Genomic DNA, 144179 nt, shown 5'->3' with positions numbered 1-144179 from the left:
GGTTAATTTCATGTTTGGTGTACCTCTTCTCTGTTGGTGTTTGTAATGGTCCTATGTGACTGCCTGGCATTGCTCTTGATCTAGGTTGGTGTTCAATGGCAGAAGCATTTCAGATTTCAACATGTCGTGCCACGTGAACACTGTTCTCCATGGGGCAAAAGAATAAGCAGAAGGAAACAAGAAAGGAACTGATAAGCTGAGAAAAAGGGTTAAATAAGGTTACATTCTGATTGAAAAACAGCAAAGTAAACCAAACCAGTACTTAAATTTTCCACAGAAAACACTCTCAGAATCACTGTGACTTTGTTTGAATTTACTTTGCATGCCTTATTTAGATATGGGGAATTCCTCAGAAAAGTTTGTGCTTTACAGTAACCTTCTATTGATCACCCAGAAGCACAGTAGTAACAATCTATTTTACAGAGTAAGTTATTGACTATAATATAACATAAAAGGAGCATTATTATTTCTAGTTAATTTATCGATTATTAACCATCCTTGAATCTCAATTCACGTACTGTATGTCCTATACATCAACTCCTGCTAATTCCTCATGCAGCCCCTTAAAATGTTTTCTCAAAGCTTCCTCTCTGGAATCAGAAATCACCAGAATATCATCCTGTCACTTCAAACTATTTGCTTTCATACTGATTATAACAGTCATTTAAATTTCTAGCCTAGGCATCTAAATAATTATATACGTAAATAACACTAGCAGGTCTCCATGGGCAGAACTCATTATGAGTCAGAGAAAATGTATGATTGGAATAAAATTTACATTCATTAAGTAAGTCAAGTTCAGTTTATATTCAATGATATCCTATGATCTTACCAATAGTTTGGGAATGAAAGTCTCAACTCAGCCCAATGCTGTGAAACTTAAAAGGAGCAATATTATTTTGCACAAATCCACATTTTTCTTATTCCTTTAGCTGTGAATTTTTCACTTCTGAAATTTTTAAATGTGAGGGCAGAAAACAAAACAATGTTAGATGTAGAAACAGGGCAAGAGTAGCAAGTGTACCTTTCTAAGTTAAAATGCCATCTTTTATAAGTTAAAATGGAGTGTTAAATGTTATAGGTGGGGGAGCTTGTATGTACAGTTTCCTTGGCAGATTTAATATGAAGCAGCATCAAAATAGCATGTGAAATTTAAGGGCTGACAAATTTTTATATAACTTGTGGTTGTTTTGATTTTCAAATTTCCTGCTTTACAGATAAAAGCAAGAGCATTTCCCTTTCAAATGTAGCATATCAACTCCTTTGCTGTTTTATGCCTGGTCCGGCAGTCCTTTCCTAGCCATCCTGGTTGCTGACACACAAAGCAAACCTTCTAGTTCTGCACACTCCCTCCATAGGAAATATCCTCTCCACAACCACCCTATCTAGTCCTTTTAACATTCAGTAGGTTTCAATTCGATCCCTTCCACCCCCACTGCTAAATTCCAGTGAGTACAGGCCCAAAGCTGCCAAACACTCCTCAGATGTTAACCCCTTCATTCCCAGAATCATCCTCGTGAATCTCCTCTGAACTCTCTCCAAAGACATCACATTCTTTCTGAGATATAGGGCCCATAACTGTTGACAATACTCCAAGTGTGGCCTGACTAGTATCTTATAGGGGCTCAGCATTATCTCCTTGCTTTTATATTCTATTCCCCTTGAAATAAATGCCGACGTTGCAACATTATGATTTCTCTTACGCTTTCTTTGGTCTGTATCACTGGCCCATGAAACTATCGCAGAGTAGGTCTACCCCACCATTATCCCTAAATCTAAAACTTCCTGGTGGGCTGAGCTCAATCCTTCCTTCATTATTTTCAGGAAGACTGGGTCATCCCTCCCTGAATTATCCAACCATGAATACTCCTCATATGCTTGATATTTACATTCAGAGCAATGAGTTAAATTGTACCACAGCAGCAAAATTCAAAAGGGTAAAGAATGCAGGACTGAAAATGCTGTACTTAAATGCACGTAGCATTTGGAATAAGGTGGATGAACTCGTGGCACAATTAGGTTGGTTGGTATGACGTTGTGGGCGTCACTAAGTCGTGGCTGAAAGAAGGCCATAGTTGGGAGCTTAATATCAAAGGATATACTTTGTATCAAAAGGACAGGCAAGGAGGGCATAGGCGGTGGTGTGGCTCTGTTGGTGAGAGATGGAATTACATCTTCAGAAAGAGATGACATGGGTCAGAGAATGTTGAATCTTTGTGGGTGGAGTGAAGAAACTGCAAGAGTAAAAAGCTTGTGCTTGAGCTTACTTGGGGAAAGGCTGGCTTAAATTGGGTGTTGTGCAATAACCCAGATCTTATTAGAGAGCTTCATGTAAAGAAACCCTTAGGAGGCAGTGATCATAATATGATTGAATTCATACTACAATTTGAGAGGGAGAAGCATAACTCACATGTACACACGAGGAATTCTGCAGATGCTGGAAATTCAAGCAACACACATCAAAGTTGCTGGTGAACACAGCAGGCCAGGCAGCATCTCTAGGAAGAGGTACAGTCGACATTTTGGGCTGAGACCCTTCATCCTGACGAAGAGTCTTGGCCCGAAACGTCGACTGTACCTCTTCCTAGAGATAACTGACATGTATCAGTATTGTAATGGAATAAAGGGAATTACAGAGGCACGAGAGAGGAGCTTGCCCAGGTGGATTGGAGGAGGATACTGGCAGGGATGATAGCAGAGCAGGGATGGCTGAAGTTCTGGGAAATAGTTTACAAGGCGTAGCATAGATATGTCTCACAGAAGAAAAAGTTCTCAAATGGCAGGGGTAGACAACCATGGCTGACAACGGATGTTAAGGACTGCATAAAAACCAAGGAAAGGGCATATAAGGTAGCAAAATTGAGTAGGAAGTTGGATGATTGGGAAGCTTTTAAAATCCAACAAAAGGCAACTAAAAAGCTATAAGAAGGGAAAAGATGAAATATGAGGGCAAACTAGCCAATAATATAAAGCAGGATACCAAAAGTTTTTTCAGTTATATAAAGAATAAAAGGGAGGTAAGAGCTTATATTGACCACTGAAAAATGATGCTGGTGAGGTAGTAACAGGGGACAAAGAAATGGCAGATGAACTTAGTGTGTACTTTGCATCAGACTTCACTATGGAAGACACTAGCAGTGAGCCAGAGGTCCGTGAGTGTCAGGGAGCAGGAGTGAGTGCCATTGCTATTACAAAGGAAAAAGTGCTAAGCAAACTGAAAGGTCTTAAAGTGGATAAGTCACCTGGACCAGGTGAACTACATCCCAGAGTCCTGAGAGAGGTTGCTGAAGAGGTAACAGATGAATTGGTCAAGGTTTTTCAAGAATCACTTGATTCTGGCATGGTCCCGGAGGACTGGAAGACTGCAAATGTCACTCCACTCTTTAAGAAGGCAGAAAGGCAAAAGTAAGAAAATTATAGGCCAGTCAGCTTAAACTCAGTGGTTGGGAAAGTGTTGGAGTCTACCATTAAGGATGAGGTTTCAGCGTACTTGGAGACTAATGATAAAAATAAGTTAAAGTCAGTATGGTTTCTGTAAAGGGAAATCTTGCCTGACAAATCTGATCGAGTTTTTCAAGGAAGTAACAAGCAGTGTGGACAAAGGAGAGGCAGTGGATGTCATTTACTTGGATTTTCAGAAGGCATTTGATAAGGTGCCACACATGAGCCTCCCTAACAAAATAAAATCCTGTGGCATTACTGGAAAGATACTGGCATGGATAGCAGAATGGCAGACAGGCAGGAGGCAGCCAGTGGGAATAAAAAGGGCCTTTTTTGCTTGGCTGCTGGTGATTAATGGTGTTCCTCAGGGGTCAGTATTGGGACTGCTGCTTTTCACATTGTTTGTCAATGATTTGGATAGTGGAGTTGATGACTTTGTGGTAAAGTCATCAATTAGAACAGAGGTAAGGAGGAATTTTATTAAGCCAGAGAGCAGTGAATCTGCGGAATGCTCTGCCACAGACTGTGGTGGAAGCCAAGTCCAAAGGTATATTTAATGCGGAAGTTGATCGTTTCCTGATCGGTCAGGGTATCAAAGGATATGGAGAAAAGGCAAGTATGGCTTTGAGTGGGATCCAGGATCAGCCATGATGGAATGGCAGAGCAGACTTGATGGGCTGAATGGCCTAATTCTGCTTCTGTGTATTATGGTCTTATATTGACTTAAAAGCAGAAAATGCTGAAAATATTGATTAACGTGGTGTTACAAGAGAGTAACATTGTAACTGCAACACCTTGATAAAGAACCACCATTTACTTTATTGAACAGCTGAACCACTTTCCTGTCCATTTTTTGGCAGCTTTGAAATGATGTACTGCAGCTTTCTATGTTAAAGTTTAGGTCTCTTTGCTGACATTCTGTTACTAGCCCTGCAACAGCAAACACCGATCCATATTTATCTGGAAAATGTTTCAGTCATTTTAAATACATTTTGCAGACAGAGGAAATTGATGGAGTTGATGTTCAGGACTGTGTTACTGTTATTTTTATACTGTTACTTCAGATCTTGCTAATGCGGTTAGAAAACAGCAACCACAAAAAGTATCTAAAATTCCACATTTCGTGATAGTTTTAAGCTCTTTGAAGATTATACACCAGAAGTTGTACATGACTATGTGTGTCTATTCTGCACTCAAACCCACAATTCTGGCTTGAAACTAATGACTTATTAATTATTCGCTACCTCAACGCACCGAATCTGTGCAGAGCAGATTCTCTGCAAATGGTTTCTTTTCTAATCCTGCACCATCACTTTGAGAGTCAGCTAAACATGCATTTTTCTCTTTTCAGTGCTCATTACTGCATTCTGCTTGGGTTTTTTTTAATATATGGAGAACCATATGAATTAACAGAAAACACTGACAAACAATGATACTGAAACTGTTTTGTCCGGTTGAATGTATAAAGCCTTGGACAGCAGGAGAATGAAACAAATGTGTGAATACTTAGTAGACATTGTGCAGTATTTACACGAATGACAGAAGTGCAGATTCTTAGTTGGGAGGAGACAATAAAATATAATGGTCCGGTAAACTGACAGAACAGAGCAATAAATCACACCGAATATTTTAGAAATGGTTATAATTGTACCAAGGTGGGGTGGGGTGGGGGGGTGTTGAAAAACCATCCATCAAGTTGTGTGTACAGGAAGTCTATATTTTGTAATGTGATTGATAAATGGATCGAGCAGGTAAAGTTTACTCTGCTCTAGTCTAGACATTGTTGCTTCCTGACTGCCAAAGAGCCTGGATCTGGTCCGTTTCATCTCGGGAGCAAAAAAAATTCTAAACCTATTTCAGATAAAGTTGATTTTGATTCCAGAGTATACGTGTTGATAATATGTATATTAGAATGGGATGGGTGTCCTTTTGCTTTCATTCTTATCCTACTCTGTTTTTGTTTTGTTTCTCACCATTAGAAAGAAATTATACTCTCAGCAAGATCTTCAAAGTCAGAATCCAAGTAAAATTAGTATCAAGGTACATATATGTCACCATATACTATATTGAGATTCATTTTCTTGCAGGCACATACAGGAAATTAAAGAAATTCAATAGAGTTTATGAAAAATTCTACATAAACCAATGTGGAAATTGTGCAAATAATAAATAAATAAATAAATAAATAAACATATAATACTGAGACCATGGATTGTAGAGTCCTTGAAAGTGAGCTTATACATAGCTTGTGGAATCAGCTCAACATTGAGATGAGCGAAGTTATCCACACTGGTTCAGGAGCTTGGTGATTGTAGATTAGTAACTGATCCTAAACCTGGAGGTCCAATCTCTGCATAAATAAGTTTTCTCTTGTATATCCCATTGCATTCATTTTTGACTATATTTTTGTTTCCTGTCTATGATCTTTTCAATGAATGTGAAGCTTTCTTTACATTTAATTGATCAAACTCTTCTACAAGTCATTTTCTGTTACCTCTCAGCCTGATTCATTTTGATGAAATGAATTCAATTATTCCTGATCACAAACAAGAGAAAATCTGCGGATGCTGGAAGTCCAAGCAACACACACAAAATGCTGGAGGAACTCAGCAGGCCAGGCAGCATCTATGGAAAAGAGTACAGTCGACGTTTCAGGCCGAACCCCTTCAGCAGGACTGGAGGGAAAAAAAGCCGAGGAGTAGATTTAAAAGGTGGGGAGAGGGGAGAGAGGAGCACAAGGTGAAAGGTGAAACCTGAAACCTGAGGAGGAGGGATGAAGCAAAGAGCTGGGAAGTTGATTGGTGAAAGAGATACAGGGCTGGAGAAGGGGGAGTTTGATAGATGAGGACAGAAGGGAATGGAAGAAAGGAAAAGGGGGAGGCGATGGGCGGGCAAGGAGATAAGCTGAGAGAGGGAGAAGGTGATGGGGGAATGGTGAAGGAGGGGTGGGGGGGCATTACCAGAAGTTCGAGAATTCGATATTTATGCCATCAGATTGGAGGCCACCCAAACAGAATATAAGGTGTTGTTCCTACAACCTGTGTGGATTCATCATGACACTGGAGGAGGCCATGGATAGACATATCGGAATGGGAATGGGGAGTGGAATTAAAATGGGTGGCCACTGGGATATCACACTTTTTCCGGCGGACAGGGTGTATGTTCGGCGAAGCACTCTCCCAATCTACATTGGGTCTGCCCTTCGCTTGTTTCTTTAGAACAGAGATGAGGAGGAACGTCTTTAGACGGAGGGTGGTGAATCTGTGGAATTCATTGCTACAGACAGCTGTGGAGGCCAAGTCACCGGATATATTTAAAATGGAGGTTGATTGGTCCTTGATTATGTAACGTGCTGTAAGGTTTCACTGCTAATGTAATGACTTCTCTGTAATGTTCTACTGCTGAGGTAATGGTTTCTCTGTAGCAGCAATGTTTGGGTTATGACTAGAGATAACGGGGCATGTTAGCCAATGAGTAGGATGTTGTTCCTTTTTGTGTGTCTGGGAGCCGGGAATTCGCGGTCTTTTGCTGGGGAGAGATGAGGAGAGAAGACGCAAATGGAGAGACTTGGTAGACCGCCGTACGGGTGGACTTGGAGCGAGGGTCTGAAGGTCAGCGACGATTGGAGGAGGTCGAAGGTGGACGATATCAGTGAGCTCCAACATTGCGCATTAAACTGCTTCATGAGAATGGGCCCTTTTTCTTTTGTAGTTTTCTTTACTAACCATATGGTCAAATTAAGAATTATAAAGCTCAATTGTTTAATTGCATATTGTGTACTACTTGTTATTTCATGGTACTGATTTCTAACAGAGGATGCATCACGCAGCATCCACCCGAACAGGATTTCTTAAGTTTGGCTGGGCCCGAGCGGGGAGGTGGTTATCATCTCCTATATTAAGCTGCTATCCGAAGCGAGAGTTACAATTAGTAATAGTGTCAAAGGTTACAGGGAGACGGCAGAAGAATGGAGTTGAGAGGGATAATAAATTCACTATGATGGAGAGGTGGAGCAGACTCAATGAGCCGAATGGCCTAATTCTGCTCCCATGTCTTATGGTCTTATAGAACCAAAGGGGAATCCCCTTCTTCCATATAGACCTCGCCAGTAAAGTGTGCTGTTTGAGATCTCAATCAGTTTCATCTCATCCAATGGATTCACACCTGCCCCCCCCACCGTACCCCATCCGTTATTTATTTTTATACACACATTCTTTCTCTCACTCTCCTTTTTCTCCCTCTGTCCCTCTAAATATACCCCTTGCCCATCCTCTGGGTTCCCCCCCCACCCCCGTCTTTCTCCCCAGACCTCCTGTCCCATGATCATCTCATGTCCCCTTTGCCAATCACCTGTCCAGCTCTTGGCTCTATCCCTCCCCCTCCTGTCTTCTCCTATCATTTTGGATCTCCCCCTCCCCCTCCCACTTTCAAATCTCTTACTCACTCTTCCTTCAGTTAGTCCTGACGAAGGGTCTCGGCCTGAAACATCGACTGTACCTCTTCCTAGAGATGCTGCCTGGCCTGCTGCATTCACCAGCAACTTTGATGTGTGTTGTTAATCTAAAGCTAGAAACCTTTATCATACCCAGCTCTCTCTTCCTTGGCAGAGATAGCTTCATGAGAATTATCTTCATGAGATAATTTGCTGGAATTATCATGGGAGTTCCAATAAAATGTATGCTCCAAAGTAACTACTCCAATTGCAGTTTGTATATATGGCACATACACACAGTACTTAAATCTATCTGCGAGCTTTGTCAATTGTTTGGGAAGCAATTGCGAAAAGCAATGATGTATGCATCTGAGATTTTATAGAAACAATGTTCCACTTCTGTAATAGAGAGTCTAAAACTATAAGGAAAACATTCAACATGACATAAAAGGCCTTCTAGTCAGACAAGATTAATGGTTCCAAATTTGTTTACTGAAAATTAAGGATAATGAAAAAATGATTTAATAAAAATATGATTGCCAGTCTAGCAGGACCTACTTAAGATAATATATTCACTGCCACATGTGTCAAAAATAATCACCCAATTTTTATGGAATAGCTGATTATTCCTGACATCTTAAATGTCATCTCCAGTTTGTATTAATTAATGAAAATTTGCACTGGCACATAGTAGTTCTGATCTAATTTTGCTCAGGTGTCCTTTTAAGAATATATTTAAATTAGTATTATTACATAATTAATTAATATCCCGATTTTGTGATATCAATGTTGGGGTATCATTTTGATGTATATCAAACAGCAACCTCTGCTGTCTGTCAAACATAAAAACCTAGACATTTCAGTCAGTGAGTCCCTGTTGAACGATGTGCAATGTCCCAATATTTTCCCGTACTTGGCCGGTTGGTATTCTCTAAAACAGCTGGAAAAGTTAGAGCTGAACTGTTCAGTAGAAAGGGAGTTTGTAAACATAGTGATGTTGATAATTACATATGAAACATTTTTACATGTTAGCCTGAGATACTCATGAGAAAATTAATGTTGGATATCAAGAACAAATTATATTCCATAATGATTTCTGTGTTTCTTCAGTTTTAATTTGTCTTCCTTACAGTGGTATTCAAGAAATATTTCCTGGATTAGCTTCTTCAGTCTGTGGTTGGAGCTCTGCTGATTTAAGCTATGCTCATACATAGCACAGATTTCTGATGAGGGAGCCATGTCGGATAACTAAGCTGATGAAAGGAAGCCTCCACTCTAAAGCTGGTTACGATTCTGGGCAGCCCTGAGTTGAGCTCATTGCTGAGGTGTCCACTTTTCATAATAATAAAGTAGAATGTTATGCTTTGTAACTCCAAAACTAATTGAAAGAAAAACATGGAGCTGGAAATAACGTGTCTACCTCATTCCTTACTTTTTGTCAGGCGCGCACTTATGACGTATGACATTCAAGTACTTTTTACATATAACCCATAATAAATTATAGTATGTAGGGCAAACAAAGAATGCTTAATCAAACAACATTACTCAAATACTTCAGAAATATTATAGATGGTATAATATATAATACAATTACTTTAAGGATATCAACAGCACAGTAAGTTTAAATTATCCCATTCAGACCTAAAGATTTAATCGCTGTGGAGGATTTCTTACTCTTGCGGGATAACATCCATCCTGACAAGAGTAGTCACTCTGCTTGGCAGAAGAAAATTGTGGCTGTGAAACAATCTCAAAAAATCATATCAAGACTTTTGGTTGTAGAAAGAAATCTCTGAATGCCATCCTGCACTGTGGAAAAGGTCAAGATTTTCTTTATTGCCTTTCAATGTCATATTTAGTGGAGCGTGGTTCAATGCAGTCACCCAACTTCTTTCAAAGCAATGAAATATTCTGCAAATTCCTACATGTGGAAATCTGAGATTCCTTCTGAGTGACATTCTGCCTGACGTTGAAAAGCTGCTATCACTGCACCAAGCCCATCCATCTCATTGAAACAATACCAGCTGATGATCACCAAGTACATTGTCCCCACCTGGGTGAGCCACATAAGGACATGTCAGAGAGATTTCAGGAACCACTCTTGATCCAAATTCCAGATAGGGTAATAAATTCATTCCTGAAGCCTTGAAATAAAAATTTAACACTAAGGATAGAGAAAGAACTGATTTCACTATAACATGCCTTTGAACTGAATCTGAGGTTTAAAAAATCATATCAAGACTTTTGATTGCAGAAAGACATCTCTGAACACTATCTTGCACTGTGGAAAAGATCAATATGTTCTTTATTGATCTTCCAACCTCATTTTTAATGAAATGCAGTTTCAATGCAGATGCCCAACTTCTTTCAAAGCCATGAAACAGACTGCAGATTACTGAACATCAGACTCCTTCTGTGTGACAATCATCCTGATATTGAGAAGATGATATTCCTGCACCAAGCCCATCCATCTCATTGAAAGCAAATAGTTAGACTACTAATGTGTGCACTAAAATTGTTGATGAAAATTGTGATTATAATAATTAAATAAATACATAATTTTATTTGTAGTTTTAAATAGATTTGAATAACTTTTGAAATTATTTGTCACTGCTTTGAATTTGTAATTCCTATTTTCTTTTACTGTGTATCATAAAATCAGAAGTGCTTATGGTTTTTATGTAATGGTCAGGAGGGGAAAAGGGATGCTAGGGATGTGGTCTGTTAACCCAAAATAGTTTGGGAACAACTGTCCTATACCTTGGTTTTCATCGAACGAAAACCTACCCAGGAAAAAGGAATCTGAAACACCAGTTAACCCTTGTACTTGCTTTATAAACTACATAAACCATCAAGAACCTACATCATTAAATATTTGGTGTAGCTGGTCTCCAGGTTTTAGAATTGATTCATGGTTGCAAGTGTGTGGAAAGGGTATGAAATTATCAGTTTTGTTGGTGGATTTTCTTGATTTCACATCAAAATGCCTGGGGCCAGTAACCAGGAAGGTGGCTTGTCATTTTGTAAGCTTTGAGGTCAAAGTAAAATAATCAAGTAACAGGTGTGGTTGTCCCCATATTGAGCCAAATGAGTGTAGGCACCTCACCAAAAGTTTGTTGTGAATCTTTGGATCTTCTACAGAGAATTCAGAAAAGAGTTAGTACAAAGGTTCAACAAAGAGGCTGGAAAAGCTATAGTTTTTCTCTTTAGAGAAATTGTTTAGAGAGGATTCAATAAGTGTGCATTAGATCATGGCTAGTTTAGAGGGTGGATGGAGGGCATTGTTCTTTCTAGTAGATGTCTGAGGAGAAAAAGAATGGCTACGATGTGGATTTCATTGCTTGCAAGCACTGCATCACTGCATGGTATAGAAAATGCACTGTGGTGGACAGGAAGGCTTTACAATGAGTCGTCAATGCCACCCAATGTATTACCACCACCAGCCTACCTGCCATCATGGAAAGAGTGATACAGAAAGGTGCCAGGAAAAGGGCATTATCATGAATGATCCCATTTACCCAGCTCATTGACTGTTTGTCCCACTCCCATCAGGGAGAAGGCTACGTAGCATCCACGCCAGGACCTCCAGACTCAAAAGAATTACTTTCTCCAAGGAGTCAAACTGAGCACCCACTATCCCACCCCTCCACCACTACTTTATCATTTCCTGTCAGTCGCCTCATGTACAGACACACCTGTACCTACTGTCATTTTATGTGTATAATCAATCCATCTACATAGGCTATCAAGAGTGTTTATTATGTTTTTTGTTCTGTTTTTTAGCTCAGTGTGTTTTTTTTATATGTTGCACTAGGTCCAGAGGAACAATTATTTCCTTCTCCTTTACACTTGTGTACTGGAAATGACGTTGAACAATCCTGAATCTTTAAAAAGAGACTCAATTATTCTATTCAAAAAAGAATCATACAGGTAGTCAAGAGGGAATAATTTTCAGGGCGACATGGAAAGAGCTGGGAGCTGAGACTGACGGGATTGATCTGTGTGGAGCCAGTGCAGACTTAAACTGAACAGGGCAAATAGCTTCCTTCTGTGCCGTTAAGTCTATGATCTTCCCGGTTAGCTGTATATCCTCATTAAATCATCGAAAATCTACCTTTATAGTGCTATGGTAATTTTCATTTGAATTGGTACATAAAACCAATTAGTGATGTCCATGGATGGGTTTAGTTAGTGCACCTTGTGGTTCCGCCTCTGGCAGAGTGGCCCAGATCTGAGCACGACTACAGCAGTGAACCAGGTGCACAACACAACAGTTGGCACTGGACAAATCGCATGGCTTTCTTTGTTACTAAAATATTTGAGTATCTCTATTTATTCCACATTGAAATAACTACATTTAACTCCTTTCTTACAGGAGTTTTTCTGATTTCAAGTGAATAAGGATGTAATTGACAGTAGCTAATTATTTCCCTGTGCACAATTAACAAGATCATTTTGATAAAATAGTTCTTAGCTAAATTTTTCAACTCTAGATATTAACTCATAAAAACTCAAAAAGTAATACACTATATTTGGTTGCAGAAACATTTGTTTTGTTCCCAAGAGTGTTGCCAACCAACCTGATTAACAACGTGAAAAAAATTAAGACCAGGTTGTTGCCAGCTGCAGGCAGCACTAACTGAACATTCTAGAAATGTCCATCAACAATTGTAAAAAAGACAGCTAATAATTCATTTACACCTGAAAAATAAAGATATACAAGTATTTCAGTACAATTATAAAAGTGAGAAAAAGACTAGAAAGACAAAATCAGCATTTTGAATAGCAATAAGTTTATTTGTTATCGATCATCTGATTTGAGGTAATTAAAAGATCATGTAAATAACTAGAATGAAAAGGTCGAGAAAGACCCATGCATAAAACCGTTGAGTTTGAACTGTTATTATTGTCTTTCTTTTTCTGGGACCGCCAATCCAATTTCACCCCAATCCAGTTTCCATTTTCACTTATAGCTAGAGAATTATCTGCAGTAGCCTGTATTTCCATACTTTGTATATTACCTATGGAATTTCAGATAGATAAATCCTTGGCTCTTTCCCATTTACGTTTATGCCACACAGATGTAATGTAGAAAAAAATATCAGTGCCATGTGCACAATTATGGCATTTAAATTAACTCTTGCCCATCTCCTGGACTCCTTCATTATCTCTGGCTTACCAGTCTGCTTGACTAGGCCATTTGTCTCTCCAGGCACTTATCCTACCGCACTCCCCCCCACCCCCACCAGGATCATTTTATTCTGCTGAATTCCCCCTTCCTTTCCAGTCCTGAAGCAGGGTCTCGGCCCGAAACATTGATTGTTTATTCACTTCCATAGATGCTACCTGACCTGCTGAGTTCCTCCTGCATTTTGTGTGTGTTGTAAATCAATGTTTCCTTTTGTTTAAAAAAATCAAATACCCCATCTTCTTAGTCACTGTGAAAATCTCTAGACTTTATATGATCTAAATTTGAACTTGATACGCAAACTTCACTAAACTGTCTACTTCAACCTCAAAAACATCACAGTCACAGTCCATAAATCTATCTGCACATTTTTTGGAGCTGAAACATCTTTATAAAGGTCCTTAATATCGTTTTATAAAGCCTTAAGAAATTCCAGAAGCATTAGCACTGGCTGCAAACAGTAACATAAGAGTCAGAGAATCATACAGCCTGGAGAGTGGCCATTCTGCCCACCATGTCCTTGCTAACTAATGGGGATGAATCCATACTAACCTCAACTTGCAGCACTTGAAACATAGCCTTCAATGCCGAGGTGATTCAAGTGCTCATCTTGACACTTCTTAAATGCTGATGGTGAGACTGTGCATTCCAGGTACTCACCACTCTCTGAGTGAGAAAGGTTCAGATTCCTTATTGATCTCTTACCCTTACTCTAATTCCATGTCCTGTAGTTTCATTCACCACTGAGAAGGCAAAACGTTTGCTGCAGTCTACTCTTTACATGCCTTATATCTCAATTATGTCCCATCTTAACCTTCTCCGATCCAGGGAGATCAGACCAAGCCACTCCTTCCTAGGAAGGATCCTGTTCAATCTCCTCAGCATCTTCTCAAACATTTTCACATTTCTACCAGCGTTCTCGGTATTATTTTTATTTGCAGTTTGCCTTTTCTCACATTGGTTGTTCGTCATCTGTTTATGTTTAGTTTTTTTGTAAAATTCTGTTTTCCTTGTAAATACCTGCAAGAAAATTAATCTCAAAGTAATATATGATAATTTATGTGTACTTTGATAATAAATTTACTTTGAACTTAACTGGGTGGTGACCAGAGCTGAAGTCTGGCCCAGGACAGTCATGCTCACTAGTTTGATGCCATCCTCTTTAAAGAAAAGGTCCTACAGCTGTGAGTTCATCAGTCAAACCTTAAAGGTACAGTACATGTACAAAACAACATCTCAGAACTCTTCCAGCCATGGAAGATAACTACATATTTCATTGTGGCTCTTCAGTGATTCTGAAAGAAAGCCTCAGAGGTACACTCAAGGCACCCCATCTAAAAACACCTGCAATGCAGCTGTTCCTGTAACTGAAGTAAAATGGAGTAAGTCTGCTTTGGTGGAGTAAAATGTGTCAGTGGCCTCCTTAAATCAGCAATCATCAGTTAACAGAAGGGTGCAGCACATTTCCACCAAAGCAGACTATAATAATCCAGAGGCTGGGAGATTCCTTTTGTACTTCCACAGCTTCTAAGAACACTGTATATGTTGGTAGATGGATATCGAAAGTTGTTTGGTTGCAAGGAAGAGTTAGAATTCAGTGTGAGTAGGGGACAGAGTAATCTGTAACTGTATGTGCAGGGTGGTGAACAACAATCTATGAATGCAGGTTTATAGGCATTAGTCATTAAGTAACATTCAATTAATTTAGGTTACTAAAATCTAATTCTTCTGTAGATGACAATGCAGTTAACAACGTTGTGGTGATCAGACTTAACCTGATGTTATTAATTAGTAATGTCACTTCTTCCAGATATGTCAACAAAACTGGTTCATATTGCTTTCAACTATGCAATGCTTATTTTTCTGATCCATGCACAAATTTCCAGGCCAACCATTACCCATGATGCCTCCATGCATCTGCACTGAGCCCCTTTGCAGATGGACCTTTCATCCATATAAATCTAGGTCCATAAAATCACACAAAATCCCACACAGAAAGGACACGCCTTCATGCATTTAGGCACTTACTTCTGAATGTCCTTCTCAAACTTTCAGAAATAAAGTCCTGACGAAAGGTTTTGGTCTGAAATGTTTATTGTTTATTTCTCTCCATAGATGCTGTCTGACCTGCTGAGTTTCTCCAGCATTTTGTGTGTTGGGTTTCCAGCATCTACAGAATCTCTTGTGTTGGAAAATAATCATTTTATGTAAAAAAAAATGCCCATCTTGGATGGAAATTTAGTGATTCATTACTGATCTTGCAAGTTGGTACCTGCCGCACAATTACAGGAGCCTGGTTTTCGTGTAGTGTTCAAGGCAGGTTATGGCTCGAATGACCAGTGATAGTTCACTGCTCAAGTATTTTATAGATCCTTAGTAATGAATTCTGTACTGTGAAGGTAATTATCTGAGTGTTCTTTCTGCTTGCCATTAATTAGTTAAAAATGGAAAACAAGTATTTTGACCATGTCAACATGAAATAATTATATGTAATGAGTTCAAAGTAAATTTATTATCAAAGTACATACGCAACCCTGAGATTCGTTTTCTTGAAGGCAATACAAAAAGCACAATAGAATCAGTGAAAGACCACACCCAACAGGATGGTCAAACAATGTGAAAAAAACCCATCAAACTATGCAAATACACAATAGGAAAAAGAAATAATAAATAAACAAACAAACAAATAAATAAATAAGCAATAAGTATCGAGAACATGAGATGAAGTGTCCTTGAAAGTGAATCCGTAGGTTGTGGAAAGAGTTCAGTGATGGGGCGAGTGAAGTTGAGTGAAGTTATCCCCTCTGATTCAAGAGCCTGAATGATTCAGGGGTAATAGCTGTTCCTGAACCTGGTAGTGTGAGTCCTGAGGCTTCTGTAGCTTCTTCCTGATGGCAGCAGCGAGAAGAGAGGATGGCCTGGATGGTGGAGATCTTAGATGATAGATGTTGCTTTTCTGCAACAACACTTTGTGTAGATGTGCTCAACGGTGGGGAGGGCTTTACCCGTGATGGACTGGGCCATATCCATTACTTATTGTAGAATTTTCTGTTCAAGGGCATGATGTTCGATAGCTGGTTGTGATGCAACCAGTCAATATACTCTCCACTACACATCTATAGAAGTTAGTGAAAGTTTTAGATGACATGCCGAATCTTTCCAAACTTCTAAGAAGGTAGAGGCTCTGCCATCAGACTTATGTGCTGGATCCAGGACATATCCTCTGAAGTAATAACATCAACGTGTTATTAATGTTACTGAGCCCCTCCACACCTGATGAGGACTAGCTCATGATCCTCCTGTTTCCTCCTTCCAAAGTCAAAAATCATCTCTTTGGTTTAGCCGATACTGAGTGAGAGGTTGTTGTTGTGGGACCACTCAAACAGATGTTCAATCTCCCTCCTATATGCTTTTGGTTCAGCCAACAGTGGCATTGTCGGCAAACTTAAATATGGCATTGGATCTGTACTTAGCCTCACAGTGACATAAAGTGAGTAGAGCTGGGGTCTAAGCACGCAGCCAGGTAGTGCACCTGTGCTGAGGGAGGTTGTGGAGGAGATGCTGTTGCCAATCTGAACTGTCTGGGGTCTTCAAATAAGGAAATCAGGGATCCAACTGCACAAGGAGATATTGATGCCTAGGACTTGAAGCTTATTGATTAGTTTTGAGGGACTATGGTATTGAATGCCGAGCTGAAGTCAATGAAGAGCATCCTGATGTATGCAGTCCAGATAGGGTCATAGATTCATAGAAAAGTATATCACAGAAACAGGCCCTTTGGCCTTTCTAGTCCATGCTGAGACATTTAAACTGCCTACACCCATCAACTTCCATTGGAACCATAGCCCTTCATACAGCTTCCATCCACATACCTGTTCAAACTGCTCTTAAACATTGAAATTGAGCTTGCATGCACAACTTGTGCCGGCAGCTCATCCCACATTCTCACAGCCCTCTGAGTGACCAAGTTTCCTCTCATTTTCCATTTAAACTTTTCACATTTCACCCTTCAAAGGTTCAAAGTCCATTTATTATCAAAGTATGCATGCAGAATACTACTCTGAGTTCCACCTTCCCCAGATAGTCATGAAACAAAAAACCATGGAACTTGTTCAAACATGTCAGGGGTAAGTTTTTTACGCTGAGAGTGGTGAGTGCGTGGAATGGGCTGTTGGCGATGGTGGTGGAGGCGGATACGATAGGGTCTTTTAACAGACTCCTGGACAGGTACGTGGAGCTCAGAAAGATGGAGGGCTATGGGTAACCCAGGGTAATGTCTAAGGTAAGAACATGTTCGGCACAGCTTTGTGGGCTAAAGGGCCTGTATGTGCTGTAGGTTTTCTATGATTTTGTGTTTCTAAAAACATCAACCCCCATGCACAAAAAAAATAAATCCACAAATGGCAGCACGATCATCAACCTAACCATGCCAAAAAAAAACAAATCATGCAAATGTCAATAAGAACATTAAACTCTCCCATGCCAAAAAAAAAACAAGTCATGCAAATGTCAAGAACATCAAACCCCAAACCCTAAAACCATCCCCTGCACAAAAAAGGACAAATCGCACCAAATGGCAACAAGAATGAATGTGTAAGAACACAGAATATGAAGCATAAAACTGAAAGAGCCAATTTACAACGTCAACCGTTTCCCGTACTCAATATTTTGATTTATGAAGGCCAATGTATCAAAAGTTTCCTTTACGACCATATCAACCTGTGATGCCACTTTCAATAAATTATGGACTTACATTCTCAGATCCCTTTGTTCTACAGCACTCCTCAGTGCCCTACAATTCACTATGTAAGTCCTTCCCTGGTTGGTCCTACTGAAGTGCATCACGTCGCACTTGTTTGCATTAAATTCCATCTTCCATTTTTCAGCCCATTTTTCCAGCTGGTCCAAATCCCACTGTAAGTCATGATAGTTTTCCTTGCTGTCCACTACACCCCCAATCTTCATGACATCTGCAAATTTGCTGATCCAGTTAATCACAATATCATCCAGATCATTAATGCAGATGAAAAACAACAATGGATCTAGCACTGATCTCTGCAGCACTTTACTAGTTACAGGCCTCCAGTCTGAGAGGCAACCCTCTACTATCACTCTCTGGCTTCTCCCGCAAAGCCAATGTCTAATCCAATTTACTACCTCATCTTCAAAGTCAAGCGGCTGAACTTTCTTGACCTTGTCGAATATTTTGATGAAGTACATGTAGACAACATCCACTGCCCTGCCTTCATCAACTTTCCTGGTAACTTCCTTAAAAATCTCTGTAAGATTAGTTAGACCCGACCTTCTTTGCACAAAGTCATGCTCTCTATCCTTAACCAGTCCACATCTATCCAAATACTCATGTTTCTGGTCCCTTAGAATACCTTTCAATAATTTTTCCCTAATGATGTAAGGCTTATTGGGCTATAATTTCCTGGTTTTTTGTAAGAGCCTTTCTTAAACAGTGGAACAGCATTGGCTATCCTCCAAACCTCCAGCACCTCACGTGTCACCAAGGATGATATAAATACCATAGATAGGGCCCTACCAATTTCTACACTTGCTTCTTGCAGGATCCATGGGAACAGCTTGTCAGGCCCTGGGGATTTATCCACTTTAATTTGCCTCAAGATAGCAAACACCACCTCCTCTGTAATTTGTATATGGTCTGTGAAGTTAATAGATGAGAAAACCTGCAGGTGCTGGATATCCAAGCAACACATATAAAATGCTGAAGGAAGGCAGCAGGCAACACAGCATCTATGGAAAAGAGCACAGACAACGTTTCAAACCGAGACCCTTCCTTAGGACTGGAAAAAAAGATGATAAGTTAGAGCAAGATCATGGTGGGAGGGGAGGAAGAGTACAAGGTGGCAGGTGACAGGTGAAACCTGGAGAGAGGGAGGGTTAACTAAAGAGCTGGCAAGCTGATAGCTGAAATAAAGGCCTGGAGGAAGGGGAATAGAAGATAAGGAAGGGGGAGGAGCCCCAGAGGGAGGTGATGGGTAGGTAAGGAGATAAGGTGAGAGAGGGAAACAGGAATGGGGAATGGTGAAGGTGAGGGGGGGTGTAATTGCCAGAAGTTCCAGAAATTGATGTTCTTGCCATCAGATTGAAGGCTACCCAGACAGAATAAAAGGTGTTGGTCCTCCAACCTGAGTGTGGCCTCATCACAGCAGTAGAGGAGGTAATGGGCTGACATGTTGGAACAGGAATGGCAAGCAGAATTAAAATGGGTGACCATCGGGAGATCCCACTTTTTTTGGCGAACAGAGCATAAGTGCTTGTTGAGGTGGTCTCCCTATCTACGTTGGGTCTCACCAATGTACAGGAGTCCACACTCGGAGCACCGGATACCATAGATGACCCCAACCAACTCGAAGGTAAAGTGTCACCTCACTTGGAGGGACTATTTACGGTCCTGAATAGGAGTGAGGGAGGAGGTGTAGGGGCAGGTATGGCACTTGTTCTGCCTGCAAGGATAAGTACCAGGAGAGAGATCAGTGGGGAGGGATAAATGGAGAAGGGAGTCACGTTGAGAGCGATCCCTGCGGAAAGCGGAAAGTGGGGGACAGGGAAAGATGTGCTTCATGGTGGGATCCCGTTGGAGATGGCGGAAGTTATGAAGAATTATATGCTTGTTGCGGAGGCTACTGGGGTGGTAGGTTCAAAAGTTCAAAGATTCAATTTTATGTCAGAGAAATGTATACAATATACATCCTGAAATGCTTTTTCTTCGCAAAACATCCACAAAAACAGAGAAGTGCCTCAAAGAATGAACGACAGTTAAACATGAGAACCCCATAGTCCCCCCCAGCTTCCCTTTCCCGCGTGTAAGTGGCGGCAAGCAACAATCCCCCCTCCCTCCACTGGCAAAACAAAAAGCGCACTGCTACCGATTGCAAGCATGAGCTAGGCGATAGCAAAGACACAGCTCTGTCCTACGGTCTGTCCGCCAGAGAAAGCAGGATCTCCCAGTGGCCACATACTTTAATTCCACGTCCCATTCCCATTCTGATATGTCTATCCACGGCCTCCTCTACTGTAAAGATGAAGCCACACTCAGGTTGGAGGAACAATACCTTATATTCTGTCTGGGTGGCCTCCAACCTGATGGCATGAACATTGACTTCTCTAACTTCCGTTAATGCCCCACCTCCCCCTCGTACCCCATCCGTTATTTATTTATTATATATATATATTCCTTTCCTCTCTCTGCTTTTTCTCCCTCTGTCCCTCCCACTAGTTGCCCATCTTCTGGGCTTCCCCCCTCCCCCTTTCTTTCTCCCTGGGCCTCCTGTCCCATGATCCTCTCATATCCCTTTTGCCAATCAACTGTCCAGCTCTTGGCTCCATCCCTTCCCCTCCTGTCTTCTCCTATCATTTCAGATCTCCCCCTCTCCCTCCCCCTTTCAAATCTCTTACTAACTCTTCCTTCAGTTAGTCCTGACGAAGGGTCTCGGCCTGAAACGTTGACTGTACCTCTTCCTAGGGATGCTGCGTTCACCAGCAACTTTTATGTGTGTTGCTACAAAGACACAGACCTTGCAGTGACCCCAAAGACTATCACAATTCATTCGGCAACCCACAGGTTCTCTCTCTCCCTAATAAGGGAGAGGGAGATGTCCCCCATTTTCACAGCCAGCGGGGGACATAACAACAACCTGCTGGTTTATGATGTTAAAAAATCTGTTTTGTCGCTTTTTACGAGCTCTGTGCCCAAAGATCGCAAAGATCTCAGGTCTTTGGGCCCACAGCAAAAGTTTTCTGGCCTCCCAGACGTCACACGATCTCCTGCTGTGACACCAACCCTCGATCCACCCATCTCCAGAGCCCAGAGATCTTAGGCTTCTAAACACTAGGCTGCCTCTCAGGCTAACCCCTTGGCATGCTGAACATTGGGTGGTCCTGAAACCCCAAGAACAGGTCCCATTCCTGCAAAGAACCAAAGTCAGCTTGTAACTCCAGGTCAGGGTCTTCAAAAGAATCCTGAAAGGGTATTAAAGATGGAAATAGAGCTTTTTCGGAAGATGCAAGCAAAGGAGTCATCATTTAGTGCCATCTTAACTCTGCCTCCAGCATAAAGTGAACCCTCTCCCTGGTGGAAGGTTGGGGCAAACGCAGACATGCACAAAATGGAATGTGTGTGAGGGCAGTGTTGATGATGGAAGAAGGAAAGCCCTTTTCTTTGAAGAAGGAGGACATCTCATTAGTTCTGAAATGAAAAGCCTCATCCTGACAGCAGATGTGGAGGAAATGGTGGAACGGAGTTTCTACATACCGTGAAGTTAATACTGTTTTGCCTTCCTTCAATAAATTCTATGGCCATCTCCTGAGTAACTACAGATGCAAAAAATGCAGGGGATGAGATCTCTCCCATCTCATTTGGTTCCAGGCATGGATTACCATTCTGATTTTCCAGTGGACCAATTTTGTCCCTTGCAACCCTTTTGCTCTGAACACATCTGTGGAATCCCTTAGGATTCTCCTTCACCTTGTCTGCTAAGGCAATCTCATGCCTTCTTTTAGCCCTCCTGATTTCTTTCTTACGGGATCTCTTGGATTTCTTATACTCCATAAGCACCTCCATTGCTCCTACCTGCAATGCAGCTCCTTTTTTTTCTTATACAGCATAAGCACCTCATTTGTTCCTACCAGTGCCTCAATATCTCTTGAAAACCAAGGTTTCCTATACCTGTTACCTTTACCTTTTATTCTGCCAGGACATACAAGCTTTGTACTTTCAAAATTTCACCTTTGAAGGCCTCCCACTTACCAAGTACAGATTTGCCAAACAGCAGTCTGTCCAAATCCATACTTGCCAGATCCTTTCTGATACCATCAAAATTGGCCTTTCTCCAATTTAGAATCTCAATTCATGGACCAGACCTATCTTTTCGCATATTTACTTTGAAACTGATGGCATTTTGATCACTAGATATAAAGTGTTCACCTACACAAACTTTTATCACTTGCCCTGTTTCATTCCCAAACAGCAGATCAAGTATCGCACACTCTTTCATTGGGACTTCTATGTACTGATGTTTCAGGATTGAGTGAAGAGCCCATGAAATAGCATCTGATGTTGATCTGTTAAAATTCTGGTAGCTTTGTGAAATTAATTAACATAGCTTTTAGCATTTTGCGTCTTTGTTTGCATATTTATTGGTCCTGCTGGTTGCATTTATCAGAAACTACTTAAAAAGCAGAACATGAATTAATCTGCTAATTGGCTTGAGCCAATTGGGTTGGTGCATCAGACGAAAGTATCCTTTGCAACCTGTCTAAAGATCTGGTTATTTTTAACTGGCTTTCTAATTCCATAGTTTAAAGAATATTGACATTAATAGAAGTTAGTGAGCTATACATTAAAACTGTTGTGGGGGAAAGAATTGTGAGGGCTATTAGTGAGTAAATAGAGATGTAGATTATGCCAATGTGGTAACAGGGGACCACAGGCAGAATTAGGGACATGAAATGTAGCATCAATGAGAACCAAGTTTCAGGATCTTCACTAATTATGTTCTAGCATTGTTGTAATAAACAGTTGGATTTACTGCTAGACCTGCAGATAATCATTTTATTCTGTAATCAGGACCTAGTTTGTTACTTAATTAAGTATTCTGTAGCCACCATTCTGTTATCAAAATGTAGTTTTACTGGTAATCTTCTCAACTGAGAAAGTAAAAGGTCAACCAAATTCATGCTCAGGTTGACTAGTTTCGAGTGGACTCCTGGTGTGCACCAGTTTTTAATAAGTCACCCACCAACTCCACATGATCTTTCAATTTGAAATGAATTAATGCAAGCATTTAGCATTTTACCTCTTCGTTTGCATATTTATCAGTCCTGCTGGTTACATTTATCAGAAACAACTTAAACCATGAATTGGGTTGAACCAATTGGGCTAGTGCAGTGGGTGAAAGTACTCTTTACAATCTATCTTAGGATCTGGTTATTTTTAATTACCACTAATTTATAGCTCAAAGATATTGACATTAATAGAATTTAGTAAGCTTCAAATTAAAACTAAATCCCAATGGAGAACTTCTCTGAGATTCTTTGTTTCTGTCATTTAGGTGCAATGGTGACTCAAGCCTCAGGCAGCAGTCTAATACAAAGAGAGAACTGATGAAACATGATGTATCTGAGCACTTTCAGCTCCAAATGAATGCTGCATGATGAATGATACCATAATGCATAGGAGCAGAATTATGCCTTCTAGCCCATTGAGTCTGCTCCGCCATTCAATCATGGCTGAAACCCTGCATCAACCACTGTAAACATGCACTGCAACCAGAATTGCAGCATCAAACTTAGAAAACTGATATATGCAGATTACCCCAATTTTCACATACAAATGGAAACACTGAAATTCAAATTCATAAAATATTTGCTGTGACCTGATTTCTAGACAGTGATTTTTCTCTTCCCTGTATAGCATTACTCACTGCATACAGTACATTGATACTTTGAGCTATGTTTTAATTATCAACCTATATATGATGCTTGGAACAGCATCAATTAGAATATACCAGTGAAGTAAATTGATGCCTCTACTTATGGTTATTCATAAGTTGGTTGAGTTACATTGTACATCTATGCTCACTAACCAAAGAACAGCATTTAAAGGTGGGTGGGAAATCTGCTATATATATATATATATATATACATCACTAAAAATGTCTGAAGTATGTTTCTGACAGACATGTAAAAGTAAACAGTTAATAAGTCTAATCATTAGATTTGCTTTGTTCTATTAGGCTCTCTTAAATGAACCAGTATGGCAGGAGAACACCATACTGGCCTCCCATTCCCATTCAGATATGTCAGTCCATGGACTCCTCTACTGCCACAATGAGGAGTTGGAGGAGCAACACCTCAAATCCCTTCCACATAGTTTCCAACCCAACAGTATAAACCAGCCTTTCTCAACCTTTTTACCCTGGAGGAGTCCTTCAGGTCTCAGGGAATCCCTACATAAAAATTATTACATCCACAGCTCACTGTACATTAGGGTGATCAGCAAGTTGTAGATATAACAATCCAAAAATAATTGTCAATGCTCTTTTGAGTAGAGAATGAATTTTTAGCCAACCTTTTTTGAAATTAATCTCTTTCATAAATTTTAAAACTCATAAGGCAAACATAACAAATTTCTGTTAAGTAACTGGCTTATGCCAAAATGGGATTTAATATTTCTAAAGGTAGGCTCAGTAGATTTAATTTAAATAAAGGTTGTAATGGTTTTAAATTTATTTCCAATGTTGAAGCAACCGTCAGGATTTTGTTTTGTTTACAAGAGAAATGAAACCTCTCATGGAGCCAACCATCAGTAAAGATAGCAACACAGTTCCTCCAAGCCTTTGTTTCCAGATATGAAGACCAAACATTAAAAATATCTTGGTCCTTTGCTTGTTTCATTCAGCTCTTTGCAACAGAAAAGATTTTCTTGAATTTCACCATCATTTACAAATCTTACAAATACAACATGACATATATTGGTGAAATCTGTTGACTCATGAACCTGGATAGAGAAGTTTTTTTTTTCCAGCTTATCACACTAAACCTCTTCAGTACCTCAACTCATCGTAGTTCCTGCAGCATTTTATATGTGTTACACCAGACACAAATTTTCTTTTTACATTTGCAAATGACAATTCATCACATGAAAAGTTGTGCAAAGAATTTAAAAGTGACTAATAATAGATGTCATTTGACTGATGCAAACTTCAGGTATAAAGAACTGAAGATCTTTGAGTCTTTTATTTATCTATCCCAGAAAAGAATATCATGTGGTTTTGTTTGTTGTTAGAAGTTTTATACATAAAAGTGAAATGAATGAGCAATGTGATTTAAAAAAAAACAGGAGAAAGCAATCTAAATAATTTATTATAGCAGACACAAAGCATTCGATTTTCTTTTTGCCAAAGAGATACCCCTTTTGACATCACAGTTCTATAGGATCACAAGACATGTCAGTATTTTATTCTATAAAGCAATTACAAAGGGAAATAACATTCAATGACATACTATATAGAAATGGATCTGTAGTTCATGATAAATTACTGTTAAGTATTGAACAGAAAATATAACTATTGTGAAGATATACACCACATTGTTCTAACTAAATATATTATAAAAGTTATCTGTACCTGTATAGAAATAATGTATGAGATCATGAAAAGGCAATGTAACTTCATTGGACATGTGATTAGGAAAGGGGAGTTAGAATGCATGGTAATTATGGGAAAGACTGAAGGGAAGAAAGCAAGAAGACAAAGACAAATGATGATGGAGACAGCAGCCAGAGAACTGGAAATGAATACCAGTGAATTGATCCACTTGACCCGAAACAGGAGTGTGGGCCATGGCAGTCAAAGCTCAAACTAGCCATGGCACCTGATGATGATGATCTGTACCTGTGCCCATAATAAAAGAAAGTTTCAAAAGCATGGATTACAGGTACAGCTACTAAATTATAGTGGTGCAATATGATGAGACATAGATGCCCTTTGTATTTTATTAGAAACTAGTAATACTTCAGGTATCTAATTCACACTCAGAATAAACCCTTATACCGTACAATCAGCATGACTGAACTACTCATGTAGAACTCAAGGAAAGTTATGAAAATATTGGTTCCATGACTCATTTCAATTATCTATTATTTTACTGAAAGATGGAAATAGCTTTGGTAGTTCTTTTCCTACAGGGTTCAGATATGATGGGACAAATGCCTTCCTTTTGTGTTGTAATTTTTAGTACATTTGTTCTTCAGTATTAAAAAAAATTCCAAAAGAACTCTTGCTAGAATTATTCATGATATGCAACCTGACTGACATCATATAATGCACTGCAAGCTAACTTGTACTTTTATGGTTGTACTGCATCTGGGAGTTGTCTGAGATGGAGTCCTTTGATTATGGTATTATAGACAGGTCCAGAAAATTAACTTACCCTGATGTGAAGATAGTGGGGGCAGCTTAATTTTCAACAGTTTAATCAAAGCTATTATAAAAGTTAATATTTTTCCATAGTTTGTGCCGAAAAGTACAAAAACTGTACAATTTCAAAATTTTAATAGAAACAATGCAATGGCAATTGATGACATAACATATTTGGATACATTTACTATTGGAATAACACCTCAAACTTAAATTTCTGTATTGTGCAGTATTTTTAAACTGGGAATCAAACCCAAGCACAGGCCACCTGAGAATAATGTGCATACCAAAGTAATAAAATGCTGCTGGATTACCAGAATGAAACCAATTGCCTTTAGACTCTCACTACCACCACTTCTCAAAAATTATACTTTCTTTAGGGACACCAAGCTTTTCTAGTTGTTGAGAAACAGACTCTATCATTGGAGGTGGACCACAAATATAGCAGAGGTTATCTCTTGACACATGTGTCAGGGTATCTTCAGATATTCTTCCAACTAAAATAAAAATGAACATATTAATTACAAAATAACTATATTCTCAATCAGATTTTCTATATAGCAAAGCACTACACAAGACTAATTTTAGCTGTGGTCATCATTACATAATGAGTAATGTGAACAATAGTTATAAATTAAAAGAAAAATATCAGTATTTCCATAGCAAGATTTACAAATTTGGATTTTCTTAAAGTGCAATACATACAATTAAATACTTTAAACAAATATACTGTTTAAACATGGCAATGACCATAAGACCAGGGCCAGCATTAGGCCATTCAGCCCCTCTAGTCTGCTCTACCATTCCATCAGAGATGATTTATTATTCCTCTCAAACTCTCCTGCCTTTTCCCTATAATCTTTGACACCCTTGCTGATCAAAAACCTATCAACCTCCACTTTAATTATATTCAATGACTTAGCCTCCTCAGCTGTCTGTGGTAATTAATTCCACAGGTTCACTACCCTCTGGCTAACGAAATTCCTCCTCATCTGTTCTAAATGGGCATCTATCTATTCTGAGGCTTTGGGCTCTGATTCTATACTCACCCACTATAGGAAACATCCTCTTCACATCCACTCCGTTTAAGCCTTTCAATATTCAATATGCTTCAATGAGATCCCCATCCCCATTCTTCTAAACTCCAGCAAGTACAGGCTCAGAGCCATCAAACACTGCTTATATGTTAACCCTTTCATCTCCATCTTGTGAACCTCATCTGGACCCTCTCCAATGCCAGCACAGCTTTTCTTAGATAAGGGGCCCAGAACACTTCACAATACTCAAATGTAACAATTTGTACACAAATATTGGTTCTAAACACAATGATGGGATAAAAATTAATTGTTGTCTTGGTGTTTGAAAAAACTATTGGCCAGTAAATTAGGAACATTTCAAGCTCTTTTCAAAAACTGCTAAGAGATTCTTTGCATCATCCAACAGAATTTATTAGTTCTTTAACAAAGCAAAAGCTTCTAGCACTGGAGTCTTCCCTCAGAAATACAGTGAAACTCACATGTCAATTATATGCTCAAAACGCAGATGGTTGAGTTTAAACCCAGAAATGCACTACCACCAAGCCAATAATTACACAAAAAAAAAGACCTCTTCTCCCTTCACACCCTGGCTTTAATAACCCTATTCCACAGCAAGCTCCTTACTTCTCCGCCTAACTGCATGAACTCTGTAGGAGCCATGCATCTGTTCTCCATCTGCATTGTATTCTGTGCTGTGTGTATATTATGGTAGTTAGTCATGTGTGTAGGGGCATTGTAAAAGTGAAGGGAATGAGTTATGTATTCAGGCTTTGTTTTGGGTAATGGGGAGCTGGGATCCAATAGATGTCACAGCTTTTGTTGACCACTTAGTTTTCATCATTTAAGTTCCACTGCTTCAAGACTATGATTTGCTAGTTGCTAGTTTGATTTTTGTAACATCATTACTAGAGTGACTGGAGAGGGCATCATCCAAGAATAACAATCTGTGGGGTTGCCAGCAGCGGCAATTAATTTGTTAGAATTGGCCGCTACGTTCTGTCAACAAAAGACTTCAACAGTTATAGCAAGCAAACGTCAGCATTTGGATGTGTCTGTGACATTAGAAGCACTACAGCCAAAAGCAGGTCAAAGCAAGTAATAATCTTTTGTTGATTTGTGCTGTGTGCTTGGGTTTAGAACACAGTTTGGAACAATCATTGACTGTAAACTCTGTACTGTGGAATTTACTGCTTGGTTCTGTAAAAATATTGAACACCTGATGATGAGAAGAGGTACTGGGGCAGAGCTATGATGGCACTTAACAGCAACTCCTTAGACTCAGGTGCAGAAACAGCTTAATTTCTACAGTTGGTGTTTTGTATTTTTCCTTTTCAGAGTGGATGGGGTTCAGAAGAAGATCCTGACCTGGAGTTACACTCAGACTATGGTTCTTTGCGGTGGTGGAACCCTCTCCTCGGGGCTCATGACCAGCCACTTTTCAAAATCCCGAGGATGTGGTCTGGAAGACGAGCGCGCCTTTGGGGTTCTGAGGCTTAGCGGCCCCGTGGACAGGCTGATTCTATGCTGATGCCACCAACCAAAGTGCCATGGGAGAAAACAGAACGTCGGAAGCAGCAGATTAACTGTCAGAGGCTCTGTATTCAGTGACTGAATCTCACTCTCAGAGTTTGTTGCTGATTATCAAGTTGGAGAACTTGGAAAAAAGCATTGCGAAGACTTTATCATTGCAAATCAGCAAATTGTTATCATCATGTCTCCCCTTTCGCTGTGAAAGGGGACACCTCTCCGTCCCTTTATTGGGACGAGAGAGAGCCTCTGGTATGTCGAATTGTCAGCGAGCGATTAGTTTGTGTTGCACTGCAAATCATGATTTTTCTTGGGGGCTTTGCTATTGCTTGCTTGGTGGGTGGAGAGTGCTGATGCTTTTTTTACGGAAGTGGGTGGAGGTGGGAGGTCATTGCATTGCTGTTGCTTGTGTGGGACAGGGAGTAGGGAGGCTTGGGGTTTCTTACATTTTTACTCATTCAATCTTTGGGGCACTTCTGTTTTCATGAATGTCTGCAAAGAACAAGAATTTCAGGATGTATATTGCGTACATTTCTGATTTTAAATGGAACTATTGAAGTGAATGCCATTTTTTTGTCTGGTTTGTGCACTTCAAAAACAACACGAGTCAAGCTGGACATAGTGATCTTGAAGTCAATTAAACTTACTGGGAAAGCTTTGGCAACTCAAATTTATAATGACTACTTTAAAGGACTACGATAAAATAGTTAAGATTAATTATTTAATACCATTAATTAGAAGTTTCCTGGTACCAGAAGATGTTTTGCGAGTGCAGTCTCATTTGAGTAATTTTAAAAATCATCATGAAGATGTTGCTAAGCAACACAACTTGCTGTGGTCTTTAATGCCCATCTCAGAGCAAGCTAACTGCAAATATTGATACTCTTATTAATACAGTCACAGCAGAGTCTGAACAATGGTTGAAACAAACATGCAATATTGAAGATCAAATTGCTGGAGGAAATGAAAATATTTATAAAGCCAGAGCATGCTGTAACCATGCATAAAACTGATCATTTTCAGGATGACGTTCACCCTGAAGACAGTGCATCTAATGTGTGTGCAGCAGGTTCTATTGCTAGCAGAGCAGCCCATGCATCTGATGCCTCCTCTACATGTATTAAAACAAGAGGTCAATTTAGCTGCAGTACTTGCACAGCTACAATTACTGAAAGACAAACATGCTTTGGAAGAGCAAGAGGAGCAGCTGGAAGAACAGCTATGGATAGGAAAGGAGCAGTTTTAAGTTGCAGGAAGAAATTGCAGCACAGATGGCCAAGTTTAGGTGCTAAGGGTTTCAAGTGCTGTGGGTGCCAAACGTGCTCCAGCAGGACAGGATCTCTCACCATAGACCTATGTTTCTCAAATGTCTATGAGCCACGAGTTTGAACCCCAAAGGGTAGTTTGTGATGTTCACTCCCAGCTTGCAGAGAGGCACTCTGAACCAATGCCATATCCAATAGCACAAGGTACCTCTGATGACATCAATCTCCAGTATAGTGACACTCGTGTTTCAGGTGATAAAAGTCTCAATAGTGCTCTGGAGGCCACAAGGATGCAAAAGAAAATAGCAAGCTTAGTGATGCAACAACAAATGGCATCTCTGCCTAAAAGAGAGATTCAAATCTTCAATGGTGATCCATTACAATATCATTCATTTACGAGGACTTGCAAGAACAGCACTGAAGGCAAGACTGATGATTATGATGACTCTCTCTTTTCTCGAACAGTTCACCTGACGTTACCTTTGAGAACTTGTCGGGGGGGGGCGGGGTTTGCTGGCAATCATGATCGTGAACATCCTATAATTCATGTGAAGTCTATGAATAGTAACAGGACAATGGTTACTTGAGCTTTCCTAGATTAAGGAAGTACAGCAGTGTTCTCAACAGCGAGCCTTATGAACAAGTTCAACCTGACAGGGAAAGAAACACATTCTCTTACATACCATGGATCAAGAGAAGGTTGTGAGTAGCTATGTTGTTTCAGAATTGTAAGTGGTTGGCTTAGATAGTATGAACTACCCAACATCTATATGCAGGAACATATGCCTGACTAGAAAGGGAACATTCCTCAGAGAGATCTTCAGGAATGGTCTCACCTGAAGCATATTCATTTGTCAGAAATTGAGCTGGTGATAGGGGTGCACAAGCCTAAAGAATGGGAGCCATTGCAAGTGATTTGCAGTGTTAATGATGGAACTCATGCAATCAGAACATGTTGAGTTGGACTGTTAATGGACCACTGAAAGGAGACCATGATGGTGGCAGCAATCATGCTTGGCCAGAGCTGACAGTTAACAATTTAAATTTTGCACTTGGATGAGTTTTGGCAACAATCCAAGACAGATTTCCCTGAATACAGTCAAGAAGAACAACTAAGTTTGTCAAGAGAAGATCATGATCCAGGATAGATCACTTACCAGAAAGAGGACGTTTGTGTGAATGTTAAAATAACATGTTTGCTGTGTTTTTGTAGTTGTAATTATGATATAATAATTAGGGGGCTGGAATGTAGGAACCAGGCATTTCTTCTATATCTGCATTGTATTCTGAGCTGCATGTTTATTATGGTAGTCAGTCATGCAAGTGGGGTGTGGTAAAAGTGAAGGGAATAAGTTACATATTCATGCTTTGTTCTGGGCAGTAGGGAGATGGGGATTGAGGAACATCACATCTTTTGTTGACTGCTTAGTTACGCTTAATTTTCTTTGCTTCAAGATTGTACATTTTGCTAGTTGCTAACAAAGGATTGAATACAGTTCTTTGACTTTTGGAACATTACTAAAATAACTGGAGGGCACGTCATACAAGGCTAACGATCCAACAGTGGCAATTAATTTATTAGAATTGGCTGCTACAAACTCCATTTCTGTATTTATCGAATTATTCTCCCACATTTCCAAATTATCGAGATTCTGATAGAAGTGGATATTTCAAAGGGACTGGAATAATGGGCAGCACAGTAGTGTAGCAAGGAGAGGGAGAGAACAAGAATTGGATGAGGCCGGGGCCGCATGACTCCAGGATCAAAGAGTCAGGACAAAAAAGATGAAGAGACAGAGGAGGAGAGTCATGCACAACTCCAAAATGACAACAACTGGCATAGGAGGAGGAGCGAGGAAGAGACAAAGGAGCTGAGAAATGCACGTCTCCAGGATCAGAGACAAAGAACAAATAGCAGAAGAGATGAAGAGATGGGGGATGAAAGGGCTGCACATCTCCAGAATGACAGGAGGCACAAGGGTGGCAGATCAACCAGAAATGATGCCATCAAAAGTGCCCTATATTTGCCTTGCTACGCATCATTCTTCTTTAATAAACTTAGGTTTTCTTCTTCAATTTCCAAAGCAAAGCAATACCAATATTACTATTAAGGAAAGTTTAATGTTCATTCTGGACACATCAGACTGCACTACCCTTCTCTCAAAGGGTGCCCCAACTGGTCACCCCGTTGTCCAGTATTCAATAGATTTCAATGAGATCCCCCTTCATTCTTCTAAACTTCATCAAATATAGGACCAGAGCCACAAAAAGCTCCTCATTTTGTTAATCCTTTCATTCCTAGGATCATTATCATAAACCTCCTTCGGAATCTCTCCAATGCCAGCACATCCTTTCTTAGGTAAGGGGTCCAAAACTGCTCATAGTACTCCAAGTGCGGTCTGACCAATACCCTAAGTCAGTACATCCTTATGTTTGAATTCTAGTCCTCTCATTTGCCTTCCTTACTATCAACTCAAACTGCAAGTTGATCTTTAGGAAATCCTGGTTGAGGACTCCCAAGCCATCTGATTTTTTAAACTCACCCCCCTCCATTTACAAAAGAGCACACACTTTTATTCCTTCTGCCAAAGTGCATGACCATGCACTTCCTTACATTATATTCCACCTGCCACTTCTTAGCCCATTCCCTAATCTGTCTATATCCTTCTGCTTCCTCAACAGTACCTGCCCTTCAACCCATCTTTGTACTGTCTGCAAACATTCCACAAAGTTATCAATTCCTTCATCCAAATCATTGACATACAACGTGAAAAGAAGCAGTCCCAACACCGATCCTCGCAGAACACCACTAGTCACTGACAGGCAACCCTTATTCCCAGTCTTGGCTTCCTGCAACTCAATCTTTATCTATTTTAGTGCTTTCCCATAATACTATGGGCTCTTATTTTATTGAGTAGTCTCATGTGCAGCACCTTGTCAAAGGCAAATTCAAATAAACATCAGCAGACTCTCCCTTGTCTATCCTGCCTGTTATTTCCTCCAAAAATTCCAACTGTTTTGTCAGGCTAGATTTCCACTTTAGAAAACCATGCAGACTTTGGGCCATTTTATCAAGTGCTTCCAAGTACCCTGAAATGTCATCTTCCCAGCCACTGGTCAGGCTAACCGACCTATAATTTCCTTTCTTCTGCCTTCAAATAAAGAGATATTTGCAATTTTCTAGTCCTCAGGAACTATTCCAGAATCTAATGATTCTTGAAAAATCATTACCATTACCTCCACAATCTCTTCAGCTACCTCTTTCAGGACTCTGGGGTATAGTTTATCTGGCCCAGTGACTAATCTACCTTCAGAACTTCCAGCTTCCCAAGCACCTTCTCCTTAGTAATAACTCACTTCTGCCCCCTGACACTCTCACATTTCTGGCATTCTACTACTGCCTTCTACAGATGCATTTTACAGATGCAAAATACTAAAGTTTGTCTGCCATTTCTTTATTCCCCATTACTCCAGCATCATTTTCCAGTGGATTGATATCCACTCTTTTTTAAACTCTTTACAGATCTGAAAAATACTGTGTATTCTCTTTTATATTATTGGCTAATTTTCCTTCATATTTAATCTTTTCTTCCTTTATTAGAATCCTCTACCTTCCCACTAATTTTTGCTATATTATATGCCCTCTTTTGCTTTTATGCTGTCTTTGACTTCCCTTGTCAGCCAGGTTGCCTCATTACCCCCTATAGAATACTTTTATCTATGGGATGTATCTTTCCTGCACCTTCTGAATTTCCTCCCAGAAACACCAGCCATTGCTGTTTTGCCACCATTCCTGCTAGTATCCCCTTCTAATCAAATTTAGCCAGCTCCTCTCCCATGCCCCTATAACTCCCTTTACTTCATTGTAATACTGATATATCCAATTTTAACTTCTTCTCAAACTTCAAGGTGAATTCTATTATTATGATCACTGCCTCCTAAGGGTTCCTTTACCTTAAGCTTCTAATCAAACCTGGCTCATGACATAACACCCAATCCAGAATTGCCGTTCCCCTAATGGGCTTAACCACAAGCTGCTCTAAAAAGTCATTTCATGAGTATTCTACAATTTCCTCTCTTGGGATCCAGCACCAACCTGATTTTCCAAATCTAATTGTATATTGAAATCCCCCATGATTATTGAAACATGGACCTTTTTAACATGCCTGCTTTATCTCCCACATCCTGGCTACTGTTCAGAGACCTGTATACAACTCCCATTGGGGTCAGTTTATCCTTGCAATGTCTTACCTCTACCCACAAGGATTCTACACATTCTGATCCTTTGTCAGCTCTAAGGATTTGATTTCATTTATTTCAAACCAACAGAGCCATCCCCACTCCCTCTGCCTACCTGCCTGTTCTTTTGATACAATACGCTTCCTTCAACTATGATCTTTCAGCTATGGCTTCCTTCTGGTGAGCCCCCACCCCCAACAGCATCTAAAGTGATACACTTAGAGGGAAACAGCCACAGGGGTACTCAGCACTGGCTGCTTTTTCCATTTTCCTCTCGGGGCACCTAGGAACCCATTTCCTGCAACTTAGGGGCCATTATCTCCCTGTAGCTCCTATCCATTACCTCCTCTTTCTCCCATATAAGCCGAGGGTCATCGAGCTGCAGTTGCAGTTCCTTCACACGGTCGCTAAGGATTTGAATTTCAATTTTCTTGAGCTCTGGCCTCTCAATTACTACACATTTGCTTTTGGGGAATTGTACAGTATATTTGTACACTGATATCTGCCTACTCTTTCTGTTAATTATCTGGTATTCTGATCTATCTTTTCTCCACCCGTCTCACCACAAATACAAAGTACTGTATCAAAGAATTAGATTACTTTTCATACAGCTGTGTATAGTCATAAGGCTGAAATGGGAGCTATGCAATTATCATCAAATTATATGCATATTGTATAAATTTGTGACAATTGCAATAAAAATATTTGTGTTCATAAAATTAAGTCTTAATTAAATGTCAACACAAGACAAATTCTTATTCATCAGCTTCATATATATTGTTTGATCCAGATTAAAATTAGCGACAATGCTAAACCTACTAAAAACTGAATTCAATAAAACCAAAACATTTCTAAAGCTTACCAGTTACATAAGGCGGTATTTCAGAAATCTGTTGTGTCACATGAAAATGACAGCTGATTTTTCCACAAAACTCATTTGCTAGGTTTATGATCTCTCTCTGGAAGACAGATTGCAGCATACATGATTAAACAAATAACTTTACTGTAGGAATGAGAAATGCATCCATTAGAGCCAGTGAATGGAACAAAAAAGTGGAAAAAAAGGCAGGTGAATTTACCAGCCTAAGAAAACCTTATTACCAGTGAAGCAAATATGGGAACTTAAAATAAAAATCTTGGAGAACCAACTGAATTAAATTTATAGCAGTTTAGTAATAATTACTAGCAATTATCCAGTGGCTGTATACTTTACTCTTAATTAAGGTAACCGGTGAATATCAATGCAGTAAATTTGTTATGATTTATGAGATGACTAAGTATCAAATGATTACAAAAAAATGTAACTGCTTCACTGTTATCATTGAGTAATGCCAGCCTTACCCTTATTCCCTGACAATTTTATAGTTGCCTCTGAAGTGACTTAAGAAATCACGTGGCTGCAGTGTAATCAGTAAAGAAAGTAGCCACACCTCTTTTCTCCAGCTAAAAAACAGTACTTTGTCAATATTCTGCATACTATAAAAGTGGAGGCATCTCAGGAGAAAGTGCTACCTATTTTTCAAATTTTGTTAAGACCTGATTCATTTCTTTCAAAAGAAAATTGCATCAAGAAGCATGGAAGCAAAGAGAGCAAAATGCTTTCCAATGCTAATGTCCAAAGTTGCTAAAGTTACTGATGACACAAATATACAGATATTTTTGTAGATATGAAAGTTACGGAAGAATCTCACCTATCTATATTCCTTTATTATGGGCAGCATGGTAGCACAAGGCTTTACAAAGCCAGCAATCAGGATTCATTTCTCATTGCAGCCTGGAAGGAGCATATGTGTTACCCGACACTGCTCCAGTTTCCTCCAGGTGCGCTGGCTTCCTCCCACATACCAAAGACATGAATTAGGGTTAGTAACCTGTGGGTACACTACGTTGACCGGAAGCCTCCAGCACATCCACCAACTGTGTGGCTGGTTGACAAAAAAGTGACAAATAAAGCTAATTTTGTTATCCTTTTAAAGTGATGTTCAGAGAACTGGCAAATTAAAAATCATGTGGGAAATATAGAAGTGTCATTTTTGGTAGGAAAAATAAGATTTCTAGGGGAATTTAATTACTAAACTAAGGAGGTTGTGCTTTAGTTATACATGGCGTTTGTGGTAACATTTGTAGTCGCAGTTCTTTGCTTATGCAAGGATGCAAGTGCATGGGAAGTATTTCACAATAAGCTTACGAGACTGATACATAGAATGGGAAAGTTGTCTGCTGGTTTACATCTGCTTGAGTTTAGGTCATTTTACTGAAACACAGTATTTTGATGAATCTTGAAAAGGTGGAAGTGGAGAAATTTTTTTGTGGCTGAACCTAGGTTTAGACAATGATGAGCAGAAATAATTTCTTGTAATGAATCTTATCTTAGAAACTCTTACTCTTAAAAGCTGGTGGAAACAGTCCTTGAATATCTTTAAAAAGGGAGTTATCAGCATGGAAGTAAAAGTTCCATGTCCTGCTCACTCTTCAAATAAGCCTTACTTCACATGAATAATCAATTAAAACTGTCTACCTCCCTATTCTGAAACTTTGACCATCTTTGTTGTTCCTCAAATATTGCCACTGATAATTGTCTCATTAGATATCATTTAACCTTTCCTAATGACCTTCTGAATGAAGTGTATCAAATGATCTAGTATTCTACTCCATACATCAAATATAAAAATTTATTTGCCTCAAGTTTACTAAACTCTGTTGAGAACTTCACCTCTGGAATATGGATTTTACTTTTAAAAAATTCTTTAATAGAATAAATTAGTATAGTAGTACAGTTTTTTAAAAAACTAAAAAATGTTTAAGCAACTAAAAGTATCAATAAAACTTAATACCATGTTGCTGTAACATCCTTAATTCTGTTAGTGCCGTTAGAGAAAGGTGGGAAACAGAAAGAGTCTAAAGATAGCACAATTTATGCAAATTCCATAAGCAAAGGATTAATTTCAAATTTCCACGTGTATTTTAAACTGAAGTATTAAACGTTTGCAAAAGGTACGTGGACACGTTAGTAACTTGTTGATTATCATTAGGCTTTGCGCCTGTTTCAGAGTCAGAAATGGCACCAACAAGCAATGCCAGATTATTAATGGCTAAAGGTATTTTCAAACATGGGAAAAATACTGGACCACATGCATCATTGCTTTTACATGAATATTTCAGAGAACAACATACTAAAGGAAATGTTGAAATTGCATTGGCAGCATTACACCTCTAATTCATAGCTAAGGAAATTTAATTAAGCCACAGATTTAATATAATGTTAGACCATTAATGTAAATAAAGCTTATTCAATTGTCTGCTGTAAACTAGTTTAAATGGCTACGATACACATCAGTCCATAGACTACACAAGCTGTCCAATTCACACACTGATTAAGAAAGATGTAAAACAAATTCTAACCTTGAAAAGAAGTTCTTCTGTGTTCTTAGCATCAGTCCATAGACTACACAAGCTGTCCAATTCACACACTGATTAAGAAAGATGTAAAACAAATTCTAACCTTGAAAAGAAGTTCTTCTGTGTTCTTAGCACTGAAGTATAGATGTACTGAACCAGGTTTGTATTTACAATGCTCCATTTCTTGAAGTCTGTGGAGATCAGCAATGTGCAGGAGTATAGAGTACAAGGGATTAATGCCCACACCACCTGCAACCAACAACAGATCCACCGGAGTATCAGAAGGCTGAGGGTCAAAGAAGAAATCACCTCCGACACGAAGTGTTACCTCTGAACCAATGTTGCACTAAAAAAGAAAAAATATTTGTCAAGAAAGCATTTCAAAAAAAACCTACCACTTTTGGGGAGGCTCTATGAAGAAACTAAAATGCCTCCTGAATACCTGTTGTCTTCCAAACAATTATATCTTGATACTGCAAATTAAGTGAGAAATTAAACCCAACTCTGTTCCAACTTTAACTTGGCCACATATTTAGGAATGCATTTTCTTCCCCTCACTCCCATTCCCTCTTTTGTGGTATTCATGACCTTGGATCCCTCTAAATCAGTGGTTCCTAACCTGGGGTCCTGAGGCCCCTTGGTTAATGGCAAGGGTCCATGGCATTTTAAAAAAAAAAGGGCTGGGCATCCCTGCTCTACACATCTCTGGATGACTTAACAGCCTGATGGAGTTTCAGATTTATCATAAGTTGAGAGTTACTAACATCCATCAAAATGTAGTTGCTTGGTTTTCACAAGTAGGTCCTATTGCAAACTTTCATTGGGACCATGCACCATTTCAGGCACTAGACTGATGATCTACGAGAGGAATCGGGGGACTGGAATATAGACAGCTTTCTCTCATGCACACTCTCTGGATTTGAAGGGGGATATGGAAAAGTTAAGCGTTAAGCATAGGTATTCAAATCACAGATTTTTAAAAAATTAATCTTTAAAAATAGTGTGGAATGGAGGAAGGAACAATAAAGTAAAATGAAAGCCCTGAAGCTGGACTTCAAAGTTTTGATTGGCAATCTCATCTAGGCGATCAGCGTGCTCTTCAAATCAACTCCACGCTCAGTTTAAATGCATTCATGTGCTTGCACAGTCTTTATGTATACATATTCTATGTAATCAGCATATCAATTCCCAAAGTAGCAATTGAGTTACAAAAAGGTAAATACATTATCAATTAACACTGAAGTATGAATCAAGGCTTCCCCCTTAATTTCTAGTTTCTTAACAATGATCATGAGGTCAATGTTAAAGATTGCAGCCTGGTATTTTCTGTAGCTTACACAATTTTCAGTTCAAACTGCAGTACTACTTCAGTTTTTCTTAATATTTTCTGAGATTTCAAAAGGCATTATAGTAGAAGCGCCCCCGTCCTGAAAACAAATCACAACACATTTGCAAGAATGGAAGATGCCTTTCTTTAACTTAAACTCACATTGTAATGTCATTAATAAATGTTTTATAAAATCTAAAAAGGAATTCATTACTGTACTCTAATCAGAAAAGTTCTCTTAGAAACATAGAAACATAGAAACATAGAAAATAGGTGCAGGAGTAGGCCATTCGGTCCTTCGAGCCTGCACCGCCATTTATTATGATCATGGCTGATCATCCAACTCAGAACCCAGCCTTCCCTCCATACCCCCTGACCCCTGTAGCCACAAGGGCCATATCTAACTTCCTTTTAAACATAGCTAATGAACTGGCCTCAACAGTTTGCTGTGGCAGAGAATTCCACAGATTCACCACTCTCTGTGTGAAGAAGTTTTTCCTAACCTCGGTCCTAAAAGGCTTCCCCTCTATCCTCAAACTGTGACCCCTCGTTCTAGACCTCCCCAACATCGGGAACAATCTTCCTGCATCTAGCCTGTCCAATCCCTTTAGGATCTTATACGTTTCAATCAGATCCCCCCTCAATCTTCTAAATTCCAACGAGTACAAGCCCAGTTCATCCAGTCTTTCTTCATATGAAAGACCTGCCATCCCAGGAATCAATCTGGTGAACCTTCTTTGTACTCCCTCTATGGCAAAGATGTCTTTCCTCAGATTAGGGGACCAAAACTGCACACAATACTCCAGGTGTGGTCTCACCAAGGCCTTGTACAACTGCAGTAGTACCTCCCTGCTCCTGTACTCGAATCCTCTCGCTATAAATGCCAGCATACCGTTCGCCTTTTTCACCGCCTGCTGTACCTGCATGCCCACTTTCAATGACTGGTGTATAATGACACCCAGGTCTCGTTGCACCTCCCCTTTTCCTAATCGGCCACCATTCAGATAATAATCTGTTTTCCTATTTTTGCCACCAAAGTGGATAACTTCACATTTATCCACATTAAATTGCATCTGCCATGAGTTTGCCCACTCACCCAACCTATCCAAGTCACCCTGCATCCTCTTAGCATCCTCCTCACTGCTAACACTGCCACCCAGCTTCGTGTCATCCGCAAACTTGGAGATGCTGCATTTAATTCCCTCATCCAAGTCATTAATATATATTGTAAACAACTGGGGTCCCAGCACTGAGCCTTGCGGTACCCCACTAGTCACCGCCTGCCATTCTGAAAAGGTCCCGTTTATTCCCACTCTTTGCTTCCTGTCTGCTAACCAATTCTCCACCCACACCAATACCTTACCCCCAATACCGTGTGCTTTAAGTTTGCACACTAATCTCCTATGTGGGACCTTGTCAAAAGCCTTTTGAAAATCCAAATATACCACATCCACTGGTTCTCCCCTATCCACTCTACTAGTTACATCCTCAAAAAATTCTATGAGATTCGTCAGACATGATTTTCCTTTCACAAATCCATGCTGACTTTGTCCGATCATTTCACCGCTTTCCAAATGTGCTGTTATCACATCCTTGATAACTGACTCCAGCAGTTTCCCCACCACCGACGTTAGTCTAACCGGCCTATAATTCCCCGGTTTCTCTCTCCCTCCTTTTTTAAAAAGTGGGGTTACATTAGCCACCCTCCAATCCTCAGGAACTAGTCCAGAATCTAACGAGTTTTGAAAAATTATCACTAATGCATCCACTATTTCTTGGGCCACTTCCTTAAGCACTCTGGGATGCAGACCATCTGGCCCTGGGGATTTATCTGCCTTCAATCCCTTCAATTTACCTAACACCACTTCCCTACTAACATGTATTTCGCTCAGTTCCTCCATCTCACTGGACCCTCTGTCCCTTACTATTTCTGGAAGATTATTTATGTCCTCCTTAGTGAAGACAGAACCAAAGTAATTATTCAATTGGTCTGCCATGTCCTTGCTCCCCATAATCAATTCACCTGTTTCTGTTTGCAGGGGACCTACATTTGTCTTTATCAGTCTTTTCCTTTTTACATATCTATAAAAGCTTTTACAGTCCGTTTTTATGTTCTCTGCCAGTTTTCTCTCATAATCTTTTTTCCCCTTCCTAATTAAGCCCTTTGTCCTCCTCTGCTGAACTCTGAATTTCTCCCAGTCCTCAGGTGAGCCACTTTCTCTGGCTAATTTGTATGCTACTTCTTTGGAATTGATACTATCCCTAATTTCTCTTGTCAGCCACGGGTGCACTACCTTCCTTGATTTATTCTTTTGCCAAACTGGGATGAACAATTGTTGTAGTTCATCCATGCAACCTTTAAATGCCTGCCATTGCATATCCACCGTCAATCCTTGAAGTGTCATTTGCCAGTCTATCTTAGCTAATTCATGTCTCATACCTTCAAAGTTACCCCTCTTTAAGTTCAGAACCTTTGTTTCTGAATTAACTACGTCACTCTCCATGTTAATGAAGAATTCCACCATATTATGGTCACTCTTACCCAAGGGGCCTCTCACGACAAGATCGCTAATTAACCCTTCCTCATTGCTCAAAACCCAGTCCAGAATAGCCTGCTCTCTAGTCGGTTCCTCGACATGTTGGTTCAAAAAACCATCCCGCATACATTCCAAGAAATCCTCTTCCTCAGCACCTTTACCAATTTGGTTCACCCAGTCTACATGTAGATTGAAGTCACCCATTATAACTGCTGTTCCTTTATTGCACACATTTCTAATTTCCTGTTTAATACCATCTCCGACCTCACTACTACTGTTAGGTGGCCTGTACACAACTCCCACCAGCGTCTTCTGCCCCTTAGTGTTACGCAGCTCTACCCATATCGATTCCACATCTTCCCGGCTTATGTCCTTCCTTTCTATTGCGTTAATCTCTTTTTTAACCAGCAACGCCACCCCACCTCCCCTTCCTTCGTGTCTATCCCTCCTGAATATTGAATATCCCTGAACGTTGAGCTCCCATCCCTGGTCACCCTGGAGCCATGTCTCTGTGATCCCAACTATATCATAATCATTAATAACAATCTGCACTTTCAATTCATCCACCTTATTACGAATGCTCCTTGCATTGACACATAAAGCCTTCAGGCACTCTTTTACAACTCTCTTAGCCCTTTTTAATGCTTGCCCTGGATTTGTCGGCCTGCCACTTTTACTTTTCCCCTTTGTACTTTTTGCTTCTACGCTCACTTTACACCCCTCTGTCTCTCTGCACTGGTTCCCATCCCTCTGTTGTGAACTAACCTCCTCACACCTAGCCGCTTTAATTTGATTCCCACCCCCCAACCATTCTAGTTTAAAGTCACCTCAGTAGCCCCCGCTAATCTCCCTGCCAGGATATTGGTCCCCCGAGGATTTAAGTGTAACCCGTCCTTTTTGTACAGGTCATACAGGTTATCTTTAATAACAAAAAACTTACTTGTAAATATAGATTGTTTTTTTAACATGATTTTGGTTACCCCATTTTGAATGGTATAATCAAACTCAAAAAAAGACAGGATTCAAACATACGAAGGGCAATCCTGAACTTTTTTTTTTAAATTGCCTTTTTAGTATTGTCTAAGTGTATGATTTTATGGCAAATATTCATTTGGCAATTTATAAATAATTACACAAATTGTTTGCAGAATTTTGGACACAATTTGTAGTGGAATTACCAATGCAACATTTTAATCCAGAATTTAAACTCTACCCAGAATATATGTTCAATTTCTACTGCTAGAGTTTCTGCAACTTCCTCATTTGTGAATATATATATAAAAAAAACATTTTCAGTTTTCTACTTCGTTTTGTTTTCCACTAGAATTTCCTTGGCTTTGTAGCAGAAATCTCAGTAGTCAGTGCTAATCTGTAATAATAACTGTTTCATTTCCTAACTTAGCAGTCAAATAGTAACAAGAAGTTACACAAAATAAATGAGTACCACATTTTCACAAACAAGAGACACATCACAGGAAAAGAGTACAGTTGATGTTTTGGGCAGAGACCCTTCATCAGCACGAGAGAAAAAAAAGCGAGGAGTCAGAGCTATCTATACATACCACACTGAAGAAATACAAAATAAAAGGAAACATTCACAAGCATTAGAATGTGCTTTTCTAACTGAAGATTTTTATTAAACATTGTGTACATCAGCAGTTCATAGCTAAAATGACTGCTGAAACTCAGACTTGGATTGGGCACAGGGTTCTGTATAATTTCCAAAGATTTAAAACTGCATGTAGCACTTTTCACCAAATTATAAGGAGAAAAAATTATTAAACCACTTACATCCAATAGTGCCATCAAGGAAATATATCATTAATTATGCAACAAGCTTTTATTTTTTAAAAATTTAATTCAACTAGGTTCTTTCAGAAACAAAACAGTTAAACCACGTTTTTCCTCTTCTCACAAATGACTGCATTCTGGCACTGAAATAGTGGTATAGCACCAGCTAGTGGTAATGAGGTTTACATCCATCAGAATCAGAATGTGGAGGTCACACTTCAAAAATATGCACTTCTGTCAACCAGTTTAAATCTATGTTCCTACTAATTTTAAATAATATACTGAAAGGAAATAATAGTTTGGAACTTAACCAGTTTAAATCTATGTTCAAACTGATTTTAAATTATATACTGAAAAATAAATTATAGATTTAAACTGGTTAAGTTTAAGCCAAGTTCTAACAAATTTTAAATAAGATACTGAAAGAAAATTATAGCTGATGACTGTTGGTAAAAAATGAAATCAAATTCTCAGGTGACATAGGATTGGAAGGTGTAGAATCTTTATGGGTAGAGCTAAAAAACTGCAGAGGTAAAAAGACCCTAATGGGAGTTATATACAGGCCACTGAACTGTAACAAAGATGTGGAATACAAATTACAACAGGAGATAGTATTGCCATTTTGACATATGCCTTTTCTATGATAGTCATGAGGTTTTTCAATATGCAGGCAGATTGGGAAAAATCAGATTGGTGCTTGAAGAGAGGGAATTTGTAGAACACTGACAAGATTGCTTTTTAAGAGTAGCTTGTGGTCAAGCCCACTAGGGGATCAGCTATTCTAGATTGAGTGCAGAACACCCTGAAGGTTAATTTGCAGGTTGAGTTAGTAGTGAGGAAGGCAAATATCATGTTAGCCTTCATTTCAAGTGGTCTAGAATACAAGAGCAAGGATGTGATGCTGAGTCTTTAAGGCACTGGTGAGGCCTCACCGAGTACTGTGAACAGTTTTGAGCTCCTCATCTTAAAAAAAAAAGTGCTGGCATTGGAAAGGGTCCAGAAGAGTTTCACAAGGATGATTCCAGGAATGAAAGGGTTATCATACGAGGAACATTTGATGGCTCTGGGTTTGTACTCGCTGGAATTCAGAAGGATGAGGGTGGGAAAATCTCACTGAAATCTTTTGAATGTTGAAAGGCCTAGACAGAGTAGATGTGGAAAGGATGTTTCCCATGGTGGGAGAGTCTAGGACAGAGGGCACAGCCTAGGGATAGAGGGGCACCCTTTCAAAACAGATGCAGAGAAATTTCTTTAGCCAAAGGGTGGTGAATTTATGGAATTTGTTGCCACATGCAGCTGTGGATGCCAGGTTGTTGGGTATATTTAAGGTAGAGATTGACAGGTTCTTGACTTGACATGGCATCAAAGATTATGGGGAGAAGGCCAGGTTAGGGGGGAAAAAAAAAAGGCTCAGCCATGTGATTGGTGAAGCAGACTCGATGGGCCAAATGAACTAATTCTACTCCTGAGTCTTATGGAGCGTTGTGCAATGAACCAGAATTGATTACAGCTCAAGGTAAAGGAACCTTTAGGGAAAAATTATCATAATATGACAGAATTCATCCTATGGTTTGAGAGGGAGAAGCTAAAGTCAGACGTGGCAGTATTACAGTAGAGTAAAGAGAATTACAGAGGCATGAGAGAAGAGTTGGCCAAAGCTGATTGGAAGGTGACTCTAACAGGAACGATGGCAGGGCAGTAGTGGCTGAAATTTCTGGGAGCAATTCAGAAGGTGCAGGATTAATACATCCCAAGTAAGTCGTATTCTAAAAGCAGGATGATGCAGCCACGGCTGACAAGTCAAAGCCAACATAAAAGCTAAAGAGAGGGCATATAATAGAGCAAAAATTAGTGGGAAGTTAAGGATTGGGAAGCTTCTAAAAGCAACAGAAGGCAACTCAAAAAAAATCAAAGATGGAACAGAAGGAATACGATAGCCAATAATGTTAAAGAGGATGCCAAAGATTTCTTCAGATATATAAAAAGTTAACAAAAATAGTAAAAGAAAGATGAAAATAGATATCAGACCACTGCATAATGATGTTGGAAAGGTGGTAATAGGGGGACAAAGTAATGGTGGATGAACTGAATAAGTATTTTCATCAGCCTTCACTGTGGAAGACACCAGCAGTATGCTGGAAGTTCAAAAGTGTCAGGAAGCAGAAGTGAGTAAAGTTGCCAGTACCAGGGAGAAGCTGCTTGGGAAACAAAAGGCCTGAAGGTAGATAAATCACCTGGCCCAAATGGTCTACACCCCAGAGTTCTGAAAGAGGTGGCTGAAGACATTGCAGAGGCATTAGTAATGGTCTTTCAAGAATCAATAGACTCTGGCATGATTCTGCAGGATGGGAAAATTGCAAATGTCATTCCACTCTTCAAGAAAGGATAGAGACAATAGAAAGTAAATTACAGCCAGTTAGTCTGACCCCTGTGGTTGGAAAGGTGTTGGGAGTCGATTGTCACGGATGTGGTTTAGGGATACTTGGAGACACACGATAAAATAGGCTGAAATCAGCATAGTTTCCTCAAGGGAAAAGCTTGCCTGACGAATCTGCTAGAATTCTTTTAAGAAATAGCAAACAGGATAGACAAAGGAGAATTGGTTGATGTGTACTTTAATTTTCAGGTCTTTGACAGGTGCCACACATGACACTGCTTAACAAGTTAGAAGTCAGTGGTATTACAGGAAAGATACTAGCATGGATAAAGCAGTGGCTGATTAGTAGGAGGCAAAGAGTGGAAATAAAGGGAGCCTTTTCTGGTTGATGTTCCACAGGGTTTCATGTTGGGGCTGCTTCCTTTTACAATACATGTCAATGATTTGGATGATGGAATTCATGGCTTTATGGCCAAGTTTGTGAACTAAATGAAAGTACATGAAGGGGCATGTAGTGGTGAGGAAGCAAGGAGGCTTAGACAGATTAGGAGAATGGGCACAGAAGTGGCTGATGAAATAGTGTTGGGAAATGTATGGCCATGCACTTTAGTAGAAGTAGTAAAAGTGTAGACTATTTTCTGAATAGAGAAAATTCAAAAATCTAAGGTGCAAAGGGACTTGGGAGTCCTTGTGTCGGATTCCCCAAAGGTTAATTTGCAGGTTGAGATGGTAATGAGGAAGGGAAATGCGATATTAGCATTCTTTTTGAGAGGACTAGAATATAAAAGCAAGGATATATTGTTGATGCTTGGAGCACAGTGAAGCCTTATTTGGAGCACTGCAAGTAGTTTTGGGCGTCTTCTCTAAGAAAGAATGTGCTGACATTGGAGAGGGTTCAGAGGAGGTTCACAAGAATGATTCTGGGAATGAAAGAGTTACCATAGGAGGCCTGATCGATGGCTCTGAGCCTGTATTCATTGGAATTCAGAAGAATGAGGGAAAGATCTCATTGAAACCTATCAAATGTTGAAAGGCCTCAATAGTGGATGTTATGAGGATGTTTCCTATGGTGGGGGTGTCCAGGACCAGTAGGCACAGCCTCAGAATAGAGGGTTGTCATTTAGAACAGAGATGAGGAGGAATTTCTTTAGCCAGAAAGAGTGGTGAATCTGTGGAATTCATTGCCACAGATGACTGTGGAGGCCGAGTCACTGAGTGAATTTGAGACAGAGATTGATAAGATTCTTGATTTGTTGGGGCATGAAGGGTTATGGGGAGTTGGCAGGAGACTGGAGTTAAAAGGAAAATAGATCAGCCATGATGAAATGGTGGAGCAGACTCAATTGGGCCAAATGGTCTAATTCCGCTCCTATATTTATGGTCTTACAATATAGAGTATGTAACACTGAGTTATTAATGGTGAAATCTTAACAATACGAACTCTTGAAAATTAAGATATTTATTTAGTTACCTGTGTATGAATCCAGTGGGCAGGAGGATGCTTGCTGTATTTTACTGCTAATTCCACCACATTCTCCCTCTCCAACAGCCCCGGACTCGAACAGATGGAAAAACCACCAACTTTTGATATGCCAGGGATAAAGAAGTCTACCCTTCAATGACAAAAAAAAATACTATCTTTTATATCAAAAGAATACACCACAAAATAAGAAACTTATACAAAATAAAACATTTGATTAAAATGGTAGAATATTTCTGAAACTAATAGTTCTTTAGCCTTCAGAACCCCGAGAAGTATGAGTAAACGCTTCCAATAGAGGTAATAATGTGACCAATTACTGAATTTAATGAGTGATTTAATGGAACTTTAAAAAAGGTGACAGAGGGAATATCAGACTTTTGGGTCAAAAGAGCTAAAAGCATAACTGCCAAAAGGACCAAGTAGAATCTGGGATTCACAAGAGGCTAAAAATCAAGTAATGCACAGTAATATCTCTTGTATCTTTAATTTTACCTAGCCTAAGTGGAGCAGCAAGTGTTTGAACAGGATGAATGTTTCAAAATTAAGGCCATGTTGGACTGAGATACTGCAAATCTAGGTTTTTGATGAGTTCAAGTATATAGGGTTGAAAGATGGGATATCACTCAAAGAATGTTAGCATAAAGATGTCTATAAGAAAGAAAGAAATGGCTTTAGATTTCAATAGATGTGGTGACAGGGTAAGAAATATTTGAAAGACCAACATCATTGGCTTTGGTCCTACAGACTATTTTTCCTTTTGGCAACTAAATCCAAAGCTAACAGTTCACAATCTTACTGTTTATTCACTTAGATGTACTACCTATATTTATTCGACTGTCATAGAAGAAATTAGTCTACTTTCATAACACTGCCTTACCCCACACTTAAAAAGGGAAGAAAAGGAAAATTAATTAGAGCTGATCTCTTATGAAAAGATGACTGGCATAGCTTTATCTTCATACTGTAGGTAAAAAAAACTGACAGATAAATCTACTGATCTTATTCTCACTAAAATACTCATGACATATAGGTCTATCCATATCACTGGTGGAAGTGACCACTGTATAGCCCTTATAAAGACCAAGTCCTTCCTTCATAGGTAGAGTACTTTCCATGATTTTGAGAGGCAGAACAATTATGCTAATTGGAATAAACTTGGAAGAGATCAGGCATGCCAAAATAGGGTGCAATGGACCCTTTCACAGTTGTCCTATTTTCAGAAGCTGTAAAGAAATACACAGTGCCATGATCTATAACCTCAGGGTGCAGCATATTCCTCATCGTGCATTACTATTTCAATTAGGCCAAACAGTCTTTTTGAAACTGTTGTTTAACATTTGCTCACTTTTTATGCTAGTCATGTTAGACCTGAACTGCTTGCAAACACGATGGTCAAATCATGACTTAAGTTTTGTATCTGAATTGTTATAAAAGCATTGAAAATATTTATTAAATAATCTGGCTACACAACACAGCTCAACAAGGGGACAAGAACAATTTATAAAGTAACTTTTATTAGCTGGGGAAGAGAAATGATTAAGCAGGAACAAAGCACAGCCAAATGCAAGGATCTTTGAAAAGAAGTGAGAATTTCTACCAGGGGGATCTTGGCATTTGAACAGCAGACATCTATGAAGTAAGGATAGCAGCAAAGATGATTACTTTGTTATTGGAAGCTATACACTGGGAAAATACCTGGTGATAAATTGGTTTGAGAAAAGGTGGAAAAAAGGGGGGTAAATGTGGTGCTGGGAAGGAATTAAAGACCAATTACATGGAGGAAGATGATAATTTGAAATACACGAATTAGTACAACTAGAGAGACATTACAAAACTTGGATTATGGACCTCACTGCAAGCAAAATAAACACAGCTACAGAATTTTGGATTTATTGCAGTTTTAAGTTAAAAATGGGTGAACTGCTGGCACATTGAGAAGGAGGTTTTCTAAGAGTTCAAAGGTAAACAGACAACCTGAGGAAAGGGTGAAAGATCACAACTTCAACAGACTGCATGTTGCAAGTTGTAGGCTACAGTAGACTAGCGGGAGGAGAATCATCATGCAGCTCTAAGTTTTGCCCAAAGTGACAACCAAGTAGATCGAATTATCCAAATTCATGTAATTAAACTTTGTCTGTATCAGAATTGGACATTTTTGGTGCAGGTTCCTATTTGAACTAGTCACCAGTGCCTAAATCTCTCATAAAAATAAAGATCTGTTACACTGTGTACAGAGAAATAATAATACTCAAAATAAGCACCTTGAATGCAAAGTAGAAATTAAAACAAATGATATTTAATATTTACCACTGTCCTGCTTTGAAGGTGAAATCTTTGTTCATCACAAGAAGGCGTAGTCTCTTAACTGTTTTAGATTGATAAACTATCCCACAGACTCTTGCTTCAGCAACCATCTAAAGAAAGTAGAATCAGGTTTATTATCACAGACATACATCATGAAATTTGTCGTTTTGCAGCAGCAGTACAACAGTGTAAGACAAAATATACTCTTAGTTACAATAAATAAGGCAAAAGAGGAATAGTGAGGTAGTGTTCATGGCAGAGGGGAAGAAGCTGTTCTTAAAACAATGAGCAAGAGTCTTCAGAATTCTGTACCTCCTCCTCAATGGTAGCACTGAGAAGAGGGAATTTTCTAGATGGAGAAGATCCTTTAAAGATGAATACCACCTTCTTGAGGCACCACCTTTTGAAGACGTCCTCAATGGCGGGGAGGGACGTACCTGTGATGGAGCTGGCTGAGTCTAGAACCCTTTCCGCTTCTTTTGATCCTGTTCATTAGAGCCTCCATATAGGATGGTGATGCAACAGTCAGGATGCTGTCCAGAGTACATCTACAAAAACTTGCTCGAGTGACATACCAAATCTTCTCAAAACTCCTAATGAAATATAGCCTCTACCGTACTGCATCCGTGATGCCATCAATGTGTGAGGCCCAAAACACACCCTGAGATATTGACTGCCAGCAATTTGAAACTGCTCATCCTTTCCACAACTGACCCCTCAATGAGGACTGATGTGTTCTCCCAACTTGCTCTTCCTGAGGTCCAGAGTCATTTCTTGATCTAGCTCATGTTGAGTGCAAGGTTATTGCTGCAATAATACCACTAAACTGCGAAAAATACACAATGCTGGAGGATCTCAGCACATCAGACAGTATCTGTGGAGGGAAATAAGCAGTCAACTTTTTGGGCCAAGACTTTCCTCAGTATTGGAAAGGAAGGAGGCAGAATCCGAATGTGGGAGTACAAGCTGGCAGATGATGAGCAAGACGTGTGAGGAGGAAGCTGGGTTGCGGGGGGGGGGGGTGAAATGAAGTAATAAGTTGGGAGGGAATAGGTGGAAGAGACAAAGGGTTAAAGGAGGAATTAGATGAAGACAATAGACCCATGAATAGTATGACAAGCGCTACATCTGTCCCTGCACCTCCTCCCTCACCACCACTCAGGGTCCCAAACAGTCCTTTCAGGTGAGGTGACACTTTACCAGTGAGTATCTGGTGCTCCCTGTGCAGCCTTCTCTACATTGGTGAGACCTAGTACAGATTGGAGGACTGCTTGGTCGAGTTCTTTCTTTCTGTCCCCCCCGCAAAAGACAGGCTCTCTGCAAATGTCAACTGTTTATTCCTCTTCATAGATGCTGCCCAACTTGCTGAACTCCTCTAGCATGTTGTATGTGTTGCTCAACGTTTCCAGTATCTGCAGAATCTCTTGTGTCTATGATCCATCTCACTTCTGTACGATTTCTCATTGCATTTCTGCCAACAATAGTGGTGTTATTGGCAAATTTAGAGAGGTGGTAGGTGCTTGAGTTGTGCCTGGCCACACAGTCATGAATTTGAGAGAACAGAACAGTAGGCTAAGCATGTAAAATGAAGTGTGCCTCCATTGATTGTCAGTAAAGAGTAGATGTGTATTACTGGTCCACACTGACTGGGGTTTCTTTACAAGCAAGTCCAGGATCTAGTTGCAGGGACAGGTACAGAGGCCTAACTTTTGAAGTTTTTGTTTATTATTAGTACTGAAGGGACGATGGTATTGAATGCCATGTAGTAATTGATAAACAACAGCCTGCATAGCTGTAGGGCCAGAGAGACTGTGTCCATTGTGGACCTGTTGTGACAGTAGGCAAACTGCAGTGGGTCCAGGTCCGTGGTGGTGCAGGAGTTAATTCCAGCCATCACCAACCTCTCAAAGCACAATCACAGAGTACGGCATTGAGGCAGCTCACCCTGCTCTTCTCTTCGATGCCCTTTTGAAGTAGATGGGAACTTCCAACTGCAGCAGTGAGAGGTTCAAGATGTCCTTGAACAATCCAACCAGTTGGTTGGCACAGGTTTTCTGTACTGAGCCAGGTGCAAGGTCAGAGCCAGAACTGCGTGGGCTCACCCTCCTTAAGGACGTTCGGTCAGCCACCAAGACATAGATTACAGGGTTGCTGCGGGGATTTGGACAGGTGTAATTTCATCCTCCATTTCAGTATTACTGCATTAGGAAAAGTAATTCCTCTATCTTTCACTTAACAGGCCCTTCAGTTTATATACATGAGAGGTTTTCTGCTTTCTCCATACTTAAGAGTCTACATTTGAGAGTTCTTTATAAAGGTGACTTGCACCAGACTGAAGTTAGTCAAGTTTAGAAACATCTCCTATACACAAAGATTTAACATTTACAATGAATTATTCAACATTTGAAATAGAAGTTGTTTTAAATTATCTCTGTTCTTGAAACACAAGAAATCATCTCATTCAGGTCAGAACTGCTGTTCATATTTATAAATGGAGGATTACACTTTAGTTAGGAATTAGTCTATACAATGAAAGTATTCCTACATTAAACATTGTTGCAATCCTTTAATGTCCCTCTCACTATACCCCTTGTCCATCCTCTGGGTTCCCCCCCCCCCCTTTTCCTTCTCCCTGGGCCTCCTGTCCCATGATCCTCACATCCCTTTTGCCAATCAACTGTCCAGCTCTCGGCTCCATCCCTCCCCCTCCTGTCTTCTCCTATCATTTTGGATCTCCCCCTCCCCCTCCCACTTTCAAATCTCTTACTAGTTCTTCCTTCAGTTAGTCCTGACGAAGCGTCTCAGCCCAAAACGTCGACTGTACCTCTTCCAAGAGACGCTGCCTGGCCTGCTGCATTCACCAGCAACTTTGATGTGTGTTGCTTCATCTGGACAGGATGCCTTCTATGGTCAATAAAAATTGGTGAGGATCAAACAGGACATGCCAAACTTCTTTAGCCTCCTAGGAATTGAGGCATTTTTAACTTTGATGTCAACATAGTTGGACCAGGACAAACTGCTGGTGATGGTCACTCCTAGGAACTTGAAGCTCTCAACCCTCTCGACCTCAGCACCTTCGAAATAAACAGGAATGAGCACCATCCTCCTTTCTTAAGTTAATGCCCAGCTTATTTTGCTGACATTGAAGTAAAGGTGTTGTCAAGACACCACGCAACTAGGCTCCATCTTCTTCCTGTATTCTGACTCATTATCTGAGATCGGGAAGACTACGGAGTTAGAGCAGAATCTGGCCAAGCTGGAATGGGCTGAGGATGCAGCCTTGTAAGACACCCGTGTTGAGGATAATAGTGGCAGAGGTACCCATCCTTACTGACTGTGGGCTGTTGGTCAGGAAGTTAAGATTCCAGTTGCAAAGGGAGGTACTGAGTGATGAATTTGCTTGGAATTATACTATTGATGTCAGAGCTGTAAATTAATAAACAATAGTCTAAGATTGATCTCTGTAGCATTTGGACAGTAAAGATACCCGTGTACAGACAGGGAGGTGGTATCTGCCATTAGCCCTGTTTTGGTGAATTGCAGTGAGTTGAGTTTGTCAGGCAGTTTGGAGTTATTGTATGCCAAGACCAGGCTCTCAAATCACTTCACAGTGGTGGATGTTAGAGACATGGGCAGAAGTCATTAAGACATGTTATCTTGTTTTCCTCAGGTACCAGGATGATAGTGCTCTTATAAAGCAGGTTCAAAGGTTCACAAGAACACAAGAAATAGGAGCAGGAGTAGGCCATCTGGCCCGTTGAGCCTACCTCACCTTTCAATAAGATCATGGCTGATCTGGCCATTGACTCATCGCCATCTACCTGCCTTTTCCCTAGAACATTTAATACCCCTACTATGCAAAAATCTATCTAATCTTGTCTTAAATATATTTACTAACGTAGCTTCCACTGCTTCATTGGGCAGAGAATTCCACAGATTCACCACTCTCTGCGAAAAGCAGTTCCTCCTCATCTTCGTCCCAAAATTTACTCCCCCCCAGTCTTGAGGCTATGTCTCCTAGTTCTAGTCTCACCTACAAGTGGAAGCAATTTTCCTGCTTCAATCTTATCTATCCCTTTCATAATTTTATATGTTTCTATAAGATCTCCTCTCATTCTTCTGAATTCCAGTGAGTACAGTCCCAGACAACTCAATCCCTCCTCATAGTCTAAGCATTTATTAACAAAGTATACAACTCTGAAATTCTTCCTCTCCAGATAGTCACGAAACAAAGGAGGAAAAGAAAGTCAACACAATCATCAATCCCCAAATCCCTCCTCCCCAGACAAAAACAAAACAGGAACAGGCATATCGACCACCCCCTCCACCCCACACACAAAAAGAAGAGAAAGTTCGGGCGAAAAAAGGCAGTCTCCCCTCTCCTGGAGCAGAGCGATATTACCAGTGATAAAAAGGCAATCTTCTCTCTCCTGGAGCAGAGCAATCTCACCAGTGATAAAAAGGCAGTCTCCCCTCTCCTGGAGCACAGCGATCTCACAAGTGATAAAAAGGCAGACTCCCCTCTCCTGGAGCAGAGCGATCCCACCAGTGATAAAAGGCAAGCAGCCAGTGTTCCAATCTCCCTCACTGCTTTAGTTGGTGAAATGGAGTCAAACATTGGTTCACAGTCTTCTCACCACGATATTCCCGCAGACTGCCTCTGCCTCCCAGAACCCTCTCGAAGATAGCAGAGTGCTGAAATACCCAACAATCTCCAAACTTCAAATCACAGGCTCCAACAGCTCCAGAAACACATTCAAGACAAAAAGCAAATGTAAAAGACATAAAGGAAGTGAAATATATGGCTTCATAATCTATCCAGATGTCGACAAAAGGAGCATTTTATGCAGGTGCCATATTGATTGGAACCTCAGACCAAGGCAGGGAAAGATTAAAAAACGTCTGCAGATATCCTCCCTGCTGATCTATGCAGGTACTAAGGACATGGTCAGAGACATCATCTGGATCAGATGATTTTGTAGGTCCGCTCTCCAGAATATTGATCTTATGGCTACAATTTAGGGTGAGGGAAGAGATCTACAGGGCAAGCTTTACATGGAAAGCCGTGATAATCTAGAACAAGCTGCCAAATGAGGGGGTGGACTTAAAGACATTTGGGTAGATACTTAGAAGAGCTGTAGAGGGGTACTGGCCTAATCTGGGTAAATGAAATTAACATATATAGGCATCATGGCCAATCCAGACAAGGCAAGTTAAAAGCGTGTATTTTTATGATTCTATGAATCAGAAGAAACATAGCCACATATTTTCAATCTTGTAACAAAGCTTTCCTTTCAGAGATCAGTATGACAAGGGGTCTTCACATGACATGTAAGAAACAAAATGTAATTGATTAACAAGATTCTCCTCTTTCCTACAATATAGAAATATTGAAAACCTACAGCACAATACAGGCCCTCCAACCCATAAAGCTGTGTCAAACATGTCCTTTACCTTAGAACCACCTGGGCTTACCCATAGCCCTCTATTTTTCTAAGCTCTATGTATCCATCCAGGAGTCTCTTTAAAGACCCTATTGTTACTGCCTCCATCACTGCGGCCGGCACTCACTACTCTCTGCGTAAAAAACTTACCCCTGATATCTCCTCTGTACTTACTTCCAAGCACCTTAAAACTATGCCCTCTTGTGCTAGCCACTTCAGCCCTGGGAAAAAGCCTCCGACTATCCACATGATCAATGCCTCTCATCATCTTCTACACCTCTATCAGGACCCCTCTCATCCTCCATTGCTCCAAGGAGAAAAGGCCAAGTACACTCAATTTATTCTCATAAGGCATGCTCCCCAATCCAGGCAACATCCTTGGAAATCTCCTCGGCACCCTTTCTATGGCAACCAGAACTGAGCACAGTACTCTAAGTGGGGTCTGACCAGGGTCCTGTATAGCTGCAACATTACCTCTCAGCTCAAACTCAATCCCACGATTGATGAAGGCCAATGCACTGTTTACCTTCTTAACCACAGAGCCAACCTGCAAAGCAGCTTTGAGTGTCCTATGGACTCGGACCCCAAGATCCCTCTGATCTTCCACACTGCCAAGAGTCTTACTATTATTGCTATATTCTGCCATCATATCTGACCTACCAAAATGAACCACCTCACACTTACCTGGGTTGAACTCCATCTGCCACTTCTCAGCTCAGTTTTGCATCTTATTGATGTTCCACTGTAACCTCTGACAGCCCTCCACACTATCCACAACACTCCCAACCTTTGTGTCATCAGCAAATTTACTAACCCATCCCTCCACTTCTTCATCCAGGACATTTATATATTTAAAAAAAAAATCACAAAAAGTAGGGGTCTCAGAACAGATCCCTGAGGCACACCACTGCTCACCAACCTCCATGCAGAATATGGCTCGTCTACAACCACTCTTTGCCTTCTGTGGACAATCGAGTTCTGGATCCACAAAGCAATGTCCCCTTGGATCCCATGCCTCCTTACTTTCTCAATAAGCCTTGCATGGGGTACCTTATCAAATGCCTTGCTGAAATCCATATACGCTACATCTACTGCTCTACCTTCATTAATGTGCTTAGTCACATCCTCAAAAAATTAAATCAGGCTCGTAAAGCACAACCTGCCTTTGACAAAGCCATGCTGACTATTCCTAATCATATTATGTCTCTCCAAATGTTCATAAATCCTGCCTCTCAGAATCTTCTCCATCAACTTACCAACCACTGAAGTAAGACTCACCATCTATAATTTCCTGGGCTATCCCTACTCCCTTTCCTGAATAAGGGAAAAACATCAGCAACCCTCCAATCCTCCGGAACCTCTCCTGTCCTCACTGAGGATGCAAAGATCATTGCCAGAGGCTCAACAATCTCCTCCCTCACCTCCCACAGCAGCCTGGGGTACCTCCCGTCCAGTCCCGGTGACCTATCCAACTTGATGCTTTCCAAAAGCTCCAGCACATCCTCTTCCTTAATATCTACATGCTCAAGCTTTTCAATCCACTGCAAGCCATCCCTACAATCGCCAAGATCCTTTTCCGTAGTGAATACTGAAGCAAGTATTCATTAAGTACTTCTACGATCTCCTCTGGTTCCAAACACACTTATCCACTGTCACACTTGATTGGTCCCATTTTTTCACATCTTATCCTCTTGCTCTTCACATACTTGTAGAATGCTTTGGGGTTTTCCTTAATCCTGCTCACCAAGGCCTTCTCATGGCTCCTGCTGGCTCTCCTAATTTCATTCTTAAGCTCCTTCCTGCTAGCCTTATAATCTTCTCAATCTCCATTATTACCTAGTTTTCTTTGAACCTTCCACAAGCTGTTTTTTCCTTCTTGAATAGATTTACAACAGCCTTTGTACACCATGGTTCCTGTACCCTACTATCCGTTCCCTGTCTCATTGGAACATATCTACGCAGAACGCCTCTCAAATATCCCCTGAACATTTGCCACATTTCTTCCATACATTTCCCTAAGAACATCTGTTTCCATTTTATAGTTTCAAGTTCCTGCCTGATAGCCTCATATTTCCCCTTACTCCAATTAAACATTTCCCTAACTTGTCTGTTCCTATCCCTCTCCAATGCTATGGTAAGGGAGATAGAATAGCAGAATATGCAGGTTATACTGACCTCTTGGCGAAAGTTGTTGATTGTTCTTTCTAGATGATCGGTTTTCCTTCTTGATGATATATTTCTGCTAAAGGTAAATGCAATATACTAATTTACATGAGTAGTACATTAACAGATTTTAAAAATATATTCAAGTCTCATGATCAAATCCTCACGATGAAGCTATTAGTATGTGTACATAAACACTGAAATTCTGATGTGGTACCAATTGAATTATTATGTTTCAAGATTTTGGCATTAGTTTGTTTTTGTTCCATGACACAGTATAAAGCTGTTGTGTGCATGCCATTCACAGGTACAGCAAGGTAGGAAAAAGAAAAACAGAACACAGAATACTGTGTTGCAGTACAGAGAAAGTACAGTGCAAAGAGGCAAATAAAATGCAAAGGCCATTACTATAGATTGGGAGATCAAGAGTTCATCTCTGATTGTATGAGAGGTCTGTTAAAGTGTTTGATGATAGCATGAAAGAAACTTTTCTTGAAGCTACCATGTACTTAGAAGTGTTTGTGTCTGCTACCAAACAGGAGAGGGGAAAAAGAAATTCTGTCCAGAGTGGGAGATATGGTCTTGAATGCATTATTAGGCTGATGCAGTAGTTGGCTCCTCAAGTGAAAGCAATAAACTCCAGTGTTTAAAGAGTAAACTAATTCTAACCAGCAGAACCAACATATGATCTTGTCATTTTAATGTCTGCCACCTGGTTTCAACTTCTGGCTAGAGGAACAGTACAATCTAATTGAAAATTTTGGGAGGAGTGATAAAATGCATAAAAAATATTTTTTCGTATCACTATACTTGTAATTAGAATAGCAGAGCCAGGTAAGTGTGATGTGCAGACATTTTTTCCTCAAAATATTGGCCATTCAAACATAAAATATTAATTTCTTATAAAAGGATTTGATTTCTTTCATAAAACCTTTAGAATTCTTAAGAACAACTGCAATTTGCAAGTTGCAGCTGTAGTTTTGGATTGAAATTTAGCTTTATATTTAAATAAAGCAAGAACATAAAAGAATCCAGCACTTTTAACTTTACTTTTTTTTTAAAAACTCGTGTTTGTTGCTAAGAAAGAACTTTAACAGGTGAATTATATCCTGACAAAAGGGCTACCATTTCACTAAATCTGTATGTGCTTTGAAACCCTCATCTAACAGTCTCAGGAATATACTTAATAAAGCATTGACAGTTCTTTTTTGAGAACATTTTCTGGATTCAACTGAAACAAATACCTTCCTGATGGTTTACCTGCAACTTTAAATATTAGGTCATCTTTTTGTTCTCCAAAACAGAAATTATTCTCTACTCAACCACCTCCAGGATGGCTAATACAATACTCCAGATCAATACAAGATACAATTCAATACAGGTGTCCCCCGCTTTTCAAACGTTCGCTTTACGAAACCTCACTGTTACGAAAGACCTACATTAGTACCCTGTTTTCGCTTTCAGAAGGTGTTTTTACTGTTACGAAAAAAAAATTCAGCGCGCAATAAAAAAATCAGCATGCGAAAAAATCAGTGCGCGATAAAAGTCAGCGCGCCCCGAGCAGCCGCTCTCCCCCAGATTCGGAACTGCTTTGCTTTAACATGTACCTGTGAGCAGCCGTTTGTAAGATGAGTTCTATGGTATCGGAAAAGCCTGAAAGAGCTCATAAGGGTGTTACACTTACGGTAAAACTAGACATAATTAAGTGTTTTGATCATGGTGAATGAAGTAAGGACAAAGTGAGTTTGGCCTGTGGAAGTTGACGAACATGATGTTGAAGAGGTTTTGGCATCCCATCACCAAGAAATGACAGATGAAGAGCTGATGCAATTGGAAGAAAAAAGGATAACAATCGAAACTGAATGAGTAATGATAAAGTACGACCTTAATTTTGAAAGGGTACATCGGTTTAGGGGATATTTGCAGGATGGTTTGAGTCCTTATTAAAGAACTGTGTGATAGAAAAATGCGCAAGGCTCGGCAGTCAAGCAAGCCTTCCACATCAGCCACAGCAAATGACGAACCTCGATCTTCGACATCGAGGCGGGCAGTCATAGGAGAAGATGAGCTGCCTGCTCTAATGGAAACAGGTGATAAGATGACACCCCAGTGTCCCACCACCCCAACCCCCAGGTCACGGACAGATACCGATTCGCGGAGAATGCAAAGGTAGCGGGGAGGCACACAGCACATCTTTAAGTAAAAAGCCGAAATAAACATGCTAATTAATTAGGTGCCACCGACACGTAATTGTCAGCCCAGATCAGAGATAACACAATCGGAAATCAGCACTGATTTGGGCCGACAATTACGGGCAGCACCTAATTAATTAGCATGTTTGTTTCGGCTTTTTTCTTAAAGATGTGCTGTGTACCTCCCGGCTACCGCTGGACCCCTGCATTCTTCGCGGCAATGTATCGCTCAGTGGCCCGGAGGGTGGGGGCCACTGCACCACCCAAACTCTGATGACTCAGTCTCACACACCATCATCAGTGTGCTCGGCGCTGTCTTCCCGATTCCCGTAAGTGATACTACACTGTACATACATTATTTCTACTTTATATAGGTTGTGTATTTTTACGTGTTATTTGGTATGATTTGGCAGCTTCATAGCTTAAAGGTTACTGGAGAGCACTTGCGCGTGTTTCTGCCGAGAGCGCTTGCATGAGATTTTCATTACGGAGAGCAGTGCAGTAATGAAAGTGGAAAAGTATTTCTACTTTATATAGGCTGTGTATTTATCATATCATTCCTGCTTTTACTATGTGTTACTGTTATTTTAGGTTTTACGTGTTGTTTGGCATGATTCAGTAGGTTATTTTTGGGTCTGCGAACGCTCACAAAATGTTCCCATATAAATAAATGGTAATTGCTTCTTCGCTTTATGACATTTCGGCTTACGAACCGTTTCATAGGAACACTCTACCTTCGGATGGCAGGGGAAACCTGTACTCCAGATGGAATATAACCATGGCTCTATCAAAATGAAATATCACAAGCTCACTTATGAATTTTTGCCTCTACAAATTTAAAAAAAAAATTGATTTTCTTACGCTTTCTTGTGACACAGGAAGCCATTTAGCCTATCAAGTCAAAACCAGCTATCAGAGCAACTCTGCCAATTTCAACTCCCTGGCACACAAGATGCTGGAAGAACTCAGCAGGTTAGGCAGCATCTATGGAAATGAATAAACAGTCGATGTTTCAGGCTGAGACTCTTCTTCAGGACTCAAAAGGAAGGTGGAAGAAGCCAGAATAAAAAGGTGGGGAGGGCAAGGAGGATAGCTAAAAGGTGATAGGTAAAACAAGGTGGGTAGGAAAGCTGAAGGGCTGGAGAGGAAGAAATCTGATTGGAGAGGAAATTGGACCATTGGAGAAACGGAAGGAGGCAGGGACCCAGGGGGAAGCAATAGGCAGAGATGAGAAGCAAGGTGATGGGAAGATGGGATGAGCACAGATGTTCTGGAAAAGTAAAGATTTGATTGAGGGAAGCATCAATGATGCAGGAAGGGAAATCATTTTTTGAAGGATGACAAGGAAAACTACATCCTGGAAATAGTTGCGGCAGAGACAAAGGAACTGAGAAAAGGGAGAAAAAAAACATTTGTACAGGAGGCAGGGTGAGAAGTTGAATAGTCAAGCTAACTGTGGGAATTGGTAGGTTTATAAAAGATGTCAGTCAACATTTTATCTCCAGAAATGGAAACAACAAGATTGAGAAAAGGGAGGAAGGTGTCAGAAATGGACTGAATTTAAGGACAGAGTGGAAGTTCCAGGCAAAGTTGATGAAATTGACAAGCTCAACATGGGTGCATAAAGCAGCGCAAATACAATGAAGTGGAGGAAGGGTTGGGGAGCATTACTGGGGAAGGTTTGGAACATGGACTGTTCTAAGTAGCCAGCAAAATGGTATGTAGCTCTGTTGGCTACAAAGCCACTACATTGACAATTGCATTGGTGCTGAGCCATCAGTTTCATCAGCTTTGTCTCACCTTCTCACTTTTTCTATTGATCAGTGTCAAAAAAGCCACTGTTATTCAGTGTTATAAAACAAATAGGCTCTATATAATTGAGCCATTTAAGAGGTACGTGAATACACAAAAAAAGAATATGGAGCAGAAAGTATTAGGTATCATTAGCTTAATTAATTAGTTTGTACACCATGGGCCAAAAGGGCTGCTCCCATGCTGTACTGGACGATTTCGTGTTCTATGGGTTCCTCAGAATATTGATCTATAAATCCATTTCATATATTCCAGGAATTCCCACAAGAAAATAAGAACAGAAATAGGGTACCATCATTTTAATATGATTATGACCAATCTTTTATCTAAGTCCCAACTCATTTGTGCTAGATCTCCACAGCCCTCAAACCCCTGATCTTTCAATAACCTGTTTTTAAAAACTTATAATGAAAGTCTCTACAATGCTAGAGATTCACCACTTTTGTATTGTTAGCACTTTGAATTAAATTCTACATGATTCCTGTGACATGTAAATCTATTTTCCACATTTATACCAAATCTTATCATAGCCATAGCCATACTTTATTGATCCCAGGGGGAAATACGTTTTCGTTGCACCATAAATAATAAATAGTAATAAAACCATAAATAGTTAAATAGTAATATGTAAATTATGCCAGGAAATAAGTCCAGGACCAGCCTATTGGCTCAGGGTGTCTGACCCTCCAAGGGAAGAGTTGTAAAGTTTGATGGCCACAGGCAGGAATGACTTCCTATGACGCTCCGTGCTGCATTTCGGTGGAATGAGTTTCTGGCTGAATGTACTCCTGTGCCCACCCAGTACATTATGTAGTGGATGAGAGACATTGTCCAAGATGGCATGCAATTTGGACAGCATCCTCTTTTCAGACACCACCGTCAGAGTTCCATCCCCACAACACCTCTGGCCTTATGAATGAGTTTGTTGATTCTGTTGGTGTCTGCTACCCTCAGCCTGCTGCCCCAGCACACAACAGCAAACATGATAGCACTGGCCACCACAGACTTGCAGAACATCCTCAGCATCGTCTGACACATGTTAAAGGACCTCAGTCTCCTCAGGAAATAGAGACAGCTCTGACCCTTCTTGTAGACAGCCTCAGTGTTCTTTGACCAGTCCAGTTTATTGTCAATTCGTATTCCCAGGTATGTGTAATCCTCCACCATGTCCACACTGACCCCCTGCATGGAGACAGGGGTCACTGGTACCTTAGCTCTCCTCAGGTCTACCACCAGCTCCTTAGTTTTTTTCACATTAAACTGCAGATAATTCTGCTCACACCATATGACAAAGTTTCCTACCGTAGCCCTGTACTCAGCCTCATCTCCCTTGCTGATGCATCCAACTATGGCGGAGTCATCCGAAAACTTCTGAAGATGACAAGACACTGTGCAGTAGTTGAAGTCCGAGATGTAAATGGTGAAGAGAAAGGTTTATATCATTAACTGCATCTCAGTGTGGTATGGCAATTGTCCCGTATCGGATCGCAAAGCACTCCAGCGTGTGGTGAAAACTGCCCAGCAGATTATCGGCACCCAATTACCCACCATTGAGAACATCTACCATAAACACTGCCTGGGCAGGACAAAAAGCATTATCAAGGATGCACCTCACCCTAATCATGGACTTTTTACTCTCCTCCCATCTGGTAGGCACTACAGGAGCCTCCGCTCCCGCACCAGTAGGCACAGGAAGAGCTTCTTCCCTGAGGCTGTGACCCTGCTGAACCTCACATCGCAGTGCTAAGCAGTATTGCACCCATATTGTACTGTCTCAGTACTTTTATATTAGTGCGCTGTAGCACTTTTTATTCGCAGTTATTTTGTAAATAACACTATTCTTTTACATTCCATTGGCTTTGTACCTGTACTCAGCACAATGACAATAAAGTTGAATCTAATCTAATTACTACTATTCAGAGGCCTATGAACAATTTGCACATGCTTTCTGTCCACTACTACTTCTTTCGGCTCCACTCGCCTGCTTTTCCTTAAATTGTCTATTTCTTTGGCTTTTTCATTTCCAAGTTCCAACTCCAGCTTAGTTGCTTTTTCTCTTGACTTTCCCCTCAGGTTCCCATCCTCATGGTTATCTTCTGAAAGGTGCACAGTGCCTAGATTTTTGCACTTAAATTTCCAGAAATAAACTTCAACCCACAACCTTCTAACTCAAAAACAAGATTCTACCAATTGCGATTTCCAGTATCTGCAGTTTTTTAAATTTTCTACAAAATGAACAACAGGCTCATTAACAGGCTGTCTCTAGGGCATGTTATGAAATTGATTATATGCAGGTCACCTAACTAAATATGAATGAAAATCTGATTACTTTTCTCACATAGTGCAACCTATCCTCCTTTACACCAAATCATTTTCCAAATGAACAACAGAATTTGTCCTTCTCGATTACTATAAAAGCGACTTCGAACAAAAATGCACACATTGCGCGAACCAGCTAGAAGGCCGAAGAAACCCCTGATGTCAGCATTCGGTAAATAAAAATTCGTCAGTTTTACACACTTCAGGCACTCCAGTTATATTAGAGATACAATTTAAACCTATGAAATCGGACTTGTGCACCTCACCGAGTGAGGTGTTTAAACGATGGGAGTTTAAAAGAATCGACAAATTCCGGGTCCACTCACCTCATAACCTTACAAAAACACGGAATGCTGGAGCCGGCTAACAAATACTGTTGGACAGGGTCCAAGGACGAGTGGGTACGGACAGGCACTCGGAATAGGGGCCGAAGCGCCGCTCCCGTCAGAAACATTCCTGCTACCTTGCAGGTCACCAGCAGCCGGTACTCAGGCCGGGCCAGGCCGGAGCAGAGCTCAGCAGCGTCGGCCGCCGGCCTTTTTAAATGTGGTTAGACACTATCTGCATTTCATTGGCGAGGCAGAGAAACGCGTCATGGAGTGCGAGTCCAGTCTCGTCTCGTCTCGTCACGTCACATGCACTTACCGCAAGATGGCGGCTGGGGATATAGCCGTACCATCTCTGTGAGTATCGTCCCCTCGCTGAATCCTGTAAAATTAAACCAGGTAGATTCCCAGGGAGCCGGTACTTCTCAATTACAGCGAATCGAGAAAATGTTCACCGCTTTTTTAACGATAACCTTTATTACTATTTTCAGTATTGTAGCCTGGAACCCTACTGACCCAGAGCTGGGACGAGGGAGTAATTTAAATGGCTCAAATTTCGGCAGGTGAGGACTTGGTTTCCTCCAGGGTCGTAAATTGCAAAAATCTCCTGAACTTAGTAATAGACGATGTCACAAACCTTGAATACATTCAGAGAAAGCTCGATCCTGGGAGGAGGGTTCTACTGAAGCACTTGAAACCTTAACAGGGATTCTCTACAGAGACTGAACTGCCAAGTATTTAAAAACGCAAACACGAGGAATTCTGCAGATGCTGGAAATTCAAGCAACACACATCAAAGTTGCTGGTGAACGCAGCAGGCCAGGCAGCATCTCTAGGAAGAGAGTCGACGTTTCAGGCCGAGACCCTTCGTCAGGACTCACTGAAGGAAGAGTTAGTAAGAGATTTGAAAGTGGGAGGGGGAGGGGGAGATCCAAAATGACAGGAGAAGACAGGAGGGGGAGGGATGGAGCCAAGAGCTGGACAGGTGATAGGCAAAAGGGATATGAGAGGATCATGGGACAGGAGGCCCAGGGAGACTCCGCTACCACTCTGCAACCCCGTCTCCCTCAGATCCCACCGTCAGCACCTGGGTCCTCAGAGGCTTCATCTTCCTCTCACCCCAACCCTCCCCTCTCCACTGACACCCCTAGCCTCCCCCCTCTGATCCCAGCTCTCATCCATGCCGGGTCTTTACCATCTCCCCCGACCTTCAACTGTCGGAGGCAGAATGCTCTGTTCTCAGTAAGGGCCTCACCTTTGTCCCCCTTCGCCCACACCTCAGTGAGTTCCGTGTTCGCCATGACGCGGAACTGTTCTTCCGCTGTCTCTGTGCCTACTTCTTTGGCAAGGACTCTTCCACCCCCACCGATGACCCCTTCTCCCGTCTTCAACCCTCCTCCTCTTCATGGACACCCGGCTCTGGTCTTCTGCCTGCTCTGGATCTCTTTATTGCTAACTGCCGACGGGACATCAACCCTCTCGACTTCACTGCACCTTGTTCCCATTCCAACCTTACTCCTTCCGAACGCTCTGCTCTCCACTCCCTCTGCACTAATCCTAACCTTATTATTAAACCCGCCGATAAGGGGGGTGCTGTTGTAGTCTGGCGTACTGACCTCTACCTTGCCGAGGCACAGCGACAACTCGCGGATACCTCCTCTTATTTACCCCTCGATCGTGACCCCACTAAGGAGCACCAGGCCATTGTCTCCCACACCATCACCGACTTTATCCGCTCAGGGGATCTCCCATCCACTGCTACCAACCTTATAGTTCCCACACCTCGCACTTCCCGTTTCTACCTCCTACTCAAGATCCACAAACCTGCCTGTCCTGGCAGACCTATTGTCTCAGCTTGCTCCTGCCCCACCGAACTCGTTTCTGCATACCTTGACACAGTTTTATCCTCCCTTGTTCAATCCCTTCCTACCTATGTTCGTGACACTTCTCACGCTCTTAAACTTTTGGATGATTTTAAGTTCCCTGGCCCCCACCGCTTTATTTTCACCATCGATGTCCAGTCCTTATATACTTCCAGACCTAATCAGTTCCCCTCTACCACCACTCTGCTCCGTCTAGCGGAATTAGTCCATACTCTTAATAATTTCTCCTTTGCCTCCTCCCACTTCTTCCAAACTAAAGGTGTAGCTATGGGCACCCGCATGGGTCCGAGCTCAGCCTGCCTTTTTGTTGGCTTTGTGGAACAATCTATGTTCCGAACCTATTATGGTATCTGTCCCCCATTTTTCCTTCGCTACATCGACGACTGCATTGGCGCTGCTTCCTGCACACATGCTGAGCTTGTTGACTTTATTAACTTTGCCTCCAACTTTCACCCTGCCCTCAAGTTTACCTGGTCCATTTCCGACACCTCCCTCCCCTTTCAAGATCTTTCTGTCTCTGTCTCTGGAGAGAGCTTATCTACTGATGTCTACTATAAGCCTACTGACTCTCACAGCTATTTGGACTATTCCTCTTCTCACCCTGTCTCTTGCAAAAATGCCATCCCCTTTTCGCAATTCCTCCATCTCTGCCACATCTGCTCTCAAGATGAGGCTTTTCATTCCAGGATGAGGGAGATGTCCTTTTTTAAAGAAAGGGGCTTCCCTTCCTCCACCATCAACTCTGCTCTCAAACGCATCTCCCCTATTTCACGCACATCTGCTCTCACTCCATCCTCCCACCATCGCACTAGGGATAGGGTTCCCCTGGTCCTCACCTACCACCCCACCAGCCTCCAGGTCCAACATATTATTCTCCATAACTTCCGCCGCCTCCAACGGGATCCCACCACTAAGCACATCTTTCCCTCCCGCCCTCTCTCTGCTTATCTTGTTTGCATCGGGAATAGTAATCTTGTGTCTTGGACCATTCAGGAGAAGAATGGCTGTGACTGAGCATTTTATTGTGTCATTGTGCTTCATGAGGACTGCTGATCAGATGGATAAATCCACTATCTTTAGCTATTGTGCCATCCAGGTTGCCCAAAGGATGGACTTTTTAAATTGTGGTTCCAAAATTCCAGTAGGATCAAGATACGAGGCAAGAAGAATTCCTCAAAGGAGGCTCAAACTTGGGTCCAAACCTATTGTAGGAGGACATTGCATTAAGTGCAGTGATACTGTGAACTGTAATAGGGTGAACAAGTGACTCTTCCACTCCATCCAATGCACTCTATAATTCTGTAATCCTTTCCCTCATAATCTGCCTCTTTTCTTTCCCACCCTGACCCCCAATTCTGACCTCATGAACTCCACAAATTTAACAGGTGTCTTTAGACTTAAGCATTTTAAACCTCTCTGGCTCTACCTCTCTTTTCTCCTTTCAATAGCTCCTTAAAACTGCCTCTGAACAAACTTATTTTCATTTCACTCAGTATCTTGTTACCTTTCTTGCAGTTAATTTTTGTTTGACAGGTCTCTTGGGAGAGTGTTTTATCACTACAATTTGTGTTGTATAACTGAAGTGCTCCCAGGCCACCCTGAGCTATTTGTTCATTATGTTTTTATAAAGCTTCAGTAGAACATTTGCTAAATTTAAGAAGGTACATGAATCAGCAAAGCTTTTCGAAGACCCAAGAGCAAGCCTCAATGCTAGAATGATGATTAATGTCAATAATAAAACCTTCTAGTTCCTGTAAATATTGCAGCACAGAAACCAGCAAATCAGTCTATGATTTATGTTGATATTTACCTTCCAAACTGTTCTGATACACATGATTTTCATATGTTAACCAATTTTCCATAGCCAATCTAATCTTGAATATTAATTTATTTTCTGTACCTGTTCTGTTATCCTTAAAAAAATAATTTAAATTGCCTTTTGTTTCAAATTTCTTTGATTTAAACTTTATTGCTCCCTGCTTATTCTGGTATTAAAATAAAACAGATATACATGTTTATAAAATATAAATGACTTTCTGTTATGCTGTTAATTTTGTGAGATAACTATCTAACTACTTTACACAAATTAATTCACACCATTGCTTTAAAATTAATGTATTATTCTAACAGGTTTGTTCCAGATTTTTTTCATGCTTTCATTGAAGAAGAATTTCCTGATATCAGTCTTTAAATGATATTTTACTGTTTTAGAACCCCTGGTTCTTTTGCACGTTAAAGAAACATTACTCATGGAGGCACATAGCACAAAGACTAAATTTTTGTTTGAGTCTAACTTTATCCAGTTTAGACTAAGTAATTTATAATTCAAGGAATGAAGTCACTGAAATTGCTTAATGGAGACACAAGACACTCCATATGCTGGGATCTGAAGCAATGACAATCTGATGGGGAAACACAGCAGTCAAACACCACCTATGGGAGCAAAGGGATTGCTGATGTTTCAGGTCGAAATCCTACATCAGGGCTAATTTTAATAATTTAAAATGTTATAGAATATCTATATTTCTGTTCCAATGATCTACCCATCTGGTAGTGTGAGATAAACAGGTCTATGAGAACACTACAGACATTCCACCTCTCCCAGAAGTTCCGGGAATCTCCCGCATATTAATAGTGGCTCCCTGATGCCCGCAAATTGTATACAATATCACGGAAATCAATTTTTTTGAGAGCGAGAGAGAGAGAGAGCGCAAGAGCAAGAAAGCAAGTGCGAGAGAGCGACCACGAGAGAAAGCAAGTGCGAGAGAGCGCGCGCGAGTGAGAGTGACCACGAGAGAGAGCATGAGAGAGAGAAAACAAGTGCGAGAGAGCAAGAGCGAGAGAGCAAGCGCGAGTGAGAGCCACCACGAGAGAGAGAGAACGAGAAAGCAAGCGCGAGAGAGCGACCACGAGCGAGAGAGTGCGCGTGCGAGAGAGAGAGCGAGCGAGAGCAAGGGCAAGAGCGAGAGAGTCCCAAAAGAAGTCAGTGGCAGAGTGTTCCAAAAAAAGAAAATATAGAACGTACGTCACCCCAGACTACACTAAAGTGTACCCCTGCCTAATAGGGGTCAAAAATAATGACAGTGTTGCTCGTTGCATTGTTTGCAACAGTGACGTTTCTATTGCCTGTGGTGGGTTAAGACTGTACAAGAGAGGTGAGTTTAACAGGTGTCATTTGTTCATTAGCATAGCTAACGTTATTTAAACTAGCTGGATAGCTGCTAAGGAGCTACTCTATTGCAGACATCCCACCTCTCCTGGAAGTCTCCCGCAAATTGATGGTGCTACCTCCCTGAAATGAGTTTTTGCAGGGTGGGATGTCTGACACTATGTTCATTAATATGTTCCCTTTCAAATCCTATACCATCTTGACTTGGAAGTGTGTGTTGGGATAAAGTCATGATCTAATGACAACATAGAAGGAAGGAGTCCTCACTCCAGTCCACAATCCAGTTACTCCCACTTCTCAGTCCCTCTCTCCATAATCGTGCAAATTCTTTCCCTTCAGATACTTATCCAGCTTCTTTTTGAACCTGTCTCCACTATAAGTTGAGCGAGATAGGGCTTTTCTCTTTGGAGAGGAGGATGAGAGGTGAATTGATTAAAGGTGTACAAGATAAAAGGCATAGATCAAATGGATAGCCAGAGACTTTTTTCCCAGTGAAGAAATGGCTAATGCTAAAGGGAATAACTTTATGGTGTTGGGAGGAATGGATAAGTGGGTTGTCAGAGGCAATTTGTTTTTTTTTTGCACAGAGTGATGGGTGCATGGAACGCATTGCTGGGGGTGGTGATAAAGGCAGATACATTTGGGACATTTAAGAAACTCTTAGATAGGTATGTGGATGACTGAATAATGGAGTGTCATGTGGGAGGGTAGTGTTAGATTGATCTTGGAGTAGGTTAAAGGGTCAGCACAATATTTTGGGCCTTAGGGCCTATACTATGCTGTACTTTTCTATGTTCTATTCCAGACCCTAGGAATTTGCAGCATAGGAAGATTTTGGATGTTTTGCCAATTGCCTTCATTCCATCACTCCTTGTTCTTCATCCTTCCACCAGTGAGAGCATTCTTCAATTATTTTAACCTTATGAGGGTACTGGGAAAAAGGCTAGTTTGATCTGGATTATCCAGTGAGGAAGGATTAATTGACAATAGTGTTGTCAAGGGGCCTTTGAAGGAAGAGTGGCCAGGATAAGATGAAAGTAACAATGAGGTTATAAGTGATATAGTTCAATGCTGTAGTCCCAAATCTAAATACATTGGAAGGAGTAGAGTTGACTATGATTGAGTGAGAGAAAACATTGAACAATATGATAGTGGTCAAAATCAAGGTCAAGTTTATTGTCATATGGGTAAGTACATGTACGCGAGTTGCAATGAGAAACAGCATTGCGGGCACATCGCTTCACATCAGCACCAGTAACAAGAAAAACACATAAATTAAACAAATTGTACACATTTTTACAAGAAAACATAATTAGGACAAAATAAAACAAAGTTAATTTTAGTGCCAAGTGATAAAGTGATCATAGTGTTACCAAACTGCAGTGATTGTGGTTGTGCCGATTGGTTCAAGAGCCAAATGACTGAAGGAAAGTAGTTGTTCTTGTTCATGGTGGTGTGGAATGTGGGACTTCTCTACCCCTGCCTGATGGTAGCTATAAACAGAAGGGATAGCCAGAATTGAGGGGACATTTGGCGATGGTTAGGCAATGCTTGACATTAAAGAAATAATATATTTGGGGAAAGTATTGGATGAATTCCAAGGAAGAGGAATATCACATTGCCAAATCTGCTACTCTGCATCTTAATTTAAAAAGGCACACAATATTAGAACAAATCAAAGATAGACAAATTGAAAGAATTATCAGTCAAAAATAATACTAGAGAGGTTGGTGTGCTTGAAAGTCGATAATCCAAGGATTTTTTGGATTTCCAGCATCTGCAGATTTTCTCTCATTTGTAAACCAAAGATTTGATGATTGACTTACACTGCAGTTTTGAAAGAGGTAACTTTGGAAATAGTGTGGTAATGGTTAGTGTGTTAAAACTAGATTTGCTGTAATGATTTGTCATGTGACTAAGGTTTTGTCATATAACAAGATGTTTGATCATGTGGATAAAAGGAGATTTTATACTGGTGGCAAGTCCTTCACTTTTCAGTTAGGATTGTGAATGGTACCAAGTGTTATACAGAGAAGATGCTTGTCCATTCACTGTTGTTAGGAATCCAGTACAAACAAAGGAACATAAGAATACTCTTTTGCTTGAGAAATGTTTGTTTCTTAAATCAATTGAGTGGACTTTTTTTTAAACCATGGTCATGAGTGGTATTATTTTAACCATTTCTACCTCCATGCATTTGCCATCACTGAGGATCTCTGCAGTTATGAGTAATGACAATTGTGTTTATTTTAATAAGGCAAACTTTTCAACATGTTACTAATTGTTTATTAAAACAATTTTCTCATATTGATTGGATCAGAATTATATTGTAATAAACCAGCGCTTTGTGACAGACACTTGTCCATTTGAACAGTGCCTTTGATTCCCGGATGTCTTAATAACAGTTCACTTTGCTCCCAGATTTTATTTCACCTTTAAGTTGTGCTGTTGTTGATACACTGCCTAATGCGTTATGATTAAACTATTCTCCATCCCCAAAGGCATTTCCCTCAATGTTTTTGGTAGGTACTTGATACCAAATTTGGACAACTAAATGTATATGTTACACAATTTAACTTGTTGGTTAGATTGTATTTTTACCTAGACTGCACTGGGTTATCAGATATTCCTAGGATTTTTTAATTCTGATTTATTTAGCTTGAGCCATTGACTATTTCAGTGTTTGCTTTCTTATTTCAGTTTGAAACAGACTGTATTTAATACAATGGGAAAAATAGGACAACTTGACTGGAATGCTGTTGAAATTTATTTTTTCTTATTTAATCATTAAAGTACACAGTGCTGTTCAACAAAATTTAAACATATAAAAAGTAAAAATACACAATAAATGGATCCTGCTTTTGCTATTTATTTTAGTTTCTGCTGTAGTAATCACAGTTACAGGTAGAGTTTAGAAGGATCAATTATGCCACAAAATTGTTTTTAATCATCATTTCCAGCTCTGTTGGAAATAATGGCATAGAAATATTTAAAGTTTCCTCTCCTATTATGAGGATTTCTGTCGGTGCAAAAAACTTACAAGGCACAATTTGTGGTCAGTAGTCTAGGTTCTGCACATCCTTGAAATGCTTCACAACTCCTGACCAGACAGGAGGATATGAACTGCAGCCATCACATAATAGGTGTCAGGAGTGATCGCTCATCTCTCATTTATGACTGACAGTTGCTCAAATCGCCACAATTGTTGAGTGGCAGACTTGTTGCATGGTCTCAGAAACAAGTCTTGGCTTGTAGCATTCCTTATTGCCTCGATGCACTTCCCAGAAAAGACGTGGATAATTTCTCCACTCTGCAAAGTAAAATCAGAATATCCACTTAGATCCTTGTTGCACAAGAAGCACATAATCCTGGTAAGTAACGAGTAGGAAAACCAAAAATCTGATCAAAATTACACTCGTTCTCTCCTTAATTCTCAACAGCAACTCTCAGAGTCTAACCCTATGTCCCAGTTGTGAGAGGTGGAAATGGGTAAAGCTAGCCAAGAGGGCCCTGGTGAAGCTATATGGGCCAATCCCTCTACACTGGATACAACGGAATACAGAAACATTGATGAACTCCAACCATACCATCGACTTTGTGAGAAGAGGCTCATCAACGAGTGAGCACATGATGCAAACAATGGGGACACTACACTCCTGTTCCACCCTTGAGAAACTGGCTCAGAACAGAGGATGATGGAGACGGGAGGTCACTGATGGCCTATGCTCTACTGGGAGCTAAGGGCCCAAGAATAAAAAGAATCCTCAACAGCAGTCATTTAAGGTTAATTTAATTCACAGATTCTTTTTCTCTCTCAACACTCACTGGAGATAAATTTCAAAAGAGCAAATTTTTTAAAAAATTTATTTTGCTGGGCTATTTGAATTATTTTTCTAATTTTAAGCAGTTTGCTTTAATAAAAAAAAACACTGGACATAGCCCTGAATGCAGAGAGTACATCACTGGAAAATTATGGATGTATTGTTCAGAGGATTCTGCCTATTTAAGGTTAAGGACAGAAAATCATGGACAAAGTGCTTGTGGTGTTCTGTTGTCCACCTGGTTTTTATGAGTCATGCCAATGGTACAGATCTGGAACTTTATGTCCTCCAATTTCTTTCTTCTGATATATTTGCACAAAAATACATTTATTCACATAAATGCTTCCATTACAGATAAAAACCCCATATATTATTACAATACAGAAAAATCAAATATTCCAGGTATTAAATAAAAAAACTTTATAGTTTCATCCTAAACAGTCCAATCCAGGGTTTAGTGAGATTTGAAATTCTATGTTTTTTTTTTGTAGGAAAACTACTTAAAATGGCTATTAAGCTGTCATTTATGTATCACAAAATGTATCACACAACAACAGCGTCGAGGATCTTCAAGACAACTCTGAAAATGTTTTGCTCAGTAGGGTTGATTCTGGCCAGCAGGGGATCCCCAACCGTCATCAAGCTAGTGCTCATAAAATAAAAGTAACACAAAAGAAAATTATTGCCACTTGGAATGTAAGAACCCTATATCAAGCAGGAAGATTGGACAATCTGATAAATGAAATGGAAAGACTAAAGTCTAACATCATGGGAATTAGTGAAGTTCGTTGGATAGGTGCTGGAACGTGTCAGATTAGAAATAAAACACTGGTTTATTCTTGTGGAACATCCCATACTGATGGAGTAGGAATTCTTATGGATGAAAACATGGCAAAAAGTGTTTTAGGACAGTGGGCAATATCAGAAAGAATGCTCCTTATTAAATTCAGAGGACAGCCATTTGATTTAGTAATTATACAGGTATATACACCAACAACAGATGGAACAAATGAAGATATAGATAAATTCTATGAAGAGCTTGAACAAGCAAAGAATGGTAGCAAATCTCATTGTTATTGTCATGGGAGATCTAAATGCTAAAGTAGGACAAGGTGCTGATGGAAATACCATAGGAAAATCTGGACTAGGGGAAAGAAATGAAAGAGGTGAGAATAGGTAGAATGGTGTAAGATGAATAATCAGGTCTTATGAATACCTACTTTAAAAACCATCCAAGATGCTTGTGGACCTGGAAAAGTCCAGGTGATAACACTAGAAATCAAATTGACTTCATTACTCTAAACCAAAGATTTAGAAACTCAGTGACTCAATGCAAAACATATCCAGGTGCTGACTGTAATAGTGACCATAACCCAGTAGTCTGTCATGTAAAAGTAAAACTTAAAAAACTAAAGAAGCAAAAACCTGAACAATCCCTTGACAACTAATTAAAGAAGAAAACTTAAGACAAAAATTTACAATTGAAGTAAGGAATAGATTTCAAAGTCTAGAAATAGAATGTGTTGAAGACGATAGTAATCATGTAGAAATGAAATTTAACACTCTAAAGGATGCCTTGGTAGAATCAGCAAAGTCAGTGATTCCTAGAAAAGAAAAAAGCACAAAGAATAAATGGATGACAGATGAAATCAAAAATCTAATGGAAGAAAGGAGACAGAAGAAAGCAAATCCTATAGAATATAAGTCCTTAGATAAAAAAAAGTTAAAAGCTTATGTCAAAAAGCCAAAGAAGAATGGTTAAACCAGGAATATGAGCAAATAGAAAGAATCCTTATTACTGATCCAAAAAGATTACATCAACAAATCAAGAATATCACTGTTAAAAAGCTCCTGTGTTCTTCAGGTGGATGTTTGAAAGCAAAGGATGGTACCATTATCATGGAAAAAGATGAGATTATGAACAGATGGACTGAGTATATCCAGGAATTGTTTGAAGACTATTGAGACGAAAAACCAGAAATTAAGAAAAACATTGAAGGTCCAAGTATTTTAAAATCCGAAGTTCATAATGCAATAAATAAGATGAAGAGAGGAAAGGTAGCAGGTCCTGATGAATTAGTAATAGAACAAGTTATTGCCCTTGAAGATTATGGAATTGAAAAACTTACTGATTTAATCAATGACATTTATGAGACTGGAATAATACCGGAAGAGATTAAAAAAACCAGTATTTATCACTCTTCCTAAGAAAGCTGGAGCAATAGAATGTGAATTACATAGGACCATAAGTTCAATGAGTCATATCACCAAGATACTTCTAAGAATTTTGATGACAAGAGCTAAAAGTAAGATACAAGCTGAAATAGGCAAAGAACAATGTAGTTTTGTGAAAGACAAAGGTACAAGAAACGCAATATTGATGTTAAGGATACTATCAGAACGAGCTATTCAAGTGCAAGAAGATTTGTTTTATCGACAACACAAAAGCACTTGATGAAGTGAAGCACAATAAGTTATACAATAAGTTATTTGAAATATTACAGGAAACTCTAGATCTAGATTCGAAAGACCTCCGCCTAATCAGAAATCTGTACTGGGATCAACCTGCTGCTGTAGGAATAAATGGAGAAGTGAGTCAGTTTACGAAAATCAAGAGAGGCGTTAGACAAGGATGTGTTTTCTCCCCTGATTTATTTAATGTGTACAGTGAAACAATATTACAAAAATTAAGAGACATCTTGGGAATCAAAGTTGGCGGTGAAAACATAATAATTTCAGATATGCTGATGACACTGTGTTAATTGCAAGTACGGAGGAAGAACTACAAAACTTAATTGATATAATAGTTGAAGAGAGTGAAAAAATGGGTCTAACTATCAATTGCAAAAAGACAGAATGTGTGGTGATATCCAAAAAGAAGGAGAATCTTATCTGCAGGCTGAGGATAAATGGGCAAGACATAAAACAAGTAAAGAACTTTTGCTACTTAGGAAGCTGGGTGACATCAGATGGCAGGTGCGATTTGGACATCAAGAGAAGAATAGGGATAGCAAAAGACACCTTTACGAGAATGAAGAGTATACTGACCAATACTAAACTAGGCATGACAACCCGCTTCAGAGTACTGAAATGTTATATTTATCCAGTTATGTTATATGGCTCAGAATGTTGGACAATATCTAGTAATATGAGGAAGCTAATTGTAGCAGCAGAGATGTGGTTTTTGAGGAGGATGCAAAGAATATCATGGATGAAACGAATATCTAACGAGGATGTCATGAACAGAGCAAACACAAAAAGAGAAATAATGTATGAGATCATGAAAGGGCAATGTAACTTCATTGGACATGTGATTAGGAAAGAGGAGTTAGAATGCACTGTAATTATGGGAAAGATTGAAGGGAAGAAAGCAAGAGGAAGACGAAGACAAATGATGATGCGGGCAGCAGCCAGAGAATTGGAAATGAATACCAATGAATTGATCCACTTGACTCGAAACAGGAGTGTGTGGGCTATGGCAGTCAAAGCTCAAACTGGGCATGGCACCTGATGATGATAATGATTATGTCATTTACCTTGGGGTTTCCTGGCCATTTGCCAGAGTTACAATGTGATGTGAAAAACTTCACAGAATTTCAGGCTCACCTGCAATAGATTTACTAGTCTTAAATTTACCACTGAAACAAACTGAAGTTAAATTTATGAACCCTAAACAAAGTTGTCATAACATCAGTTTAATGATCAGGTATCTGAACAGCCCAAATGCCCAACCTATATGAGGAGTAAGCAATTTAACATGCTAATTTATACCAGTTTGCTAACTGGTGGTAAGGTCACTTTGACTACCTTGTTTGCACATTGAAACAGGCAAATCAGAAGTGAACAAGAGGTATATCTGTCCTTCTGCTTCTGTTCCCATCAATTGTTTTCATTTGCCTCACTTGTGTCTTGAATTGGCGACCTTTTAGTTTAAACAGTGTCTGGGGAGAGCAGAGTGTCAGGATTTGAAAGCCAGTCATTGCCTGCAACCTGCTCCAATCTGGAAGAAGGACACTTGGGTATGGAGGACCAGCTTGGCCAACACCTTGCATTTGAGGTAGTCAGTGTGGGTGGGGCAGTAACTGGACCTAGTGTAATCTGGTCCAGTGTGGGAAGTGGTCATTACCCCAGTACAGAGAAATAGAATCCTGGCTAACTGGGTAGTGATTAGGGCAGGGGGACTTTTAACACTGTTAACACTTTCAGCTGCCTGGTTTTCATCCTGAAACATGCAGCATTTGTGAAAAATACAGTTCACTGTTGTAACTAATGAATCTATTAGAATTCTGAGAATATTTGGTATGTTAAGGGTTTTACGTCCTCTAACTGAACAGAGAAGGAAAGATACATAAACACGAGGAAATCTGCAGAATCAAGCAACACACATAAAAATTGCTGGTGAACCTAGCAGGCTAGGCAGCATCTATAGGAAGAGGTACAATCGATGTTTCGGGCCGAGACCCTTTGTGAGGACTAACTGAAAGAAGAGATAGTAAGAGATTTGAAAGTAGGTCCACCATTCAGAGCCCCAGACAGTCCTTCCAGGTGAGGCAACACTTCACCTCTGAGTTGGCTGGGGTGATATACTGTGTCCGGTGCTCCTGATGTGGCCTTCTATATATCGGCGAGACCCGACGCAGACTGGGAGACCGTTTTGCTGAACACCTATGCTCTGTCCGCCAGAGAAAGCACGATCTCCCAGTGGCCACACATTTTAATTTCATGTCCCATTCCCATTTTGATATGTCTATCCTTAGTCTCCACTACTGTCAAGATGAAGCCACACTCAGGTTAGGGGAACAACGCCTTACATTCCGTCTGGGTAGCATCCAACCTGATGGCATGAACATTGACTTCTCTAACTTCCATTAATGCCCCACCTCCCCTACGTACCCCGTTCCTTATTTATTTATTTCTATTTATTTTTCTCTCTCTCTCTCTCTCTGTCTCTGTCTCTGTCTCTGTCTCTCCCCCTCTCCCTCTCCCTCTCCTTTTTCTCCCTCTGATCTCATTATACTCCTTGCCCATCCTCTGGGCTTCCCCCCCTCCCCCTTTCTTTCTTCCTAGGCCTCCCATCCCTTGTTCCTCTCATATCCCCTTTGCCAATCAACTTTCCAGCTCTTAGCTCCATCCCTTCCCCCTCCTGTCTTCTATCATTTTGGATCTCTCCCTCCCCCTCCCACTTTCAAATCTCTTACTCGCTCTTCTTTCAGTTAGTCCTGACGAAGGGTCTTGGCCCGAAACGTCGACTGTACCTCTTCGTATAGATGCTGCCTGGCCTGCTGTGTTCACCAGCAATTTTTATGTAGGAAAGATACATAATGAAGAGGGCAAAAAGGCTTTGACTATGATGTTTGAGGAAGTGCCTTAAAGTGCATTTTTAAAACATACAATTTCCAAATTTTATTTATTACATTGTAAGTGAAGACATTTAGGAGGGGAGAAAATAAGTTGAAAAGTAACCAGTTGATTCCCATGGTCTCCTGCCAAAACTTCACTAGAGGATGTGTGAAAATGAAGGATCAATGCAAATGGGCATTTTATCAAGATTCCACTTATTTTTCTACAGATGTCACAAAAAATATAAACTAACATTACAAATGTATAAATCCCACGTGCTTCCTTAATATTTCACCAGTATTATTTATAGAACTGCATGATAGCTGACTCCTGTTCCAGGTCATTCAGCATTATAAATGTGAGGACAAGAATTAGATTTTAAAATATACTGACATATTAAAATATAACAGCACCATTAAAACATCATATTAATAGAAGCATAACACAAAGAGACCTATTTTGTAAAACAACTTTAGAAATCATCCTGATGGAGAGGATTCTTAGGAATAGGAGTTATGAGCATTTGGAGAAGCATGGTCTAATAAGGGCAATCAGCAGGACTTTGTGCAGGGCAGATCATGTCAGGCTACTGTCAATGAATTTTTTGAGGAGGTAAGACAGGTGACTGATGAAGTTATGCAAGGATCCTTTGCTCAATAGTGTTGGTCCATGCCATAAAAAAGGTCTGGGAAATCCTGGTTTAAATAGTTGCGCATAAAGCTTTTTCAAGTATATAAAGGGTAAAAGAGAGTCAAGGATAGATATAGGACCAATAGAAAATGAGGATAGAGATGCTGTAATGAGAGATGCAGAGATGGCAGAGGAACTGAATGCAATTTTGCATCAGTCTTCACAATAGAAGATATCTGCAGTATACCAGACACTCAAGAGTGTCAGGGAAGTGAAGTATGTGCAGTGAAAATTTACAGCTGAGAAGGTGCTCAGGAAGCTTAAAGGTCTGAGGGTGGATAAATCTCCTGGACCTGATGGAATGCACCCTCGGGTTCTGAAGGAAGTAGCTGGAGAGATTGTGGAGGCATTAACAATAATCTTTCAAAAAGCAATAGATTCTGGCATTGTACCGGATGACTGGAAAACTGCAAATGTTATTCCGATTTTTAAGAAGGGTGGGAGGCAGCAGAAAGGAATCTATCGACCTGTTAGCCTGAAATCAGTGATGGGAAGTTGTTGGAATCAATTGTTAGGGATGAGATTATGGAGTACCTGGAGGCACATGACAAGTTAGGCCAAAGCCAGCATGGTTTCCTGAAAGGAAAACCCTGCCTGACAAACCTACTGCAATTCTTTGAGGAAATTACAAGCAGGGTAGACAAAGGAAATGCAGCAGACATGGTGTACTTAGATTTTCAGAAGACCTTTGACAAGGTGCCACACATGAGGCTGCTTAGCAAGATAAGAGCCCATGGAATTACAGGGAAGTTACTAGCATGGGTGGAGCACAGGCTGGTCAGCAGAAAACAGAGAGTGGGAATAAAGGGATCCTATTCTGGCTGGCTGCCGGTTACCAGTGGAGTTCCACAGGGGTCAGTGTTGGGACTGCTGCATTTTACGATATATGTCAATGATTTGGACTATGGTATTAATGGATTTGTGGCTAAATTTGCTGATGATACAAAGATAGGTGGAGGAGTGGGTAGTGTTGAGGAAACAGAGAGCCTGTAGAGAAACTCAGATAGTTTAGGGGAATAGGCAAAGAAGTGGAGAGAATTCAAAATACAGAGATGCAAAGGGACTCAGGAGTCCTTGTGCTTGATACCCTACAGGTTAACCTCCAGGTTGAGTCAGTGGTGAAGAAAGCAAATACAATGTTGGCATTCATTTCTAGAGGTATAGAATATAAGAGCAGGGATGTGATGTTGAGGCTCTATAATGCACTTGTGAGACCACACTTTGAGTATTGTGTGCAGTTTTGGGCTCCTTATTTTAGAAAGGATATACTGACATTGGAGAGGGTTCAGAGAAGATTCACAAGAATGATTTCAGGAATGAAAGGTTACCGTATGAGGAATGTCTGGCACTTATTGGGCTGTATACCCTGCAGTTCAGTAGAATGAGGGGTGATCTCATAGAAACATTCCAAATGTTAAAGGGCCTGAACAGATTAGATATGGCAAAGTTATTTCCCATGGTAGGGGGTTCTAGGACAAGAGGACAGGACTTCAGGATTGAAGGACATCCATTTAGAACAAGGATGTGGAGGAATTACTTTAGTTAGAGGGTGGGAAATCTGTGGAATTTGTTGCCACGAGCAGTTGTGGAGGCTAAGTCATTGGGTGTATTTAAGGCAGAGATAGATAGGTTCATGATTGGCCAGGGCATCAAAGGGTATGGGGAGAAGTGAGGGGAATGGGATGAGTGAAAGAATTGGATCAGCCCATGATTGAGTGGTGGAGCAGACTTGATGGACTGAATGGCCTACTTCTGCTCCTATATCTTATGGTCTTACGGTTGTCAATAATTAGAGACTGACAAACCTTCTGCACGTTCCATTGCTGCTGTGATTCCATCCTGTTTTTGCTGGTACAGTTCTGTAATATGAGCTGGTCATCTCTGACATCAATGCAAAGTTCTACCATGGCACCAAACCGGATTTCCCTTATACTATTATATTCAAAGTGCTATATATAAAAAATATAAAGGTAGATTTGTAATATAGCAGTTTTGTAGAAATTCATCAAAATTGGAAATAACCTATTTTGGACCAACCTAATCAGGTCTTGTTAAAATTATTAGTTAAATATTGCATATTTAACTACTTATTTTCTCTAAATTAACTGCAAGGTAGTGCTGTCCTATTTTAAAAAGAGCTTACAAATGGGACGGGATCTAATAAAATCAGTTTAGATGTTCGCCCAACCTTAAGTTCTTGACTTTATTAATTGAAGAATAGAATAAAGCAAGAAACCCATAGCTAAGGCTGGGAGGGTGACTTTGGCAAAGTTCCTAAGATATTGAGGAGAAACAATGCGTTGGATAGAGAGCAAGTATTTCTGCTGCTGGGAAGTCCAAGATAAGAGGGCACAGGTTAAAAATTAGAGCTGGGTCTTTCAAGAGTAAAGTTGGGAAACACTTTCTTCACAGTGTGGTTTAAAATTGCAACATTTTTCAATTGGATGATTATTAGTTGTAAATCTGATAGAAGTTTATTTTAAATCAAATTAATTAGAAAGCATGGAATAGAAGTAGGTGTATAGAGTTGAACTAGGAATCAACAATGATCTTATTGAATAGAGGAACAGCCAAGGGGTAAAGAGCCAAGTTATTTTTCTGTTAAATCTGTCTGTTTGAAGCTATAACAAACTAGCACTTTAAACTTACAGGGATCTAAAATTGGTAGACCAAGCAGGAGCTGGAGCCACTATATGCAATTACAAATATTCAATAAGTATGAAAGCAATTAGCTCCATTGAACTTCAGACTTCTGCCTTTACAATGGGTCTTGAGTTATGCAGTTGTGAAGATGTCAGCAATTCATTAATTAACATTTGCTGTCAAAGATTTATGCTAATAATTAATCTATAACAGGATTGCAATTGATTACTGCTCACACTTACAATATTAAGTGAACCAGATATTTATCAGTGGAATTTTCTTAAAATAATAGGTACTGGAGATGTTACCTGATTCCCATTTCCACTGCATGGTGCGAGGACAATGGGGTATCCACTGGTACTCCATTTAGTTTCATAATCTGCACAAAAACCTGTACCGATATTGTATAGCTGGAAGTAAAAAATAAATGCAATAAATGAGGATATTGATAATCATCATTCTTTCCACTGCTCAATATTTTACATTCTCTCTTTCAGAAAGGGCAATCAAGTGTTCAAGATAATTTACAGGAAGTAATTAAATATCCCTCAGTCTCTTTATTTTTTAATCAAATAGCTCCTCATTAAACTCAGAGCACTATCCCATTTTTGAGATATGACATTATAGATGCTTTAAAGAATAAGGCTTGGTGAAGCTTATAACAAGTTGTTACTTTTGTTTATATGCAGCATATTATTTCAAACTTTGATGATTTATAGTGTAGTGTATTGGTTTTGTATGCAACACTGTTTGTAATATTCATAATTAAAGCATTGAAACAGAAATGTAGAAAATACTCTGAAGTTAGGAAGCATCTCTGAAAAAAGAAACAGTTTGAAGACCCTTTATCAGAATGGGAAAAGTTAGAAAATATGGTAGCCTTTAGAATAGAGAATGAGAATAATGCATATAGAATAACCAGGTGAGGTCAAAATGTTGGTGTGATAACTGTTAGTGAAGCTGTGTAGCTGATTGTTAATGAAGGCAACTACAAACCACCGTTTCCAGAAAAACTGGAATATTTTCCAAAATGCAATAAAAACAAAAATCTGTGATATGTTAATTCACGTGAACCTTTATTTAACTGACAAAAGTGCAAAGAAAAGATTTTCAATAGTTTTACTGACCAACTTAATTGTATTTTGTAAACATACACAAATTTAGAACTTGATGGCTGCAACACACTCAACAAAAGTTGGGACAGAGTTAAAATAAGATTGAAAAGTGCACAGAATATTCAAGTATCAGTTCAAAAGGAACATTTCTCAATGCAAGATTGCAGAGAATTTAGGTCTTTCAACATCTACTGTACATAATATTGTGAAAAGATTCAGAGAATTCGGAGACATCTCGGTGCGTAAAGGGCAAGGTTGGAAACCACTGTTGAATACGCGTGATCTTCGAACCCTCAGGCGGCACTGCCTAAGAAACCGTCATGCTACTGTGACAATTATAGCCACCTGGGCTTGGAGTACTTCGGAAAACCATTGTCACTCAACACAGTCCGTCACTGCATCCAGAAATGCAACTTGAAACTGTATTACGCAAGGAGGAAGCCATACATCAACTCTATGCAGAAACGCCGGTGAGTTCTCTGGGCCCGAGTTCATCTCAGATGGACCGAAAGACTGTGGAACCGTGTGCTGTGGTCAGATGAGTCCACATTTCAGCTAGTTTTTGGAAAAAACGGGTTCTCCGTGCCAAAGATGAAGACGACCATCCAGATTGTTATCAGCGAAAGGTGCAAAAGCCAGCATCTGTGATTGTATGGGGTGCATCAGTGCCCACGGCATGGGTGAGTTGCATGTATGTGAAGGTACCATTGACTCTGAGGCGTATATTAGGATTTTAGAGAGACATACGTTGCCATCAAGGCAACGTCTCTTCCCGGGACGTCCATGCTTATTTCAGCAGGACAATACCAGACCATATTCTGCACGGGCTACCATAGTGTGGCTTTGTAGACGCAGAGTGCGTGTGCTTGACTGGCCTGCTGCCAGTCCAGATCTGTCTCCTATTGAAAATGTATGGCGCATCATGAAGAGGAGAATCAGACAACGGAGAGCACGGACTGTTGAGCAGCTGAAGTCTTATATCAAGCAAGAATGGTCAAAATTTCCAATTGCAAATTTACTACAATTAGTATCCTCAGTTCCAAAATGATTAACAAGTGTTATTAAAAGGAAAGGTGATGTAACACAATGGTAAACATGCCTCTGTCCCAACTTTTGTTCAGTGTGTTGCAGCCATCAAATTCTAAATTTGTGTATGTTTACAAAATACAATTAAGTTGGTCAGTAAAACTATTGAAAATCTTTTCTTTGTACTTTTGTCAGTTAAATAAAGGTTCACGTGAATTAACATATCACAGATTTTTGTTTTTATTGCATTTTGGAAAATATCCCAACTTTTCTGGAAATGGGGTTTGTAGAAAACTAAGAGATGGGACGTATTAAAGATGTGAAATGCAGGTAGGTGCTGCTGTTGACATCTGAAATCAAATGGAGAATGCTAGAAATGCCCAGTAATGGGCAAAGTCTGCGGAGCAGGTTAAAACTCAGTTAATATTACAGTTGGAAAACCTTACAGAAGAGAATAGTTAGTTCTGACACAAATATGAAGAGCACATTGTCCGAAATTGGTAAGTTCAATATCAGGCCCTGAGAGACCACAATGTGCCTTGACCATACGTAAAGTGCTGTCTGCAGTCAAGCTTACTTCTATATTTCCTTTCGAGATAGGAAGCCATATCAGCCCATCAATTCCATGCAGGGTTATCAGTGCTGTTGTGTTCCCCAACTAATTTTCCCTTTGGGATACACTGGAATAACATAGAACCATAGACATATAGATTAGAGTGGGACAGCTGGGAGTTACAGTGTGACTGATCTCCCAAGTTTCAGCAACAGATCGTTCCTGCATTTCACACTGTTAACAATCCTTGTTGTTTTATGCTCCTAACTTCTCTCATTGTTTTCAGTCCTGCAATCATTGGAATCAGCTGGGAAATCATAACCTCATCTTATTATAGACTTTCCTTTTGTCCTTCCCTGATCCCCTGCAGAATTACAACTACTTTTCTCACTTTCCCAGCTCTGATGATGTTTTGCAACTGGAAATATCGGTACTGTTTCACTTTCCACAGATGCTGCCCAAACTCCTGAATGTTCTAATATTTTCTGTTTTTATTTTTGTTTTTAGCTAGGATGTATACCTAAAGGGAACCTCATGTAGAAAGCTTTCTGTTTTTCTGATTTATTTTAATTAGAATAGCAAACAGAAAGTTAGATAAAATACCAAAAACCTTTGTCTTGTCTCCCCAGAATATCCTGGCTTGTCCTCAGGTACATAAAGTTCTGGATAGATGTTAGTTAAAAACCAATGGAAATTCTTACAGCTTAGTCTCTTCCGCAGCTGCATTCGTTCCTTACAGTCAGGCACCTCAGCCTACCAAAATGAGTGGAAAAACAGATAATAGTGAAAATCCAATCTCTGAATTTAGCTAAATTGATTTCAATTAAACATTAACTCTTTCTTCATTTACTGACTGGCAACTATGCCATTCCAACTTTTTTTCCATTCTTAATTCAATAAACATCTAACAATATGTTTTGTAATCTCTGTAATGAGCTTCAGGAAATAATATTTTGGCATACAGTATGAGTGACTGGTAACACCTGAGTGACTCATGACATATGTTAAATGTACAAGGTGGGGAGCAACTGGTGTCTTTGGACTTTTGGTATACCAAGTCTCCCACCACTAGGGGCTCATTGCTGAGATATGTTCCCAACTGTGCCGTTGCACTATGTATCTACTGAGAAGGATGAAAGCAAACTGGATGGTGTTGACTTGAAAATCTTATGTTTAAACAGGTTTATCAGATAATATTAAACTGAAATTTCTCATCGACCGTGACTGTATGAATAGGTCTCCCAGAACTTATTTTGTATATAAGAAAGGAAAGATGGAATTGTGCTACAATGCATGATCAAGAGGCAATTGAAACACAGGTCTTCAATTACAGTGTCATAGAACACTACTGTACAGAAAAATGCCCTTCAGCCCATAAGTCCATGCTGAATTATTAATTTGCCTAGTCCCATCGACTTGCACCCAGACCATGGCCCTCCATAACCCTCCTATCCATGTACCTATCCAAATTTCTCTTAAATGGTGACATTGAATCTGTATCTATCACTTTCACTGGCAGCTCGTTTCACATTCTCAGCAGGTGCTGAGTGAAGAAGTTCCCTCTCATGTTCCCGTTAAACATTTCGCTTCTTACCCTTAACCCATAACCTCTAGTTCTAGTCTCATCCAACCTCAGTGGTCAAAGCCTGCTTGCATTTGCCCTCATTCTCCTCTGCTGTAGGGGATAAAGTCCGAACATATTCCACCTTTCCCTCTAACTCAGATCCTCAAGTGTTACTGGGTAGTATATGGGAATGACGATGTTTTAACTTTACATAATATTATCTTACTCTAGTTTGCTGTCATTTTGTTCAGAAAATACTGTTCATCTTGACTTCTTTAAGAAGGGAGAGAGGCAGAAGAAAGGAAATTATAGGCCACAAACAAGAGAAACGCTGCAGATGCTGGAAATCCAAGCAACATAGGACTTTTGTTCTCCGCCCAAAACGTCGACTATACTTTTTGCCATAGATGCTATCTGGCCTGCTGAGTTCCTCCAGAATTCTGTGTGAAATGATAGGCCAGTTAGCCTGACTTCAGTAGTTTGGGAAGATGTTGGAGTCCATTACTAAGGATCAAGTTTTGGGGTACTTTGAGGCACATGATAAATTGGGCCAAAGTCGGCATGGTTTCCTTAAGGGGAAATCTTGCCTGACAAATCTATTGGAATTCTTTGAGGAAATAAGAGGTAGGAGAGACAAAGGGGAGTTAGTGGATGTTGTTTACTTGGATTATCAGGAGGCCTTTCACAAGGTGTCGCATATGAGACTGCTTCACTAGTTCAAAGCCCATGGTATAGCAGGAAAGATCCTAGCATTGGCAGAAGATTAACTGACTGGCAGGAGGTGAAGAGTGGGAGTAAAGTGGGCCTATTCTAGCTGGTGACTAGTGGTGTTCTGCAGGGGTTGGTATTGGGACAGCTTCTTTTCACGTTATATGTTAATGATTTGGATGTTGGAATTGATGACTTTGTGGCCAAGTTTGCAGACAATACAAAGATAGGGAGAGGGGCAAGTTTTGTTGAGGAAACTAGGAGTCTACAGAAATACTTGGACAGTTTGGGAGAATAGGCAAAAAAGTGGCAGATGGAATGTAGAATAGGAAAGTATATGGTCATGTACTTTGGTAGAAGGAATAAACATATAAACTATTTTCTAAAACAGAAAAAAAATTATAAAATCAGAGGTGCAAAAGGACTTGAGAGTCCTTGTGCATGATTCCCTAAAGGTTAACTTACAGATTGAGTAGATAGTAAGGAAGAGAAATGCAATGTTAGCATTCATTTCAAGAAGACTAGAATATAAGAGCAAGGAAGTGATGCTGAAGTTTTATAAGGCATTGGTCAGACCACACTTGGAGTATTGTGAGCAATTTTGGGCCCCTTATCTCAGAAAAGATGAGCTGGCATTGGAGAGGGTCCAGAGGAGGTTCACGTCTGAACTCACTGGATTTTAGAAGAATGAGGGAGGGATCTCATTGAAATCTATTGAATATTGAAAGGCCTAGAAAGAGTGGATGGGGAGAGGATGTTTCCTATGGTGGGCGAGTCTAGGACCAGAAGGCACGGCCTCAGAATAGAGCATCATCCATTTAGAGGAGAACAGAAATGAGATGGTATTTCTTTAGCCAGAGGGTGGTGAATATGTAGAATTCATGCCATGGACAGCTGTCAAGTCATTGAGTATATTTAAAGCGGAGATTAAATGTTTCTTGGTTAGTCAGGGCATCAAAGGTTGCAAGGAGAAGGCAGAAGAATGGGGCTTTGAAGGATGATAAATCAGCCATGTTGGAACGGTGGAGAAGACTCGATGGGCCGGGTAGCTTAAACTTACTCCTTTGGTTTTATGATTCAATGATATTGCAAAGATAAAAAGTATTCTTTATTATTTATGCATTATATTAAGTTTATAAATAAATAATAATCTTTAAGAGCTTTTAGCTTACGGGAAATTTTAAGACTGCTACAAAAACCATTGTGAGCGTCTTGACTAATTAAGATAAATCTATCATCGTGATCTTGTTCAGATCATAAAATTCAAACAGGTACATTCCAAAGTAAATATGAGTATAAGCATTCTATTCAGCTCTTCTGCTGATCAGATATTATCCAAATGCATCCTGCACCCATCTAATGCTCCAAACAAAATCCATTCCATTTTCTGTTCAGATCCACTGATTGATTCTACCAAACGTACATGGACTAGAATTCCACATTCTAGTGAATTCAAAGCCATTGTTAATGGTGAGTTTTAATGACAGCCATGTAGAGGACAGAAAGGTAGAAAGATGGAGGGAGTGTAAGGATGTCAAAGATGTTTAGATATTGTGACTGAAGGCACAGTATCTAAAATCGGAGAAATAAGAATTCTATATTAAATACTTACTAGGATAACAACAAAGGTTGTAAGTGCACCTGCCTCTACAACCTTTTCAGGCAGAGCGTTCCAAATTGCAAACAACTTCTGTCTGGAGATTACAGAGAAAAGGAAGGGTAAGGCCTTGCAAAGATATGAAAAAAAGGGTAATAATTCTAAAAATTGAAATATTTTTAACAAGGAGGCAATGTAAATCAGCAAAAATAGAGATTAAGAGCAAATGAAATTGGCGTGAAACTGGCAGAATTTTAATGACCTCAAGACGACAGAAAATAGAACAATGGAAATTGGCCTTTTTTAGCAAGACAAGGTGACAAAGCCAAGGGTAAAGGTTTCAGCAGCAGATAAGCTAAGGCAGAGCAGAATCTGGCATTTTTACTGAAATAAGGGGTCTTATGCAACAAAAGGTTGGATGTGTGATCTGAACTTCCTTTTAAAGTAGGACCTTAGAATTCTGAAATGCACTGAGTGGCCACCTTATTAGGTATACCTGTACACCTGCTCATTAGAGCAAATATCTAATCAGCTAATCATGAGGCAGCAACTCAGTGCATAAAAGCATGTAGACATGGTCAAAAGATTCAGTTGTGGTACAGACCAAATATCAGAATGGGGTAGAAATATGACCTAAGTGACTTTGACCATGGAATGATAGTTGGTGCCAAAAGAGGTGGTTTGAGTGTCTTAGAAATTGCTGATCTCGTGGCATTTTCACACACAACAGTCTCTAGAGTTTACAGAGAATGGTGCAAAAAAACCAAAGAACATCCAGTGAGTGGCAGTTCTGAGGGAAAAATCACCTTGTTAATGAGAGAGGAATGGGCAGAATGGTTCAAACTGTTAGGAAGGTAATAGTAACTGAAATAACCACACGTTACAACAGTAGTGTGCACACAATACATCATACCTTGAAGTGAATGGGCTATAGCAGCTGAAGACCACAAGCCTACACTCAGTGGTCACTTGGTTAGGTACAGGAGATAAGAAATAAAGTGGCCATGGAGAGTATGTGTCTCAACTTGAGATCAGAACCAAGTATATAGCTGGGGTTTGAGACTAGAGACCAGAAAAACTTATCTTTGGTTTTCACTGATATTTAGTTGGAAGAACGTTTTGCTCATCCATCACTGAATCTCATTCTGATAGTTGAGAGAGTTTTTCACTTAAGAGCGGTGGTGATGAGGGAAAAAAATGTGGAAATTAGTGCTCTGTTTTGGATAATGTCAGGAACAGCACAACTGGAAATAAAGGATAATGACTGCTTGAACTTCATCAGACTCTGATGTTAAAATCATTTCCAGAATAATTTCAATTGTCCTGTACAGGAAACCCACGGACTGTTTTGAATTTGGTTTAATCCTTTTGATGGATAAATTATTATTCGCTGATATAGACATGTATATTAACTATAATACAACTTTTTAATGGAAACAATCTGAAAAAATCCAAATAGCCTGTCAGAGCTAGTGTCTTGAAAGATGATTGTTGTTTCAAATTGAGCAATATAAGGATTACTCTGACCTTACTAAGCAAATATGCAGTCAGATCCCTTTTGTAGAAGATCTCCTTGAAAGAATCCAGCCAAACCTCAGCAACACGAATTTTGTTTTTCACTAAGGTCTCTTCATCAGGTAGAGAGTCATGGGAATGTTTCTGGTACACATGACCAACCCTAGAACAGGGCAGGACCTCCACTGAGCCACCACAGAGCCAGACCTGGAAGAAGAATTACAATCCAAAATAAACATATTATTAGATCATAATTAATTTTCATGTTTTGTTTGAACTTTCAGACAGTTTGCTGTAAATAATCCTCTTATCTCCAAATACTAAGAATAAACAGACTCTTGAGATAACACACATATTCTATAAGCATTGCACTATTCAGTGTAATCAGCTTTACTGATTAAATGTTTCGGTGTTCAGCAAAACAGTGGGATGAATTTACTGGAGAGTAAGATCTTTATTGGACGTCATCTAATAAACACATCTATTTTGAAATCCATCCCTGGTTGATAGGACTATATGGGCTCTGTAATCATGTTGGTACCTTGTTAGTTGCCTATAAAATTCATTTCAGAGTATAACACACACACTCAATTGTATTTAGTGCTACCGAACAGAAATGATTTTCTAGGAAATTGTTCTTTATGTATCATTTGGCTTTGAATCTAGTGCTTGAAAGCTGAGCACCCTAGTAATTAATTAAATCTTCTACGCCTTGTTTGGCACATTATGTGGCAACCTTGCCATTTCTTTAGCATTTGTTTTTTACGAGGTTGAGTTGCTAGCTTGACGCTCAACCCCGCATGGATGAAAAGCATGCAAGGAACCATCTGGATTCAAATCTGGGACCATTTGCCTTGAAGTTTGGTGCGGATGCCAGTATACCACCAGCCAGTTCAGCTCACTTGGGTGCCAAATACTTCTGGGTTCCGACACTCATCAAGCAAGTGAGCTGTGCTTTATGCAAAGAGAACAAAGCCTTGTTTGTCATGTTAATGCATTCCTCATTCAATGAACATAGCAGTGCTTCTTTGCCTCTGTGTTACACTTCAATGTCACCACTTAATTTTCTTCAATTTCATACAGTGAGTCTAATTTACAAATATTTAAATCGAGCGGGAGTAACAGTAGACATCTTAATGAAACCTGCTCTGCCATTCAATAAAACCATGGGTGATCTGATTGCAACCTCAACTTGGCATTTCTGACTATTTGCAATAACCTCTCATTTATTCACAACCCCCCAGTGGTTACTGAATAGCTACCTATCTCTGTCTTAAAAATATTCATGTTCTGCTTCCATTTCCTTTTGAGGATGAGTTGGTGCTAGAATGTGTGCTGACACTTGCAGGCTGCCCCTCAGCACATCCTTGGGTATGTCGGTTGTAAATGCAAATGATACATTTCACTAAATGTTTCAACGAACATTTGATAAATAATCAAAAAACAATTCTCTATCTTATACAGATGACCCTTATTTTTAGACAGTGTCCCTCTAATTAAAGATTGCCCACAATAGAAAACATCTCCACAGGTGGAGGGGTGCTAGAAATAAAAGGACAAAGGTTTAAGATCAGAGGCAAGAGGTTTACATGAGACATTAGTATGAGCACGGAGCTCACTCCAACACTGTTGCAATGATTTTTCAAGACAATATGACAAAGGTGCAGGTCAGTGGGACTAGGCAGAAAAATGGTTCAGCACAGCCAAGAAGGGCCAAAAGGCCTGTTTCTGTGCTGTAATGTTCTATGGTTCTATCTCCCCTACTTCCATGTCAAAGTTACTTAGAATCTTACAGATTAGTGTACTCTTACACAATTAACTCCAGTGGATATAAGACTAGGCTATCCAATCGCTCCCCATAAAGCAACCTTTCTACTGGTCCAGTTATTGGCCTAGTGAACCTTCTCTGTACAGCTTCCAATGCAGTCACATCTTTCCTTCCATATATTCAGCATTGTTGCCCAAGTTATTTACATAAGCTGTTATATGCTGAGACCCCAGCATTGGTCCCTGTGACACATCATCCATTCCATTTTGTCTTTGTGGGAGCACAAAATCGGTGATTACAAATCAGTATCCCAGTTTACACTCTGCTACATTTGAATCAGCTGAGAGGAAAACTGGAACCAACAAGCAACATTTGTTGTGATGCAAACACAACATCACTTGACCCAATATACCAATGCTATATGCTCGATGTGAACCTTGTCTTTCATCTTTATAACATATACTGTAGGTTATAATTTTACCTGCTCTTATTTGGCAAACCCATCAATGCAATTTATATCAATCACTCTATGATCCAATTTCTCCACTCCTGATTAAAGAAGTAACCCTTGAATTCCTGACCTGACTAATTAGTTATGAACTGATAATACGACCTCTAGTTTTGAATCTCTAAAGTTGATTTCATCTCTTCTGCACTTACACATTAAATTTTAATGTAGTCTGTCAGAAATCTGTGTCTTCCCCTTTCTAAACGTAACACTCTTGAAATACATCATGAGAGTATTTGTGGAATTATTGTAATGAGGATGAAGTATGGACCATGTCTTATTACCAGGATGTACTCAATTCATTTAAGAAAAATCCTGAACTGTTTATCTATACATATGAAATAAAATTGTCTACTTTTATGTAAAGTATATATACTCAGCTTCTGTTTCCTAATATGTAAATTAATAACTAAACTATTTACCAAAGTAATTTTATCTGATGACTGTGTTCACATTTTACTAGTATGTACTCAATGAAGTCATGAAATATCCATCCCATAACTTTCAAACAAATTCATGCTGTAATGCATCAATTGTATGGAGCAATAAAAAAGTGATAACTTTCCAATTTCCAGGATGCGTTACTTAATCTTATTTTTTTCTTTTTCTTTTATATAACAATGGATATTAAGATAAACCCATTCATGCTCATCAATAGGATGAGAATGTACATCACCAAAGAAAACACAAACATTGCTTTATCAGGAATTTATAGCTGAGAGTATTTCAATAATAAGAATGAACAGATTCATTGCGCATTTGTTAAATTGTTCAGCAGGAAGGAAAACATCTTCAATAAAATGAATTTTCTTCTAAATATGCACAGCACTATTTCATATAATAATAAACTCTGCATCCAGCCATCGACCACTGCAAATATTTTAACAATAATAGTATTGGTACTGCTTGAAGGTCACGATGCAAGTTATCACTATTTCTCCGCAAGTACTACCTAATCTGCCAAATCACTCCAACAATTTTATACTATTGAGAGAGTGCAGAAGAAATTTGCAAGGACATTGCCTGGATTGGAGAGTGTGCCTTATGAGAATAGGTTGAGTGAACTTGGCCTTTTCTCCTTGGAGGGACAGAGAATGAAAGGTAACCTGATAGAGGTGTATAAGATAATGAGAGGCATTGATCGTGGGGCTAGCCGGAGGCTTTTTCCCAGGGCTGAAATGGCTAACACAAGGGGGCATAGGTTTATGGTGATTGGAGGTAGGTACAAGGGGGGTGTCAGAGGTAAGTGTTTCACACAGAGAGTGGTGGGTGCATGGAATGCACTGCCAGTGAAAGTGGTAGAGGCGGATACAATAGGGTCTTTTAAGAGACTCTTGGATAGGTACATGGAGCTTAGAAAATTAGAGAGCGATGTGGTAGAGAAATTCTAGGCAGCTTCTAGAGTAGGTTACATGGTCGGCACAACTTTGTGGCCAAAGGGCCTGTAACGTGCTGTGTTTCTATTTCACATTTCTAAATCAGAAGATTTTGATTTTTCAAGCATTCCAATTATACCTGGCTTACTTCAATCATCTTCTGCTCATAAATAAATCGTCAAAGAGACCTGAGCCTCAAAAGTAGTAGTAATATCTCTGCCACGTTTAAGCTAATTATTTCACTGTTATAATAACATTCATTAAATGGAGATTTTAGTTTTCACAATTTATGCCAAAACCAAATCATCAATTTAATTACAAATTTTTCAAAATGTGTGTTCATCTGAGCCTGGATTCATCTGTTACCAGCTCTTCATATTAGTTAAGTGTATCATTCTAACTTGCTAGTGTTATTTTTCTTACATCACAATATTTTAGGCCAAGTAGCATATTCTGCTGGCAGCTTGTGCTTAGGGTTAAGGGTAAATTCACTGCCAGTACTACTAGTCAATTATTTATGAATGATAATTTAATAGTTAGACTGTTAGAATAAGAACCAGTATTTTTCAGATGATGGCAGAAAGATATCAATATGGGTATGACCTGGAAACTCCTGTTGAAAAATGCCATATGGTCAAATTGTAAGCACACAATTAGGCTCATCTGTGAAAGTCTCTGTTTCAAGTGATTTGTTTTTCCCTCTCTCGCTGGAGGCTGCTCTAGTCTCTGTGGCCATGCTCTGCGACAAAGACAGTGATAGCTGAATGAATTAAACCTATATTCTCTTGTCTGGGAGAAAGGTGCATTAGGAAAAAAACTGTCCTTTAATTATTGCTGCATTTTCAAGTTTAACATAAATCTGTGAAGCAGACGTCACTGAATACAGAGTAATGGATAGAACAGTATAAAACATGGAGTTATTTATATCTTAATTCTGACTTGGTAGATAATTTATCTATGACATTGATAATTATATCCCACATATTCTCTTATTAAAATATTCTACATTTCTGTGCATTTAAATTTGAATTGATTTATCAGGTTAATTCCTTGGATTTTACTTCCTGATTATAAGTTTTGGATTATGTGCCCAATCATGAATCCTTATTATAGAGAAATGGCGTCACCAGCACTTTAGAATAACTGAAAACTAATTCATGGTCTCTTCAAAGCTTAAAGATTTCCCTATAGTAGCTTATCTGTCCCTGTACTGGTGCCAATGTGTCATATATTTTAGATTTAAAATAAGTCTTCACACCTCTCTCCACCTTCTCTTCATGATAGTTTAAATTGAGATCTCATTTTCCCGATTTTCTTCTTCAGGAAATAATCTTTCTTTATGCATCCTATTTCAATCAATCAAAATGTTAAAATTCTCTATTAAAGTTAACATACTGAGTTTACCCAATAAGGTAATACATATGGCATTGAATGTGAAGCCTGTTTTACAGATTTTCTGATTTTACTTCCATGTAAACTAATTGAAGTTAGGTACAGGAGCAAGATGAATTGCACTGAATTGCACAAGCTCACAAATGGCACAAGGCCAAGCACCCCTCTCCCCCTCCAACTCTCACCTCCACCCCTAATGTCCCTGGTAATCAAAGAAAAGCTATTTGGATTAACACTGCTTCTCTGACCTGTCTGCAGCTTTATAGATTCCTGTGATTCATGTAGTCTCTCAGGTAATTTTGATGAGGGTTAATACCCTTTAGAACACTCAACATTCCTAAATAATTTTCCTCGTTTCCTTCTGTCCCTTCCATCATAATTGATGTTCCTTGTTATTGACCCAAGGAAAATAATTGTTCCTCTTCACTCTGTCTAGGCCTCAAACAATTTTGTATACTTCAGTTCAATATCCCCATAATTTCATCTCTTCCATGAAAAACAGTACTCCCTCATTAGTCTCACTTCATAAAAATAATTCTCCATCCTTGGTAACTTCCTTGTAAATGTATGATCATATCCTTCCTATAGCGTGGTGATTAGTGTAGTAGACAGTACTCCATGTAAGAACTGGCTAGAGGGTTATACTGTTCTGCATGAATGCCATGCTTTTGCCATTACCGAGTAAGGCAAAGACTGCAAAGCGGGTCGAATGCCTTCAGGTTTGGGAAGCAGCTAAATGCTGATGGTTTCCTTTGGAACCATCAAACATAGTTAGCATGATTTGGCCTATAACCTTGTCATTATATCCATGATACAAACATGGGAAGTGGCAAATTATATTATAATAGAAGACTATAAATAGGGATTAAGTGACATAAAATATTCCATGCAATTATTGGAATCGCAACATCTGGTTTAATCAAGATTCACATGTTAAATAATGTGATTGCCAGTTTTTGCAGTGAATTCCCTAGAAGCTAATGTAAAACAGACAGGGAGCGTAATCAGTGATTTACTATTTTCAGGTGTTTACTTAGCTTGTGTAACATCCAACTGCAAGTTAAATAAATGTAGCACTGCAACTGAATACATGTAGTTGTGTTTGACAACAAAGGTTTCATCTATTTTGATACAATGAACTGAAGTCAATTTTCCTAGCCTTGGAGGCTTGACGAAAGAATTGGACAGGGATAATACCTAGAAAGGAGGCTGAGAAAATACTTCAAAATTAAATTAATTCCACAAGTTGAGTTTAATTTCAGCATGTGTTTAATTTTTAAATGTCTAACAAAATCTATAATATTTTCTCTTACTCGTGTGTACATAATTTGTAGAGCTTTTATTTACACAATCTTATCGTTAAGATCAGTATTACTGGCAAGAAATCAATACGGACAATAGCTCAAGATAGTTACTGATGTCTTGCTGTCTTTTTACTAATGGAGACAACACAAGCCCTGCGTATTGGATATGGAAATTTGTGTAAGAACATTTCATCTAACATAATGCCAGCAATACATGAGAGTGGGAATAGAAAATGGTTGAAGACTGGGAAGAAATTAAATTGAATCTGTTAACCATTTTCCTGCAAAAACATGGTATTCAATTCCATTGAGATTTAGTTTAATTAAATTAAACAGAGTGCCATAGAGCTGAATAATCCAGTGGTCTGGGCTCATCTTTGGGAAATTTGTTGTAAAAGTCCTTTGATAGGTCACTTTACAATGTATTATGTGAGTGAATAAGGTGGGCCATTTCTTCTGCAAGTTAGTAATTTGTGACATTGGCTCAGTTTTTCTTTATTAATGCAACGGACATATTCTATATTCAATCTATAATGGCAAACTACAGGAAGGATTTGTTCCTGTCAACTGGGATTTATAAAATGCCAGATTTCGTTGCTAACCTATAACTTTATATTGAGCCCATCATTTCAAAAGCCTAGAAACTGAATTTGATAGAGCTAATACCCAATCAGATCTCCTGCAGATAATTGTGATATTAGTTAAAAACACATTATAAAGACCATTAGGATGGTTAACATTCAAAAATGTTCTAATGTGGCACCACGTGTTCGTGTATACTAATGACACAAGTGGTAGACCTGTGAGATACTACAAAAAAACAGTGGGAGGGGAAGGGAAAGAGGGAGGGAGAGAGAAAGAAAGGAGTGGAGGCGAGGGAGGGGGAGAGAAATATATACAGTGGATATAGATATGCTATTAAGGGTATTGCAGACACAGCATGTGTAAGATGAATAGAACATTGGTGAGCATAGACTAGCTCCTCAAAGGTTGCCATTTCACCCGGAAATAATTATTAGTGAGATCTAACCCTGGTTTAGAAGTATTCATGTTCAACTTGCAGATGAAAAAATGACACTAATTGGTCCAATTTCTTGGAATTTTTTTTTAAATAGGCTTGAATTTGCTGTACAGAAGCTGCCCATAATTCAATACAAAGTAGCTCAAAGATGCAAGGCAATGTCCAGGGAGTCTCGATAAATCAAAAGGTAATCTGGTAGCTGCTGCAGTAAGAAAAATGTGTATGCAGATCTGTCCACTAAAAGGTCAATATGTTAGTTTAGAGGGTCCAACAGGCTGCTAAGATCCTTACCCTGAGAGAGAGTTCCACATTTTCAACTCCCCCAATCAGCATTCCAGGATCATAAGCACCAATATTTTGGAAGTAATGTCGATTGATTCCCAGTACACCTCCAGATATTGCTGGACTCCTGAAACAAGAGCAATTGTAGTAAGTAATCAAATAGATGCAATTTCTCTTGCTTATTATTCTGTTCTGCACCAACAGGAACTTGTACATCAGGCTGATGTTTGGCATTCAACATAACTGTACTCTCCTAACTAATCATCAAACTTTAAGAGCTGGCCCCCTGTAGCTCCTTCTGAAACTGAACTTCCTCATCACTAGACCTCAATCAATGAGTATTGGTAAAAATATATCCTCCTTGATAATCATCAAAACAGGTTTACATGTCAGCAGTGTGCTTACCTCCCTGCTCTACTCTCTATACACACATAATTGTGTGGCTAAGCACAGCTCCAATACACAAATTCACCAATGACACCACTGTTTTGGGATGAGATATACATAGTGATGAGGCCACTTACTGAGTAAGATAGGACAGATGGTTGAGTGGTATTGCAACAACAGCCTCACAATCAACATCAGTAAAACTAAAGAGCTCATTGTTGACATTGGGGGTGGGGCATGAATGTCCATATTGAGGGAGATTGGTGGTGGAGAGCGTTGGCAACTTTAAATTCCTTGGTGTTAATATATCGGATTACTTCTCCTCGGTTGGATATATAGATGCAATTACGAGGAAAGCGATTAGCATCTTTACTTTCTGAGGAAATTAAGGTGGTTTGGCTCATCACTAAACATCTTAACAAACTTATAAAGTGTTTCAAATGTCCTGACTGGTTGTATTATGCTCTGGTATAGCAGTTCAAAGGTGCAGGAATGTAAGATGCTGCAAAAAGTCGTGGACTCTGCCTAATACATTGTGGGCACATCTCTCCACAACATCGGTATTATCTACAGGAGGTGCTGCCTCAAAAAACCAATGTCCCTCATCAAAGATCCCCACCGTCAGGACTATGGCATCTTCTTGTAGCTACCATCAGGCAGGAGGCACAGAAGCTTGGAATCCCATATTCCAGGTTCAAGAACAGCTATTTCTCTCAACCATTCAGTTTTGGAATCAACCAGCACAACCCTAATCACTGGAGTTTAGCAATGCTTTGATCACTTTGCATTGAAATGCAATTTGCTTATTTTGTCAATTGACTTGACTTGACCTGACTTGACTTTATTACTTACAACCTTCATATACAGGAGGAGTAAAAATCTTTATGTTATGTCTCCGTCTAAATGTGTAATATGCAATTTAAAGTAATTTTTAACAAATAGTATGTACAACAGGATAGTCAATATAACACAGAAATACAATCGTATCAACATGAAATAATCAGACTGATGCCCTAGTTGAAGAAGCTGTCCTGGAGCCTGTTGGCCCTGGCTTTTAATGCTGCAGTACCATTTCCTGGATGGTAGCAGCTGGAACCATTTGTGGTTGGGGTGACTCAGGTCCCCAATGGTCCTTTGGGACCTTTTTACATACCTGTCTTTGTAAATGTCCTGAATAGTGGTAAGTTCACATCTACAGAATCAATCAAATCAAGTTTAATTGTCATTCAAATCATACATGAATTCAGCCGAATGAGACGGCTTTCCTCTGGGGCAAGGTGCAAAAACATACACACACGTTCAAAGTAACAAGAAAAAAAGAACATAGTCACGTAAGAAAACACATTTTAGTCCAAGACCCTGAGCGACAAGAACGGCAAATTGATGCTTCCTGGCAGACCAGCCTGTAATTCCACTGATCCTATACTGGAGGGCAGCCCCAACAGGAGAGGCCACACCCAACCGAGCCTGGACACTACGCTACAATGCAAGCCCGTGGCTTGAGGCCTAATCTTCACTACAACCAAGGCAACACTGCTGCCTCGCTGCCTGTCTCATCACCAAACAAGGGAAGCAGGCCTGTGACAATCAATGTCCAACAAGGTCTTGTGATTGCAAAAGAAACATCAAGATGGTTATGGTTTCACTACATACTGCCTTCACACCAACTCTGGTACCTCTGAGAAGCAGGCAGCAGCATGATTTGCGCCGTCAGCTCTTCTGAACCCAGTCTGTCTCCTCCTGCAGCCCAGCGGCCCGACTTGAATCCCTCGGTCTGACTAATTGTGTTCTTTCTTATAAAAATAGTCTTTATGTTTTTGTTTGAGAATGTTGCTTATATGATGCTATATGCCTGTGATGCTACTGCAAGTATATTTTCATTCCACTTGTGTATATGACAATAAACTCGACTTTGACATTGAGGAATAAGACAGACAATCAACCTGAGTACATCCTAGGATTTTTAGGAGAGTATTATTAATTAACATAATTTTTCTCTATTTTAACCACCATTTTAACCCAGAAAGGGGGTGGAGCTTAGGAGACGATGGTGCCTAACGGCGACTCCTCTGCTTGCATCTTCAGAAACAGCTCTATTTCCAACTTTAGTATCTCTATTTTTTTCCCTTTCGGGGTTCTTTTTATGACCCTGACCTGGAGTTACACACTGGCTTTGGTCCTTTGCGGGAATGGGACCCGCTCTCGGGGTCACACGACTGGCCACTGTTCAACATACCAAGGACACTGCCTAGAAGACTAACATGCCTTCAGGGTTCTGGGATTTCGAGGCTCTGGAGGCGGGCAGTCTCCAGGTCGGTGCCTCTGAAGGAAATCAGTGCATCATTGGAGACGGAAGATCGAAAGCAGCAAGCTGGTTGCTGGCTGTGTGTCCAGAGACCCAAGTTCTTTGGGCACAGAGCTCGGAAAAAGCAACGCAACAGACTTATAACATCATAAATCGGCAAGTTGTTTGTTACATCTCCCCTCTTGCTGTGAAATGGTGGCACCTCTTTTTCCCTTATTAGGGAAGAGAGAGAGCCTGTGGTATGTCGAATTACTGGGTGAACGAGTAGTCTTTGGGGAACTGTAAGTCTGTGCCTTTATTGATGATTTGCTGCATGCTTGAGTGCTCAGTGGGGGGTTCTGATGCTTTTTTGCGGTGAGGGAGGGGGGATCGTTGCTTTGCTGCTGCTTACACATGGAGGGGAGCTGGGGGGCTTTGGGGTTCTAACATTTGTCATTCATTCTTTGGGGCACTCCTCTGTTTTCGTGGATGGTTGTGAAGAAAAAGAATTTCAGGATGTATATTTATACATTTCTCCAACATTAAATGTACCTTTGAAACCTTTGATTCATTCATTGTCAGCATTAAACCAGACATAACACAGAACAGCCTGGTTCCAAACAACTTTCTTTATTCTACCCTCCCAGTCGGAGTTGATTGCAGTTTTAGATGAGGGTCTTATTGCTTCAGTTCTTTCTCAAAACATTTTTTTGGATTATCCTTCTTGCCAGAGGGAGATTGTAAATTGGGGAAAGGACAATGGTTATTTGATGCAATGGAATCAGCAGCATCTGGACAGAATTCTTGCTACATTAGCTATATACAGCATAAATATTCTGAGACTATTATTCCCCATGTATGGGTTAAGATTTGATAGATCCCTCACAAGTTATATTGGTTTTGCATGCTATTTTCTATTCTGTGTAACAGAAAAAATATTTTAAAAATATACTCATAAACTTAGAAAATTAAACCATGCACTTCTATTTTTTTAAATTCCAGGCAACCCAGAATCTATTTTACTTGAAGCTGTATGCATTGGTGATCTTGGTGAAATTGCATGAACTGTAAAATTAAGTAGGGTACTTCTGGGTATAACCTACATTAGAGCTCCTAAACCCAAGAGATTCTGAAGCTGCTGAGGATTTTGAGCCACACAAAGTGCTGGGGAAACTCAGCAAGTCAGACAGCATCTTTGGAGGGGAATAAACAGTCAAAGGCTCAAGCCTAGATTCATCAGGGAGTCTTTCTTGGTGTGAGGTTGAGGATCACTTCCACTTTATCTGCCTGTGTTTGAACCTCCCCATGTCCCAGCTGGTAGCCAAAGTAATTGGTTCCCCATTTTGTCTTCTCACATTTTTATAGATTGAGGGTGAGACTGGCAAATCCCTGCACAATGGTTCAGGTGTTCTGACCACATCATCTGGGTAGGCCTCACAGCCTGGAGCCCTGGTCCATCAGCTGCTGGAATATTTCTGGTACATCGTGGTAAGCTGAAACAGGCCCAGGGGCAGTTAGAGGTTTTGACTGATCATCTAGGGAACCCGCCAGCAGCCTTTACAAAGAGTCCAGTGTAGTAATGTAGTTGCCCACCGAATCCTTCCTAGTAAGTCATCAATGTGGGGCAGAATAGCACTCAACTCCTGGACATCAATGCATACCCTCAGGGGATGATTGTGATGGGACTGCTCCACTCACTGTTTGAAGGCTCGATGACTCCCAGCTCCAATATGGTCCGAATTTCATCTTTCAGGGCTCTAGCACTCTGTAGCAGTGTTGGTGTACTGAACCCCGGTCAGGTCTGATCCTAATGGAGAGTTTTAGGACCTTTGTCAGCCCAGGTCTCTGCTGGAACAGCTGTAGAAAATCAGCAAACACCCTCTGCAGCTCCGACCCCTTCCAAGTCATCATCAATGGGTATGTACAGTAAGGTAATCGGTGGAAATGTACAGAATTCACAACCACCGCCATTGCGCTGGGGTTGATTTTAAGAAGCGGGTCTGATGTGATTATGTAATTACTTAAGGTACTTTTACCATGCTTTGTGTTCAGTGTTTGGAGTTCAAAAAATGAGCTGTTACAGTTTTTTCTTAAAAATGCCTCATCATTTTATTTGCGAAAACCTACATTGTGAACTTGATGCTTTAGATGATTCCAGAGATATTGAACACGTTGGCCAACACAGTTGCTTTGAAATTGCCAGAGTTTTGGGAGCAAAATGCCATCACTTGGTTTGCACAAACTGAGGTCCAATTTACGCTGCAAGAAATCACTGTGGACTAATTCTACTATAAGACCATAAGATCGTAAGATATGGAAGCAGAAGTAGGCCATTCAGCCCATCGAGTCTGCCCTGCCATTCAATCATGGGCTGATCCAATTCTTCCAGTCATCCCCACTCCCCTGCCTTCTCCCCATACCCTTTGATGCCTTGGCTAATCAAGAACCTATCTATTTCTGCCTTAAAACACCTAATGACTTGGCCTCCACAGCCGCTCGTGGCAGCAAATTCCACAGATTTACCACCCCCTGACTAAAGTAATTTCTCCATATCTCAGTCGTGCCCTCTTGTCCCAGAATCCACTACCATGGGAAATAACTAATTGCCATATCTAATCTGTTCAGACCTTTTAACATTCGGAATGTTTCTATGAGATCCCCCATCATTCTCCTGAACTCCAGGGAATACAGCCCAAGAGCTGCCAGACGTTCCTCATACAGTAACCCTTTCATTCCTGGAATCATTCTTGTAAATCTTCTCTAAACCCTTTCCAATGTCAGTATATCCTTTCTAAAATAAGGAGCCCAAAACTGCATACAATACTCCAAATGTGGTCTCACAAGTGCTTTATAGAGCCTCAACATCACATCCCTGCTCTTATATTTTATACCTCGAGAAATGAATGCTAACATTGCATTTGCCTTCTTCACAGCCGTCTCAAGTTGGAGATTAATCTCTAGGGTATCTTGCACTCCCAAGTCCCTTTGCATCTCTGCATTTTGAATTATATCCCGATCTAAATAATAGTCTGCCCATTTATTTCTTCCACCAAAGTGCATGACCATACACTTTCCAACATTGTATTTCATTTGCCACTTCTTTGCCCATTCTCCTAAACTATCCAAGTCTCTCTGCAGGCTCTCTGTTCCTCAACACTACCCGCTCCTCCACCTATCTTTGTATCATCAGCAAATTTAGCCACAAATCCATTAATACCATAATCCATATAATTGACATACATCATAAAAAGCAGCGGTCCCAACACCAACCCCTATGGAACTCCACTAGTAACTGGCAGCCAGCCAGAATAGGATCCTTTATTCCCACTCTCTGCTTTCTGCTGACCAACCAATGCTCCACCCATGCTAGTAACTTCCCTGTAATTCCATGGACTCTGATCTTGCTAAGCAGCCTCATGTGTGGCACCTTGTCAAAGGCCTTCTGAAAACCCAAGTACACCACGACTACTGCATCTCCTTTGTCTACCCTGCTTGTAATTTCCTCAAAGAATTGCAGTAGGTTTGTCAGGCAGGATTTTCCTTTCAGGAAACCATGCTGGCTTTGGCCTATCTTGTCACGTGCCTAAAGGTACTCCGTAATCTCATCCCTAACAATCAATTCCAATAACTTCCCAACCAGATATGTCAGGCTAGCAGGTCTGTAGTTTCCTTTCTGCTACCTCCCACCCTTGCTAAGTAGCGGAGTAACATTTGCAATTTTCCAGTCATACAGTACAATGCCAGAATCTATTGATTCTTGAAAGATCATTGTTAATGCTTCCGCAATCTCTCCAGCTACTTCCTTCAGAACCCGAGAGTGCATTCCATTAAGTCCAGGAGATTTATCCACCCTCAGACCATTAAGCTTCCTGAACACCTTCTCAGTCGTAATTTTCACTGCACAAACTTCACTTCCCTGACACTTTTGAATGTCCGGTATACTGCAGATGTTTTCCACTGTGAAGACTGATGCAAAATACGCATCCAGTTCCTCTGCCATCTCTGCGTCTCTCGTCACAATATCTCCAGCGTCATTTTGTATTGGTCCTATTTCTACCCTCAACTCTCTTTTACCCTTTATATACTTAAAAAAGCTTTTAGTATCTTTTTTGATATTAGTTGCCAGCTTCCTTTCATAATTCATCTTTTCCTTCTGAATGACCTTCCTAGTTTCCTTCTGCAAGTTTTTAAAAGCTTCTCAATCCTCTATCTTCCCACTAGTTCTGGTTTCCTTGTATGCCCTCTCTTTTGCTTTTACTTTGGCACTGACTTCACTTGTCAGCCACGGTAGTGTCCTTCTTCCATTCAAAAATTTCTTCTTATTTGGAATGTACCTGTCTTGCACCTGCTCATTTTTCGCAGAAACTCCAGCCATTGCTGCTCAGCTGTTCTTCCTGCAAATGTCCCTTTCCAGTCAACTTTGGCCAGTTCCCTTCTCATGCCATTGTAATTTCCTTTATTCCGCTGAAATACTGACACATTGGATTTTATTTTTTCCCTCTCAAATTTCAAAGTGAACTCGATCATATTATGATCACTGTTCCCTAAGGGTTCCCCAACCTTAAACTCTCTTATCACCCTCTAGATCATTGCACGACACTCAATCCAGCACAGCCGATCCCCTAGTGGGCTCAATAACAAGCTGTTCTAAAAAGCTATCCCTTAGATATTCTACAAATTCTCTCTCTTGAGGTCCCAATCCACTTCCATGTTAAAATCCCCAACGATTATCATGACATTGCCTTTCTGACACGCCATTTCTGTCTCCTGCTGTAATATGTGATAGTGTCGCTCGGAAACTCTATGGCTACAAGAGTGGTGAGGCTACTAAAACACCCACCTGAACATAATAAATACTGATCGCTGAAAACACACCTTTTACAGATTTTTGGACTATTGGAGTCTGAGCATGCCAAATAGTTACTCTCCTTACCTGCCCTTGGTGATAGTAAGCCCTCAGAGCTAATGGACCACATGCTATCTCTCCTGGGAAATCACCATCCTTGTCTGATTTTTAAAGAACTCTTGATTACAACTCCTAATGCATCCGTGAAAGCCTATGAGAGCTTTCTAAAATGGCTGATCATTCTCACTCAGCCAGGCAGCAGTGCATAATTTCTCCTCTTTTGTCAATAAGTCCGGTCAGCGAGGGTCCCAACATAAGCATGCAAAACAGACTACTAATTCTGCAAAACAGATAATGCCAAGTCTGTGTTTTTACCATGCTTGCTTTGGTACGAAGGCTAGGAAATGCCGACTGACTGCCTTGCAGCTTTGACAGTGCCAGTGCATTGGGACATCAGAGACCTGTGAAAACCATGGGATTCAGCATCCAAATCCAAACTCGTATCTTATCTCCGCACACTTTTTGAGCGCTTAACCAACACAGGTTGATTATTAACCCTGCTAAATTCCAGTATGGGTTATCAATCATTGACTTTCTCTACCATCCCATCACCGCAGAAGGTGTGAAACCCCTCGCAACAAAAGCAGCCATTATTATGGATTTCCCCCTACCCCATACTACAAAAAAATTACAGGAGTTTTTAGGCATGGTGAATTTCAATCACTGCTTCATTCCATGAGCTGCTGAACTTGCGTTTCCCCTATATAGTGTGCTTAAAGGCAATACCTCGAATCAAATGCTTAACTGGTCAGCAGACGTGACCAGGGCATTTGATGATACGAAATAAGCTCTTTTCAATGTGACCCTATGACTCTATATCCCTAAGGCATCCATAGCCATAACTACTGATGCTTCAGTCTATGCCGTGGGTGCTGTGCACGAACTGTTGATTGGAGATGTGTGGCAGCCACCAGTTCTGCACCCTGAAAAGAAGTACAGCACGTTTGACCATGAGCTTCTCAGTCTCTATATGGTTATCCACCATTCTTTGTTTTCTTCTAGAGAGTTGCTATTTTACAACATTCATTGACTACAAACCCCTCATGCATGCAATGGCCAAAATATCAGACCCTTGGCTTACATATCTGAGTCCACAACTGATATACAACACATTAAGGGGAAAAATAATGCTGTAGTTGATTGCCTCTCACGGCCAGTCGTTGAGGCCCATACACACAGGGGTTGACTATGCCAGCATGGCAGCTGACCCAGAGGCCCAGGCTTACCGAACAGCAGGCATGGGTTTGCAGGTGACTGAGGTTAAGTTTGGGGAAGTTGGGGTTCTCTCCTGTGCAATGTCTCACACAGTTGACCTTGCCCCATTTGTGCCCACAAACTGGGACCATATGATTTTAACTCCACTCATGGCCTCTCTCATCCAGGCCAGAAGGCCTCACAGAAACCAGTTGCACTAAAATTTGTGTGTCAGAGCCTTAGAAAGAAGGTGCGTGATTGGACCACAGCCTATGTGGAGTTCCAGCGGGCAGAAACCAACCATTATGTCCAGGCGTCACTGGCAACTTCTGAGGTCCCTGAGCAATGGTTTGACCATGTCATCCCTCCCACACCCCCCCCCCACAGTTTCACACACCTCTTTACCACGGTGGACCACACCACCAGGTGGCCAAAGGTCATCCCTCTAGCATTGACGATGATCGCAAACATGGCTCAGTCATTCATCAACACCCGGGTTGTTCGGTTTAGCACCCATCTGACATTTCCTCTGATCCTGGTCCCCAGTTCATATCAGACCTGTGGGCTCTGATGGCCCAGAACCTCAACATTAGGCGTATCACCCACAGTCTAATGGCCAATGCGAGCAGTTTCACTGCTACTTAAAGGCTGCTCTGAGGGCTTCACTGACAGATGAGTGTTGACATGATCAGCTCCCATGGGTCCTGCTGGGGCTCAGAACATCTCTAAAAAAGGACCTGCAGTCATCTGGGGCTGAGTTAGTACACGGGCAGCCATCATGAGTGCCAAGTGATTTTATTCCTGACGTCACCTCTGCTTGGTTAGCCTCTCAATAGGGTTTCACTCTCCTCAGTAAATTCAATTCCTTTGCACATATTCCTACCTCCCATCATGGCGCACAACACTTTTGGGTTCCTGTTGACCTACGTTCCGCCTTGTTTGTTTTTGCTGCCATGATGCACACCAATATCCCCTTAGGCCCCCTTACGATGGCCCATCCTGCGTATTGGAATGGAGAGAGAAGACTTTTATTACAGATAAGAGGGGTAAACCTGAATGTGTTTCGGTAGATTGCCTTAAACTGGCCCACTGAGATTTGGAGGATTCCGTTACCATGCCCCTGCCATCACGACACAACTGTGAGTGTAGCAACACGCCACTGGACAAGCCAGAGGCACCTGCTGTTCCTCCACCCAGGGTGCATAGGACCCCAGCTGGGCGGCATGTTAAGCTCCAGACAGGCCCACAATGCCAGTTTTAGTAAATTCTGGGCGTACCTGTGTAGGGTAATGTAATTAGTGGAAAGGTACATAATTCACAGCCACCGATGTTGAGTTAGGGTTCACTTTAAGAGACTGGACTGGCATGATGACCTGATTACCTAAACTACTTTTACCGCGCTTTGTGTTCAGATTTTTGAAGTTCAATAAATGAGTTGTTATGGTTTTTTCTTAAACATTAAAACACCTCCTGTCATTTTATTTGCGAAAACCTACAGGTACATTATCTGTACAAACATCAGCAGAGGCAGGAGAACCAGCTTATTTCTCAAGGCACCATCACTAGCGTGACTTTCGAGGCTTTTTGGTTCCTCCCTTACACAGACTCGCATCCAAGACAGGCAGAGACTGTATCACGGCCACTGTTTTGGTTTTGACAAAATCAGAAACCCCAGAATCTACTCCTGCAGTAACAGATGGATGTGATTCCTCAGTAACTCGTAACATAGGCAAATCTCTCCTCAGAATCATGTTGACTGGTAGTTTCTCTGGCACCCCCACTTACATCAAATACTTGTTATCACCCAACTCAATGTTGAGTTCTGCCAGTGGCTCAGACTTCCAGTCACCATGGACACAGTGGAAGGTGTTTGGTAACTGCGTCAACACTAGAGGTAGGGGCATGACTTTTCTTAATAAATGACAGTGAGCTACCAGAATCTAAGAGAGCTTTAATAGGCTTTCCATTAACTTTGACTGCTATAAACACTGGCTCTTTCCCCTCACATTCTGCTTGTTTTCCATTCCCTTATTTGCAATCATTATCATTACAATCATTATCATCATCATCATCACATTTTCCCTCTCTTGGTGCATAGCACATACCTCACTCACACACAGGACTTATGACCTGGCTGCTGACAATGGTAGCAAATGAAAGTCTTAGAGGAAACTACCAAAGGTTCCTTGCCTTCATTTCTCCCTCTCCCTAATTCTGCAAAGTTACCCTGAGAGTCCCTTGGAGGGTTAGAATCTCTATTGCTTTGGAATGATGGTTGCAATGCCGCCCCCTTGTGGGCATTGGGGTACCGCAGAGTAAGTCAGGTCACAGTGAGTCCATCCGCTGGCTAGTGCTCTCAGACCCATGTTCTGGTGTCTGGAGGAAGAACCCACAGCAAATGGTCTCACCAATCCCCTCCTTGGACTTTTGCTCTAGTTGAATCCATTGGTGGTAGAGAACCCTTGGGGGATGATACGTCTCAGTGGGTGACTTCCCTGGTGGTACAGTACTGGAACGGAAGCGTTGGTGATAGATTTCTGCCGAGATATCAAATTTAGCCAGCAGCGCCTCCTTCATGACAAGATAGTTGTGGGACATCTCTTCAACTATTGCAGTGTAAGCTTCCAGCTTTACTAATCAGTAGTGGCACTAGCTGGCAGGCCCACTCTTCCTCTGGCCATTGCCATATCTGGGCCATCCTCTCAAACCTGAGGAGGTAGTTCCCAATATCGTCACCTTGTTGATAAGAAGGCATCTTGCAACTTCTCCGCAGGCTTTGGAATTCCTTTCTAAAAGCATCATCTCTCCTCCGCTGGGCAGACAAAAGGTCTCTGAACACATTTTCCATGGAGGGTTTGGGGGTGGTGCTACTTAGGGGCCCTTGTGCTTTTGGCCCGAGTTTGGCCCTGTGCTGAAGTTCTTCCTCCTCTGAGGTCTCCGGCTTCATTGTTGGCCACAGGGGGTTTCCTGATTCGGGACTGCAATCCTAAGTGGAATGCACCCCTTTGTGACTGGCCATCCCATCGCTGTCACCCGATATTAGATACGTGGATTATGAGCAAAGGAAAAATAGCTGGAGTCACTTAGCACTTTAGCATAAGGGTGTTTATTAAGTCCATCAAAAATCAAACTTACAAAAATTAGCAAAAATAGTGAAAAAGAAACTGCTAATATTTATAAAAATAATCTACTAGAAAGCCCAATAGTAGCTCCGTACTTACTCCAGTCTAGCGTGAACTCCTGACAGCCCCCATCTTTCTCTCACTAAGGGGGATGAGTGTTTTTTAAACACCAGGACATACCATCTTTAATTACCAACAAAGTTAAACTTATGACTACACATGAATTAGAATACAATGCACCCCACAAGGTAGTTACAATCATATTACAAAATAAACAGAAGTAGCTTCATTAAATACAACATACAAACAGCATATATTTTCCGTCTGTTTTAAAGAATATCTATGTTTTTTTGTTGTAATTTTGTCCCATGAAATCATCATTGAAAATGATGCTTTTTGTTATGTTTGTACTGACCGAAATAAATTTCATTCATTCATTCATATTTACATACCTCTATTACTGAAGAAATTGAATATTCTGTTGTGTATGGCAGGAAAGGCACCATAAAGCCAACCCAAGTGTATCAGATTGGTTTAGAAGAGACCGGGGGAAGACATTGAAGTGTGTTTGCTTAGCGCAACAACAGTAGAACGACAAAGCAATGTTTGCGTTTGTGTGTGAATGTGTGTGTGTAGGGAATGTATTTACCAAGTGTTCTTCATCAAACTCTGCTTGGAATGATCTAGTGACAAACTTTATTTTGCATGCCATCCATACAGATCATTTCATAGCATAAGGCAGTACAAGAGAAAAACAACACCGATGTAAAATATCTTGTCACAATTATAGAGAAAATGGAGTGCTGGTAAATGATAAGGTGTAAAGGCCATGATGAGGTAGATTCCTAAATGGGAAAACAGTGGTGCACTTTCACAACAAAGCTCGACAATTTCCATGAGATACTGATACTTCCTGCAGCTTCTCTGAGCATACTATGCAGCTCACACTACTGACAAATAAATATGTAATTATATTTATTCTTCATATAAAGATATTCTATAGTAAGAATGCTGTTCTAAAACAGGAATTTAATTCGTTGACCAAGTAGTAGTCGAATTTTATTTGATAAAATATTGCAATAGATAGCTGGATAAATAAGTTGGTTGTACTCCTATACTTTCTAATAGTTCACTCTGCTATTGGGAAAAAAGTATTTACTGATATAAGAATAAATCAGTTTTTCCCGGAGCACTTAGTTTGCAAGATTGACAAATATATAATGTATAATACATACATATATAATATATATACAATACATATAATACATACTATATTATATAATATAGTACATAGATTTTTAAATAGTAAGGGAATTAAGGGTTATGGGGAAAAGGCAGGTTGATGGAGCTGAATTTACGGACAGATCAGCCATGATCTTATTGAATGGCGGGGCAGGCTTGATAGGCCGGGTGGCCTACTCCTGCTCCTATTTCTTATGTTCTTTATGTTCTTATTCCAAGGTCAAGAGTTAATGTAACATTGATCTGCAGAGAGAGAGCAGTCCAGTCATACGAGGCTGGCTGAACATTGCCCTACAGAATGCTCATACCTTTGTAATGACTGTCTATGCCTTCCAACCTGAGGAGTCCTGCCCTCCTGTCATATCCAGCCTGACCTTTTTGGTAATCAAGAGCTATTAGAAGAATTATCAGAAGCGTGAATGTATATTGACATCTAAGTGCTGGAAAAAATAATCCTTGTCTTCTGTAATAAATTCTGTGGACTGTGAGTGGCACATAAATGATCTGCAGTCAGTTTTGAGGTCATACAATCTGTTCTCCAGATGCGAGGAATAGCATGTGTTATATTTTGTAACTCTAAAATTAATGAAAAGAAAAACAAGGGAGTCTGAAAGATGTGTGTAAACTTTTTTTTTACCTTTAGCGTGGCACGCACATATGATGTGGGGGTGTACGTACTTTTCACGTACCTTTACATATAACCTGCAGTGCATTATGTAAACAACAATGAATGCTTAATCAAACAATATATTTGCAATATTACTGAAATATTGTGTACAGAACAGTGTGGTACTCCTGTAACAAAGTATATTGTATCCTTGGTTGTGCAACTGATGCTGGGAAAAGTTCAGGAGCGCCAACAAAAAAGCAAAGTGCTGGAGGAACTCAGTGAGTCAGGATTTCTTGGTGTGAGCTCAGACTTCGACACACTGTTTCTTGACCAAGTGGATGCCTTTACCCGTGCTGAAAGCTGCTCCCAGGTGAAAACAGGTGTTCCATCATTGAAGAGGAGTGTCTGGCCATTAAGTGGGGCCTTGACAGCCTCCGGTACTACCTCCTTGGCAGGAACTTTGACCTTTACACCAAGAACGCGTTCACCCAATGAAGGACCATAAAGCCAGAGTGACATGGTGGCACCCAAAGCTGCAATCTTTGAAATTCTGTGTCCACCATTATAGCAGGGAAAGGGAACGTTATTGCAGACTAGCATTCTTGGCTACTGAGCATCTTTGCCGCAAGAGATGAGAGTGGTAATGGGATGGAGAGCACTCGTTAAATTCACTCCTTACACACACACATTCACACATACACAGACATTGCCTTGTCATTCTGCTGTTGTTGCGCTGAGTGAACGCATTTTTATGTCTTCCTCAGTATATTCTCATAATGGGTCCTGAATCAAGCTGATGCGCTCGGGTTGGCTTTCCTACCAAATACAGCAGAACATTCAATTTCTTCAGGAAAGAAATATGTAAATGTGTACATGTTGTTTGTATATTGCATTTAATGTAGATATTTATGTTTATTTTGTAATATGATTGTAATTACATTGTGGGGTGCATCATATTCTAAATCATGTGCAGTCTTAAGTTCACTTTGGTGGTATTTAAAGATGGTATGTCCTAGAGTAACAAAAAAGAAGCTGGTTGCCCTCAGTGAGAGAGAGATGGGGGCAGCCAGAAGTTCAAACTGGAAGAATAGAATGGAGCTATTATTGTGTTTTCTGGCAGATAACTTTTTGTAAATATTGGCAGTTTTCTTTTCACTATTTTCGCTAATTTTTGTAATAAATACCCTTGCACTAAAGTGCTAGCGGCTGCAGCCATTTTTTTCTTTGAGATGCATGGTGCTTTACTGGCCCCTATGCTCAGAATGAAGACCTCCAGTCTAGTGCAGCACTGAACAGGAGAACAGAAAAGCCCACCCACTCCCTCTTCCTGTGTGGGTAGCCTCGCCCGTTTTCTTAAATAAAAACAGATATTTCAAGTCAGGCACATCTGGGGAGAGAGAAACAAAGTTAATGGTTCAGATCAATAACCTCATTGCCCAATGTGATCAATATATTGTGATATGTTCGATGAAACGTTATCAACTTGAAATGTTGTTTCACTTTGTTTCCCCACTGACGCTGCTTAAACCTCTGTTTTCATTTCCAATTTCCAGGTTTGGCAATTTTCTGCTTTTTTTCTCACTCATTTTACTTACTATTTTAGCCTAAGCAGATGGAGAACATTGAACACTGTTTTTCAATATCATATACTGTACTTCTTGCTTTTATTTCTATTTACAGTACTTTTCTTGTATTCAAATATCAACTACTGCAAACTTCGACAGCTCTTGGTTTCCAATACTGTTCCTGACCTTTCTCCTCCTTCTGTTTCCTCTGACCCCATCTCTCCCCCATAATTCCTCCCACGCGTTCAGTTCCTTATTATGTCGTTGTCTCACCATCCCCTCCCTCTTTCTTTCTCTGATGCCAAATAAGAATGTTCAATGGTGACTTCCCTCCAGAATTCCCAATCCACCTGAACCCTTCTAGCTGGTCTCATACCTTCTCTTCATATGCACATTGATAACAAATGCAGGCATGTTTGCTGCCTTAATGTTTCCATCCCCCTCCCTCACTCCCCAGTAGCACATGCTCGTGACCCGGTGGTTGAGGACCACTGCCCTAACCTACCCTAACCTACCCTCTTCTCAATTCACAGTAATTCACTTAAAGAACTGACTTTTATATTACCAGAAAACCTGCTGAAAAGGTTGTGATTTGACAGTGAGGTTTCATTGAGGCCAGATGCCAACTGTCAGTCATATCCTTAAACCTCACTTTGAACATCAAACCATTGTCACCCACACAGATATGAATTTCATATCCTCATCAGATCTTCTTTCCAACTTTGTTGTGTCTCATTCCCACAGCGTTCCATGTCTCATCCTCACACAGTATTCCATGTCTCATCCTCACAGTCTTCCATGTCTCATCCTCACACAGTCTTCCATGTCTCATCCTCACAGTCTTCCATGTCTCATCCTCACACAGTCTGCCATGTCTCATCCTCACAGTCTTCCATGTCTCATCCTCACACAGTCTTCCATGTCTCATCCTCACACAGCCTTCCATGTCTCATCCTCACACAGTCTGCCATGTTTCATCCTCACACAGTCTGCAACTATCTTCTCCCCAAGATCCTTAAGGACTGTCCAGGTTGGACTATTATTTCAGCCTGCTCTTGCCCCACTGAACTCACGTTTTCCGACCTGGTTTCCTTTCTCCCCTAGTCCAGCTTTTGTGATATCTCTGATATTCTCACTCACTTCAACGTTTCCCATTTATCTGATTATCATTGATTAATCTTCATCATGGCTGAATATTTCCTCTGCAACTCCATCCCACATGAGGAAGATTTGAGAGCTCCCTGATTGATCTTTGAACAGAGACCTACTTAGTTATCCTCTATCAACACACTCACTGAAAAAAAATCACTCACTTTTTCGAGCAGGGGAAAGATCTCATATAGGCCCAAGCTACACCTGTCTTTTTGTGGGAATATATAGGAAAGTCTTTGTTTCAGTCCTACTTGGATCACTCACTCAACTCATTTTCCAATACATTGATGACTGCATCAATAAATAATGGACGTGACTTCATTGGTGGCCACACTGCTGCGCTGTTGTTGGCTTCAGGATGCTTCACAGAGTGGAGCACCAGTTGGGATTCTGTTCCAGCATCTTGTCAATTGTTTGTGCTGCATGTGAGATGTTAATGCTGCTCCTGCAACTTAAAAGGTCCATGGACTTTCCATGGTTGTTTGGGTCAGAGGCAAATTAAACAATGCATTCTTCTCTTAAGCCAATCAGGTTACTTCATACAGTATGTAGCATTATGTAAAGTAAAAGGATATTTATTAGCCCCTAATTTTCACTTTACATCACTGTATATTGTTTTGCAAGTGACGCCTCTGATTTTTAGTCATAATGGGAAAAGTTCATCCCCCTGTATCATTTTTTAAAATCTTATTTACTTTAAATATTATCAAAGTTAAATGGTCCCTGTTTTTATCACCTACTGGATAGGGCTGATTGGAGACTTCCTCCACTTCTGTTCATACTCTGGTATTGGTTCCCAATGGAAGTCCAGCTTCCAGTTGAAAACTCCTCGCTGTGGATCAACGGAGTGATAGTACTGGAACGTTTTCCAATCAATAACATCTATTACAGGAGAAACAACACGAGTTCTGCAACGAAAGAAAAACAAATGGCATCAAACTTCTCTCCATCTTCTCTACTTTAATTTTATAAGAACTGATCATACAGCCCTTCCCAAATGTTACAAGCAGTGCTTTCCATTTCATTTCACTTAAGCACAAAGCAATAACAACCAAAATTTTATTACTATTTCCAGCAATCGAGAGCAGAATATGTATTGAAGGTAAAATTTTGTTGTAATCTGCTGTACTGCACAAGAACATCCAAATCCCTCTGAAATCCATTCAATTATCATCTCCAATAAGATAATAATTTGTCTTTTATAACCATATAACAATTACAGCACGGAAACAGGCCATCTTGGCCTTTCTAGTCTGTGCCGAACTCTTACTCTCACCTAGTCCCACTGACCTGCACTCAGCCCATAACCCTCCATTCCTTTCCTGTCCATATAACTATCCAGTTTTACTTTAAATGACAATATTGAACCTGCCTCTACCACTTCTGCAGGAAGCTCGTTCCACACAGCTACCACTCTTTGAGTAAAGAAGTTCCCCCTCATGTTACCCCTAAACTTTTGCCCCCTAACTCTCAACTCATGTCCTCTTGTTTGAATCTTCCCTACTCTCAATGGAAAAAGCCTATCCACGTCAACTCTATCTATCCCCCTCATAATTTTGATCCCTCCTAAAGCAGTGCGTAACCTCACACAAGAATAAATGCCAATTTACCAATATTTTGCCCACTCACTCGATCTGTTGCAGAGTCCAGATATGCTCATCATGTCTTCCTACCTACTTCTATGTCTTCAGCGAAGCTAGATACTTTACATTCTGTCCCCACCTCTACCTACACAAGTCATTAATATAGATAGTAAATAATTGAGGTAAGTAACCCCACTGCCTTGTGGGTAGCTTCAAGAGAGATGAAGGCTATGGGAGTAAACCCAGACAACAAATCCGGAGTGGAGCCCCTAAGGCAGCTGGACGTCATTCCAGCAGTTCCTGCAGCCAAGCTGTGTCAAACATATTAGTTCATAAGCTTTCCTTTGGACTACACTGGTGAGGCCTAGAAGGAGATCTTGACAACTGGGCATCTCAGGATCTCCATACCTTCCGCCCAGGCTTGTGATGATGATCATCATCACCCATTGGTCTTCGAGACAGATGGATGCCAACTAACCAAATAACTGAGGGCCACAAACTAACCACTGTGCAACAAGGACATCCATCCTGTGTGAAAAATACCTATATATTTAAACTCTCTGTCTTCTGTCTGGTAACCAGTCCTTGATTCATGATAACACACCTTCCCCAATATCAGCAGGTTTTATATTGTGCCTCTTATGTAACACATTTCTAAATGTCCTCTAAAAATACAATCAAACTATACTTACAGGTTCTCCTCTGTCAACTCTTTAAAGATTTTAAATATTAGCTTTATTTGTGATGAACTGGGGACTGAGGCTTGGGCCTCCTCTGGATGCTGCGGGAGTGAATCTGGGACTCCGCCTGGTTCAGGGTACTGTTGACTTACTTCTATGGTTTGCATGATGTGTGTGTGTTTATTGGTCTCTCTCTCTCTCTCTTTCTTTGCACAGTTGTTTTTGGACTTTTTAAAAAATTGAGTTATTCGGGTATCTTGCTTTGTGGCTGCCAGTAAGCAAACAAATTTCGAGTTGTATAATTTATACATTCTTTGATAATAACTATGCTTTGAATCTTTGAATCTACATCAAAACATATAGTGAAATGCTAACGAGCAACAAAGTCCAAAGGTATGCTGGGGCAGCCTGCAAGAGTCAACATGCTTCCAGTGCCAACAACTTACTACCCTTAGGTCTTTTGGAATGTGGGAGGAAACTGGAGCACCTGGTCTGAACAACAACTGAACCTCTTGACCATGTCAGCATGCTTTTTATGGATTGTCTGTCCATTATCTTATGAATGTCCATTAACTTATTGTGGTGGTACACTTGCCAGCTTCAATTAAAGCTGCATTGAATAGAACAATACTGATACCAAGAAATCAAATATAACCACAAAGGGCTTGATGCCCCAGATATGGGCACCATGGGAGCGTGGTGGTTAGTGTGACACTATTACAGCTCGGAGCTTTGCAGTTCATAGTTCAATTTCAGGGTCATTGTTTTCCCCATTGAAAGTGTGGGTTTTCCCCAGGCACTCCGGTTTCCTCCCACAGTCTAACGACATACTGGGCAGGTTAATTGGTCATTGTAAATTGTCCCATGATCAGGCTCGGGTTAAACTGAGGTTGCTGGGGCAGCGCATCTCAAAGGGCCAGAAGGGCATGTTCTGTGCTGCATCACTAAATAAATAAAATTAATATACGGAGATAATTTGCCACATCAGGGGCTGGGGGGGAGTTCACTCCACACAGAGGAATTCAGCTACACTAGACTACAAATTCTATTAACCATTTGGTTGAAAGCAAGATCCATTTAGAGCAGCAAGCAATGATATATCACAACAGTATTTGATTTTCACGTATCAGATCCAGAAACACACATCAACATTTATAGCTTTTCTACTCATTCCAGCTGAAGAAATCAGCATATCTTTTGCAGCTTTGTTCCTATAGATACTGCTGTCCAACTGCGACATAATTAATTGAAGCAGCTGAATTAAGTTAATGTTTACAAAGAATGCTATTGTGGGACAACATCTAGCCTTCCCACCGTAAAAGGGCACATTCAGACTTAGGCCTGTACTGGAATCCAATCCACATTGTTTCTGTTTCTTAAGGTATCCATGACAACTCAGAAAGAATTTCACCAGCCAAGTAGAAAATATCTTCTGGAATAAATATGCTATTCGTAAAACGCCAGTGGTAATCATCAGAACATGGCTAATTTATATTCAAAGGTCAATTCAATTTCATTATGAATTTCCCTTCGAACAAATGAAGAATTAAGCTGTATTTTATTTACACAAGTAAGATCCAAATTCTAAGTTCTTTTACTTGCAACAAAGACCTAAAATTTCAACAGTAAGGTTCACAGATAACTGTTGCAGAGGTTTCCCCATGTTACATCACACTAAGACTAACATTGGTTATTCCAGTGCAGCAATCCTTATTGATTGAGTTCCATGTTTTGCAGGTTCCCACAATTATCCCATTGTAGCTTGGCAGGGACAGGTCAATCTCTTAAAGGTACATACTAGATTACAAGTAACATTCCTCCATTTATGAAGGAGAGCAGATACCAAATGAATCAATGCTGCAATGATCAGAGGGAAGTGGGGCAAGGTTCTTAAAGGCCAGTGTTCCCTCACAAAAACCACTGGTCCTTGTGTGGTAAAGTGTTACGCTAGTAAAATATAAAGTACTGAAACTATTTCAAAATTAATTATGTGTAAATACTTAAAATATCTTAAGGTAATTAAATGCATTCACATTTCACAAAAGATAAAATAAATGAAATTTACCTCTTTTTCACATAATCATTCCTTTCTGTTTAAATAAGTGAAGGCAGCTGGTTTAATCAGATGGAAACAAGAGAATATCTGCAGATACTGGAAGTCCAAGCAACACACACAAAATGCTGGAGGAACTCAGCAGGCCTGCTGAACGCTCTCGGCCTGAAACGTCGACTGTACTCTTTTCCATAGATGCTGCCTGGCCTGCTGAGTTCCTCACGCATTTTGTGTGCATTGTGTGTGTTAATCTGATACATGTTCTGTGGGGAGATTTTCTGTTGTAATCACAGATCTAATTAACTGCACAGCAGACCCAGATTTTCCTGTGCAAAGGATCCAAAATTTTCTCACTATTGCCATATAAAACTGTGGAAATAGCGGGGTTTTTTTTGCACAAACTTCAGGCCAATCTAAACCTGGGTTGTGATCAAAGGATACTTATTAACCGAAATCATGAGAATAGATGTGCTGCTCTTTGAAAAACTGCATACATTTTACTTCACCACGGACAGTAGACATGACGTCAGTTTAGCATCTGAAATAATTTCTCACTCCATGGCATTCAGTTATTGTGGCACTGAAGTGTCAGCCTAGATTCTTATTATTATTATTTAGAGATCCAGTACAGTATCAGGCCCTTCTGACCCAACAGACCTGTGCAGCCCAATTACACCCATGTGACAAGTTCTACTAACCCATACATAATTGGACTGTAGGAGGAAACCGGACAATTCAAAGGAAACCCACGCAGTCATAGGGGGAATGTACAGACTCCTTCCAGACAACGGTGGAATTGAAGCCAGGCTCCTGTCGCCATAATAGCCTTATGCTGACTTTGATTCACAAACTTCTAATTCTAGGGTGGCTGCTGTCAATAATGTTCCAAATCCACAGTGCATTCTTTACCTTTGATATTTTCAGTGCTTCACTCAGATGTCTTTGGATCCAAGGAGAACAGATGGCAAGTGGCAATCAGAAAAAGGGGTTGGCTGCCCAAGTTTCAGCTGAAGCCACAAGATTTAGTTGGACTTAAAGTCGATGTTGAGGCCTCCCTGATTACCCTTCCCTTCATACTGTCACCTCTGGTGGATCTCCTGTCAGAAGGACAGGATATCGTCAGGGCTTTGTTAGAGGAGTCTGGTATATTGTATGATTACTTAAATACAACTGTATCAAGCTTGATTCGCTTTTGGATATCTTTCCCAATTTAGATAACAGACATTCCACCCTGCAAAAACTACGTTTGTAATTTCAGGGAGGTAGCACCATCAATTTGCGGGAGACTCCTGGAACTTCCGGGAGAGGTGGGATGTCTGCAATAGAGTAGCTCCTTAGCAGCTAGCCAGCTAGTTTAAATAACGTTAGCTATGCTAATGAACGAATGACACTTGTTAAACTCACCTCAATATGTTTTTTACAGTCTTAATCCACCATGGGCAATAGAAAAGTCACTGTTGCAAACAGTGCAGCGAGCAACACTGTCATTATTTTTGACCCCTATTAGGCAGGGGTACACTTTAGGGTAGTCTGGGGTGACATACGTTTTATATTTTCTTTTTTTGGAACACTCTGCCATTGGCGCTCTCTCGCTCTCGTGGTCTCTCTCTCACTCGCTCTCTCTCTCTCGTGGTTGCTCTCGCTCTCGTGGTCTCTCTCGCGCTCGCTCGCTTTTCTCTCTCAAAAAAATTGATTTCCGGGACATTTTATATAATTTGCGGGCATCAGGGAACCACTTTTAATATGTGGGAGACTCCTGGAACTTCTGGGAGAGGTGGGATGTCTAAGATAATGTTCCAGGAGTTGCTGCAAAGGTTACTATGAGGATTTGAATGAAGGTTCTGAATATCTGCAGTGTGATGTGAGAAACTGAGTTAACATTTTAGCTTGATGACACTTCTAATTTCTCCAAAGGTGCTTCCTGACCATCTGGAGTATTTTCAGCAACTTCTGCTTTATTTCAGATTTCCAGCATCTGTAATATTTTACTTTTGCATAGAGGGAATGAAATTTGGGCTGGCAATTTCACTGGAATGCCAAGTACCACGCAAGAAGATTGCATCACAGAAATGCCCTCATCCATTCTGCCTGATTCTATTTGTTGAAGCAAAAAATGGAATGTGAGACTTTGGGAGCGATGTGGTAGTGAGCAGGCATTAGCAAGCTCATCAGCCTCAGATGATTCTGAGTTAGGAATCTAAGAGTGATCATGACCCTGCCTTTGTGAGCAAGGCATTCCAGTCACAAGCAAGGTTCTGTCTGAGCTGATAAGAGATCTTATATCTTAACTATGAAAGATACCTGCAGGTTGAGTGTTAGTCATTTGAAAAGGAGGGTTTCATACAAAACTGAGTTCGTATAGGTGGTTCTGCAACAGAACAAGAACTGTTCCATGATGTTGATGTCATCTGGGGAAGTCTTATACCAGAAAGCAAAGTGCCAGAGTGAAGAGAAATCCCACTAAACTGTGAGGTAAATTTCCCAGTGGGCGCTGAACCACTCATAAATGTGCACAAAATGGCTGTGCTGCAGTTTGCCTGATTATTAACAATGCCGTACGATTTCTGTTTCGGAGCTACGTTGAACTTCTAGCCCGTGGTGGTTTTCCATCAGGAATACACTAAGCTTCAGCAGAGCAGTGCCGGAGGTCAGAGACAGAGGATGGAGTGGGAATGAGGCAAAGAATATAAGTAAGTGTGACTGAAATTTGGTGTCGTGTTGTAGACTGAAATAAGGTGTTCCACAAGATGGTTACTCAATACGTATTTATTCCCCCCATCACAGAGGAAATGACATCATAAGCAGCAAAATTCATATTTAAAATATTTAAATTTATGACATCTAAAGTAAGTCAAGAAAGATTAAATGCACTCAAATTCAAAAATAATAAGACTCCCACTGCAGATGGATGACATGAATACACTTTACGATAACACTGGAAAGCGAAGGCAAAGCCAATGTTATAAATAATATGGTACAGCAGCACCCAGAGGACTAAATCATTGATTTAGAGAAACGAATTTGAATCCCAACACCATAGACTGATGATATTAACTGCAAATTACAACACAATTCTGGAACTGAAGAGCTAGTGTCAGTGACTTGACTCATGAAACAACTGGATTGTTACAAAAGTCCATCCAGTTCATGAATATCTTCATGGAAGGACATTTTTTGCCGGAAGTACTAATATAGTCCAAAACTTGATTGTTTATACTACCTCTCCAGAATGTACTGCTACTGCTCACCGATATCCTTAACCCGACTACTAATGTAGAAGATGACATTAGTGGCCTGAAATACCCTGGACCCCAGTGGCATGGTCTGGATAATGACAGACTTCCTTTGAAGTCTTGCCTCCAAAACACCACTGCAAGTTTTGACAGATGGCAAAAAGTCATCCCCAAAATTGTAAGGGTAACATGGTAGTTTAAAATGCCTCTTCAACAAGCCAAAAACAATAGAATTTTAAGTATAATATTCAGTACAGTTAGAGAAATGTAGTATTTATAATAACATTAAATAATTAACCAAAAACACCCAAGCCAATTTTATTTAACCAAAACAATCAAATAGGAAGTATCTCTCTTTTGTCTCCTACCCACTTAGTAACAGTATCTATTGAAATCAATCAGTCTTGGATTCTACACCGCCTCATCTGGCCCAGATTCTCAGAGGCAATTCCGCAGAATGAACGCTGCAGAGTTTCAGTAACAGTGCTCCACTGTGGTAACACAATGCTCCACTGTCTCGGTAACACAGTGCTCCACTGTCTCGGTAACACAGTGCTCCACTGTCTCGGTAACACAGTGCTCCACTGTCTCAGTAACACAGTGCTCCACTGCAGAGCTCTACGTCTTCTGCTTTTGGTGATGCATATGAAGAAAATTGGATTTTACTAGCTCTTTTTTTTCCTTGACTAAACACCAGTGATAACTTGTAAGATCTAATACATTTTGTCTACTGAAAAGATCACTCCTTACTTTACATCCGAATTAGGGTAAGGAGCTCGTGTGAGAACTGTGGGTATGTAAGTGCCTTTACATCGATTTTCACATATCACTCACATAATCACAGGCAAGAGCTGTATGGTGACTATGGGTAAGGGAAATACAAATGCAATTAAAAGTACCTAGAGCAATATTTGTATCAAAGAGAGTAGCAAAGAGGAAATCATTTTCCAAATCTTTATCTTGTGGTGGTCAAACCTAGTTGGAGGCAACCTCAAGAACAAAGTACCTACACCAGAAAAGTGTTACAGAACTAGTTATTATCATTGAAGTCCAAACCAAGTTTAGGTGCTTCCATTCTTGACTAAAGACTAATAATTATTCTGTTTTTTGATTCTGCTCAATAGCTGAAACATAAATAATATTTTTACATAAAGCTGTGATTACATTTGCTATGTAAATATACCTACAGTGCCTTGTAAAATTATTCAGCCCCCAATCCTTTGTTCATATAAACGAGTATAACAACTAGGGATTTTAATAAATTTAACTGAGAATTTTTATTTGTGAATCACATGCCCCTTTTCATCGAAGAGCCCAAAAAACGGGAAAATTGTAAAACATGGAAAACTGAAAATAAAAAAAATGAAATGTCAGCAGTTCAAAAGTATTTATCCTCCTTTGCTCAGTACTCAGTTGAACCACCTCTCACAGCTATTACAGCCAGTGGTCCTTTTGGATAAGAATCTATTAGCTTTGCACAACGTGATGAACAAGATTTGCCCATTTCTCCTTGAAAAAATTGCTCAAGCTGTGCCAGGTTAGTTGGAGAGTAACAGTGGTTACTTTTGAGATCTTGCCAGAAATGTTCAATCAGGTTAAGGTCAGAACTCTGACTAGCCCACTCAAGAACTTTAATTTCCTTCATTTGAAGCCACACTATTGTTGCTCTGGCAGTGTGCTTTGGATTGTTTCCTGCTGAAAGATGAACTTCCTCCCCATTTTAAGCTTTTGGACAGAGGCTAGCAGGTTTTTATCCAGGTGCCTCTATATGTAGCAGCAGTCACCTTCCCATCAATCTTGACCAGATTTCCAGTCCCTGCTGCTAAAAGCCATATCCACAGCATGATACTACCTCCACCATACTTTACAGTAGGGATGGTGTTCTCTGGCTAATGCACAATATTAGATCTATACTATACGTACTGCTTAAAAAAACATACCCGTGCTGGTAAAGACTTTGCAAAGTGTCATTAGGAAGATACTGTAAGATGTGGAAGAAGGTCTTGTGGTTGAATGAGACTAAAATGGAACTTTTTGGCCTCAACACTAAGCAGTACGTGTTCACGTAGCATGAGCGAGGAGAACGCATTTCAAAATCTAGCCTATGTGTGTTTGGAAGTTAAGCACGTGTGTGCCAAATGTGAGTATATCTCTTAGTTAAGATGAGAATGATTTATTCATATTTTCGATGTTGTGTATAAGGTATAGGGTTGGTGGGATTCCAACATTGTTTAGTTTAAATTTGCCACTACCAAAATTGGTTTTGTATATTTTGTTTTAGTTATTTTCATGTTGCATATGTAACAAGGGTGTGTGATCCGAAGTTAAACTGAGATTGTAAAAGCAGGAGCTGTGTTCTTCTTAAAAATTCATTTCATCGTTTTTATTTCAATACCCTCTTTCTGCATTAAAACATCTAAAACAGATAAAGGAATTGAAGACCTGAAAAAGTATTTGTTGTCCTGCATGTGTATTTTCCACAGGCTACAAAACTAATACAGACTTTTCCAAAAAGACAACTGGCCGTAATAGCTGCTAGAGGTGGTTCAACTAAGTACTGAGTAAAAGGAGGATGAATATTTTTGAACTGCTGATATTTCACTTTTTGAATGTTTAGTTTTTCATGCTTTACAATTTTCCTTGTTTTCTGGACTCTCTACTGTGAAAAAGGAGCATGTGGTTCACAAATAAAAATTCTCAGTTTAATTGATCAAAAATTCCTGGTTGTAATATTTATTTATGTGAACAAAGGGATGAGAGTTGAATTATTTTACAAAGCATTATATATTCCACTCCTCTCCTTACCTCATGCCCCTCTTTACCCATTTTCATGACTAAATATGTACAAATAGTTCCAGTTGAATTTGTTCTGGCAATAAGTAGAGAAACATGCTTGGACTTAATAAAAGTCTACGCTTCTCGTAGGAGTCCTATATGGGATAAGTTTGGATAAAGACAACTTTACTTTTCAGACATAAAACTGACACAAGAATTGACATGTTTACTCACAAAAAATAGAAGTACAGCTGGTGAGGAAAATGGAAACGTAATATTGACACAGTAGGAATGTAATTCTAAGCCTTTTTTTAATAACTGAAGAATGAGTGTGTATGATTTTACATTCTGCACAGATATGTGGCTTTAAAAGGCAGTGTTCTGAAAGCACGCTGAGAAAAAGCTCATACGGACAGACATCAGGTGCTTAGTTACATTCATCTGCAATTTCATCCCTAGTACTACTTGAGAGGAAATGTTGACCTGTTTTAAAATGGTTACCCTATTCATTTGAAATTGTTAACCTTTTCAGTATATAGTGTAAGAAAAATATTTCAGGTGAACCTTAAAACAAGATGTTTACAATTCTACACTAAGCCTCATTAGGTGGATGATTTCAAATGTATGCTGTTCTCAGCGTTCCAATAACCTTTCACAATTGTGCTCAGACTCAAAATGTTCTCTTATATTCATTGTCAATGGGTAAGTTTAGGGGCAAAGTTAACTTGTTAGAACACAGACAAGAAAAGCAGGCATTATTTGAAATTCAGTACCAAAACCTTCAGGTGAAAATTAAAGATTTTATATTAATCCTTATGTAACTATCACAGGGAGAAAGGCACCAAGAGCAAAATGCTCTTTCTGAAATAACCATACTGCAGACAATGAATAACTTACTCCAACAGCAGACAACTATGTTTAAAATATATCTTTATTGAAACAATCATGTCCTTTTACTGCTTTTCAACTTGTAATTACTTTCAAATTCAGATCAGACCAAAAGTAAAATATTCTAGTAATTTTAACGACAAGTAATGCTTAAATGACTACTCATCTTTATTTTAAATCCAAATCTTTCTGATAAACTACTTCATTTTACTATCTGATTATCACTAAGGACTTGGTTATGTTCATTTATTTGCTTCAAATAAGAGCATTCACTGTTTTGCAACCAGAAGTAGCAAGAGCACAATTTACAAAAACTGCAGGTATCTGAAGTACATGTTTACTACACAGGTAATGTTTTTGCTCTGCCATGTTTTCTGTTCTGTGAAGAACACTTCATTTTGCTGTTGATATTGCCGAACACATAATATCAGTGGGCTAATTTGATGAATGTTTATTACGGAAACTTGATTGTATAGGAAATTAAGAGATGATTTGATTGAGTTGTTTGAAATCATATGTCAGAAGACTGACTGAAACTATGCATCTTCCATACTGTTCCAATGACCCTGTTGTCTCCTGTACTGTTTTAATGTGGCCCAAACCAAATTTCGGAGAAACTCATCTTATGTCTAGGCACATGTCTGCATTTAAAGGCTTAATGCAAGTTCAAATTTTGTTTGCAACTGACTTTGCTGGCTTATGTCAGAACTGGTGATTTCTGCTGCGTTTTTTTTCTCTACTATGAGCCACTGAGTGATACTCTAAGCATTTCCAGCATTGTCCTTTTGCTGTCAGTTCTCTGCAGTGACTCTGACCAGCATTTCACGGTTTTTGCTCATCATTTTGTTTGGTTTCTCTCCGATGATTATTGTCAGATGGGCAATAATTGACAGGATTTTTTTCTGCAAGTGCTTAAATAAACTATCTGTTTGTACCTAAAGAACAGGAAAAGGGGTTGGGGATCAAAATTATTAACTGCACTGTGACGGGTAAACAGTTTGCAAATTTCAGAATTGTGAAGAGTTTAAAATACAAGCAGAGGCCATTTGACCCCTTGCGTCCATACTAGTTAAAACAGTTATCCAGCTTAAGCAACACACACAAATGCTGGAGGAACTCATTAGCCCATGCAGGTGATGAAGGATCTCAGTCCAAAACCAACTGTTTACTCTTTTCCATAGATGCTGCCTGGCCTGAGCTCCTCCAGCATTTTGTGTGTGTTGCTTTGGATTTCCAGCATCTGCAGAATTTCTCGTGTTTGTGTTAACTAGCTTAATCCTACTTTCCATCACTTGATCTGTACCTCAGCAATACACAGCTCCTCAAATACACAAGTACTTTTGAAATGGATGAGTGCCAGACTCTGATTATCCTCCCAATTGAAACAAAGCTCACTTCCCCTCAAATTCTTCCATCATTACTCTAAATCCATTCTCTTTGCTAAGAGAAATAAGTGCTACTCTCTCAATTTTATATAATTCAATTCAGCTTTCCTTCAGCCTCTAACAAAAACAGCACTTGCTTAGTCAATGTTTCCCTCATAGTTCATATCTTCTAGTCTGGCAAAATCCTATTAAATCTCTTCTATACCCTTCTCAGTGAAAACACACCTTTCACGCAAGATGCAGTAACCAGCACTACACACAACTGTGAGGGTCTGCGTGTCATCTTAAGGAAATTTGAAACTGTATTATAAAACCACAACATTTTTCATACTATTAGACTGTATATCGTCTACTGGATTTCAGTTTGTAGAAATCCAGTATTTGGACATCAGCAGATTTCAATGAGTCTCCTTTGTTAACAACCAGAACCATCCTCTGTCCTTCATGGCTTTTTGATTAGATTTTAAACCTAAACTTTTAATGCTAGAGTACACTGTTCTCTATTACACCAAAGCTTTTCCTTGGTGAAACTGCCCACATTAGTGCTTGAAGATCTAGTTCAGATGCTGATCTGGGGTCGCATTCTGGATCTTTTACCAGAGTGACAATTGCACATTTCTGATACCATCTTTGTTAGCAGATGTGCCAGTTCATGTGTGATATCAATAGAATTTCATGTGTGATATCAACAGAACTCGAAGCTATTTCTCTTTCTCATTCCTTAACTAATTCATCTTTTCCAAATGCTCACCAATCAGATTTCAAGATAGTTTCAAAGATTTCTCCAACAGCAGATGTTAACTCAAATGACTACAGGTTTCCATATCCCACTTTGAATAACCGAGTTACATCAGCTGCTTTCCAATTCTGGAGAATGTCTCTAAAAGTTACCAAGCCTTCAAAAATGTCAGTGTAGGCTTATACTTGTATTCAGCTGAACTTTCTTTGAAAATCTAGCCAAAGAATTCCTATTGGATTAGAGATGTATGATTTTCTTTCTATTTCAAATTGAATCCAAAAGGCCACATTTCATTCTCTTAGATAGTTAAACATATTTCATCACCGTGTGCTGGTGAAATCTTGACACTTGTCAGATGGAAACATTTTAAGCAGACTTGAAAGGATGGTGAAACTGTGATTAGAAAATAGTTGCGAATAAATGTTGTGCATTCTATATAGATCCTAAAAATGTTGTTTTAATGCAGGATTCAAGTGAATCACACAGTGTCCACGACTCTGGAATTCCCAGCAAATCAGGTGGAAGAAAAGTTGAGGTGCAGAGGTACAAATTCTTTTAAAATTAATCTAGTGACATTAATTTTACATGGTTGCCACACACCTCTTTATTTATGCAGGCCAAACAGACATGTTCTTCAGTCTACAGGACATGCACCAAAGATTATCTATGGGGCTTCTGAGGATTATGGTCATACAGAAGTCAGCCAAATTCTGTCAGCCTACAAACCGAATGAATGGTGCCAGCAACGTGAGCCAACAAATGCTCTGCTGCAGCAAAATTACCACCAAATGTTACTGAAAAGTGGTTGCAGAAGAGGCCTTGCAGAAGTGAAGATCTCAACCTGCACCAAAAGCAGGGGTACACAAAGAAAGTAAGATTTGTCTGGATCCCTTTAGTGGTAGGTATTTTTGAAAATCTCATTGCATATGCTGAAATCTTGTTTTTTCTCTCATTGGTCATGTTGGGTAATGGACACTTGCACATTAATAACAGACAAAAGTAATCTCCTGTGGTCAGAACCAAATATTAAGACTGAAGACTCTGCACTCAGGTTGATCACCTAATTTTAATCAGTTTGATCTTCCAGAGCAAGAATTGATTCAGGATGGTCCTTTCTGTAAACCCAGAGGAAGATCAAATCCAGTTTAAACCATTATGGTTTAAAATAATGCAACTCCCAGGGTCAGAAAGTACAAACAGTTCTTTCATCTCGTGCACATTAACTGGATTAGTTCTATGCAATCAAATTTCACAGAACTGCATTAATTAAATACTGCAGCCTACCACTTCTCACGATTCAAGTTTATTTGCCACATGTACATTGAAACAGACAGTGAAATGTTTCAATTGTGTTAACAACCAACATACACAAGGGTGTGCTGAGGCAGCCTGCAAGTGTCTCCACACATTCATGCCAACATTACATGTCCATAATGCTCAGCAGAACATCACAGAACACAACATGCAATACAACAACAGCTAACAAGTCCCATTCCTCCCTCCAACCCATGCAATCACAGTCCTCTAACCCCAAGTGTCTGTATTATTTGGCCTCCACTGGACTCGGATTCAGACACAGGCATGCAGACATTAGGCCTTCGACTACTCCAGTGGACTCACAAAGATTTGCAAACCTGTGGCTCCAGCCAAAGGGCCTCAACTTCCAGATTGCTGACTCGACCCTCGGGCCTTGATCCTTGATCCTTGGCACACAGGGCCCGCCGATCATCGATCGTCAAACACTTGCCAATAACGGGACGCCGAAAACTAGGCCTTGAACTCAGGTCTCACTGGTTTGCAAACCGGAGGTGGGGGGTGAAGTCATAGGATCTTGTTCCTCCTGCCACTCCAGGAACTCCAACTCCAGGAACCACCAACAACTCACTGATCCTGGGGAAGCTACCAGCCTTCGTACATGCTGGTCCATTACCTGGACGTCCCAGCCCGGTCCACAGATGTCTTATATCCACATTGCTTGCCCTTCGAATGCAGAGTGGATACTTAAGACTCAAGTCTCCTGGCTGTCCTCTCATTCTTCTAATTCCCCACACCCCAGTCCCTAAAACCATAACCTGACCCCTAACTTCCTTCAGAGGTCGCAGCTTGGCACCATCTTGAGTCCACCATTTAGGAAAAAAGGAATACCTTCAGTCTTGCCACTTTATCCTCAATATCAAACAGGGTAATAAGTAATACTTTATTAAAGCTTCTACTATTCTATAGAATTTTATCCAAAAGAGAATGGTCATGGCTTATACTCTTTAAGTTTAGCCATCTCTGGAAGTGATTCTAGCTACTGTTTGAGAACCCTGATATTACATGTCTGAAGCATGCACAGCCTGGGACTGCCCAGTGTTTGGTGTCATTCGAATTGTCAATCATTTGAATATTTGAAAAGTGGAAGCATTGAAGGAACCAGAACACGAAAGTCAGAGTACATGTATCAGATAAATATATTTAATGCATAGTAGGATTTCAGCTAAAAGCTGTTGTTTTACAATTGATGAAATCTAAAAATATTGATTCACATGTGAGACAATGTCACTTCACATTTAGTGTGGACTCAGTTTTTACAATAACCTGAAACATGGGCTAAGCTATTAGTATCGACTGCAGAGTTGGCAGAGCATTTAACTCATGATTTAAAAAAAGTTCCAGGTGCCTTTTCACTCTTGAACTTGGTCATCAGTTCCTATCTTATGCTCATTGCCCTTGTGTGATGTGTTGGTAGCTTCTGAGATTTGTTAGGAGCAGTGTATTTCCAGAGCAACTTCTGCAAGCTGACTCTTGCCAGCAAGATGTAATGCAACTAATACAACAAGGTAGTAATTCAATTTCAGCTTTTCATGTGCATGACAGGAAGACATATTGTAAAACTGTGCACTTACAGTTCAATATTTCTTATCCATTAATTGTACTGGATGGAAAAAAATCACACGTGTTCAAAATTGGCAGTGTCCCAATACGTGCTCATGGAAAGCTTCATGAGCAGAGAAGCAACTATTTTGCCTCCAAATTACTGTTTTTGATGTAACAGAAGAAGTTCATCCCAGTTCTTTTCCACACTCTTCATCTATCTTCCAGTTTAAGATGGTGCCACCGAAACACAGGGATGGCTTGCTGGCAGCAAACAAAACTATGAGCTACATTATTAATCACATTTTTTCTGGTAAATAACCACTGCAATCAATAGCCTGTAACCTCCCCTCCAGAGCTGAGCTATTGAACGGTCTGTACAACCTGGCATTGTTGCGGTGTGAACTGAAGTCTCAATGGTGCAGAATGGCTGTGGTGTGGCGTGTATGAGCCAAATCAAGGCAGTGGGCCTTGGGCCTGAGAGCAGGGAATGAGCGCTGTTCATCCAATTTAAGCACTGCGCCAGATTGGAAGGACCAGATGTGGGCTGAATTGAGGCAGTGGGGCCTGGACCTGAGAGCATATCGAAGTCCGCTGTTTGGCCAATTTAAACGCTGGACAAGATTGAAAAGGTCAGGGTGCCGGGGCCAGAGAAGAGGGATGGGCTGGAGTTCAGCTTGCTGCTCGTAAGGATTACTCGTCTCTGGGCTGAACTAAGGCTGTGACCTGTAATTAACGGGCTCCTGGATCAGCCGTGACTGGTTTTACGGCTGTGGACACACTTTTGTGAACTTCAGTTCTGGATTCCTTTTATTATTTGCTCAATTTGATTTTTTTTTTCTGTACATTGGGTGTTTGATGGGTTCTACTGGGTTTCTTTGTTCTGTGGCTGCCTATAAGAAGATTAAGCTCAAGGTTGTATATGGTATACATACTTTGATAATAAATATACGTTGAACTTTGATGAATGTATGTGATATGCGAAACATTTTGCAAAAATGTCAGTGGATCCTTAATACAATTCCCAAGTGACCACTCTCTGTAAGCAAGCTTTGCAGATAATGAGGGCTCATTTTAACCTTTGGCACTCATGTAGTGAATTGGCAGAATGGAATACCCATAACCGAAAAGACAAATTACTCCATGGAGTGTCTCAGCTGGGTACAATCTTGTCTGAACTGACAAGCAAATGTGTGCAAGCCATATGGGACAGAGGTCAGAAGCGAGAATTGCAATTTAATTGTTTGCCCCTTCTTAACTCAAGCTTAACACAACCAATTGTTGTAGCGCTGGCATTGCAGCACCAGCTAAACTATGTTCAAGTTTGACAACTGATGGTTGGTAACATTCTAATCAATTAAATACTAAGTACTAATACTAAAGTGAAATACTAATTTTATAATGTGTAATAAACTAGAGAAATATCCAGCCCACACTTATGTATGATATTTATCACATCCAATTAAAGGAACATTATTTCCAGTCTTATTTGGTCAAACATTAAAATTGAGAGCTCACCAACCATACCTGTCGAAAGCTATTCTATCCAGGAGAGGTTCGAGCCAGCCATTGTGACACTCGCAATGGGAGTCCATGAAAATCAAGACATCCCCTGTTGCCCGTGCAGCACCAAGCATACGACCTCTGATCACTCCCAATCTTCTATTGCTGCGAATCAACCTGACACCATCCAACTTAGAAATATATTCACTCAAAGCTGCCTTCAGGTGCCCTGTGTATAGGAGAAATAAATCACAGTTCCACTCAGTTTTTGATAAAATGCCATTTCTCTTTATTTTTTTTCAATGTGTTAAAGGTAGAATTATTTACATCTCTATTGGGAAGGGAGTAACTTAATCCTGATCAATTACCCAACTGAATAATTGAAGATGCAATAAATATTCCCCAAACCTTATTTCTCCTACAGACTATATGTAATCTGTTTTATATGAGCTCTGCCTGGCCTTTTCTAGGAACAGGGTAGCTTTTTGCAGTATGGAAGAACAACTGCAGCTGAGTTCTGACATTAAACCTTTCCTCCCGACTGCTGTCAGTAGGCAGAATTCTAGGTTGTAAAGATTCATTCTGTCAATCGAAGCATCTGCAAGAGTGTTCATGGGAAACAAAGCAAAAATATTGCTTTTGGGAAGCGTCATTTTCCAAAGACAGGACAAGATATGGTACAGTTTGGTTAGCATACTGCTATAATAGCACTTCGTACAGATCTGTGCTTCTGTAATACAGTTGTGATACTCAGAAAAAAAATATCAGTGCAAAAGTAGAATGCATTGTTTGTAAACACTTTATATTATAAATAATATAAAATGTGAGCATATTACTGAATTCAATGGTAGCAGGATTCTATATCACAGATCTGATCACAGCATAATTGGCACTTTGACAAAAATGTTTTTGCATTTCATTTTCATATACTGTATAATTTTCAATTGAGATACAGCATGAAACTTACAGAACAAGAATTAAGTGTTTAGCTTCATAACATACATCTAAAGATTAATTGATTCCCTCAACAGCTTCTCTGCCTGACCAGACAAATTACCAATCTATAATTTGCCAATATTGATTAAGAGAGAATATTGCCCACAGAACTGCACTACTTTGAATAGTACTTTATGATCTTAAATGCTCACATACACTGGTTGACCAGACTCTGTTTTAGTGGGCAATCTAAATTGTAATTATTTCACCCTTTGGAGGATGGATTGTGGGGAGGGGATAGGGCTTTAGCTCAAATCAGCCACCACACCTTTCAATAAGGTGACTGAGCATCGTGCCAAAATGATTGAACACTTAAGGAAAAGAATAGAACACATTTTAAAAGTTATTAAATCTGTGACATTAAAGCAAAGATTATGGAAGAATTCATGGAAATTGATATTTAAGGAATTTTACATATCAAAGTCAGACAGCGATTTACAAGCAGGATTTCTGAATTTACCCTATTCTCCAAAAATATGAATGTGGAGAAAAGCTTATACATTGTACCTTTACTGTACTGATACCCACATGTCCTCCGTTATGTGTGCTCATATTTTGTGGAATTTTAGTATGATTACCTTTTACAGCTTTATTGAAAATCATAATTTCAGTCTAGAGTCACAAAATCACACAGGCATGAATAACCAAGATCTCTTAACATGCATGCAAGTATCCTGTGGCTCATTCCACCTAATTGGCCATCAAAACAGTCAGTTAGATGTTGTATAACAAAGAGTAAATCCAGTCACAATAAAGCAGTTTTCTTTTTTCATGACAGAAGTAAGAATGTGAGTGGAGTAAAAGGGGAAATGAAAGAGTGGAGGAAAGGTATTCTGTTTTTCGTTAAAGTATATTTTAAAATACTTTTATTTCAAGGAGTTCTTGAATTAACATTAATTATTTGTAAGTATGACTATATCTTTACAATTTTGTGACTTGGATCTTGCTTGGATCTGACCAATCACATGTAAATTGGCAATGATTTTTTTAAAAAGTTGCCATTAGTATCTCAAAAGAAAATGTCTGCAGAGTCGGGAAAGGCAAGAGAGTGGGGTTAGCTGAAGAGCTTTCACATAAAGCTGATATGGACTTGGACCAAATGGCCTCTTCCCATGCTGTGACCATTATTTGTGTTGGTGAAGAGTACATACCAGAACAATTCCTTCAATAATAAAAGCTTAAAATGTCTAGGCATAAGAAGGGTGGAAAAATAGTCCTGCTCCACTTCCCCCTTTCCCCAGCCAATGGTGATAATGCTCACCAGGAAGCCACTGGTCCACTTGGATGGGACACCATTTTCAATTGATTGCCCAGGCTCCTGCTCAGTATTAAGAGTGTAATAGTATTTTTCTTTTTTCTCTCACTGTCACATAAACACCCATTTTGCTATCTATTGCACTTCCCTTTGAAAGAATTACCTTGGTTACTGAGGTCGTCCACTAAAATGATCTCCTTCAGAATTTCTTTTGGGACTGTGTCCATAACACTGTTCACTGTTCTTAGAAGCGTGGACCAGGCCTCATTGTGAAAGCAAATTATGATGCTGGCACTTGGCAGATTCTGACTGTATTCCTGCTGTAGGCATCTACATACAAAGTAATGAGAGAGTCAGCTCAGTCCAGTTAGCTCACACCAACACAGCACAACTCACTGACTGGGTCTTCATACTGGAAACAAACATGATTAGTAGCCGAACATGGATCTTCTGTTGTTTGTTTTAGGACAGTTAAATCTCGGTGGCTGGGTAACCATTGCAAAACTATAAATTAAGGTGTCTAGTTCTGTCCTTTATCATGGTTAACTTACCTTGCATCATTCTATTTTTAATGATTTCTCTTTTTATTGTGCTTGGAATCCACAGGCTTCAGTAAGTTTAAAGCTCAGGTGCAAGCCACTTAAATAATGACTATTATTGTCCAGCTTTTACCATTTCTACAGAAAAAATTACCAAAAATATTCTCCTTTAAGAACATTTATATGACTAAGAACTGATTAAATTATGATTGTTTTAATTTCCATGTATAACAGAGTTTTTATTGCACTTAAATCAATTGCAGATCTTTCAAATATTGTTGCACAAAGGAGCAGCTCAATAGTGAGCACTTTGTTGTTCTGATAAAATATCAACTATCCATGTAACCTGATTTATAGTCTGCAAATTGTATTTCATTAATTTGGATTCCTGGAAATTAGTGATGATGCATTATTCTATCGGGGTACTAATAATACTGTATACAAAATTTTGTGAGGCTGCACTTGTAGAAAATAATATGCGGACTGGAACAAAATGTGAGGAAGAGATAACTGAGGGCACAATTACTCTAGACTATTTGATTTATTTTCAGTTATAATTTACATTATATAGATTCATTTTGTCAGCTACTCAGATCATATAGATTCACAACAGACGGTATCACAAAGTAACCTGAAGACTTGTAAAACAAAACTATCACCTCTCACTACTAAATATTGTTATGCCAGTTTGATAGGTGACCACGTCTAGTGCAATTTAATAGTTTCACAATGTTCATGGGTTGAAGAGAGTGGAACTTTGGAATGAATAATATTTTTTATTCAAACTGTGCCTTCATCTTACAGGAGAAAAGAGCTTATTACTGAGGAGAAATATTTACTATCAATTTTTTTTTAGCAGCAAAGTGGTTTTTGACATCCCTTGGTGTCAAAGCCATCAGAGAGGCCTCCTATTTGTCCATGAAAGATTTCAGTTTCAAGAAAGACCTCAATTTCAGGCTGGTTTTGAGAACCATTGAAGAACTGCTCAACCCAAGGAAACTGTATAATTGATTGGGCCATCTGCATTAGCCAGTTGATAATAGTTTATGTTTCAAATGGCACCGGTGCTTACTAAATGTTTTTATAAAACTGTGGCAAAATAAGATATTTAGAATAAGAATAATTGACCATAGTCTAGCTATCCCTTATAATTCTTAAAATTCAAAGTTGACAATATGCATTGTGCATGGAATCCTAAAGGACATGTTCAAAATGGCATGTGATCTTAGAACATTATATAAATCTTTCCTTGATTTGTCTCAGCAAAATGTTAGCATCCCTAGAAAGATGAATTTCTATTCTCCATTCTGTTGATTTCAATTGGTCTTTGGCTGATATTACCCTATGAAAACTGACCGGTTGAATGTAGAGCTGAGACTTCAGCAGTCATTTATAACAGGGATCAGACCTGATTATTTCAAGTATCAAATAATACAACTTCATCTAAATTTTGGATCAGAACCACAACAGAAAATGACATGAAAAACAAGAATGGTGCAAAATAGTATTTATTTTTGAAATAATCAGGAATGTTAAATGTGCTGAACACAAGAAAACTTGCAGATGCTGGAAATCCAAACAAAATGCAGCAGGTCAGGCAGCATCTATGGAAAAGAGTAAATAGTCCACATCTCCAGCTGAGACCCTTCATCAGGACTGGAAAGGAAGGGGAGGTCAGAGTAAGAAGGTGGGGGGAGGGGAGAAGGAAGTACAAGATGGTAGGTGATAGGTGAAACTGGGTGAGGGGAGGGGTAAAGTAAAGAGCTGGGAAGTTGATTGGTGAAAGAGATACAGGGCTGAAGGAGGGGGAATCTGATAGCTGAGGGTTGAAGGCCATGGAAGAAAAGGGAAGGGGGAGGAGCACCAGAGGGAGGGGACGAACAGGTAAGGAGATGAGGTGGGAAAGGGAAACGGGAATGGGGGAATGGTGAAGGAGGGGATCTTTACCAGAAGTTTGAGAAATCCATGTTTACGCCATCAGGTTAGAGGCTACCCCGACAGAATATAAGGTATTGCTCCTCTAACAGGTCGGAATGGAAAGTAGAATTGAAATGAGTGGTCACCGGGAGATCCCGCTTTTTGTGGCGGGCAGAGCGAAGTTGTTCGTCGATGCGGTCTCCCAACCTACTTCGGGTCTCACCGATATACAGGCGGCCACACCGGGAACACCAGATACGGTCGACGACCCCAACAGACTAGCATGTGATAGCTGTGAGAGTCGGTGGGCTTATAAACGATATCAGTAGACAGACTGTCTCCAAAGATGGAGACAGAGAGTTCGAGAAAGAGGAGAGAGGTATCGGAAGTGGACCAGGTAAATCTGAGGCAAGGGTAGAAGTTGGAGGCGAAGTTGATGAAGTCGATGAGCTCAGCATGGGTGCAGGAAGCAGCACCAATGCAGTGGTCGGTGTAGTGCAGGAAGAGTTGAGGAGCGATGCCGGTGAAGGCTTGGAACATTGACTGTTCCACCTAGCCGACGAAAAGGCGGGCATAGCTGGGACCCATTCGAGCGCCCCTACATGTCAAATATGCTTTTATTTGTGGCGTGATTAATTTGAATGTGCTTCACACTGAGGATTATTCCAAATGTATTTTAACACAAGCAATGAAATGAAGTACGTAGTTCACAGCCAGCATTAGTTGTGCCGTGTGTAAATCCACTTTTAACCAACATTCTCCGCAGCCATCAATTTACTCTCGCTATGCAAATTCCAAATGAACGATTTTTCAATTAAATAAAAAGTATATTTTATTGTTACGCTCTTGAAACATGTTAATACTGATACTGAAGACTTTGAAATCAGTAATGAAATACAAACATTATTTTCGCGATGAAATGCATACATTTAAGTCTAATTTTGACATACCCCTTTTATAATTTTCTCTGTGCTATCTTTAAAATTCAGTTTCTATTTTTGCATCCAATTTTTAACCAACGCTGGTATACTATGAGAGGTACACTAATGGAAGCATCCTGCCGCAACACTAAATGAACGAACTTCCCACGTTGTTTGAGTTCGTTAGTTCAGTGATTCTAAAGAGTTCCGCCAAAAGTTTCTTCTGTCAAGGAGAAGAAGCTTTCTTCTTCCTCGGGAGCGACCTTCGTCGTCGTTCGAGTTTCCGGACTGGTCCGTTCAAATGACGGATCTCCGACTTGAAACAAAAATCTTTTCACGGTTGCTGCTCGACCGGCTGAATCTTTACGGACTTTTCATTCCTGTTTATATTAAAAAATTTCATTCCTGTTTATATAGTTTGGTTGCACCCACCGTTCAAGAATTGAGATTCCACCTCAACCCACGCAGACACTGAAAATCTCAATTCTGCAGCAGGATTAAAAGTTTTCCCAATTCTGTTGCCGCTGTGATTTACATCACAATCTCCCAAAAATATTGCATCTTGTTTGCTGCAGAAAAACACCCTTTGACTGAAAGAAGTAGCCCCTGCTTTGTAAGGATTGCGGGCAAAAATAACCGATCGCATAGTAAACGTTGTGAATTTGAATGTAAAATGCTCTATGTACTTTAATGCGAATGTAATTCCGTAGCAGTAAAATACAACAATGCTTTCACCGACTGGGAAGAGTTTGAAAATTCTGACTACAACCTCTTTCCAGAGTTCCCCGAGCATGGGTTGACACACGAGGTGCCCTCTGCACAGCTGTGTCGTGTGGGTGACCTGATTATGTCCCTCTGACCAGGTACCCTATCGAGGGCATGTCTGCATCCTCTAGCGGGTGGGCAGCGGCGTTTTCGAGTGAGAAGAGAAGCACCTGTACTTACAAAGGGTCGCGTACCTCGGGTGGTCTCCGGTGCAGGGAGATCCGCTCGCTGACAACCTCGTTGAAGCCTCTCATGCGCCGCTCGAGTGTCGGGAGACGTCCGGCGCGCCGTCCGGGCTGCGAGGCGGCCGCTCCCCACCGTCCTCGTTTACCTGCCCTCACCAGCCGGTACACCCTCTTTTTCCTCTTCCCACTCCTCCATTCCCCAGTCCGGGAGCTAGCCGGCCCCTCCGCCGCCACCATCACCTTGTCCTCGGCGAACGGCTCGGGGGGAGGCAGTGCCCGACCCGGCGGCCCGCTGACCGCCACCGTGCCCTCCTGTCGGTGCTGTCCAGGCAACGGGTCGAGCCACAACACGGCCAACAGTAGCACTAAGGCCAGTGGCATCCAGAGTAGGGCGAGGGTCGGGCAGCAGCCCCGCCGCTTGCCGCACATGTTGCGAGGCAACTGCCAGCCCGCACGTCTCAGCCAGCGGCATCTCCCCGGGGACATCTCCTCATCTTCGACTCCCTCGCCAGCTCTGGTCGGAGCCGTCGGGAATGCAGGTGCGCCCGGTCCGTCAGCGGACACACTAGCTGGCAGGAAGGTAGGCACGGCTCCGGCTCGGAATCGTACAGCGCCCTTCGTGCCGCGCCCGCAACGCGCGTGATCCCGGGTTGTCAACTCGGTTCCTCATATCCTCGCTGGTCTGAGCAGCAGATGCACCGACACCGCCGCTGCTCTCCGGCAAGGCGGCGCTCCGGGTCCTAGTGTCCACGACACCGCCGCCCAGGGGAGCACCAATGGATCATATGCAGTTGCAGATCCGACTTTGTTTTAATGGGAAATCTGTTATAATTCTGAATTGGCTCATCGGAAGAAAACAAAAATGGCAGGTTTTATTTAAAGATATTAGTGAAAATAATATGCAGCTCCTAAGGGACCGAGTTAGGGAACTGGAAACGCAGCTCGATGACCTTCGCTTGGTCAGGGAGAGCGAGGGGGTGATAGAAAGTGGTCACACCGGGGCCACAGGAAACAGACAAGTGGGTCACAGTCAGGAGGGGGAAGATGAAGAGTCAGGTACTAGAGAGTACCCCTGTGGCTGTACGCCTTGACAATAAGTATTCCTGTTTGAGTACTGATGGCGGGGGGTGGGGGGAACAGCCTACCTGGGGGAAGCAACAGTGGCCGTGCCTCTGGCACAGAGTCAGGCCCTTTGGCTCAGAAGGGTAGGGAAAGGAAGAGGATGGGGGCAGGGATAGGGGACTCTATAGTTAGAGGGTCAGACAGGCGTTTCTGTGGACGCAGGAAAGAAACGCGAATGGTAGTTTGCCTTTCGGGTGCCAGGATCCGGGATGCTTCAGATCGCGTCCAAGATATCCTGCAGTGGGAGGGTGAACAGCCAGAGGTCGTGGTACATATTGGTACCAATGCCGTAGGTAGGAAAAGGGAAGAGGTCCTGAAAAAAGATTACAGAGAGTTCGGAATGAAGTTGAGAAACAGACCGCAAAGGTAGTAATCTTGGGATAAATTGCCGGGACCGAATGAGATGTACCCCAGGCTACCGTGGGAGGCGAGGAAGGAGATTGCTGAGCCTCTGGTGATGATCTTTGCATCATCAATGGGGACGGGAGAGTTTCCGGAGGATTGGAGGGTTGCGGATATTGTTCCTTTATTCAAAAAAGGGAGTAGAGATAGCCCAGGAAATTATAGACCAGTGAGTCTTACCTCAGTGGTTGGTAAGTTGTTGGAGAAGATCCTGAGAGGCAGGATTTATGAGAGGTATAATATGATTAGGAGTAGTCAGCATGGATTTGTCAAGGGCAGGTCGTGCCTTAGGAGCCTGATTTTTTTTTGAAGAAGTGACATTGATGAAGGAAGAGCAGTAGATGTAGTGTATATGGATTTTAGCAAAGCATTTGATAAGGTACCCCATGCAAGGCTTATTGAGAAAGTAAGGAGGCATGGGATCCAAGGGCACATTGCTTTGTGGATCCAGAACTGGCTTGCCCACAGAAGGCAAAGAGTGGTTGTAGACGGGTCATATTCTGCATGGAGGTCAGTGACTAGTGGTGTGCCTCTGGAATCTGTTCTGGGACCCTTACTCTTTGTGATTTTTATAAATGACCTGGATGAGGAAGTGGAGGGATGGGTTAGTAAGTTTGCTGATGACACAAAGGTTGGAGGTGTTGTGGATAGTGTGGAGGGCTGTCAGAGGTTACAGTGGGACATTGATAGGATGCAAAACTGGGCTGAGAAGTGGCAGATGGAGTTCAACCCAGATAAGTGTGAAGTGGTTCATTTTGGTAGGTCAACTATGATGGCAGAATATAGTATTAATGGTAAGACTCGTGGCAGTGTGGAGGATCAGAGGGATCTTGGGGTCCAAGTCCATAGGATGCTCAAAGCAGCTGTGCAGGTTGACTCTGTGGTTAAGAAGGCATACGGTGTATTGGCCTTCATCAATTGTGGAATTGAATTTAGGAGCTGAGAGGTAATGTTGCAGCTAAATAGGACCCTGGTCAGACCACACTTGGGGTACTGTGCTCAGTTCTGGTTGCCTTACTACAGGAAGGATGTGGAAGCCATAGAAAGGGTGCAGAGGAGATTTACAAGGATGTTGCCTGGATTGGGGAGCATGTCTTATGAGAATAGGTTGAGTGAACTTGGCCTTTTCTCCTTGAAGCGACGGAGGAGGAGAGGTGACCTGATAGAGGTGTATAAGATGATGAGAGGCATTGATCATGTGGATAGTCAGAGACTTTTTCCCAGGAATGAAATGGTTGCCACAAGAGGACACAGGTTTAAGGTGCTGGGGAGTAGGTACAGGGGAGATGTCAAGGGTAAGTTTTTTACTCAGAGAGTGGTGAGTGCATGGAATAGGCTGCCAGCAACAGTGGTGGAGGCGGATACAATAGGGTCTTTTAAGAGACTTTTAGATAGGTACGTGGAGCTTAGTAAAATAGAGGGCTATTGGTAAGCCTAGTAATTTCTAAGGTAGGGTCATGTTCAGCACAACTCTCTGGGCTGAAGGGCCTGTATTGTGCTGTAGGTTTTCTATGTTTCTGTGTTTCTATACACTACCATCTTACTTTCTGTAAGTTATTTCTCCAACCAAATGTTCTTTTTATCCTGTTTAATGTCCCTTGACTTCAACTTAGCAGAGCTACATGATGCCACCTTGACCTCAAGGGCTGTCACCCTCACCTTTCCTCTGGAATTCAGCTCTTTGATGTGACCTGGAGCAAGCTGTGGTAAGGTCCGGAACGGAGTGAATCAGTGAGCAGATCATTGGTGAGTGAGGCTCACTTGCTGATAAAACTTTCCTTTGCTTTGTTGATCATTGAGAGCAGACAACAGGAGCAGTCATTTTTTAGATAGCTCTGCTTTTTTTGTGAGCAAATTTCGATATCAGGTAGAGATGTAACTGCACTGGAAAAATTTGATGAGGAGAGCATCTTGTTCTGGAGTACAGTACTATAGCTGGGGCATTGCCTGGTTCCATAGTCTTTGATATATCCAGTGCTTTTCGTTGATTTTTTGTGCACTCAGTGGCCACAGGTACACTGATACACCTGCAAATATCTAATCAGCCAAGCATGTGGCAGCAACTCAATGGATTGATACAGTAGCTATATTTCATTAGGAGTTTGGTTTGTCACCTAAGACTCGAAAACTTCTACAAATGTACATTGGAGAGCATTCTGACTGGCTGCACTGGCTACATCACTGCTGGGTATCGGTGGGGTTGGGTGGGGGGTGCTACTGCACAAGATCGAAGTAAGTCGTAGGAACTTGTAAAATAGGCCAGCTCCATCATGGGTACCAGACTCTGTAGCATCCAAGACATCTTCAAGGACCGGTGCCTTAGGGAGGCGGCATCCATCATTAGGGACCCCCACCACACAGACATGCCCTCTTCTCATTGCTACGGTTGGGAAAGAGGTACAGAATCCTGAAGGCAGACGCTCAGCAATTCAGGAACAGCTTCTTCCCCTAGCCATCTGATTTCTAAATGGATATTGACACTCCTTTCATTCCCTCCACCAAAATGAATGACCATACATTTCCTGACATTGTATTCCATGGGCCATTTCTTTGCCCGTTCTCCTAATCTGTCTAAGTCCTTTGGTAGTCTCTCTACTTCTTTAAAACTACCTGCCCTTCCACCTATCTTCATATTGTCTGCAAATTTTGCAACAAAGCCATCAATTCCACCATCCAAACCATTGACATATATCATAAAAAAAATTGGTCCCAGCACAGACCCTTGTGGAACACCACTAGTCACCAGCAGCCAACCAGAAGAGTCTCCCTTTATTCGCACTCTTTGCCTCCTGCCAATGAACCACTGCTTATCCATGCTAGAATATTTCCTGTAATACCATGTGCTTGTAACTTGTTAAGCAGCTTCATGTCTGGCAGCTTGTCAAAGGCCTTCTGAAAATCCAAGCACACAACATCAATCGATTCCCCTTTGTCTATCTTGCTTGTTATTTCTTCAAAGAATTCCAACAGATTTGGCAGGCAAGGCTTTCCCTTGAGTAAACAATGCTGACTAGAGCCTATCTTATCATGTGCCTCCAAGTACCCTAAGTCAGTCAGCCAATCAGTCAGTGGGTGCCATCCCGAATCCAGGGTTGGCAGCTATGCACCTCCATCTTCTTCAATCTTGCGACAGCATCAAGTACAGCCTCTCCTCCAGTTTGTTCTCGCTGGCCTCCCTGGCACCGCCCGCTGCTACCCCCATCGAACTCGAGCCCGAGGCCGAGGCCTGCAACTCTAGTTTAAAACCCATCGTACAGCATTAACAAACCTTCCCATTTGGCTATTAGTCCCCCTCCAGTTCAGGTGCAAACCATCCCTTCTGTACATGTCCCACCTTACCTGGAAGAAAGCCCAATGATCCAAAACTCTTATGCCATCCTTACTACACCAACTCCTTAGCCACATTTTTAACTGGACAATTTTCCTAGCTCTGGCCTCAATAGCGTTTGGCACGGGTAGCAGTCCTGAGATTACAACCCTGGAGGTCCTGCCCTTTGACTTAGCACTTAACTCCCTGAACTCCCTATGCAGAACCTCGTCACTCATCCTACCCATATCATTGGTACCAACATGGACCACGACTTCTGGCTGTTCATCCTCCCACTTATGAACTCTAACAAATCAATCTGAGATATCCCAAACCCTGGCACCTAGGAGGCAACATGTCATCAGGGAATCTCATTCTTGCCCACAGTACCTCCTGTTCGTTCCCCTAACTAATAGAATCTCTATCACCACAGTATGCGTATTCTCCCCCCTTCCCTTCTGAGTCACAGAGACATGCTCAGCGCCAGAGACCTGGCCAATGTGATTTTCCTCTATTAAGTCATTCCCCCCCAACCCCCAGCAGTATCTGAAGTGATATATCTGTTGTTGAGGGGGATGGCCACAGGGGTACTCTGCAGGGGCTTCTAACCCCTCCCCCTTTCCTGACTGTCACCTAGTTTTCTGTGTCCCGCACCTTGGGTGTAACTATCTCTCTATATATCCTATCTATCACCTCTTCAACCTCCCAGATGATCCAAAGTTCATCCATTTCCAGCTCCAAAATCTTAACATGGATCGTTAGAAGCAGCAGCTGGATGCACTTCTCACAGTTATAGTCGTCAGGGATACTGGAGGTCCTCTGCCTTCCCACATCCTGCAAGAGGAGCATTTTACTATCCTGCCTGGCATGTCCACTATCCTAACTGAGCAGATATAAAGAAGGAAAGGGGTTAAAAAAAACTTAACCTGGAGCTTTTCCTTTCTTTTACTTTCTCTGACTGAAGCCCCGGAGAGCTAAATGAGGAAGGAAATGTGATCCAAATAACCTTAACCTTGGAACAATTGTTGGTGCCAGAAGAGGTGGTTTGAGTATCTCAAAAACTGCTGATCTCCTGGGATTTTCATGGACAATAGTCTCAAGAGTTTACGGAAAATGATGAGAAAAACAGAAAAAAAAACATTAGTGAGTGGCTGCTCTGTGGATGAGAACACCTTGTTAATGAGAGAGGTCAGAGGTGAATGGCCAGTCTGTTTCAAGCTGACAAGGAGGTGACAGTAACTCAAACAGCCCCACATTACTACAGAGGTGTGCAGAACTTTGAAGTGGATGGGCTACAGAGGTGGAAGATCACAAACCCACATTCAGTGGCCATTTGATTAGGTACAGGAGGTGTCTAATGAAGTGTCCACTGGAATGGATCAGAGTGGCTGGAGGGGTGCCTCTGTGATGGTGGAGTTTCCGGAGGAAGCCAAGGTGAAATATGGTTATCAGCTCAACAGCTTTGACTCTAGCTCTCACCTGCAGGACCTGCTGTCATCGAATATGGAGATTTATTTTCTTCCTCTTGTTAGTCACTTAATTGTCCACTGTCATTCCTGACTGGATGAGTTAGCATTACAGAATTGCAGAGCCACAATCTGATCATTTGATTGTGGGATCATTTAGCCCTGTCCATTGCGTGCTATTTAATTGCTTTGCACGAGTAGTCCTGTATTGCAGCTCCACTATGCTGCTCCCTATATTCTCTTCCGCACTTCTCGTTGGACCAGGATTGATCCTCTGGCTAGATTGTAGTGCTAGAGGGAGGGATATGCTGGGGCATAAGTAA

At 40.5% G+C, this 144179-nt stretch overlaps 2 protein-coding genes across 7 annotated transcripts; both read right to left on the bottom strand.

Moving 5' to 3' along the window:
• Positions 1-24941: 24941 nt before the first annotated feature.
• On the bottom strand, positions 24942-63801 carry oxnad1 (oxidoreductase NAD-binding domain containing 1). Of its 2 annotated transcripts, none has more exons than XM_063044060.1 (7): positions 63551-63801; positions 56914-56977; positions 49298-49404; positions 46979-47120; positions 37579-37821; positions 34939-35035; positions 24942-26505 (listed from the first exon to the last, which is right to left on the bottom strand). In XM_063044060.1, exons 1-7 carry the CDS (start codon positions 63676-63678, stop codon positions 26354-26356), a joined length of 933 nt encoding a protein of 310 aa, XP_062900130.1. In that variant the 5' UTR covers positions 63679-63801; the 3' UTR covers positions 24942-26353. The 2 variants fall into 2 exon arrangements, with proteins under 2 accessions (XP_062900130.1, XP_062900129.1); XM_063044059.1 differs by having other exon boundaries at positions 56914-56980; positions 63551-63800.
• A 5961-nt stretch (positions 63802-69762) lies between these two features.
• On the bottom strand, positions 69763-138357 carry LOC134343597 (polypeptide N-acetylgalactosaminyltransferase 15-like). Of its 5 annotated transcripts, XM_063042356.1 has the most exons (10): positions 137555-138357; positions 133397-133563; positions 131007-131211; positions 114028-114195; positions 96835-96952; positions 89187-89381; positions 84394-84543; positions 81405-81506; positions 80259-80402; positions 69763-71912 (listed from the first exon to the last, which is right to left on the bottom strand). In XM_063042356.1, exons 1-10 carry the CDS (start codon positions 138043-138045, stop codon positions 71763-71765), a joined length of 1890 nt encoding a protein of 629 aa, XP_062898426.1. In that variant the 5' UTR covers positions 138046-138357; the 3' UTR covers positions 69763-71762. The 5 variants fall into 5 exon arrangements, with proteins under 5 accessions (XP_062898426.1, XP_062898427.1, XP_062898429.1 ...); XM_063042357.1 differs by lacking the exon at positions 80259-80402; XM_063042359.1 differs by lacking the exon at positions 80259-80402 and having other exon boundaries at positions 71728-71912; positions 84401-84543.
• Between the last annotated feature and the right edge of the window lie 5822 nt (positions 138358-144179).

The sequence above is a fragment of the Mobula hypostoma genome, chromosome 3 (genome assembly GCF_963921235.1).
Source record: "Mobula hypostoma chromosome 3, sMobHyp1.1, whole genome shotgun sequence".
NCBI lineage: Eukaryota > Metazoa > Chordata > Chondrichthyes > Myliobatiformes > Myliobatidae > Mobula > Mobula hypostoma.
The sequence above is the reverse complement of the archived record's forward strand: the minus strand, read 5'-3'. Positions and strand labels throughout refer to the sequence as shown.

Excerpts from the sequence above, each read along its gene's own strand:
- LOC134343597 (XM_063042356.1), bottom strand. The coding sequence starts at position 138,045 with ATGTCCCCGGGGAGATGCCGCTGGCTGAGACGTGCGGGCTGGCAGTTG. Across the intron at positions 133,564-137,554 it reads CCCGAGGTACGCGACCCTTT|ATGCCTACAGCAGGAATACA; the intron begins GTAAGTACAGGT and ends CTTTGTATGTAG. Across the intron at positions 114,196-131,006 it reads GATAGAATAGCTTTCGACAG|AACTCGTGTTGTTTCTCCTG; the intron begins GTATGGTTGGTG and ends CTTTCGTTGCAG.
- oxnad1 (XM_063044059.1), bottom strand. The coding sequence starts at position 63,678 with ATGTTTCTGACGGGAGCGGCGCTTCGGCCCCTATTCCGAGTGCCTGTC. Across the intron at positions 56,981-63,550 it reads TGTTTTTGTAAGGTTATGAG|CAGAAATATATCATCAAGAA; the intron begins GTGAGTGGACCC and ends ATTTACCTTTAG. Across the intron at positions 35,036-37,578 it reads CAGAAGAACTTCTTTTCAAG|AGAGAGATCATAAACCTAGC; the intron begins GTTAGAATTTGT and ends TCTGTCTTCCAG.